The sequence below is a fragment of the Chanos chanos genome, chromosome 1, assembly GCF_902362185.1.
Source record: "Chanos chanos chromosome 1, fChaCha1.1, whole genome shotgun sequence".
In the NCBI taxonomy this organism is placed as follows: Eukaryota; Metazoa; Chordata; class Actinopteri; order Gonorynchiformes; family Chanidae; genus Chanos; species Chanos chanos.
Window position 1 is genome coordinate 26,095,532 of NC_044495.1, and position 143,089 is coordinate 26,238,620.

Consider the following 143,089-nt stretch of genomic DNA (forward strand, 5'->3'; position numbering starts at 1 on the left):
ACCTTACTCATCTGCGATGGTCACCTTAACTAATCATTTTAAATACAACTGATCTACTCGGGATATTTATCTTGACATTAAATTGTTCTTGTTTCGAGCACACAAGTGCAAGGAGCAGGATATGAACATGAAGCCTTCAGATGGTAAACTAGCTTGACCCTTGTGAGCTCTGCTAGCCTGCTAGCTACCTCGCTAATTCCCTTCGTCGCTACAAAACTTACCTTCGAAAGACAATTTTCCGAGGACTTTGTAGATAGAGCCGCGTTCCAGCACGAAGAACGCCCACTGCCCTCCCAAGGGAAGACATTTTCTTTTAGTATTTGCTACCACTTTATGAAAACGAATTGGATTGTACTAAAAGCGTAAGGCGACACTGAAATGTCACCTTCTTAGCACTGTTTGAGGCTGCATAAATGACCTCGGAACAACACGGATTTTGATTGGTCAACGTTGATGACTCAATCATGTTTACTTTTCCAATCCTTCAATTTTTACCACCAGATGGCAGCAAATGTTTACGATTACAATGTAATGCTAAAATAGTTGGGTCCAAACAGCTCAAATATATGAGCCATATGACCAATTTCACTCTTCCTTGGAATGAGTGCACCTTGAGAATATACCACGGAACTTATGAGACTCATTTGTTAGCGGATAAGTATAAGAACAGGGACGGTTCATCCTTTTTATGGGTATTATCACTGTAGTCAAAACTACCAGTCAAAAACTGCAATCATTTCAGGCCTGTGGACCCATCGTGATTCACTCATAGTAGTCAGTTGATGCTTTAATATACCAGGAGGTAAAATGTAGAATAACAATCCTCTTGTCTCGCTGTGATCTTTTCTAGTTAAAATCTAGTTAAAATCAATACATAACTTTTAAGGCCGAAACGAATCGATTTTGCAGTGCTTTAATATTGGTATACAGAGATACGATCAGCAGTAAACAATCGCCGGCTTGCTGACAATAATATACACTATAGGGACGCAAGGACTGGTCCCAGTATACCGCTCAAGTGTTGTTGATTGTGTCCATCTCTCATGCTTCTTTCATGAGTGTTTTTTTGGAGGGGGGGGGGGGTAATTTATTTCATCATTTACTTTTGAGTGTTTGTAAAGTAATCAACAGCTAACAGTCTAGCAGCTCCTTTCGAAATGTGAGGACCTGAATAATGCAAACATGGTCTGAGATACTTTTGTACAGTACTGTATTTTGTTGACCTACAGGACTGCAGATGAATGTGAGAGAAAAATAAACAGGGCAGTTTGATGACAACCTGACTTTAAGTGGTCTCAGTCTAAATTGGCTTCATCCTTCGGCAATTGTTAAGCACAGGACGTACTGAGTTGTCCCAACATGGGGTTGTAGAATAATTTCATCTTCGCCGTCACTTGTGCACTAACTCCACACAACAGGTCGTGTATTTCCTAAAAGGCCTAATGAATGACTCCAGTTAGAGTACAACTGGGGGAATTGGTAATTTAAAATGGCCCCCGAGAGCAGAAGATTTTCAATCCATCTTGCTGTTCAAAGGAAATGTGATTCTTATCTTGAAATACCAGTCAATCTTTAAATAGCCTATATACCTGAACGACTATGGTCAGTACATCCAATTTATTTGTAGGCTGTACTAGTTCAATTCGAATGGGTTTGTTAAAGACGAGAATTTTAGGTTTAAATCGGAGTTATCGGGGACTATGATTCTTAAAGACAAAATGTAGTCAGAATTAATCGCCGCTCGATGTTTGGAGCGACCGATGTGATATCTGCGAATACTCCCTAAAGAATGCAGCCGGGATACGGGGGGGGAAATCCAAAACGCCATTTACTAACTAACTAGGGAGCGCACGAGAGAGCAACAACATGGCGGCCGTATTACTAGAGCTAAAATAAAATGCGTCATTGTGTAGCCCGCACTGTTTAGCAGATAAAATCTAATCAGCACATCTTTGTGTCAGAAAACTACAAGGTAATAGAGGGTCCATATTTTCTTCTAATCCAACAGAATAATAGCGAAACAGCCACTTGTATTGCCAGCAGAATCACATTAATCTAACCTACTCTTTTTCTCGAACAGATACAAACTTGCTACAAAATCCGTCTTTTTTTTTTAACAAGTATCCTGCAAGGGGAAACGATGACTCAACTTCTTTCCCCGGACAAAAACACGAAATAGTCGTACAATAAGGCTTCAAATGGATGGTTTTTAATTTGGACAACAAAACTTGTCTGTAATACTGTTTAAACATGAGAACAGGAAACAGTCAGTCTCTCGGTGTCCCCCTTTTTCAACCGCTGTGCACGAAATTCTCTCTGAGGGGAATTCTCCCCATTATGCTCTTCTGCACAAAAGTGTCTGGATAGCAGTGGCATTACTGATGGAACCGATGTACAGTTTCTGAAATACCTTGTCTTCAGCGATTCTGTTGTACCGGAGAAATAAGTAAATGCATCTGTGTCCATCCAAGCTGCGCTATTTCATTAGCCTTTCGGTGATGGGTAACGACTTTGCTTAAGGACTTAGATTGTCGAGAGGGAAAAATAGTGGGGCAGGAACTGATACAACTATTGCAGTTCTGACATTTGTCAGAGAGGAAATAAGCCTGGGCTACTAACATGACACAATCCGACATGTTGTATGAATCACGGGTCTAAAGATAAAACGCTTAACGATCTACAAAACCGAACGTCCAGCTCAGAGAACAGACCTTACAACCAATTTGGTTACGTGTGGGATTTCTAATGGCGCTGTAATCACGGAGACACTTCTGTGCTTTTTCATTCCTCACCTCTCCGTGTACCATTACTATGACGCACATATGCTCGCCTGATTACAGTTTTAGGCGAACACAGGGGCACAACACCGGCCCCGCCCAACGCGTGCTTTGCACTGGTCTTAGGCATCGTCGCCATGTTTTAAGTAATCGAACTGAGGTGAATGCGTTAAAATTGTTTCAGATACAACGCAACTAAAACGTAAATAATATAACATACGACACTTGAATACAGAGGACGAAGATTCAAAGGTTACTTTAGATTACTTTGTGTTCTGACAGAGTACAAAACAATATCTTCGATTCTCCGGGTGCGCCGGTCTCCCCTTACAGCTCAAGGCCCGCCTACATCTGTTGGCCGAATGATGTCACCGAAAGCCAACCAACTCTGTAAAAACAGGACAATGCTTGTATTATTGGTCAAGGGCAGTGTCATTCTATATTTAATCGCGGCGCAGGGAGGGGTAATTGCGGATAAAAACGCCATTTTGATTGACTTGAATAGTATTACTGGAAGAGCACTTAAAAAGTCGTAGAATTATTAAAGAGCGTCCCGAAAACTAAAAATACAGAAATATTCTTTGGATGGGTTGTGTAATCCAGGTCGGCAACGTGAATGAACTATCCAACATCAACTCTTATTTTCTCAATCGAATATCCAAGATCCCATGCTTGGCTGTTGAGCAAAGCGACACTGAATATTTTCAGTTTAGCCCCAGAGTGTTGCTTTTCCCCCTCTTCGCTGTGAAGTCACTTTAGTGACAGTTTGGCCAGCTTTATAGTCCTGAGTGCGCATGCGCAGGGGATGCGGTTTGGATCGACTTGAATGTGGGGGAGGGTTTGTCCATCCAGGATGAGCTTGGAACGCTCACTCGAAGCAGTCTGGTTTCACAAATCCGACTGATAGTTTCTGACCGTCTGACAGTTAACCCTGACGGAGGCAACCCACAGCTGCAGACAATTTCCAGCTCAAAAATGTTGTGGAACCTTATGTATATTGCGTTCCAAACTTATGTTTCACTACAGGAAGCACTCGCAGCGGACACTATTATGTTTTACAATAATGTAAAATTAATCATTTACGTTTCTTCCGTGCCTGGACAGGTGATATTAAACGTTTCATCATAACAGTAAGAAGTCCAAGCAATCCAAGTGACACTAATGGATGCTACTTCAAATGCGACAGCAGCCAGATGTTTACGTTTAGTGCTAGTTGGTCACCCCACCTACCTTCACTAAAGCGCTGGGCTTGTGTAAGGGGGTTACATAACGGAGATTTTCTGCCTCCCACTGTGCTGGGCCACAGATTTAGGTGCTTATACTCAACATTTGTAGGTAATATGACTGCATGGTCTATACTTGGAGTAAATAATTTCTACTACCTTTGTGGCAAAAAGAAATAGTGAAGAATCAAGCTACCGGTATATATATTTAGAATAAACTGCAAAGGCTGTGGTGGTGTTCCTCCATCATTCTTGTCAATGGGTAATTACCATGCTATAACAGCTGTAATTCTGCAAACATTGTTAGATTGTAAAAGTGTGACCATGGGAAACTGATTTATAATCTGAGAAAACAAAAGGAGAAGAACCTGGACTGGAAGAGTGAAAAGATAGATCATTTAACCACATCCACTCAAGGAAGCTATAAAAGTAAAAGGACTCATCCCTGAAAGATCAACCTTAGGTATAGAACACTGGCACTAGAATCTTTTTAACAGAGCACGCTGACATCTGCAAATGTATACCTTTTAAAATAATGTGGAGATTTTCCTTCCTCACATGCATGAACATCTGCAAACTTGTATTCAGAGGCCTGAGTGAAAAGTGAAACCACATATGAACGCACATAATTGCAAACACAAACCACAGGAAGTGTGGGGTTTTGCAACATATTTTTTATGTTTCAAGCATTGCGTTTTCAGTTTTCTGAGAAAAACTGGAATTAAATGGTTAAACATTGAGTAGTGTCACCATGTATCAAAAATAAATAAATATATAACTTAAATAAACTGTACCACTTTTAAAATAGGTTTAAATACATTGTTTATATGCACTATGACCACATTTCACGTGTATTATATCATTATGGATTATAATATATATGCATCTGCTATATGTAGAATATTTTAGGGTTTTTTCCCCTACACTGTTGACCATTATCTATTTAAACTGTTTTCATTGTCCATATAATACACTTTCTCAAATACGAAATGTTGCTGTTAAACAATGAAAGGGGTCACCATAGTGTAAGAGTTGTTCAGTAATTTTTGGTTACTGATTTACCGGTTCAGTTTATTAAATATCGAGATTTTGTTGCTGGGCCCCATTTACACCAGATTCATCACAGACTGTCAATTTCAAAAAGTGATATATTTTTTATATGCAATCGCAGTCTCTCGTAGGAAAACCTACAGGAGTAACGCGAGGTCCATGTACGTGCACCCGCTTTGCATCGGAAGAATCCCCCTCCCGGCCCATCGCCCCTGAGATTTTATGTCGGTGAGCCCCGTAGATTGTGGAGGCGGGGCACAGGGTGCCAAGGAGGGGGAAGTCGTGGGGGAGGCGGAGTTACGGTAGCTCTGCCAGGGCCGCCATTTTTGCACAGGGAAAAGAGACAGGATTGAAGGGATCCAGTTACTAACTGTCGGCGTAGATAGGGCAGAATTAAACTGGTCTGAACAGATTAAAACAGTACATTCGGCTCAAATGGACTTAAGAGAATATAAATTGTTGTAAGAAAGGGTCCATTAAAGGAGTCACACGCGTCAGAATATCTTTAAACCTTTGTTATACATCCGCAGTGGAGACCGAAGTATTGTTTTGGTTGTGTGGAAGAACGGGCGGCGGGGGTCTCACCCGAGTACCCTGTTTCTTTCTGCAGGGCTACTACTGTGGATATTAACGGTATGTAGACTACTTGGTTATTCCCATATTTAGGTACTTGTAAAATTGTTTACCTACTGGCCTGTGCAGCTTGATGGGCACTTCGCTAGCTAGCTTAGCAACTTACTTACTGAAGTGGGTCTCATGCCGTGGCTGTATTGATGCTGAGGGCATAGAAGCAGTTAACAAAATAATATTTTCACACATTGTTTATAGGTCTCTGTGTATTTTGATGGTCTTGTTACGCATCGCTGTTATAGTATGCACAAATTAGCAAGCGAGTAACTTCGAGGTAGAATACCGTACTTAATTTAGCTATCGTTATTCCTGCAGCTAGCTTGGATAGTTAGCTAGCTTACGACATAACGTCAACCCTCGGAGACAGGTGATGGATGAACACTGGTCAGAGTTCTTTGTTATGCGTTTGTCATTTTCTGTCACTTTGTCCCTAACAGATAATACTAAACGGAAACGCGGGATCTTTTATAAAACTGTTATCTGCCCCATACCATGAGCTAGCGGGCAAATAATGTTGGCTAGTCCGGTTACCTTGTTTTGAAGCAAGTTAGCTGGCTCTCTTGCTACAAGAGAGGTGAGGGGAGGTTAGTCGATTTACTTAATATGACATATTGTTGCTCATTAAAGTTGACAAACCCAGTAATTCATCCCAGTCAGTGATCTTAACAATTTGTTAGTAATATTTGTCTCTACAGAGCATATTCTTGTACTGTTAAACAGTTCTATGTTGTTTTGCGCTGTTTCCAAATATTTACATCTGTCCTTGTTGGTCATGTAAGGGAAAGCGACCTGTTATATCGTTGTTAAAAAGACTGTCTCGCTCTTGCAAAGCAGCTGACCAACAACAGGGCTTTTGTTTACACCGCTAGCCAGCTAATGCTAAGTGTCTTACTTGTACCACTGCAAGAATTACGCATTCTATGGTGGAAATAGCCATGCTTTCCATTCACTTGCCAATAGCTAACGTTAACGAGCGACGTAGCTGATTTTTGTTATCCAATATAAGAGGGACAAATATGTTGCTCCCTACATCGGTTGGGTAGGGTGACTGAACTGTTATTTGGTTTCATTAAGCTATCTTCTTCCAAATGTAACAAGTTAATACACACGGCATTTTCCGTTTCTGCTGCGATTCGTAATCTAGTAAATTTTATGTGACTGAAGAGTTGCTAACATGGAGGAGGGGTTGGTCTCAGACGAGAGCATACTGTATCCTATTGTGAGAAATAAAACATACGATACTAACTAGTTTGTCAACTAGTAAATTAATGGAATGGCTAAGACGGCTAACAAACTAACCTTCATCAAATAGGTTCATCTTGGATATAACGCTAATCTGAATAATCCGATTGACCGTTAAAATCAACCCATATGATCCTAAGGGAAAACACATTTTATTGCCGGGATTTTTTAAAATATCGGATTCGCAAGTGGAAAGATGACTCGCTTTCTTATGACTCTTGTTCAGTAGCGTTCCAATTCCGTCTGCGTATTAGCTATGCTAGTTAAAAATCCGTGCCGAATGTTAACGAGAGTAGAGCTGTTTAAACTGTCCTTTAGCCAAACACGCGGTGAACGACTGGCAAAAGAAATGAATCCATGTGGACGACTCAGTCGATGAACACGGAAAAACCTCTCACATTGTTATGTGGTGAAACACTGGGTGTTAATTAAATGTAGCCTCTAATTTAAGCTTGCTGGCTAACGACGACCTGCGTATTTTGTTAGAATTAGCCAGATAGCTACTAGCTAGCTAAATATGCTAGCTACACAGTCGATGAAAATAATCTCCACAAAGATATATACAAACATATACGGTATTTGACAAACAGATACTTAAGGAAGAAAATGTGAAATTGGCGATGGATTGATTTCATGGCCATTTTCCACCGATTTCGAGGACTTGCCGACCGCAGGATTTCCTTGCAGTTCTCTGTAAGACGCTATGAAAATGGCGGATGAGCTTGATGTTGTGGTAATTTGTTCATCGCTCCACACCCCTATCGGTAAAGCTGACTGCAGCGCCAACATACTTATGGACAAGCAAGCGTACAACACAGTCCTAAGAGAATGATTGCAACACACGGCGCATTTTATTCTATTCGGGAAATTTCGCGGTGTTCCGTTTAATTTTTAACGATGACTTTTCAGCGAGTTGTGATTGCTTGAGTCAAGCAAGTAATGTAAACAAAACACGGACCGTTATGTTTCCAAAGTGGATGGATAAACTAGTCTACTACTGTCTTTTCAATTCGAGCATAGGTTGCTCTTTAGGAGAAACGGGAATCGTGAGAATCTCTTAAAACGACGCCGTGTTTATAATAACTGCAGAGCTGAATGGGTTTTTCTTTTTAAGTAAAGCGTAATTTTTTGAATGGCTAGATTGGTGTAGTGAATATGGATGTCTTTGGGACATGGTGGGTCAGTTTATGGATATATGTCTGTGTTACTGGCAAGTTGTCATATAGCGGCGTTACATAAAAGGATAAAAAATGCAACACTTTGTTAAAAGAACAATAGAGGATTTATTCTAACACCCCTTTTTGTCCTCACTGGTGCTTTGTGCTTCACTGTAACCCCAAGTTTAGTCCAGAAACGACCATACATGTCCCCGTGCCACTGACGACTGGGAGAGCTTGACCTCCCATTTGAAGCAAAATGGAAGTTTGTATCATTTCAGCATTTGTTTGTCTGTCTGAGCAGTCAAAAAAGGGCAAGAACGTTGGGTGTACTGCGGTTTGTCTAGATGAATAGAAAGATTGCTGTAGTTGTTCCTGTTGTACAAAAAGAGCAAACAGGAAATCAGAGCTAAAGAGTTCACATGATCTCGCTCTCTCTCTTTCATCCATTCTTGTGAATTCCATCAAACCCTTTTGTAATACTGTTTGACTGTTTTTGAAAATACACAATAGCAAAAATCCCCAGTCCATCAGTGATCATAACCACAGTTTAGTGTAGTGTTTTATGTTCATGTCATACTGTGTTGTTGCATCATATATTGGTTATTTCTGGTAAATACCAATGCGTGATGTTACTGGCACAATGGTTAGCATGACCTGGTATTATACAAATGCAGTGTAACTGTGACCATGTCCTTTCAGTGATAACCTTTGCATTGAAGAGCCATTGCAGTTAAGCTGTGTTACTGCCCCTTTACTCTTATCCAGTGGTCAACATTACAACCATTGAGAAAGGAGTTGACTGCTGCTTACATCTTAATTTGGGTGGCTGAGGTTGTTTGGCTGGGTGGTTTTATAGAATGGACATGGACCTTAATGTCTAATGAGTAGAGCATGATGCAGTAGAAAGGTCATCTTGATCCAACAATAACACAACGAAAGATTGCTCTTGTAATGACTGATTCAAGATTCTAACCTCAGTTCTCCATTGCTAGTCTTGAGGAAGCCCTATTGCTATCACACTTTTGACCCTGTTCACATGCTTATACAGTCCTCTGCTATTGTACTGTGAGGTCTGTGGGACATGGCTGGTGATGGAGGGGACTTAGAGGCCTGTAGGGGTCAGTTTGTGAAGCAGCAGCTGTGACTCCTTTTTTCCCCTCTGACATTGACAAAGACCCCTGCCCTATTCCTTCAAACCCCTCATCTCACCTCTTCCAGCTCAACCCACTTACAGTAGGTGCTTGTCATGATGTATGACTTGATGAAATCCCAAACAGGAGACAACAGGATTAAATTTTTCTGTGTTGTCTGTGGAATTGAAGGAAGCGGTAGAAGTAAATGACTTTCTGTGACTGGCACCAGAGCACAGCTGACTGGTTGAGGAGACGAATGTTCATTAGGGAGACAGGAACAAGTGACACTATTGATGTTTGACATATTACTGAAGCTACTTCTACTATCAGAGGGCACCCGCTTAGATATGCCCCTACATTGTTCTAGAGACTAGCCTAGTGCTTTATAGAGTATACGAGGCCTGTTTTTGAATGAGAGACCTTTCCCTTCTACTTGAGGATGTGATCCCAGATATCCTGGGCGACATGCAGAAGCTAGGAACAGCTCTATGTTGCAAACTTCTACCAGCTGCTCAGAAAAATTTCTAAAAGAAAATCTGAAAGTGTTGAGAAAATAGCTGATAGAGGCCTTCAAGGTGAATTCTAGAGTAGTTTTGGGATGGTGGAACCTATAGAAAGTTTTCTTTTTTGCTCTCACCTGTTAATGTGTCCCTCTAACACAAGTTGTGCAAGATGAATAATAAAGGTGATCTCCTATCTGTATAGAACAGAGGCCATGGTTGTGTGTGGTGCTTAATGTTACATCAGGACCAGTGCATGGATAGAAAGTGGTGTTTCATCCCAGAGAGCGTCTGCAGGTGCTCTTTGTCCTTACGAATGTGAAATATCAGTGTTTCTCAGAGTCTCTGCTACAGATGACACAGGCACAGGATACATCACTGCACTCAAACCACATGTGCATTTTTCATTGGTAAGCCCTTCTGTATGAAACATTCAAAACAAAAGAGGAGACTGGTATCCATAAATAGTGGTTTCACATGGCCCAGCTTGTGTGTGTTTTGTGCGTGTTTTACTGCATCCTGGCTGTCTTGCTCACACTCTGAAATTAGACAGAGGCCCCATGGGAATGAGCCTTCTCTCAGGAAGTAATGAGGCTGAGAATGAGTCTTCTGTGTCAGTTCACAGGCACCAGGACTTGCCACTTTACCCTTAAACAGTACCTGTGTGTTTAGACTCAGCTTAAGCAGTAAAAGACTTTTTTTTTTTTTTTTGTCTTTGGAGGGTCCTTTGCGTTTTAGGCTGAACTAGATCTTATTTCAACACACACAGAATCAAGCTTTCTGTTCTAAAAGAGACCACATCCCATGGCTGCTTTAGACTGATAAAGTGCCAAAGCCCTTACCATTTAAGATTTGTCATTTTTCACAACACAGGGTTCAGTGCACCAAGCACACATACATGCTCTTGCAGTTGTCTTCCTGTGCTGGCGTTGTCCAAACGGCGTCAAGGCTGGTGCTGTAAATAGATGAGTGTATGTGCTCTTTTTGCCCGTGTGCCAGTGTTGAGCAGTGTCGTCTGTTTGCTTGCTTGTGTTGACAGAGAAATGGAGAGGTGAGCTGCCGCTCCCCCGCCGCAGCGGAGGGACGGAGGAGAGGGCGGCAGGTGGCACAGAGCCTGGCTGTCTCAGGTGACAATGCACCTCTCTAACCCCCAACACACACACACACACACAACACACACACAATCACACTAACACAGCCAGCATACCCTTCTGATTAACTCATAACATATTCACAAGGCACAACATGGCCAAAGCCTCACGCATCAAACCAGAAAAAAAGCTGACCTGCTCTTTTCCTCCTGTGTCAGGCTTGAAAGTTTTCTCTCTTACCCCTGAAACCAGAAGCACCACCCTGGAGTGATGGAGTAAAGCTACCTGTAGTATAGTAGTCTGTGTGACTGTAGTCCAGGTGCTTATTGGTAACTGTGGAGGGGTCTTCCTCTGAGACTCTAGTCTGTAACCCAGAGTCCACAGGGACATTAACTAACACTGGACTGCTGTGTGGAGTAGAGGTGAGGATGAGCACTAAGCTCAGGTAACCTTTTTTTTTCTTTTTTCTTTTTTTTTTTTTTCTTTTTTTTGTAGTGCTCACTGTAACAGATCCCTTTCACAGCCAGACCTCCCTGACAGGTGGCCCACAGACAGAACTGCAGCTGGCATTTCCTGTTGCGCTACTGCTTGTTTGTGCATGCATGCAGGAGTGCAGGATGGGGGAGCAGCAGCCATGCGCTGACATAACGCTGCACGCCAGGCGTGAAATCGATCACGGAGTAGCGCCGTAATGGGACTTGAGTGGCCCTGACTGTTCTTTTTGGCCTGCAGCGAAGTGACCCATCACCACATCCCCCCCACCTCCAGACCCATGCTTTGTCTCGGGAACACGCTCAAATGCACAATGTGACTCAAACAGCAGAAATTAACATGGGGGAGAAACAGTGTATATGAGCTTGCCTGTCAGTCACAGCCCAGTCATGTGTTATCGTTTGTCATCACAGTGAGCACACACACAAGCATTCTGTGCTGATGGGATATGTTTCTATGACTCCATTTGTCCCTAGTCATCTCTGTCTAATCTAAGACTGTCTCATTTTTCTGATTGCTTATGGAGTGTGCATCTCAGAGGAAACCACCTCAGCTTGACTGGCTTTAATATCACTGAGGTCATTAACCTCTTTAGTGTGTGTATTTGTGTGTGTGTTTCATGTAGAATGCCTGATACTTACCCAGAGATATGGTTTGTTATGTATTGGTTTGAGCAATCTGTTCTAAGATGGTTTTGATACAATTGTAAGTAGTATGCAGATTGTAGGATAGGGCACAAGGGGAAGAGGAATAGTTTTCCCCTACTATACTTCTTCTCTCCCTTCCACATTCTTTCCCTCTCTCTCTCTCTCCCTCTCTCTCTCTCTCTCTCAGTCTGTGTGTGTATGTTGGCCTTGGTCCATTATTGTCTACTTCCTCTGGTTGAGAGTGTACCGCAGAACTGAAATATCCCTATGGTTGGTCATTATTTATGTGGTTGATGACATAAAATCAAGTGTCCAAACTAACTGTATTATAACTGTCCTTATGGCTCTTATGGCGTATAGACATAGTTTGCATTGTTTTTGTCACAGAAGTTTGTTCTTGAGGCTTTGCTGTCAGCAGGTCAACCTTGGATGAATGCTGGCAGCATATACATGGAGACTAATGAATGATTGGGCATAGTTCTGCTCCTTTCATTCACCTGCTGCAGTGCTGGAGCTTTGTTTGTGTAACTGAGTTACTTTACATGAATAGCAAAACCGGTTCCCTCTTTGTGCGTTTGTAGGGCATAGAGGTTTGTAAAAAAAATAAAAGCAGTTGTGTTCAGTGTTGGCTACAGTGATTCAGGTCATGAGAATGAGGTGAAGTCATGTCAGTCAGAGAGAAAGTGTTCCTTTCTCAAATTCAAACCTCATCCACGGCTTTGAAACAGTGGCTGAAATGGGGAAGATGCCACATTCTCCCATACAGAATGCCTTCTCTGCTACAGGACACCAGAGAAAGACAGATCCTTTATCTGCCCCCCCCCCCCAGCTCTGTGAAATATGTGAGGACAGAAGAGGACTGAGGTAGACAGAGAGAGTGGTGGAGGTATACAAAAAAAAAAATAGTGGAGCTTCTACGAACACTAGTATTATCCTTCCTGGTCCTCTGTTTCTCTATCCGTCTGCCTCTGTGCCTTCATTCAGATGTGGTTCTTCACTACAGTTGTTGTTTAAAGTGGTATTGGTAAGAGCAGGTCTGTGCTCTGAAATAGCCTCTTTCTTCACGTCCACTCAATTAGCCCCAGCGTCTGCAGCACTCCTCTTCTCCTCTGCACACTCAGGTTTATTTAGGAAGTGCAGAGGGGAGGGAGAGAAATCCGGGTTTATCAGGGAGGAGGGGAAGAGAGAGAGAGAGAGAGAGGTAGGACTAGGTGGAGATGCTTTTTTTTGTTTTGCAGTGTTCCTCACAAATGACGGACCACTCTGTAAAAGGAAGTGGGAGGAGCGTTAGCATTCACCACGCTTAGATTTAGCTAGGAATGCTTTACTGTACTTGTTTTTTTTCTCCACCCCTTCCTTTTTTATGCTGTGTGTCTAGCTCTGTGTGTGTGTGTGTGTGTGTGTGTGTGTGTGTGCGCGCACGTGTGTCTTTGAAAGGAAAGAATGAGTGTCTTACTATGTAAGGGCTGTGTGTGAGGGGAGGGGCAGTTATCAGTCTACATGAGTTGTGTGTAAGTGTGTGCGCTTGTATTGTGCAAGTGCGCATGTGTGGTGTGCATTCCTGAGCAGTGACAGCAGGATTCCCTTGCCGAGGCAGAGAGAAACACATTGACTGTGAGAGCGCTAGAAACAGATGAAATCACTTACAAAGGAAGCATCTTTATTTCAGCGAGACATGCAGAGCCTTTGAGATTCCAGAAACCTTTTTCTTTTCCACAACAGAATGTTGGCTAATTGCTGTGGTGTTCTGGTTAAATGGTACTAGATCAAACGTCAGCAAAGCGAGTCCCCCTGTATTCCTGAGCTGTTTTATATGTTGTGAAAAATTCTGTCAGTGACAAGGAGAAAGAAATTGCAAACCCTCAAAACTAAGAGGATGTGTTTTGCTTCAGAAGTGGGGAGGACTCCACTGTTAAGAGCCCAAAATACCAAAATATGCGAATGTGTGCGCGCGCGCACACACACACACACACAGGGGTCTTCACGCTCCTATTAATTACTCCTGGAGCTGACAGCTGTCGTCTCTGTGAGCCTCTGGCTTACTGTACTGCAGCGTCTCTGTGCCCCACTGATCTCTATTGGCTGTGCACAGAGCCTGTTCAGAATGAGTGAGGGACAGTCCGTCCATTCCTCACCCTGACTGTGTGTGTGTGTGTGTGCGTGTGTGTCCGTGTATTTGCTTTGTAAGGCATTCATTACCCAGTAAGAAGCAAAGTGTGCAGCAGACAGCTCTCATACAGATGAAATATGTATTTCCTAGAAAGTCAGTTCACACACGTGTCACGAGAGATTTGATCAAGCACGTCTGGATCGGCGCTGTGCAGGCATGTTCTAACACTGCGCATATAGACATCTCTGACTTTATGTGTTGGTGTGTCTGTCTCTGGTCTTTTGGATTGGCCCTTACATATTGTCCTGGTCCTCCCATTTGTTTAAGCTCATTTGTTCTAGCCAATGTGGATGTATGACACCCCAGTCTATTTTGTGTTTGCATCTGGCCTTTCCTTTAATCCCATTTATGGGCAGCATTTGCCATCCAAACACACACACACACACCCCAGTTTCTGATATCACAGACACTCAGGGTACCTATCACCCTATGACATTTCTCTCTCTCCCTCTCTCTGTGTAGAAGTGTGTCACCGTGGCATATTTATCCCACTCATATGGGATTAAACCATTACTTGTGAACAGGTAGTCTTGTTGGTCATACTGACACACTCAGCTGCCCACTGACCTTTTGTCTGACCTTATGAGCAGGCAATCATGTAGCCTTAAATTATCATGGCCATTTCACTCATCATCCCCTGTATTTCCCCTGAATATTACCCACTCGCTTTGAGGCAAGTTATTTGAGTATGGTCTGATTCTCCCTCCTTTTATAGCTCCCATTACAGCATGGAAGGATTTGCTTGTGTCTGTATATTTCTGCTAGAATATGAAAGAGTATGCATATGTTACAGAACAGTCTTGTTTAGATGACGGCAGGGTGGGGGCACTCTCCATGTTTGGTTTCCTCTTCTCCCTCCCTTCTTTGCTCTGCCCTTCATTGAGTGCTTTGTCTGTGTGCTGTTGCTCCCTCTTATGGACGTACAGAGATTCTGCAGCCTCCTGCTTGCTGCTCAACTCAGCACAGAGGTCAGATTTACGCAGTAAGCTAGCAGTGCCTTTAACAGTGTTTTGTCTTCTTTCTCCTGTCAGTCTGCCATTCTGATAATAAAGAATAAAAAGCACCCTCTCATTCAGATCCACATGCAGATATTTTGTGCCGTCTGTTTCTCTCATCACTTTGAGATGAATCACATCGGTTCTGGGAATACACTCATTGCCTCTCGACAGGAAATGCACTTTTCCGTTTTTACTCACACATGTCTGTGTGTTTGTTCTAAAGCCTAAAGTAATGTCCTAATGATTTATTTGTGATGTTAATGCTGAAATGTTAACGTGAACTCCTTTCCGTTGACAGGCTTCGTGGATGCACTTAGATGTCTGCAATGAGTGCTGTGGCTGGCATGCCTCAGTGTTTTGGATTCCCATGCTCTGGACTCAGTAGGACAAGAATTTATCAGCACAGAACGTCATGAGCATAGTCATCCCAGTAGGGGTGGACACGGCCGACACCTCATACCTGGACATGGCTGCAGGCTCAGAGTGAGTCCTCATCTCTACTCACCACACTCTCCCTCTTCTATGTGTCTTTGCCCACTCATCTCTCACTCTACCCTTTCTACTTTCATTTTCACTCACATTTTCTAACCCATTGTGTACCTCTCCACTTTCAGCACTGCTCCACTCTGCAGTCTCTCATTCTTTATAATTGTTCCTGTGAAACTCACCCACCCCAGTCAACCCTAAAAAAAATCCCCACCCCCTGTCAAATATTTGAACAGTATCAGTGTCAACACTTTAACTTGAGTGCTGTAGATTTCGCCATAAGAGTGAACTATCATAGACAAAAACTATGCTTTTTGTTGCCTTGATGTAGTTACTCAGAAGGTTTTAATTACATTTCAGCATAGGCTGATCTTTATGCCAGTATGCACAACATAACACTGTATAAAGATCTCTGTGTTCAGGCCAAATTTGGCCTTTGGTGTTTCCCAGACTTCTTAAGATCAGAAGCAAGTTCGCAACGGATTATTAACTGTGTGAAATTTGCTTGTGGTCTCTTTCTTTTGTGTGTTTCTATCTTCATATCAAGAATTGGCGTCAACATAACCCACTGACACAGGCCTTTTAATGGCGTCAGGGGCGCCGGTTTAGCTCTCATGTAGAGAATTCCCCCTTGTTGCAGTAGCAGACGAATGAAAGGCGTGTTTATAAGCACTCTGTTGAATTGAAGGGCAAGAGAAAGCGAGCATCCTCCTGCCCCCTCCCAGTGCAGTTGCCTCGACAGCTTGTGTTGCCATGGAGTCCTCCCGCATTGCCCTCCCCTCCCTATGCAGCGCAGGGGCTGTGTCCATAGCAACTGACTGAGTGGCAGCTGGCCCCTCGGGTGCTTTAGGCTACTTAAGAGAGGCCAAGCCTCTGCTCTGCTACTCGCTCTGGCAGGGCCGTAGTCTCTCAGCCTGGCCTCATAACAGTGTCCGACTGCCTGCTTGCCTGCGTAGATATATTACCCAAAGACACTAATGAGCTTGAGATGTAGACCTCCACCTGCTGCTGTACAGGTCGTTGGCTGCTGCTCCGAATGCTTGGAGGCTACTCTAGGACCTCAGTCTTGATCGTTAGCCTAGCAGTCATTCCACATCACTTCTGCCATGGAGGTCACCATGGTTACTGGCCTGTGTGTCTCCAAAGGGGCTTAGACAGCCCTTTTAAATGCCATTTGGATTTAATAGAGCTCCCATTACACATCCCAAACCTTAGGCACACAGCAGTGTTACTTACTGGATTGACACTGGAAACCTAAGCTGTATCACTAGTTCTCAACCTCCGCTGAGCTATGCACGGGCTGCAGAATGGGCCAGTCACCACAGTGGCCATAGTGGTGGCATGAAAGAGCATTGGTTAGGGCTTTTTGTGTGAGGGACTCCATGGTTACATGGAAGAGGGCGTCTGTGTGACGGAGAACTCGTGTGTGTGTGTGTGTATACAGTTGCAGTGCTTTTTTTTGCCAGAGAGTGGCAATACTCCAAAGGGAGGGCCTTGCTGTTTCCTCGGTCACCACACTGAATTCTCCTCTCTCTTTCAACAGGTGTATGCTTGTGCTTGGGCTAGAGAGGAGAATCTATTCTTTATTGAGCTCTCTCTTGAGCTTTGGGCTGTGATTAGCACGTGCCAAGCTGTCTTGTTTAATTGGAGCTCCCATTACAGTTTTGTCTCACTTCTCTGTCTCTCTTTTTCTCACTCTCTTGTACTCTCTTTCTGTTCCTTATTTCCCTTAGATCAGACATTCCGCTAGTGATGTGAAGATTGTGTTGGATTTGCATGTACGAGAGTTGCCGCTTTGTTCTATATTGTTTGGCTGTCACTATGTTTCTCTTTTCTCCCACTCAAAAACAGAATCTTCACACAGCTTTCCATTGTCAAAACTAAATCCTAACACCTTTGCCTACCATGTGTGTTTCATCATTTTCCCCAAGCCAAAGCAGCCTCACAGGAAAACTACTGTATTAAAAAGGAAAAAAAATCACCCCTCCCTTCCCTTACTCAACATTTTACTACCTCTAGCTTTTCAGTTAGACACAGGAAATCCTTCTTCAGTTTGAGACATATTGATAACCTTAGAAGCGGCCTCACATATAATTTGGTTATTAATCATTAACTGACTGCCCAGCCCACTTTACAAACGTTAGATGTGCCTGTGTTTTACTCTTCTTTGATGTGTTTATGTCTGCGGATAGCCTTCTGTGTGTGTGTGTGTGTGTGTGTGTGCGCGCGCGCGTGTACGTGCAGGTACGTGTGCAAGCACACAAAACGTCCACACAAGGTCCGCCCTCTAGGTAATTCACACACACTTTCACTTTGACACTTGAGCACTCAAGCGCCAACAAAATGAGGAAGTGTCGTTGAGAGTGGAGGGAAGAGACAGCACGCGGTAAAAAGAGGAGAGGGGCCACTCAGGTTTGCTCTTACTCCTTTAAATACAGATAGAGAGAGGCAGAGAGGGGGGTAAGAAAGAGTATCAGGTGTGGAGCCCGTGTTTGTGCTGAATGTATGGACATACGTGGCACTCCCATAAGTCGTTGATGCGTTTGCTGCAATGTCTCTCGTTACACTCCGTTTCTTTTAAGCAGTTGTGTGTTAAATTTCAGTTTACGTCTCTGGCTTGTGTCTGTACTTGTGCGTAAATGATATTGGAGTTTCCTTCGATTCATAAGCTATATGTAGTGTTATTTCCTTCTGATTTTTAGTATGTGATTGTTAGCATGTTATCCTCATGGCCACTCTCTCTGACCGGGTGAATGATGGTCATTCATTACCTTATGTTTATCTAAGAGGCTTTTGATGCAGGTTTCTGCTCTGTTCTCTGATTCTGCTCTGCTGCATATGGGTCAGTAGGTGTGGGGATTGAAGGTTTGTGTATGTGGCATATTATGTGTAATTGGTATGCTGTAGTGGTCTGACAATGCGTGGAATTCCAGCCCCAGTTCTGTAGAAGCCTGTGGGGCACATTCTGTTTGACCTTGAAACAGTTGTCTGCCGTTTTTTGACAGGGGATATATGGTGGTACAGTGACTGAACTGTGTTTATGTGCGTGTGTGTGTTTGCGTGCGTGTTTGTGTTTTAAGGACTAATGGGATATTTAAGGCAAAGTGTTCTTGTTCTCTCTAATTCTCTCTCATACATTCACTGAGATTGTGTTAATGAAGAGCATTGGGCAGCAGGAGACTGTCGGTGGGGGGCATGCCTGTCTTTCCGTTTCTATGCGAGTTGACACTGTTGCTCACTCCTCAGTTCTCCCATTGCAATTCTCATCGCTTCCTTCCTTTTCTCTCGCTTGATTTATTTTCATTTCCCACTAGTCACGTATCTACTACTGTTTATTTGAGGCTGCTCACTCTGTAGCGCCATAGAATGCTTTAAACGGGTTCCGTTGTCATTTTGCAAAGGTGGCAAAATGGGCTCTTTATTTGTCATTGGGTAGAAGTGGATTTACCAGTTTGGCTCAAATAACGTTGAGGAAGTGGGTGTCTGTTATTGTTTCTTTGTGTGTGTGTGTGTGTGTGTGTGTGTGTGTGTGTGTGTGTGTGTGTGTGTGTGTGCATGCCTCTGTGTTCTAACTCTTCCTGCCAAGTATTTAAAGAGGCCAGTGTGTGTTCTTTGAAAGAGGGAGTGTGTGGGAGTGGGTCTCCTGTAGATCTGCCCTGCAGTTGAAACAGCCTTAGTTGTGAGGTACTTGAGGCCAGTACAGTAAGTTCATGTTTACCCCTCATGTAAAGCCCCATCGTTTTTCTGCCGTCAGTTGAGGTGGTATTACAGGATCAGATGCATGCACGCACACACACACACACACACACACACACACACTGCAGTGAAGACCATTCCCTTCACTGGCTTATTACATTTTTCAGTTTGGTTTTGTATAACCAACTGAGTACCTTAAAAAAACATCACAGCTTAAAAGCTACAAAAGAAACAGATTTGCTACTGTCACACTTTATATCCACAGCTGTGTCATTTCCCTCCTTTTCCCTTTTCATCTTATTTTGTCCTGTTGTCAAACCTGCTCTCACCCCTGCTTCTCTGTCACAATCTCTCAAACATATATTCTCTGATGCTGTCAAACCTGTTCCCCACTGTCTCTCATTTTGTTCTCCTCTGTTCAGCAGACCAGAATCTGTGGAGGCTAGCCCTGTGGTAGTGGAGAAGTCCAGCTACCCTCACCAGATCTACAGCAGTAGCTCTCACCACTCTCACAGCTATATAGGGCTGCCTTATGCCGTGAGTAGTGGGTTTTTTTTTCCCCCTACACACGTTCTGCTCAATGTCTTCATACTTTGTCTTTTCCTTTAGGACGACAAGAAACAGCCTTATTTTTACTCCTGAAAGAAAAAGGGTACCCTTATCATTTCTCCTCTGGCTGTTTCCATCAGGATCATAACTATGGGGCGCGGCCCCCACCTACACCGCCAGCCTCTCCCCCGCCAGCAGCGCTGATCCGACCCGGTGACGGTCTGTTTGTGCCGGGGGCTCAGGACGAGGCCTCACGTGGTACCACGCTGAGCACATCCGAGGACGGCAGCTACGGCGCCGACATCACACGCTGCATCTGTGGCTTCACCCACGACGATGGCTACATGATCTGCTGCGACAAGTGCAGGTGAAGACCAAAGAAGCCTTAAAACAGTCCACTGAGCAGGCAGTCACTTTTTAGACAGAAAACAAAATTGAACTCTGGTTTGATCAGATGTTGCTTGTGAACACCAGTTGCCCATCCTTGATATAAACTCATTTCTGTGGAAAATGTCTGTCAGAAAATTTCTTTTGTTACAGTTTTCATACTCTCGCTCTCTCTTCTCTTCCTCTCAGTGTGTGGCAGCACATTGACTGCATGGGGATCGACCGGCAGCACATTCCTGAGACGTATCTGTGTGAACGCTGCCAGCCACGGAGCCTGGACCGAGACCGGGCAATTGTTCTGCAGACAAGGAAGAGGGAGAACATGTCCGGTTAGTGACTCGTTAGCTTCCAACATCACATAATACCTCAGCAAGATGCCTTTATATCACTTAAGAAAGGGGTATTTTTTTCAGCTTAGTAAGGTTCCCAAAACTGGTAGCTATAGTTTTCAGGTGTAAGCATGTAAAATATATGTACTGCTTAACTACACTGCCACCTGCTGGTTGTGCCCAGACTCACCGACATTCAGTCAAATTCAAAGTCAGACGGTATCCATAGAACTTTTGATCATGTGATAGGCAGGTGGTGCTGTAATAACATTTTTTTTCATGTGGCTACAGCTGAATGAGATCAGCAGTCTCACTCAGGTGTCTGTGTATGTGTTACAGACGGCGACACCAGCGCCACAGAGAGCGGAGATGAGGTGCCACTGGAGTTGTACACGGCCTTCCAGCACACACCCACCAATAATACACTTACCACCGGCCGCCTGGGCAACAAGCAGGCTGATAAAAAACGAAAAAAGAGTGGAGACAAGGAGCCTGTGGCAGCATCTGCCCGTGCCAAAAAGGTCTCTCTCTCTCTTTCTCATTTCCAACACTGTCACCCAGCATTCAGTTCAGTTTTAATTTACAGTACAGTATTTCAAATAAATTAACTATGCGTATTCAGGACTTTAAGACTTCCCAGCCTGCTGTCTTTTGTCAAATTCTCTGAGAAGGAATTTTGTTTTACTCCAGTCTCCAGTTATGCTCCTCTTTACTGACAGTTGTCCTTGCCTTTTAGGCATTTCGTGAGGGGTCCAGAAAGTCGTCCCGGGTGAAGGTGAGTTCAGTCTACACAATCGCTGCAACTTGAACCCAGGGACCTCAGGGAAATTTAATAATACTTGAGCATGGGGCTTCTGAGTGCCTTCCCTCTCCTCTCTGTGACATTTACACTTTTTTTTTAGTGATGTGCACTGTGTTTTTACCATGTCCTCTCTCTCCAATCTTTCAGGGCTCTGCTCCAGAAGTGGAGCCCACAGAGTATCCGTCTACATGGGAGAGTAAGATAAAGACATGGATGGAGCGCTATGAAGAGGCCAACAGTAACCAGTATAGTGAGGATGTACGCATCCTACTCCGCGTTAAAGAGGCTCGCGATGGCAAAACGCTCGCCTACAACACACACACAGCTGCCTTCAAACCACCTGTAGAGGTACCAGACTATTGTTTGCTTGATATACATACATACATACACGTTGTTAAAATTTAGGAAAGACAGAATGGAGCACTTATTAAGTTTCCCTCCTGGCTGTTTTTACAGAGTCAGGTGCAGAAGAATAAGAAGATTCTGAAGGCAATACGGGATTTGGCCCCAGATTCGCTCATTATTGAGTACCGGGGTAAATTTATGCTCAGGCAACAGTTTGAGGCCAACGGCTACTTTTTTAAAAGGTGAGCACATATCTGTGTATGTGAAAATGTAGCTCTTTTCTAGTGCTGGTTCTCTTAGTTTTCTGAATGTTTCTGTATGAATGAGCCTGCGTATGTGGACATAGACTGGGCTCACGGTGGTCTCTGGCAAGTCTGTCGTTCACACTGTCTGTCATATGCTGGAGACATTGGCTCTTAGAGCTCACCCACCATATGGTCTTATGGGCATTTCCAAGCTGTTCCCTTGCCCATCCAGCACTGCCTGTCATATCTCTCTCGCTCTCTCTCTCTCTCTTTCTCTCTGGCGCCAGGGTTACCCCTCACGCTTCAACTCGTTTTCTCTCTTTCTCTAGGCCGTACCCATTTGTGTTGTTCTACTCAAAGTTCGATGGGTTGGAAATGTGCGTGGACGCCCGAAATTTTGGTAATGAGGCCCGTTTCATTCGCCGATCCTGTACACCGAATGCGGAGGTGATTGTCCAGTGGTGGTGTTCTGTTTTTCACAGCTTATTTATGAACAACACCAGCCTATAGTCTCTCTGTGTTTATTTAGACCTCATCTCTCTTTATTTTGCTCCTTCTCTCTGTCTCAGGTGCGACATGTGATTGAGGATGGCATGTTGCATTTGTACATTTATTCGCTGAGGTCCATCTCAAAGGGAAATGAGATCACCATTGGCTTTGACTATGACTATGGCAGCTGGTGAGAATGGAACACTGCAGGAAAACACACACACACACTGTCTTTCTCTGTCTAAAAAACCATATAGCTTACACCTGTTTGTCTTTGTTTCCTGTCACTGCAGTAAATACAAGGTGGACTGTGCCTGTCTGAAGGGAAACCAGGAGTGTCCCGTACTGAAACACAATCTAGAGCCCACAGAGAATTTTAGCTCTGGGAATGACTCCCGGCGTCGCCGTGGCCGTAAAGACAAAGAGCCAACACGGGACCGTGATGAGACTGGCCAGAACCAGAACCTCACCCTGGACTGTGATGGCTCTAAAGGCAAGGCCCTCACTGATGCTAAACAGAGGAAGCTCTCGCCGCTGCGCCTGTCCATTTCCAACAACCAGGTATGGGATCCCCATGTTCTATATTCGCCTTTCTCATCATCCATGTTTCACCATCAATTCTACTCCTTTTGTTATTACCTCTTCAAGAGCAATTCATAGGATTGAAGTGCCTTGCTGAACAATTTATAAATTTGTGTTTGTTATTGATGCATGTAAGCTTATGTTCACTTTGTTGTATGCTTGTTCTTCTAAATGTCATATATTGAGACAGTCTTGCAATCTGTCCATCTGTCCATCCGTCCTTCCATCCCCACATACTTGTCTTGCCAAACCCAAACCCCATAAAAATGCCATTTGTGTCTCCTACCATATGGTATGCATCTCTCTGATCGTGCTGTACCTGAACTGCAGCTTTCAACAGGAGATACTGTGTGCAAGCACCAATTTATTGTTTAAAATCAGGGATGGCTGGCAGGTTTAATGGTAGGTCAGTGAAGGGAGCATGGACAGTTGATAAAATTAGCAGTGTTAGCACGGCTAACTCCACACTACCACAGACTCTGACCCTCCTATGCCGATGAGTCAACAGATTGGAATACGTGGCCACTTTATCATCCAGCCTGGTCACTTGCCTCTTCCCCCCTTCGTCCCCCCAAACCCCCTCTTCTTCCTCCTCTCTTTTTCATATCTCTTTCTCCCCCTTATCTAGTCTGTAGCCAGACTTTGAGCCAGGAGTGCCATTATAAAGCGCCCCCTCTCCCTCTTACAGGATCCTGAATTAATTGAGGATATAGAAGAGAAAGCCTCCGTTAGCATTGAAGTAGAGATGGAATCAGAGGAGCAGATTGCAGAGAGGAGGAGGAAGATGGTAAGTGCGCCCAGGGCCCACAGTTGCCATAGGAGCTGTGCTACCCCTGCAGGCCCCTCTCTCCCTGCCCTTGCGTGTGTGTGGTGATGGGTGGGGTGGGGGATCCCAAACACCCCATTTAACTCACCCTCTCCTCCCCCACACCTGAATCCCATCCCTGCTGCTACTGCTGCCACTGCTGCCGCTGTTGTTGCTGTTTCTGCTTCTGTCACTGTGTAGCCTAAGTGCTCTGAAGGTCAGCGTAAGGTTGTGAAGGCCTCCGCCTGCTCTCCCACTCTCCCCTCTACCCCTACACTCACTGTCTCATGGACTTGTCTCGTTTGCTTGGCAGGGTTCTCAGGGTGCTGTGCCCTCTCTGTGTGTTCTCATTCACGCTCATCCTTCTCCCCTGTCTTTTATTTGGTGCCGTATTCTTACTACCTCATGACACACGGCTGGTTTCTCACAGCCTCTGGAGCTCATTAGCTTAATAAACAATGGGACATGTGGCTCAGACGCTAGCACTGAAGGAGCATTCACATCATCTTTCTCCACGGCCATCAGCTCATCAGTTTGAATTTAACTCATACATTTTCAGTCATTCTCTCTGCCAAATCCCACTCTCCCAAAATGATAGTCACACACTCACTCTGGAAATGACCCTGTTGTTGGCTCTCTTTCACACAGTAAACAGAAGGTGTAAAGTGCTGAATCACGCAGTTGGCTAATGTACAGAAAGGGAACAATAGGGTGTTGCCAAGGGTGTACTGATGCTGGGAGCTCCTCACACAAAGCTCCCGTCCAGGATGAATCACACCCAGGAAAAACACTTTGTACTCTCTTCCTAGTTCACAGCGAAGTTTGGCACTCAGGAGTGGATGTGAATGGTGGTCTGACTGGTGTGCTTTAATACTGTGTTGAGCATGGCTGTTAGGCACTAGGGCAGCATGGGATGTCTTTGTGATGCAATAGAACGTTTGAATGTGTCTGCCTTGAGTGTTGATCTCAACATGTCTAGTGTGCCCATAGTTCAGATTTCGTAGTTCTCCAGATTCTGTTAACAAAGTATGATGAAAGCTCAACCCCCTCCTCACACACACACACACACACACACACATTTGCAAAGTGCAGCTTTGTTTTCAGCAAAGGCAGAGGAAAGAGTGTTGTCTTACATGATGTAGAACTTAAAGGCAGTGCTATGAATTCTAACCCATGGGACCTGTTTGGTCAGAACATTATTAAAGAGCCAGGCAATCTACTATATTATACCCAAGACCTTAGTTGTGTGTTGTTGTTGAGTGGCAGTAGTTAACACGCCATCGTTTCTATAGATTTCATATCCTATAGTGGCCAGTGGTTCTCCTTTAGGTACAGCTTTTCGTGACATCATGTGAAGGCCAGTGCGTTTCTGAATCTGTGTAAGTGTGAGAGCAGTAGTGATGAGGCTAGCGTCATTCTAAACCCGGCTGTCTCTCTCAACATTATTCAGGCCAGCCCAGCGGAGGAGTCCCAGCTTCATGGCAGGGGGGCCTCCAGCTGGAAGGGACTGAGAAACAAGGAGGTAAACTCTGTCCCCCGCCTGCACTCTCCCTTATTCCCTTGTTTCCCTTAAACACCCCCTCGCCTGCCTGACCACCGCCTCCATGGGGGACTCTTACATACTAACCCACATGTCCCTGTCCACACTGACCAATCCTGTATCAGGATCCAGTTTGTGTGATGTGAGCTGCTCAGTGTCCCAACAAGTCCAGAGGACCCTTTTGTGATTACCATAGTCTCTTTTAAAGGAACTAAAAGTTCTAAGTTTTGGTGACCTTCACTTTTAGGTCCAGATGGAATTTTTATTAAGGTGTTGACAAAACTAGGTGCTTGGCTCACCTCTTGGTTTGGTTGTATCTAATGAAAGGAAAGGGAGGTGTCTTTCTCTCCTTCTTTGCTGCTGGATTTCGCCTCTGTTTTGTGCGCTGTGCAGCTGGCTGGGGCCCTGCCGCTGGGCGGTAACATTCTCATGTTTGTTTTTGTCCTCTTCCTCTCTCTGGTCACCCTCTACCTACATAGACACGAGAGGAACGGAAGATGGAGGCCATCCTGCAGGCATTTGCCCGAATGGAAAAGAGGGAGAAACGACGTGAGCAGGCCTTAGAGAGGATTGGGGGACGCAGTGAGATCAAAGAAGAGCCCCCTGCCACACCTGAGGCGGAGTCACCAGCTGCATTACAGGTATGTTCTCACTAGAGGCAAACTGTATGCTTTACAAGTTATATACAGACAGCTCTATTCAGGTTTGTTCCTGCGCCCTGTGGTTCCTGTACACTCTTATATAACCCTTATGTGTTTATCCCTCAGCCCCCCCTGGAGGTTGTGAAAGAGGAGCCAGGGTTGAAGCCAGCCACAGCCGCAAAAGTAAGCCGCTCTAAGCAGAGAAAGAGTATGTCGCGGAACCGGACTCATATTGGACAACAGCGACGGAGAGCCCGCACAGTCAGTGCCTGCTCTGATTTACCGCCCGGTTCTCCTGGAGAGACCCTCGAGGCACCAGTGGGTGAAAGCCATGAAGGAGATGCACCCTCTGCTCCTGAGGCTGAAACACTCACCACACATGTGCCTGATGTCAGCCCTCCCCACAGCGGATCACCTGCCCCCGCCTGCCGCTCCGGACAGAAATACCCAAAAACTAAAAAGGTACCAACTTGATCCCCTCCATTTCGTTCTAGAGCATGCCACTCATCTTTAGGAGTCTTAAGTTTTTTTGTTTTTTGTTTGTTTTTGTTTTTTTTAAATTGTAATTGTTCTTCGTTCTCTCCCTGCAGCACTTAGTGAGTGAGTGGATGGGTGAGAAACAAGAGCGAGGGGTCACACGGACTCCAGAGCCAGCCCCTGACAGACCCTTGAGGATCAGCAGTGACCCTGAGGTGTTGGCTACGCAGCTTAACTCACTGCCGGGCATGGCCTGTACCCCTCATGTCTACAGCACACCCAAACACTACATTCGTTTTTCTTCGCCCTTCCTTGTCAACCGCAGCCCCACCACGCCGGGAGTGCCGACGGGTCGACGCCGCTCACGAGAGCTGCCCGACACACCACCTGCCACTGGCTCCTGCAAAAAGGTAACTAGGCACCTTGTTACACAGTTACAATATAATGTGGCTGTGGATATCCTGGCAATAGGATACAGTTAGGGTTTGTTGTAAATGATCGGGTCTCCTTTACAGTGTGTGCTGGTACATGCATTAATTCGGTTTTGTCTCTCCTCAGCGGTGGCTAAAGCAGGCATTAGAGGAGGAGGGTTCCACCAGCCCAGCCAATCGCTCTTCTCTCCTCCTGCCTAGCGAAGGACCTCTTAGTCCTGCTATCAATGGAGAGTCTGACAGTCCACTTCCTTTAAATGGCAGCTGCTCGTTACCAGGTGGGTGAAAAGATACTTGAGTTGGCAGATGTGTTCTCGTTTCTCTATCTGTTGGTGTGGGAGTTGACATTTCCGACAGTACTATGCATGTGTGACGAATACATTTCTGTTTGGTGAGCAGAGTTGCCGACCCCCCTCAAGAAGCGACGGTTGTGTCCGCTGGATGCATGTATGTCAGAAACCTCCACCCCCTATGGCTCCCCATGTGCTACGCCTACACGAGCAGAGCTGACGGAGGCTGCGGTTACTCCTCTCCAGCTGGCTACACCACCACGTGCCCGTTGTGATGAGCAGGGCTCTGACCCCTTGCCCTCAGTGCCCTCACATACATCCCAGAATCCTTCACACAGCAGGCCACAGGAGGTAAGACTACTCACCTGTCAGTCTTTCTTGATTACATCTTATTATGTGAAGCCCAAAGGACCATGGTTTTGATGCCATGACTGAAATCCATCCAGAGAATGGAATAATGCATAAATTGCCAAAGGAGGATTTAGTAGCCATGTTCTCATTTACGTCTATGTTTGTGTTAACAGAGTGAGTCTTCTCAGGAGAACTCTCCAGAGTCAAGCCGTAGACCCAGCACTCAAGAGGTGAGCTCCTCATATACACTTGAGACTTTAAACTCCATTGTGTTAGTCTGTCTAATTACCACATTTACAGTGTCTCACAATGGTCATTTCTCTGGTTCAGATGGAACGGTCCCCATCGCTTTTGGCCTCCCCCAGTGTGAAGGCAGTGGTTTCTGAACCACCCTCCCAGGACAGTGCTCTTCCTGCTGGAGCACAGAGCCCCCATCTAACCCTCACTGAGCCACAGGACTCAGCAATGGAGGATACGGCAGACACGGCAGCAGAAAGTAACACAGAGGCTCCTACCACCTCCACGGACGCTCCAGCGTCATCTTACCCGCCCTGGATAAAGAGCCCAGAGAGAGGCCTTTCCTTCTCTCCAGTCAACTCCAACCTGAGGGACCTCACGCCCTCCCATACCCTGGAGATGGGCGCCTTCAGGCCTGAAACAGCCACAGGCACATTCAGTGAAGGGACACCGTTTTACCCCTGCAGTGAAGAGGGTAGCACCATGGCCTTCACCCGTTCCCTGAGTGGAGACAGCACTACGGAAGGAGGAGGCACCGCTCAGAATCCCCCACAGAAGAAAAAGGTTAGTTTCATCAAATTGCCCGCATGATTAATTTGTTGTTATTGCTGTGGAAGACGCACATGAGTCTGTGACTGATGGTGTACACTTATATTACAATGTAGTATGGTCATTTAAAGTTGCTTATTTTTGTTACTGATAATGGGATGTAAGTGATAATTACGTGCAATGTAACTTTCTTGTTCTTCAGGAGCATTTAACATTTTTTAAATACTAATGAATGTGTTGTGATGTGTCTTTGTTCTCCAGGTGTCTCTATTGGAGTATAGAAAGCGCCAGCGTGAAGCCAGACGGAGTGGCTCAAAGGTGGAGTGTGGCTCCCCTGTTTCTACAGCACCCCCTGTGGATGCGTTTCCTGTCACCATGGATACAACTGCTGAGCCCACAGCGCCTATAGTAACATCAGCCCCAAGGACTCCCCAGCCGAGTGATGACCCTGAGGCTCCCCCACAAGGAGAGAGGGAGGCAGGAGAGGGACAGTGGTATGTCCTTTGATACTTCAACAATCTATGAGATTCTGTTGGAATCAGTTCTTAGTCCTTTAGTCAAACAGTATGCTCACTCAGTTCATAGGAATCTCAGGCCACAGTCATTCAACACTGAGAAATATGCTGCTTGTACTCAGTGAAATATCTGTTAATGCATATTTAATCTAAACATGGTCCATCTACAAGCTGAGTTTTAACCAAATAGAAAGCATTTCTGAGAATTTAATTGTTTTAAATAATAGTAATTGTACTGTAAGTGTGACTGGTGTGTGTATGATGTGACTAGTTAGTGTAGTGTGGCATAATAATTGCACATCGTAATTTGATTTTTTTTTTTTTTTCTTTTTGTTTCGTAGGACATCTTCCACATCTGTAGAGCAGGCCAGAGAGCGCAGCTACCATAGAGCTCTGCTTCTGAGTGACCACCGTAAAGACAAGGACACAGGTCAGACATGCACTCATGCAGATTCACACACTTAGTTTTCCACTCTCATTCACTCCTGTGACTTATCTGATGACTGTATATTTATGTTTCCTTTAGATGGTGGTGAGACAGAGGGTGGAGATGGTGCTCCAGCAAGAGACTGTCCGTCTCCGAAGACCTGCAAGAGCCCTTCCACACACACAGTAAGACACTATCACTCACACTCTCTCTGTCTCTCTCTCTCTTATCAACTCACTTATAGCCTTTGCCTGGAATACACTGAACATGTACCCCTGGACATTTGTGTCTGAGACATGGAGATGTCCAAAGTAATGTTATAATGTTTTTCTCTTGCTTGTTTTTCCCTTTAGTCTTGCTCACCAGGTCCTAGCGCTGCCCACCAGTCAGCATCTCGCCCAGGAAAGGAAGAAGAGAGTGAAGCCCAGCCTCGTCCCCTTGGCCAGTCTCTGTCCGTCCAGCCGCCCGGCAAACCCCCCGGCACCAAGACGGCCCCACTGACGCCCACTAAGCTGCACAGTGGCCCCAGCAACATGCCTCACAGCCACTTTGCCAGCCCCTCACTCCTACACTCTCCCAAAGCCCAGCCCCAGGGCTCACCCTACCGCAGTCAGAGAGCCTTCCTCTCCGGCCAGTCACAAAGTCAACCCCAGGCCCAGGCTGCCTCAGGCCCAGCCACTTTCTCTCAGTACAGCCCCCAGAGTGCGCCTCCGCCTCCTCCCCCACCTCCTCCAGCACCACCAGTTTCTGCGGCATATTTCCCAGGACAGACAGCATCTGCTGCTGCACCCTTCCCAGGGTTCAAGCCCTCGGTGGCCTCGCCCTTTCCCCCGGGCTCCCAGCCCCTCTTGCAAACCCACCATGCTCTGCACTACCAGAGTGGTGCAGCCCCTCCTCCTCCTCCACCACCTCCTCCTCACCCACAGCCAAGCCCTACCCTGTTACACGTCAATCTGCAGCCCCCTCCAATCCAGCAGCACCAGCTTCTCCTAAGCTCCGCCCCACCCCCACCTCCCCCACCACCACAGGGCCAGACGTCTCAGCAGCAGCCCAACAGCAACGCGTTGCTGTCTATGAAGCAAGGCCCACCTCCCCCTCCTCTCCCACCGCCTCCGCCTGCTCCCTCTGGTGGTGCCCCTAACCCGTTCCAGAACATAGGGGGCTTTCAGACCACACTACTGCACACTGCAACATCCAGTAACCCCTCTGTGCCCCCTTCTACCTACCCAGCCCATCAACAGACTGTGCTTCCTCCTCCGCCCCCACCTCCTCCACAGCAAACTCCTCCCTCACAGACTCAACCCAACACCTCCCAGATCTCCAGCGGTGCCCGAGGAGCCCCCTCCTCCTCTGCCCCCTTCCACAGCACAGGGTACCTGGGCACAGGGTGGCACTGACCACAGCAGAGGAGTTGCATCCTCAGCAACCCGCCCTACGAACTCACCTAGAGAAGGGCGACACGACAATACCGTGTATCATAGTACAGCTGTAAATATTTTCTATGTACCTTTACACACGGCCAATGGAAAAACAGGAGCAAGAAAAAGTCTACCTTTTAAAGGACAAAAAAGAAAAGGACTGTAAAACAATTTGAAGAGACTTTGTAGAAAATGAAAGTGGATGATCCTTGGTGCTCATCACCTCCCCAACACCACCTCTGACGTCTTTTGGAACGTCTCTTTTTTGTCATTTTAATTATTTTAATTTTTGTTTTACTCCCTCCTTTCTTCTGGTAGAGAGTCCCAGGTGTCTGTCTCTGTCTGTTTGGATTTCTGCTGTTGGATCCCCCTGCCCCTCCTCCACTGTTAATGGACATTCCAGTCTCTTTCACTCTGCCAGACCCCTTTCATCTCCTCTCCTCCCCCCTCCTGTCTTTTTTTTTTCTCTTCTCCTCCCCCTCACCATTTATTTGTGTTATCTAGTGGCTCATTATAGCAAAAGAAAAAAGCTTTTTGTATAGAGAAAAAATAAAACAGAATTATTATTTTTTTTATTCCTCCATATAACAAGATATCTGTGCACCGCTGCAGACATTCAGAGATGACCTTTCTGGTAGGCTGCTTCAGTGCCCCAGGAGTCTGCACGTCTATGTGTGTGCGTGTGTGTGTGTGCGTGCGTGCGTATGTGTGCGTGCGTGTGCGTGCGTGTGTGTATGTGTGTGAGAGAGAGAGAGAGAATGGGTGTGTGCTTTTCTTGAGAGCGAGCGAGAGTTTGTCTTATATTCACTGTGTGTGGGTATGTATGCAAGAGAGAAGACAAGTACGGTGACTGCTCATCAAGGAGAGAGCTGTTGTCATCAGAAGCAGGCGCCGAGAGAGGTCTCACCTGTAGGATGTTAGCGGTTTATTTTTGAATATCAATGGTTATTTGTAGAAAGTGTAATTTAATGTATAGGTGGTTACTCCAGCTTTCTCCAGAAACAGGTGTAAATATTGGCTTCTTTTCTTTTCTATGCTTGTACAATTCGCTCCCATCCCATTTTTGAATATGGTTGTAAATACGAGCGCTCTTGGCAAAGCTGAATGTTTCTGTGACCGTAGCACTATTTTTATTTTCTTCTCTCTGGATTATTCAATTTGTCTCTTTTTTTATTATTTGTGTGTGAGTGTATGTGTGTGTGAAGGAGAGAGACTCACAGACACAGCACTGGTTGGCTATTTTCATGGTTCATTATAATAAAATCACTGTAATGACAGTTTTATACCATCTCTTGTGTGGCGTGTCTCTTACTGTGAGAGAGGAGTTTGTTAACATTATTTAAATTATTGTCCAAGTTAAAGGAGGTCACACATTCGTGTCCACTAAAGCCAAAACATCCACAAGGCTCAGCGATTTCTCACACATCTAAACTGTACCTGATTGGCTCTTCATTCTGGGTTCTTGGCATTCTCAGAGAACATTCAATCCAGATCTGCAGAGCACAAGTGTTACTAAGCATTAAATGCACTCCTCTCTTCCTCAGGGTGCCTGTCTTATCACATAAGGCAGAGTGTGCAGGTAGACAGTGGTGATACTCTCTGCAGAGGAAATAAAAGCTCCACTCTGAAGGGCCTGACTTTGCCTGTGTGTAGATCATGTGTTGTGACTGGCAATGGTTGAATTTGCAGCTCCTACATTAGCTAAACATTTACTCAGTACACCTTAGATACACATACAAGTGATTTTGAAAGGAACTTTGCACTTGGTACACAGCCAACATTTTATATAAGATTTACTGTGCTAGTACATAAATTATCAGACATTCACTTCACAGTTTGAGACTGACAACTGAGAAACAAAAGCTTTTTTTCTTTCAATGTTTATTTGTATTCTTGTTAGTATAGTTTCCCACTTATGTAAATAGATCATGTTTACATTGTTCTATTGTATATACATCTTTAGGATTTCAAACAGTCAGCATGGACTTCAGTTAAGACAGTGATGTTTTAGTCCCTCAGGTTTCCTTCTCAGTGCTTGGGTACAGCATGATGTCACTACCTTTACTACCTCGTGTGCCATAAACAGTGTCTTTGAGACTATACACAGATCAAAAGTGTTGTCTGTGGCTTTCTGTTTCACAATGACAAACCTCAGCTTTAATACATTGGGACTTGGATCAAAGTTCAGCTGAAAGCTAAATTGCTTCCTGGAACATTTCCGTTAGGATTATTCTAAGGGAGTGGCATTCATGTTCACAGTAAGATCCAAGTGAGAAATGAAAATACTATTGTAACAATACAACACCTGCTGGGGCACATATTTACAATGTACCAATATCACTGAGACTAGAGCATTTTCCTAAATATCAATGTGAAGACAGAAATACAGACATACTGGACATGTAAACACCAAGTACATTATTGACACTTAATCTCTCCTACTTCAGTAAATACTTAGGTTTTTCCACATGGCTTTTTTTTGGCTATAAAAGACAGTAGGCAAAGGTCAAAAGTCTCTAGTTTTTACACTTAGTCCAGTATAAACAACTATCCCACCACTGAGGATATCCTGTTGTGTTCTGTTTTTGTAGTCCTCCTGCTCACCACCTGGGCTGAGCAGGGAGGTTCGATGAATTACGTAGAGGGCCAAAAAATATCAAAGTCTTCAATCTGTCCATTTAACAACTCTTAGTTGAAGAATGTCCCTTTGAGCTCAAATTTGTGCAGGGGTCCTATTTAGGCAGGTGTCAGAGTCTATTTGGCCTCATCTAAAGAAGAAAATCTACTCCAATATTACAGTGATTTCAAAATCAACTTAACATCTTGAAAGATCTGTTATCACTTTGAACTAAGTACTCTGAAAGCCAAATTTGCTAACTGTGTGCCTGGAACCTGTGTGTTTCACCAAAGTCTGAAAAGGAGCACAACTGGGAACTTGGTGAACTCAAAGTGGGTTTTCCTTTGCTTGTTTTGTTTGTTTTCTATTCAAAAAAGGAACTCATTCCAAATACTAATGACAGTTCATAGATGACTTATGACATGGCCCTCACATTAGCTGCTCTATCATATATAGGTCAATCAGAGGCACTGCTGTTGTCAGAAGGGACTCAGGTGTAACAGTCTTGTGGGCAATGAGGTGGAGTATTAGGACATGGGTGCTTTGTGGCAACTCCAGACTTCACCATACACCCCTCTTTCATCCTTTGCGTTATGTTTCCATCTCTCAGACTTCAGCTGACAATACTCCCATCCTTAGGATGATGGGTAAAAAGCTGGATTGTGACGTTACATATCAATTACCCTCCAATGAGTGAAGAAACCTGGGAACAGATTAAAACGGTTTGTGGCTGTTGAATTGCATTAGAACAGTTATTAGAAAGTTAGCCAGATTTCTTCATAGGTTGACACAATAATTGAATTACCCAATTCAAAGTCATCTCTGCACTCTCCCAAGATAGATGAGAGCAATATGGCCTAATTCCCAACTGGGAATGGAATTATCACTGCTGTCACATATACACTCTTTACAGGTGTACATAATGCCCAGGAATAAGTGTTAGACAGCATATATCTCAATGTTGTAGCTGTTACAGTTGAGAAATGAAAAAAACCCATCCTTCCATTGAAGGTAAAATTCATAAATAACCACCAGGAGGCACAATTCAGACAACTCATTCAAAGCCATCTATCAAAGGTAGGGAGAATTTGATCTGAAAAACAGAACAAAGATAAGAGATGACAGTCTGTCTATGATGTATTACTATCTAGATTAATCTGTAAACTCTCACTCACTCACTCTCTCTCTCCCTCTCTCTCTCTCTCTCTCCCACTCACCTGCAGAGATGTCGGTCAATTAGGCATTCCCGCTCTCTGTAAGGCCAAAACCAGAAAGATTCAGTAAAACAAAACACATTTGGTGACACGTTTGAATGCAGTAAGCAAATGCTGAATTTTACATCTACTAAAGACATGTACTGAAATAACACATATTGAACAAATGTTGCCAGGAAATATATGTAAGCATATAATATCTCATAGCCAGAAGAGAAGAGATTGGAACAAACTGAATCAGTACCACTATGTGCCATTAGAGGGCATTATAATTACACATGGATTACAGGAAGATGCTCTTTGTCTTCAGAGGGTCCACTGCCCAATATACCATAATCAACGTGTCTGAAGGCTGTATAGTGTTACAAGCTGTGCTGGTTTATACCATGTTTTTCAACTACTGATGTCTGTACAAAGAGGGAAAATCAATGTCAAGGTCACAGTCCAATGAGCTCGATAAATGAGTGTTTATTTTCTCTTGTGATTTGATGCCTTTCCCAAACCGTGAAATGGCACTTTCTCTGTTGTCTGAGTGCTCCCTAACAGGCAGGCTCAGCTGATATTCTGTGTGTGATTAATTTAGACAGGCTGACAGCAAGCTGTGTAAACATCCATTAGTAATTCATGGCCTGGTCCAGGAGCCGCAGGCTTCAATTGACCCACGCCCACAGTAAGCTCCCTTTCCCTCTCTGTTTCTCTTATTTTCTCTTGCTCTGTCTTATTTCCTTGCTTTCTTCCTTTTTTCTGCTCTCTCTCTCTCTCTCTCTCTCTCTCTCTCTCTCTCTCTTTCACTCACTCAGGGAAAACATAGAAAACAGAAAGGATTGCTTATTTCAGTCAATAACACTGATTAACCTATGTTAAAAAGATAAGGAGTTACATATCCCAAACAAGGACTATGAAACACTGATTTCAATGTTTCATATATAAGTGGTGAGCTCTGATATACTGTGATGATATAGGGAATATGTTTGAACAATGTTCCACTTCTATCTCATTGTCTACTTATTTTGTTTGGTTGGTGTTATGGCTGTTCAGAGAAGGATGATATGGATAAGTGATCCATGTTAGAGGGTGTCATAGTGTTTTACAAAACAAATTCCAACATGTTGGATATCACAGCAGTGTGTATGGAAGGGGTCTTATGCAGAATATCATATTGCAGTTTAATATCATATTAAGGCAGCTTAATAACATAGCCTGTTAACGAGAGTAGCTTTTTAGAAGGTTATAGCTGTAGGACTTTAGAAGTGGCTTAAGCAGAGATTTGGGGGACAGAAGCGAGTGCTTTCGGTAGTTGATGAGCGTTTGTCTTACTGTCACCCAGCAGCTCCTCAGCCATGAGACCATCCTGGCGGTTGCCCAGCACGAAAGCCAGGAAGGAGAGGATGAGTGCATCCATGATGCCCATGATGGCCAGTATGTAGGCCCAGCGCACTGAGCAGGCCCCTATGGTGTATTTATCCGTCTGCTCACCACACATACGCTTCACTTCATCTGAGTCCCAGCCATCCGGGTAAATCATACAGCCCAGTATCAGACACGTACCTGGGGAGAGGAAGGTGACAGTGTGAACCAGATAAACAGGTTAGATAGTAGGACCACACGGACAGACAGAGGAGTGTACAAGTGGGGGAGAGAGTCATAAGGATGGAGGTTACGTCAAACCACGCATGCAGTAAAAAAAAAAAAAAAAAAAACAACACAATCCTCTTCAACTCGCTGCCTCCCTCCTGCAGTCCTCTCACGGCTGCTGTTAATTCACTGAGAGATTGATTTTCCCTCGCTTGCTGCCTGACCCTGCAGCTCTCTCCGAAGGGAGAAAAAAAACCAAAATAAAAACAACAGCAGCAGCCGTGTGTCCCTAGAGACTGCCAATGACAAGACGTGTTGTCTATCAGAGCCAATAAACCATAGGCCACTGAAACCTAACAAAGGATTAACTGCTGGAAATACAGGTGGTGAGACGCAGAGCATGTGGGGAACCCCAGATTAAAACATTACCAGCCTGAAAACAAACTTAACTATAGAGCCCCGAACCCCTTTACAAAACAGCCAAGGAGGTATAAGACATATGCCAACAATCATTTGTAATGTTGTCATAAGCTTAGCTCTGTAACTGGGTAGATTCCCGCAGTGCAGCTTAAAGGCAGCAGTATGAATTAACTGTGCAGATGGATGTGGCCTTGTCAGAGCTGAGGAAGTGAAGCCAAAGACAGACCAGTCAGAGATGGGACGGCTCACAAGCGGAAGCTGTCAGGGGATTTTAAGAGCAGGATAATCCCAGGAATCACAGGGAAACAACCCCCCCCCCCCCTCCTCCTCACCCCCCCCACACACATGCACACACACATATACACACACGCACACACATACACACACACACATACACGCGCGCGAGCACACACACACAAGGCAATTGCTGTCCCAGAGAGCTAAATAAGCAGATGACATTGAGGGAGAAAGAGGGATGAATAGTTGAGTTGGTAAGAGGGAGATTTAGGAAGAGAGATACAGGGAATATGAATGAAAGAGAGAACACTGGTTAGTCAGGTGGGTCCCCATTGAGTTGCTGCTCTTGCTGTAATCCTCCGTTGTCCTACATATCATGAGTCAAACAGGAATAAGCATTGATCTTGAATTAGGAGCAATAATTAAATCACAGTAACTGAAAACAAGGTCTGCACTTTCATCTGTGGTTGTCACAGAAGACAGAGGACTGATTCAGGGACATGCCCACTCTGCTCTCACTAAAGAAACCGTTTTCCTCAATGAAAGTTTATGATCATGAGCCCTCTCTATTCCACTCCAGCCTGGGAGTCAAGAGAAGAAGGTCAAATATAATAAACTGTTCAATCTTTGACTCACTTCAGTCAACCATGTGCAGCAGCTGGGTTTCAGCTGGCATTTCTCACATTGCTTTTATGGGTAAGGACACTACTGGAAAAATATGTTTGCGCAGATCAAGAGCATGTGTGTAGGTAAGAAAGTGAGAGACATGAAAAGTATTGTTGTCTTTGAAGGACCCAACTGTACATTCGAGAATATATTTCTGGCTGCGCACATTAATTATAAGCCAATTACTTACATTTCTGCCTGAATTTTATGTGTATGAATAAGCGGGCCTGCACTTACTCATTTAACTCACCGATAGTAAGGATCTGCAAACACAGAATCAGAGAGGCTACACTTCTCATCACTCAAACAGACTCCAAAGAGTCTTCTTTAAACCAAGACGTCAGGGGGTCACAGGCAGGGGAAGTATGAATGAGGAGTCAAACCTTGCGCTTTTTTGTCCGTACGATCAAATTCTCGATATTCTGTCACAGCCTGTGCTTCAATCACACTTTGTTAATGTAAGAAGAGCATGGTACAGTAGCAGCACTTGGTAGCTGGGAAAAAGAGCATACTAAAGTCTCAAAACTCACACTGTAATATGATTTCACTCGCTCTCTGATATTCCCAAATCACACATACACAATCATTCCCTCACTGCTGTTCCCTCACTATTGTTACGGGAATAAAAAAACAAACAAAAAAACAACACTTGACAAACATTGTTAACATGCTCTATGGAACTCACTGGAACTACAAAACACACTAAAAAAGCACTGTATTTTTTAATATAATGTTCAAATGTTCTATGTCTTTCTACATACTTCATTTAAGATATGTTCATTTAAAGTAAACTTTGTGATGAAGTTTGTGAAACTGTAAATTTTGACGCTAAAATCTTTATATTTACTGCAAATGAATATCAGCCCCCGAAATTGGTCATTGGTCTCTTTGATCACTAATAGTTACTATCGGTCTCAGCCCTGAAAGATACATATCGGTCAACTCCTATTATGAATGCAGCCATGGTAGAGAGACCACGTGTGTCTGACTGTGTATGCAAGTGGAAAAGACAAAGCTTCTCACCCTTCATCACAGATACCTATATACTGTTTTCATCAGACAAGCAAAGTGTATTCTTTGACCAAATGGTATTAATTTGTGATTGAGGAGTTCTCTAAAAGTGAGGGCTGAAATGTCATGATCACCATTTACACCCATTTATTCTGGCACGGCAGCTGTCAGAAACTAATACTGCTGTGGAATGAGGAGCACAGATGCTGCATTGTGAGTGGCCTTTTTGTATGCAAACCGACAGGAGCAGACACATCGAGGTGCATGGAGGTGCTCCATTCTTCTTTTCCGTCAGTGTATCTTGTTCCACTTGTCACTCTGCTGATAAGGTTTTTATTCTCCATCATGGCAAAATGCAAGATGAGAAGGAGGAGATAGAGTTTACTGTATGGAAAGAGATAACGGAGAGAGAGAGAAAGTTGTCTCTCTTAATGGATTATGCCTGAATAGGAGTAGGCTAAGATTTGAGTGCCTTGGGAATGGGACTGAATGGAATTGGAGGGACGTGCTGTGCTGTTTGTCACCAAATATATTGTGTTTATAAAGAGTATTACTGTAGGATTTGTATTGCTTAGGGAAATTGCATACACTGTTTGGGAATGTTCTCCAGTGGTGGAAGGGGAGGAGCAGTGGGATGAAGAAAGAAAAAAATAAAAAAGGAGAAAGTAAAAATGTAAACAGGGCTGAGGTTGGCTGTTGGTTTTCAAATGATTCCCCAAATGCTCTCACTCTTTCTCTCTCTCTCTCTAACAACACAGGCTCTAACAAGAATTCTGCTACAGAGGCTCTTCAGTTACAACACAATGTTATATGTTCCTCCAAGAGAACCAAATGCAACTGTGAAGACCAACGAGGTTCATTTGTTTTGGCTTTGGGATTTTAGTAATTCTGGCATGGTGGGTAAAAATATATTCTTTACCAGGCAAGAAAATCCATGTAGCTTTTGCAAGAGTGTGGATGGTCCTCCAGGGAAAGCCATAAAATTGATCAAGGATTGAATTTACAGACCAATCTTTCTCTATAGAGGGTGCAGTAACAGCACATGTCTTTATGAAACACGGTGTGGGGGATGGCAGTACAGCATTATTAACCATTCCTCATGTCTGTGAGTTAAAAGAACCATGATGCTTACCTCAGATTTAACCTCTGTAGCTCTGAACTTGAGCTTACAGACACAGCTCATATGGGTGAGTTGGCTCTATTCATTTCAATGGCTTTACTGTATTAACTGACCAAATAAACAAGAGTGATGTGTGTGTGTGTGTGTGTGTGTGTGTGCATGCTTCCCAGACTATCCAAGAAATGAATGAATTACAAAGTAATCAGTCAAGTAGCTAACTTTAGCACATAATCTTGTTGCAGCCAGACAGCCAATGCAAGTTATAGTTTACCCACAGAAAGTAAATTTGACCCCATAAATCAGATGTCAGTTGCATCACTGGAACCGCTAAAAATGGGTAAAACTTGAACATGGCCTAAGTCTCTCTATTAAATTGTGTAATTTAATTGTGAGTCACAATTATTGTGAGTCCTAAGGCTCTAAAGTTGGGTATCTGCTGGCTGAGGTGAGACAAATCCTTAGACATGACGCTAGCAATCCTTCTAGCTGTCAGTCTTTTGAGCTATAAGGGAGTGATGTGCATGTACCTGAATGCAGCATCACTTCTCTCCACCTCTTGGCCAACCAAGAGAGCAATTTGTAACTGTCACAGTAGTAGCAACAACAAAGCATAAGCCTCTTTCTCTTTTTTTATATTGCTCTCTCTGTACACAACTTTGGTACAACCATCCACATATACATTGTGATAAGTTTACTTTCCCCTCTTTCAGCTAAAATCCCCTTTAGCTGAGCAAGCTGATGTCTCAAAGTGGAGGATGCCGTCTTGTGTGATTCTTGTGTAAGGTAGAACGGAAGAGCTGATTGGGAGCAGATGTTCCAATTAATTACTAACTGGTGCCAAAAGACCTACCGAGTATGAAATGTCTGCCAAAAAGGGTCCTGTGTGTTGAGAAAAGCAAGCCTTACTCATTTAAGTGCATGTGTCAGGCTCAGAGTAAAGTGATCGAAAAATGTTCTTTACTATTGTTATTTTAACACACTCGCATCAAACAGCAGTGCTGAACCATCCCAGCAGGGATCCTTGGATGTGTACCAGGGTATCTGAGTGGAATGTTTATCTGCCAGTAGAAAAGCAATTGCAAAACCTATTTCCTTCTCGATTGAAGACCAAGAGGAGTCCCTAGGATTCGTGTTTATGTACACATGGTCTACATAAGACTTGGACTCGTGCTGTGGATGACTCTGAAAAGCTCAGTTGGTCCTGTGAAACACACCTCAACTTTCATGTATGAAAAATATGGCCCTGCGTTTGTTTTCGTTCAGTCCGATTAGTGGAGTTTATCTTGATTCAGAAAGGATCTCTCTGATGTTCCCTTGATTTAGAATCTGTGACGACTCCCTAATGAGGGAAGCAGTTTCTCTGAATGTTTTACAGATTTTTTTTTCTCCACATGCTTTTGAAGTCAGGTGATGGGATTGTTCTAATATTCCTTAGATGTGAAAGAGAGGTTGAGCCCACTCAATTTAAATTTTAAAACAGCTGAAATCAGATTTTCTTCATATAAAATCTTTTCTGAAAGATGGTACAGAGAGGCACAGATGTCCCTCTTATCTGTGTTACATCCTAATAAAGCAACAGGTTACAGGGCTGGAGCACTGAGAAAAATAATGGTGCAAGAGAAGGTAAGACGTCCATGTGCTCAACTTAAATATTTAATGTAATGTTTCAGCAACATGTTCTGTACCCCTCAAATGTCCAGGTACAACATGTAGTGAAAGCGGACTGATGAATTCTGAATGCTGAATTGATGAAACAGCCAGACCAGATGAATAGTCTGGCCATTACATTGCTTGACTAGTCAGATCTATTGCTCTCAGAAGAGGGGGGAGAAAAAAAAACTGCCAGTGCAGATCAGCCTTTTCACCTTAGAGACTCTATAGTCCAGCTGTTGTGTGGCCAGCAGGATTGCTGCCACCAAGGGCACCTCTGCTCCATGCGGTGGGCTCAAGAGAACCAGCAAGATTGTGTGAATAGTGACTTCTGCGAACTCATCATTCAGAACACGGTTACTATGGAGATACGCCACATGCCCTCCTCATGCGCACCTGCCTGACTGTTACTAATTGCTCAACACCATGCTTGCGGATGCTCCGGAATGCCGAATGACGGGAGACGGCATGCGAGGGGAACGGCGTTTCCATGGCAACCCTTGCTGAGCTGATTTTCACGAGGCAAGTTGTCTGCAGCACCAGTTGCAGCCATGTATGAGGTTCACCTGTGAGTATGTGTCCTCTGCTCTATAACACAAATGAAAAGCATGCAATTCAACAACAGGTGTTACCTCTGGAGCATACTTACATACTTCAGCTCAGCAGGAAAACAAGCTTTAAGGTGAAGGTGTATTACTTAGAGCTCCTCATTGGCACCTCAGAGTTCAGTACATGAAATTTTTTTTCTGACCGACTCCATAATCAAGCCTAGAGTGTTTCCTGGGACGTGGTGATTTGCATTGCCTCCAGTACACTGCAATCCATGTCCTTAAAATTCCGCACTCATCTGTTTTTGCTCACAGTCATGGCACAACTAGTTGTTTCTGTCAGCACCATTCTGTCTTGTACAATGTGAGTGTGCTATTTCTCAACCTCAAATCTGGTTCGAAACAACTGATGTTACAAATGTTCCAAAGCAGCACAAAGGTATCTGTCTCAAAAGTGAATGTTTCTTTTGTTAGGTCCTGATATGTCATCAGACTGTATGTGCAGCCTAGTCTGAACTTCTCTATACTGCTGATAAATCAGACACCTGGATATTTCTTTTGCCTCTTATACAGGTCCGAGTGCTTTTGATCTATTTACAATAGATTTCATGTGATCTTCCTCCCTGGGATCTAGATAGCGCTTGTAGCTTTGCTTCGATTATGGTTTTTTCTTTTTTAGTCTGGAGGCACAGTGATATGACTATTAATGGCATCTCAGCTCAGATACCAGACAAACCCCATCCTGTATTATGACTTCATCAAACATTGGACTGAAATGAAGTCATGAGAGACACGGAATTTCTCTTTCCATACACCTCTCTCTATCTCACTCAGATTCTCAGTACATCCCTGATGCGGCCCAGCCAGAGGGGCTGCTCCCGCACAGTGGAACGGACTAATTTGGTGACTGATGGAATTTTTTTCTGGAATGAAACTGATGAGAAGGAAGAAGGACACCTAGACTGGAACCTTGCCTTTGATCACGGCTCAAGATGGTGCATGCTGGTTTCATCTCTAAGGTCTGACAGACAGTGTTGCTGGGGCTCTAAAGATCAAACGAGAGGGGAGCGACTTGCTTTGATTTCAGCAAATTTCCAACAAACAGTGAAGGTATGATAGATATGGACAGTACTGGGGAGGGATTCAGAGACATGTTGCTTACCTTACCTTTCTGTCTGTACAGTTTTACTTCTTTCACTTACCTCCTGTTGATGCTGATAAATAGCTGAAACAGGAACCTGAAGAGTACATCTATCAATCTCATGTCTCACACACACACACACACACAGACACACACACACACACACACAATAACACGTACTGCGGTCTCACTTTAAGGGTCACAGTGCCCTTGTCCCCTCTCCGTCTCTCAGAGAGAAAAGAATAAATCAGCAGCCCTCCCCTCTCTCATAGGCACTTGCTCCAGTCCAGTGAAAAATACAAATGGGGAATCCATAGATAAATAAGCTTTGATCCTTTTGTGTTAGTGGAGTCATTCTTTTGAAATATATCAGGACAGATTTGAAATATAAAATGAGGCAATGAAAAAAAGAAGGCTTGTGAATTCTGATTTGAGAAATATTCTTTGTGTTTGTGAAACACAAACCACAAGTAATGCAAGTTACAATCAAAGAAAAATGTTTTCTGTGTCTTGCTGCTCAATCACGCTGACTGTGATCTGTTTGAGCGCTCTCTCTCTCTCTCTCTCTCTCTCTCTCTCTCTCTGTGCATGTGTGTTAGTGAAGGCAAGTGAGGACAATAATTTCTGCACTTTATCTGCCTCTCTTTAGTCCTCTGGGCCTCATCAGTAAGATTAAGAGTGTAACTCTCTTGCCTTCAGCCCTAATTAAGCTGAGTTCATCTCGCGTTGTTTCCTAATTAAAGAGTGAAGGCATTAAGTGCTTGTTCAGGACAGGTTTTATAAACAATCTGACAGTGAGTGTGAGTGAGCTCTCACTAGACCACCTCAACCCTGGCTTCAGTCAAGTGTTCTGAGCTTGAATTAGCTTGCGGCTTTGTCAGCCTGACTTGTTTGAGTAAGAGGAGCTGAAGTTCATCTCTAAGTTTCCATGCTAGTTTGAAGACATGCCCACAGAGATTTTGAATTGATATTTTTAAATGATGTTTTTTCATGCTTACATTGGCAATATATGCATGTGCTGTTCATACTTGAGGTGCTATAGCTCTGCTTTTTTATTTAAGCCTGCTGCCACTTTAGGAGGTTCGTTGTGCGATTTGCCGGGGGGAGGGGGGTTTCCCCCCCTCTGGTCTACATATCCCTGCCTCTGCTGAATTATTTTTATCCCCGGAAGAGACGAAATTTATCCCCCCCCTCATCATGATTAATTTCTACTTTACCAATAGACCATATAAAATACCTAAAATAAAAATATTTTTAAAATATATCTAAATAAAGTGCTGCAACCTGAGAACAGTCTATAGTGCAAACAACAATAAAATCAGAAATGGGCTATCACTGTCAGCACTCGCGCTTGTGTGACAATAGTGATGACACCGTGGCTATGCGATGATCCTGGTTCCATTGGCCTTGATCCATGCACAGCTTTTAAGAATGTCACCAAGCACAAATAGTCTATTTCAGTGTGAAAACTACAGCTAGCTAGCCAAATGAAAGAAAAATGAAAAGAATTCAGAGCAGCATTTCGTTGTATTTACAGGACCCTCGCAAAAAAATCCTAGAAATATTACAACTGAGAATGAGACTACAGCAGCTACTGTTATTAGGATGGAGGGCAACTTAGCGGGATTAAAGTCTGGCATGTTTTGTTTTGTTTTGTATGATCGCAGCCCCTATGTGTCCGCATGAGGAAAGGACAAAGCATGAGAGTGAAAATATCGCGCAGGGCTACTTGATGAATTAAATGTAAAACATGGATGAAAATATTCCTGGAAATGCAGTGGTTAAGTTCAAGTTCCAAAATTGTTCTATAATTATTCTATAAATGTTGCTTTAACAGTTCCAAGGAATAGCCTAACAGGCTTCATAGTCTACTGTATACAGGTCCACTGTGGTTCATGATTTATTTTCATGAATAAAAACGTTTCAAAAACATCCCCCTCTCTGATTTTTTCACAAATCACACCCTGGGGAGGTTGATGTTCTGATCATCTTCAAAGACCTCAATTACTCGACTCAGTGACATAAAATACAAAGAATGTGAAATGGGATTAAAAGAAGAGTTCATATAAAGAACTGAGAGAAATCTTGAATTTTTCCTATTAGCACAATATTTAGAATTTTAAGGCAACTGAATAATTTCATGACCTCACATTTCGTACACTTTGCATTAATGAACTGTATTACAGCAATATGGCTGAAGCACCTGCTTAGATGTAGGAATACATTCAGCAGCAACCTCATAAAGTTATTAATAAAACTGCTGTTCATCACCTTTACTTTTTAGCAAAAGGAAAAGAGGAACAGCCATACAGACATTGGTATGGGACCTCTGCTTTTTCTTATGATTAAGTGCAATAAGTATCAGGTCTCTCAACATGTGCGGTCGGCAGCAATCAACAGGCCTATTCTCCCTAATCATTTTAACTCTCCATAATCAGGATAATTATTGGGAAAGTTCCTCTACTTGCTCTGTCTCCCATTAGGAACAAGATCTAGAATCTAGTAATGATAACAAAAGGGCAGTTTACTACAGTGTCTGTTTGGTGGCTCTTCAGACCACTGCTAATGTCACTGCAGTGTGAAGGTCATTTTGAGCTTAAATTGCCAGATTTTACATGCACCCTATCAAAGACGCATTGACTCAGGACAGATTAAAGGTCGAGTCTTAATGGTGTATGGGTATTTTTAACCACTTGATGCTAATCTCTCCTGCAATACTTCAGCACTGATACTGGGGACTGCATTTTTAAATACACTGATTGACAAAGAGTTTTCTCAAAACAGTTTTCAAGTCAACAGACTTTAACAGACTGCACTTTAGAACTATGGAAACAATACCTCTCATGTGCTAACGTGGACTTTGACAACCTAATTGTTACTAATGTTGATAATATTGCAACACATATCAACCTAAAGAATGCGCTTCCAAACACCTTTTTCTTCTGCTTTTTTAATTTCTTATGCTGTTTTACTCCATACTGAACTGTAATTCTTTTCCATCGTAAAGCCTCACAGTCGAATCTCCCCAAGGCGCCTTTCCCTGTGGCGCTTGATGATTAAACGATTAGCGCTGTCCATGCAGACGCATTCCTCGCCCCTCGAATTCATTCTGGAAAAGGTCTCGTCATCTCTGCCGTTAGTGTCATCATAGATTCTGTAAACTACCCGGCGGTGATCCCATCATTTCCCTTTCATTTACAGCGCAACGCAGAGATTAATGCCACTGCCCATCCGCGGAACCAGGACCACAATCATCCATGGTACACGAAACAGGCATTCATAGTCAGCGCTCTGAGGCAGTAATGCGACTCCACCTGAGTACATTACTTCACTTCACCCAACTGAATTTTTGTAATCAGTCTCATTTATGTGACCGTTTACACGACACTTTACCTTAGTCAGGTCCATAGCTAATTACCTCCGGCAAGGAGGTTATGTTTTCAGTGCTATTTGTTATTTGTTTGTTCGTTTGTTGTCTGTCTGCCTGTTTGTCAGCAGGATTACGGAAAACTACAGGGCCGATTTTCATGAAACTTCGTGGACGAGTGTAGCGTGGGCCAAGGAAGAACCCGTTAATGTTTGGAGCGGATCCGAGTCACAGGGTGGATCCACGTATTATCTTCCACTTTTTTTTTTAGCATTGCAAAAATGTGACTGATTTTAATTTGTCGCGCATGCGTGAACCCCTCGTCATTTCAGTGAATAGTGTGCCGCGACTACACATACAACAGAACATAACAGCCACCTCAGACATCACTGTAGAAACAAATACACCAGGTATGTATGAAATAAGCAATGTCTAAATGATCCTTATCCTTTTTTCCAAGTCGATATGACTAAAGTACGCCTATTTAATGGTTATTCTGAACTACCACAACACGCGCATAATCGCTAATCTTTTCTTACAATAAATAACATCCATGCAGATTGTCTTCATTTGAACAAGCAGTGTTTTGACTTAAAATATGTTGCAGGATCCACCATTTTAGTGGTGTCACATTCATACCGCTCATTGTTACATCTGCACCGCACTTTCTCTATATGCTACCTGCGTTTAGGTTGTAACACGGGACATGTTCACGGTTTTGTTAAATTCTTAACAAACCATCTGTTACTGAGTAATTCTTGCTTAACTTTCGGAAAGTAATTATGTATGACTCCTCTGTACCCGAATTTCACATCTTTTAAGTTTCTCGTCTTTGCGTAGAACGAATTAGAATAGAGACCTGTCAAAAAGTGTTACGATTGTGGTGTTCTGTCGAGTTGTGCTACTTAACGATATGTGCTACCAAGAGCACAATCTTGGGTTATAGTTAGAGGCGGGGTTAGACTCTGCAATCAATTGGCGCTGTGGTAACATTTCTAAGGTAGCACAACTCGTCAAAACACCGGCTCTAAAATTTGTATTAATGTGAAACAAAGAGGCTGCGGGATCATTGGCAGTAAGTGAGGACTCAGAAAAGTGAGACAAAACATGACAAAGAGCAGTAACAAGAACAGTTATTACCTCTGCCAATGAGGTTATGTTTTCAGTTCCGTTTGTTTGATCATGGATCAAAGCAATGTATGTTGGGTTCACTCGCTATGAAGACGCTAAGTCTTTCTCATGGGCATGTAGGCTATATGCGTACCGAGAGTGTAATACTACGTTCTTTGTTTGGTTTACATGTGTATATGTATGTGCCTACTTTGTGCATCTAATTGGTGTTATCTGTCTCTTGCAGAGCCACACACACTGAACAAACATCTCTGTATACACATTGTTTGTACATAAATCTCTACACATACACACATTCACACACACACACTCCACACACATTCTTTTCAATAAAAACCATTAAAGGAACAGCTTGTCTCGCAATCTGACTGGATGTGCCCTAGTGGCCACATTTTTTGGAACCACATACAGTCCTTTATACACAAACACCATAACATCTACAGACAAAACTACATGCATAGCCACCATGCCTAGATCAAAATCCAGAAGTGCATCGCACAGAAGGAAGCAAAGTGCAGAATGCAAGAGGAGAGCACGGATTGAAGAAACTCCAGAAGCTACAAACAAGCGGCTAGCTTCAGTTAGGGAGGGAATGCAAAAACATAGAGCAAAGGAGACTCCAGAGGCTAGGCACAAACGGCTAGCTTTAGATAAAGAGCGCAAACGACGACAGAGAGCGAAGGAGACTCCAGAGGCTAGAGACAAGCGGCTAGCTTTGGATAAAGAGCGCAAACAGCGACAGAGAGCGAAGGAGACTCCAGAGGCTAGAGACAAACGGCTAGCTTTGGATAAAGAGCGCAAACGGCAACAGAGAGCAGAGGAAACACCAGAAGCTGCACATAGGCAACGAGCTTCAGTGAGGGAGGGAATGCTGGAAAAACGTGGTGCGTTCCCTGCCAGTAGGTATTCTCACCGTTATACTTGGAGATTTCAACATAGATCTTTAAAGATCCAACACACAGCATATTGCTCACAGTGGAGAAGCTTGGGTTCCACCAGCATGTGACAAAGCCAACCACAGACCAAGGGTCATTCCTGGACCATGCTTACACCAATGTCAAAAACAGTGTATCTACTTAGGTTACTGATGTCTGTTTTTCAAACCATGACATGGTTTGTGTGTATTCCTATCATTCAAGCTTTTCTTTAGTAGTGCATTGTATTATATTTTTTTCTGAATTGTTTGGATGATGTTATGGTATTTGCTTTCATATTGTATATATGTAATTACTAAATGATTTGTGTGATCAGACTTCCTGAATAAATGGGTATAAAAGCTGTTCATGTATGTTAATACAGCTTTGTTCTGTTTCAGGATTTGATATGTGTAATTTTAGTTATGCACAGGGAAACATGTTAAATTCCTTGTGCTAATGGAAGGGGACTTCCCACATTAGCCAAACCTCTCACTGTCACTAAAAAACTAACACTAAAACTAATTAAAACTAAACTAAAACTAGTCAGTTCCTCAAAATAAAATAAAACTACTTATGCACTTGTAAAACAGTCTACGCTAAAATCAAGAACCAAACTAAAAGACTAAATAAAATAAACTTAATAAAACTAAGCTAAGATCAAGACCAAACTAAAAGACTAAATAAAAGTAATAAAACTTCAAAATCATAATAACCCTGCAACAGGATATGCTACAACCATCTTACCGATACTTAACAACAAAGATGCCTTTGTGAGCATATCACCAGGGTTGTCAAGTGGGCACCTTTCTTCACATGTCCCCAAGTAGTCTGTGAGCATCTCCCCTATAATCACTGGCTCACTTTTTCAGCAGCCTCAGACGACTCCTTTAAAGCTCCTTTGAGTGACCGTTCTCAAAAAACAAACTCCAGTAGAAGTGTTGTGGTTGATGTAGCTACAAAGCCTCCAACACCTATCTCCACTGCTCTTGTGTGTGCCTGTCATCCTCGTTCTCTTGCTTCCACTATCAGCTCCGCATACTTTAGCTGCTTCCTTTCGGAGGCTAGCTCAATGACATCTTCAAGGGGAATCATTAACCTAATAAAGTAAACAATACGCTCACTCTCAGAATACAACACCATGTCTGGTCCCATAGTAGTCACAACAATACATTGTGAAACTTGAAGTTTCCTTCCAACAGCAGCCAGCAATCTCCAATCCCGTGCTTTGCCCCATTTGGCAGTACTGTTTGTACATGCCTAATGTCCACTTTTCTGCCCCTGTAGCTCAAAAAAAATTCTACTGTCCCTGTCAATCACCAGCAAAGAGTTAATCTCAACTTGATTACTCTAAAACAAGCACACCGGTGGTTTTAGAACCTGACTATGTCTCCTCGTATTGCAACTCTGGGTCAAGCTAGTTTTACAACCTGACAGAATATGTTTTAATGTATGACAAATGTATGACAGAATATGTTTTACACTGTATGACAAATACTACAATTATTTTACTGTTTGAAAATTTTAACTTACTAAATCATACTGGTTTTTCTAATAAGGTTCCTTTTTATATACAAATTTAAATTTGACTCAAGTAAAAGTTTCTTCCTTGTGAACATACAAATTTTTGTGACAAATGTTTTTGGAGAACATTATGAATATGGCTGCATGTTATTTCAATTTAAGCATTTGATATTTGTACATATTAAGATTATAATAAAGTGTTTTCTGGTTTTCACAAATGTATGTTAAGTATGTGAAATATTTTCAATTTAGAATTACACAATGCACATCTAACATGATTAGGCTTCACCTTGGCGCAAGCATATTTTGACATAATTCTTCACATAATAGTTTTGCACATATATCCAGACATATATAGTGGGTGCAGCTGCAGATTTTAATATCATAAAAGAGTGGCCTTGTCGGAGGATCGCGCTCTCCCAGCGTCCTTCTAGTTACAGCTGCCGAGGAGGTAATGCTTTCGGTGCGGTTTGCGTGTTTGTTGGTTCGTCTGTCTGTTTGTTAGCAGGATTCCAGAAGAACTACCTGGGCGATTTTCTTGAGACCTTGTGGAAGGGTGTAGCGTGGACCAAGGAAGAACCCATTAAATTTTGGAGCGGATCCGAGTCACGGGGTGGATCCACGTATTATTTCCCACATTAGTTAACATTGCGAGTTAGGACAAAAATGAACTGAATTTATCGCGCATGCGCGAACCCTTTGTAATTAGAGTGGATGGTGTGTCGCGACTAAACATACAACAAAACATAACAGCCTCCTCAAACGTCACTGTAAACATAAAAGCAGCAAGTATGTATGAAATAAGCAATGTCTTAATTATCCTTACTGTTTTTTTTTCTAAGTTGATATGGCCAAAAAAAGCCCATTTAAAGGTGAGCTTGCATAACACACGGATTATCGCAAATCTTTCCTTATGATAAATTAGCTTTCACAATCATAAATTCCGACTTTGTTGATCCAACAGTTTTGGTAATATGTCCAGACATATAAAGTGTTTACGGTTGCAGATTTGAATATAGAAGAGTGGACTATTGGCGGACCTTGGCGGAGGTCTGCGCTCTCCGAGTGCCCTTCCTTTAAATAGAATCGTCTTGATTTGTGGAGAGTGATCACAAAAGCTCTTTTCAATCACTTTCTCCAAGTTGTTCTCGCTTCCGTTTATTCAGTTAGCCACCATTCCATCATGGTAGTTAGATACAGTTTAGTTCAAAAAGATTGTGACTCTTCAATCATTGTTCTCGGCCACTTTACTGTAAAATGGTGCCCCCTTTCAGGTATCACTGCTGTCACCCATGCTTTTCTTGAATGATCATGAAAATATATCCAGAAAACATAACCCTAAATAATATGTCCTTGTCAGTCTATGCAACACAGCACTAAATATTAAGCAAAAACCCATGTATTCACTTCATAAACAAATCTGCCGTAATCTAATATGACTTTAAATGTCTGATTGCAAAGAGCCCAATGATGACATATATTGTGTTTATTCAGAGTAGTATATGAGGTAAAAAGGCCTTGACACTGATGTTGTCAGCATTTGCATTTAATCACTTTTGAGTTTAACCAATTTATGGGCAGACTCTTCTGGATCTTCAGGAGAAATTTTGTCCACAAGCTGATTGTCTTAACATTTTAAGCACACATATGATTTTTCTTAAGCACCAGCCCTTAGTGTACAGCTAATGGTTATCTGTGTTTGTTTAACCCCACTTCAATCATGTTACGTCATCCTACTAATCCTCTGAGAGCTTGCCTGTCAATCACAATATCCCTGACAAGGAATCTGATCTCATCATTGGCTTTGGTGCTGTGGACAGTTCAAGGAAAACAGCTATGGCACTATGGTTTAGACTGTGAATTGATGGAAGGGAAAGAAGCTATTTGCTTTAACAACAAAAGAACATGGTCTCAGCCCACTAAGAAACAAGGAGATAGATACCACTTAGACTAATGTCTCTGCTTGTAAGCAAATAAAGCTGTAAAGTGACAGGAACTCTCTTATTAGCTACACTTTGTGATGTCTGGGAGATAGTTTCCTGGATCAATAAACCTCTAGCAATCAAATGGGCCTTTTATTGTTGAGGGCTAATGCCAGCTTTCCATCTTTCAGGACCCATTTAACCAGAGAGCACATCTGTTCAGCCCACTTAACCAGACAAAAAGCTGCATATTCAAAATAGAACCTACAATTGCTAATAACTGAATATCTCCACAACTTTGGTCCTGTATATGCTGGATGAAGTACCTTAAATCGAAATATGGATGGTTGAGTAAATGATGATTCTGTCCATCAGTGCTCAATCAGTTTTGAGGGTTTTCAGAAAGATTCCCATCTGGGTGTGGAGCCAAAAATCAAGCATTGACAGTCTGGTCTACCCTGATCGGTTTATATGGTGGACAAGTCCTAGAATCAAACAGTGTTTTATGACCATGATAGACACTTGATGTCCCTGTCCATGTAAACATACTGTACAGGAGAAACAGACAATGCCTTGACAAAGCTTAGAGAACAAAACATTGTATAGGCTTAACATATCTTCACCCAAGTGCAGAGATGTGAAATGTATAGGGATGTATATTCAGCTGAGATGAATATAAGAATCTTGAAGAGGAAGAAGGCCTTAAAGCTAGACCATGGTATTGCTGTCCTATCATTACAGTATCCATAGAAAAGCCAGCTGTCAAATACTGTGGTCTTCCTTATTTAAGTATAGTTTTTTAAAACTAATGCAAAGACATGTTGAAAGCTGGGAAATATTTATTTATTTACATAAGAAGAAAATAGATCTTGAGAGCTGCAGATATTCTGAGAGCATCCACAAATAACATCCTCTGCCATAACACCTTGTCATTAGAGCTTTTAGATGAAGTGCCGTCGGTGCATATTCAAAGCCAGCTGAACAGTCAAAGAGGACAGATATTTCTGAAAACATTTCAGGCTATATACATTTTCTACCTTGAACTGCAGCTTCTTGGGAAATGGGATGAATGAAAAAGACAGAAATAATGAAACTGCAAAACACAAGGGAAGAAAGAGACAATGACAGAGAGGGTCATGTAAACATTACTGGGAGATGGTTAAGAGAATGAAGGAGACTAGGCAGTTGATGCCGTATCTTATCACACTCTGGATCAAAGCTCTGTGATGTCCTTGGATCAATTGAAGACTTAAGACAGGTGACAAGACTAGTGCTTTTGCTATCATTGCCAATGCTGACTTCATACAGCTCCCAAGAAACACACACCCTTAATGCTTATAGTATAGTACCATACATCTGACTGTCTCTTCAAACAGTTGCATTATTTTTCCTTAAATTATGATTCCTCTTACATCTTTTTAACTCTATCTATATATAGAAAAACACTGCTAGACAAAATATTTCAAGAGGAAGAAATTGTTGGTCTTTGTTCCAACTTTCATCTTACCAAAAAAAAAAAAAAAAGAAACCAAAGACATAAACACCCCAGCTGTGTTCATTGCATAAGCTTATGTTTTAATATTTCCCACGATGATGCAGTGGAGCTCTGGATTTCCTCTAAATAATTTCTGTTAGGGTGTTTGTGTTAAGCCTACAATTACAGTTTCATGAAAAAACACAGGCTGGCCATAAACAGCACAACAACCAACAAGAATTCTTTTTAGGTAGACACTAGTTGTTTGCAAATAAACAGAACTAAAGAGTCATAGTCATCTTAACATTTTAAACACTAGAGTTCTCAGTCTTAAAAACTTTGGCCTTCAGATGACATACTGTTTCCAAATAAAAAATATTTAGGTAAGGATTGATTATGCTGATGGAAAAGACATATTACTATTGGTATCATATGTGAGGGACCAATTTTGAGGGAAAACAAAGATAAGTGTGGGCCACTTAAGGAGTGCAAGCCAGCTTTGACACATTCGGCATACCATACGCTATTTAGCCAACATGTGTTTCACTGAGAACGTGTATTATAAAGTAAATTCCATGAACCTAACATTGTTTTCCTAACATTTTTAGTCTGGATCTAAATCTGTTAATTTGGTCAGAGTGATGCTGCCAGCCATAGGATTTGCATTAGCGAAGGTTGTGTTGCCAATGTTTCACATGCCTGTAAGTTTTATACTAAGACCTAAGTCAAACAACACTGTCATCAGATCCCTCGCCAGTGCCACTCACCAGCTGCCAGCTGCATCCATCCGCAGATTTTATACACGGTGGCGGTGCTGCAGAAGAAGAAGAGAGCGAAGCATCCGATACAAGTGAGGACCAACACCATGGACATCCCGATGAAGAAGGACGCAGCCTTGAAGGCGCTCGATGGGATGGAGCTGAATTCAGTAAAGCTGCCCTGACACGTCAGGTCGCGGGAAATACCGTTACCGATGCAATAGTGGAACAGGCCGAAGTAACCGGCTTGGGGCGTGTCGACACCATCGCCAATCCAGTAGGGCTGAATGAAGCACACCACGTTTACTATGGCGAAGAGGATGGTGAAGATGGCCCAGAGTACCCCGATTGCACGAGAGTTACGGACATAATTGGTCTGGTAGATTTTTGCTGCCTCCGAAGCCGGGAGCATCGCTGCTGGTGTCCCTGGCACCATTCTTGAGTTTAGTTTGTATTTTTCGCTGGACTGGCAACTACAGAGAGATGACAGAACGGTTCGCAAAATAGCTTCAAATTGCGCTGCTTTACGCGAAGTGGCGGTTATTTAGCTGTTTGTGTCTGCCCCTGACATCGCTTTCTGATTTCAGAGCGGTTTCTATCCACGAGCCATTAGTCCGATACAGTCACGAGTAACGGTGATGTAGAAAACTCCTTAGCAACCGATGGATGGGCTAATAATCATCCCCAAAACGAATGTAGCCTTTCAAACTCTTTTCTGGACACTATGCTCCAGGACTATTGTGCCCCTCACACAATAACCTACGGTACACCCCAGTTCATGATCGAACGGTCGCTGCGATCGAAAAACGTGTAAGTGTTCTTTCCAAAGTTCTCCGTAATTCAAACAATCGCATAATCAGTATTCAAACTGTATCGAAACAGCTGTGCAGACATCAAACATGAATCTAAAAAAATCAAAATGCGGTATTCTACCTTTTGATAGGCAAACGGTCCCGGCAGCAGAGATTAATTTCTCAGTAGTGTTAGGATTTAGATTCCCATGGGTGCCCGGAATCCTGTAAACTAATACCGCTGCTGTCACACACAAGACTATGCGTAATTGAAGTTGTATTACGGAGTGCTAACTGTACCCTTCCCGTGTTTTGCGTCAGTTTTTTAAAGAAACACCTGTATACAGAGTCTTGCGTGATCAACATCACAATCCTCCTACTGGTTTAGTTCCGCACCAGTACACTAATGCAATACATCCCTTTTAATCCTGTTCTCACATGCCGAACAAGAGAGAGAGACAGAGACCGATGCTGTGATCATTAAAAGGAGCCAATTCGAAATAATGTGTTTCGCAGCTCTGAAATCTGATTTAACTACTGACACATTCAAACCTGGTTTGGTAGATGAAGCTGCCTGCCTCCCTGACCGAACGTCTCACTCTGTCAAAATGGATCTGTCGCTGTCGCTGTCGCACAATACGACGCACTGGTAGGGCATAGAGCAGATAAATAGGCTACCAGGCGCGGCTCCACAGCGCTCGTCACTGGCACGCCCGAAAATCAGTGTTACTCAGCCTCTCGTGGATCTTTTAATGTCTTGGTTAACTGGGCTATTTCGAATCACATACTACAGAAAATATAGCAATGGAGAGTTCACGAGATCAGATGTAATTAGGCTATAAATCAGCACATGTTCTCTTTACTGCGCAAAGCAAACGCTGTTGCGAGATTTCCAGATATGGCAGGTGTTACCACTTTGTGCTCACAAATGTTGACTTCTGAACTTTAAGCTATAGGTCTGACAATATGGTTAAGCATGACGACTGTTCTTTGACTTCATATATTTTGTAAAAGATGAGAGAGAACTCCATTCAGTGAAAAGGTTCGTGGTGGTTTGCAGAGAGAGAGTGCTTTATTTTGTGCAACCATGTTTTTGAAGAGCACCACAGGTTGTGCTATCACAGCCCATCCTTTAGCCAAATAACCTGTGGCTGAAGTTTTGACAAGCTTTTTTCCGAGATGTGTCCTCTCCTCGTTGGGAACTCTGTAGGCTACTGGAATTACTTGCCTCCGCGATCATGTAGCCTAAATGATTATGGACCACAGAAAAGTGAATATAATAAAAGTCTTTTTATTTGCTGTATTATTTTTTTTATTATTATTTGCAGGTATGATGGATGAATGTGCCTCCTCCTCTTAAGGGTGAAATACACCGTCGTCACGACAATGTACTACAACTCCCATAGACCAACGGATGACGCAAGGCACGGATTGGTCATCAGGAGTGTCGTTTAAGTGACGCCTCACGTAGCGCGCGAAAGTAAGAGCAGAAGTTTACTTCAGTTTGACTTGTACATTTATTGGTAAGTCAGTAAGCTAAATCAGAAACTCTAGCAAAACCAGGCATAACATTAAGCTGAATTGTGTATCATTGTGTATAATTTCACTTTTGACCTGTCATTTTACCGTAATCTTGTAACAAGAATATGAGCTTCATAGCACAGTTTAGAGCAGCGTTAATAGAGATAGTGTTAGCATGCTCGGTTAGCTAACGTCAGTCATTGTATAGCATAACTCTACAACAGAACTTTTCTTTAATAAGAATTTTCTTATTTAAAGGACAATCAGTTTTGTGTACAAAATGCATTACTGTTTCATCCGAGCACAGATAACACCGTCGCCAGTATCCGCTTAAGGTATCCTGTCTGACACTGGATAAGATGCCGGTTCAACTTCAGCACTCGGGGTACTCCGCTGAAAAGTTACAGTCACTGACAGAAAGCCTCCCGTGCAGAGAGGCCCAAGCTAGTACACTTTTGGCCTTAATGGGGGAGGTGAGTGAATTCCATATTAAGTTCTCTGAATTGTTTATTATGTAGATCATAACCAAGTGCAGCTTTTATATATAAGAATAAGATGTGCTTGGAGTGAATTAAGCCATACGACTCTTTGACAGCCTGACCAGTATAGTTACCCATCGATATTCATCTATGGCCACCGGGCATCTGGGAAGAGTTACGTGACACTCAGAGTACTTAAAGAATTGGAGGTGAGAATTATACAGCCTTTTGCAACTTTATAATCACAACTTATCCTCTGTTATTACTCTTGTATCGTGAGTAAGGCAGCTCATCTTTTCATCATTGTCCACATCCCTAACTTTGTGTTGATGTGCTTTGTTGCTCAGCTTCCTCATGCTGCTGTGAGTTGTGTGGAGTGTGTGTCTCCTGGGCTGCTGTTTGAGCAGGTGCTTCTCTCTCTTTTCGGCCACACGGCAGCTTCCTCTCTTCCCCGTTGTCCATCCCTGTCTGATTTTGTGCGATTATACAAGCAGCTGTGCTCCCAGAACCCTGCCAAACAGACACGATACATAGTGAGTATGAGGATCACTTCTGCTCTGCTCCACATTGTTATTTGTTTTCCATACTCATTCTTAGCCTGTAGTGTTTCCTGATTAACACTAAGTGATGAGCAGAGCAGGAAGTGATACTGCTGTGCTGTGTCTAGGTTCTAGACAGAGCAGAGCTCCTCAGAGACATGGAAGTCAACTTGCTACCTGGTTTTCTTCGTCTTCAGGAACTGGTATGAGAGCTGACTTTGTACAATAATTTTTACTTTAAAATTGCTGTGTCATGATTGTTCCACTATGAAAAGAGAAGCAAGGGAATCATGTTTTTTGTAATGCCCTTGAATTGAAATTGATTTGCTAGAGTTTGAATGAGACAAAGACTGTGACTGATTCAAATTTAAGCAAACAGAGATCTGACTATCAATGGAGAATTTATAATGATTTAATTTCATGTCTGAAGCCCGAGGCCTTTTGCTTCAGTAAGTTTCAGGAGCATTGAGAGTTCCTGTCATCTCTCCTTGACTCTGTGGCATGTCATTTTTTCTGGTGATGTGTTGGAAATTTGAGTTAATGTTTTATGCATTCAAGCCTGACAAAACTGTCTGCTTCAGATCCCCTCAGTCAGTTTACCTGTCTGGCTCACAGACTTATTTTTAATTCATATCTTCTCATTACCAACACTAGGTTCATACACAAGTAGCAATACTGATGATTACTTGAGTTTGTGGTCACTCTGGATCTGATCCACTCTCTCAATGGCAGGTGGATGACAACGTAACGGTGATCCTGCTCAGTGAGATTGTATGGGACAAGTTTCGGCCAAACACTGGCCTCTTTGAGCCTCTTCTGCTCCACTTCCCTGATTACACCAAAGGTGAGCAATGAAAACTTCACTTTGGATATTACATTACACACATCCACTCAGCTGAACTGCTACATGGGACAACAAACCTAAAGCTCAGAAAAAGGGAAAGACATGAGAAACTTCACTATACAATAGCTATTGGTCGGATGTCTATTTGCATGAGTTGTTGCAAGATAGGTATCTAATAGGGGAAAAAAACTGGCAAACTTCACCTTTAAACTCTGATTGAAAACATCAAGTTTTCTTCGTCATGTTTTGTGTGCTTGACAAGATAAATTATTATGTCCCCAACCCTCAGCTATTTATTGTAATACTCTCTGCCCCCTGTAGCGGAATTGCAAAAGATCCTTGCCCGGGACAGTCACCCTTCTTACCCACAGGAGTTATATTCCTTCTACATCAACATCCTGCTTGGTGTTTTCTACTCGGTGTGCAGAGATCTGAGGGAACTGAGGCATCTGGTGAGAGATCTAAGAACATCCTGGGTAGAGAGAGAGCTGTATGGAAATGTTAGGTTGATTTTCACATCCTTAAACAACATAAGAAGTTTTCTAATTATGTAACTAACAATGTAATCAAAGATTTTTGCTGTCAGTCTTGCCATTTCACTGTTCCCCAAGGAAAAAACAAGTGTTGCCTCCGCTCTAATTCAAACAGGCTGCCCTCAATTTCCCCAAATTCTGTGAGCCTTTGGAGAACGGAGAAGGTAAAATAGTAATACTTGTAATAGGTTCAGTAGTATATGTGAGTTTGAGTGAAGTAAACCCATCATTTTTTCCCTCCTTTTTTTAGATCTCTTGAAAATGTTGTATTAAACCAACCAGATGACTCATCTGAGCTTTTAAAGCAGTCCAGAATCATTCTTTGTTTGTTCTTTAGCCAAAGAAAGTGACACACACAAACTATGGAGAAATATTGAGCCACATTTGAAGAAAGCTATGCAGACAGTGTACCTACGTGAGATATCAAGGTATGTGTCGCATAAACAAACAGTTTTAGGGAAACATTTTTATGTTGTAATTTTTATTAATGCTTCAGACATTAGAATTCTGTTGATAAAGCAAGGGGGACATTAAAAATAGGACCCTAGTCAGTGCTGTTCAGCATTTCTGTTGTCTGTTTCATTAGCGTGCTGTCTTACCGTGTCTCTTATGTCTCTTTCTTTTCCTCAGTGTTCAGTGGGAGCAGCAGCAGGAGATGATGGAGAAGGAGGCTATGGCTCCTAAAGGTGCCTGAACACACGTAAACACACAAGCATATACGCACACATGAAGTGGGTACAGAAGAGATCTTGGTGAATAGATTGCTTACTTGCTGTTTGGGGCTGGGACCCTTCCCTATGATCTGGGGTTGTCTTTGGAGTTGCCAGACCCCAATAAGAGCTAGTCTCAGTTTTAAAGGGTGTTGTCTTGTAATTACTTCTTTTAAATACAGAATCTTCCAAACCCACAACCAGATCACAACCACACCCAACCACTTTAGATCTGGTTGTTCTTCATAGACCAGTTGCTATTGAAATAGAACAGTTTGTCCCTGTTCCTGTTGTTTTCTACTGCTACTCAACACACTTTCTCTCTCTCTTTCTTTAATGTGTCAGTCAGTGTGATGTTTAATTTAATGGTGTGTGCTGCAGTACCCATGTCTGACAGTGGTTGACTTTAGGTAATGAGGACTTCTCTCTCCTGTTGTCAGGTTTATCAGCATACACTCATGTGGAGCTCCCTTATTACTCCAAGTTTTTGCTGATTGCAGCCTACCTGGCCTCCTATAACCCTGCCCGCACAGACCGACGCTTCTTCCTTAAGGTCTGTCTCAGTTTGACTGATTCACCGTTTTAAACTTGCACTGCTTTTAGCTGTTTAAAGTTTACTTCATATTTTGAAACGCCACTTCGTATAACCATCTTTTTAATTTTTTTAATAATACAGCGTTGTCTCTTTCACCTCAACAGCATCATGGTAAAATGAAGAAGACCAACTTCTTAAAGAAACATGAGAAGGTGATTATGACACACTTTGGACTCATCCGTTCATCTCAGACTGACCTAAATGAGTAACAAGTTTCTGTCTGAGTCATTGCGTCACAGTTTCTCCATTGTCCTTTCAGACCAGTAATCATCTGCTTGGTCCAAAGCCTTTCCCTTTGGATCGCCTGCTTGCCATCTTCTACAGTGTAGTGGACAGCAGAGTCGCACCAACTGCCAGTGTTTTCTCTCAGGCAAGTAGATTGGATCTATATCCATAATTATATCAGTTTAGGGCAATAGCCAAGCTGTGGCCTGTCATTAATTTTCACAGATTAATTGGGCATAATTTATGCATTGTGACAGCCAAAGCAACATGATTTACGGAACTCTTAACACTAGATGGCATTGCTTCTGTTCATCAGTGCATCATGATGCCAGTGATGTTGTGACTGTTTTTGATGACCTCATTTCTCGGCTCCCAGATCTCCTCATTAGTCACCCTGCAACTCTTGACTCTGGTTGGACATGATGACCAGTTAGACTCACCCAAATACAAGTGTGCTGTTTCTCTGGATTTTATCTGTGCCATATCCAGGTCGGTGTGTGTCTGTCTGTTCTTATGAAATTCTTTTTACAGGAGTTGTGAGTAGAAATAATAAAACAAAGAGATGGTTATTTTCTAATCTTATTCTTGACCCTGTCACAATCAGAGAGAGTAAACTCTATATTGAAGTTGATTTGAGATTAGAGGATCCTAATTTTGGTTTAGTAGCAATAGGTTTGGATGGTATGAAACATTATATTTTGCAAGTTTTATGAATACTGCTGCTATCTGAAAGGGCATGGGAGAAAATGTGGGCTTTATTAGAAGCAGACGCAGTTATGCACTGATGTGGTGTTATGCCCATTGTTGGGGAGTGGCTGTAATAGTGTTCATTTTCAGTATCAAAGTAATGTCAAATGTTATTTTTTAAAAAACAAATAATGTTATATTTTGGCTACTTTTTGCAAATAAAGTATTTTTACTTCTGCAATGTTTACAACCATTAATCATGCTTGTTTAAGTCAGTCTTGAACAGATTGGAGTCCACGCAATCAGTGAAGTTTTTGTTACTTGTTTCCACTTTAAGAATTTGGCCAAATGCAGCCAAAAGGGAGAAACACGCTCAAGAAAATTGGATTGCGAACCTGACTCAGATGCCTTTGTGTAGGCTGCTCTGTTCAAATACAGCATGAATTTTGGATGTTAATTAAATTGAAATCAGCCAGATGACAGTTTTAAGAAAAATGTTCTGTCTTTGTTTCTTCAGTTTACATTTTATTATTTTGATGGGGCTCACAAAGTAATGTAGGCTCACTGGAGAAAAGTAAACAAACATGCCAGACTTTCCTCTTGTAGCTACAGTTATTTATATTTATGAATGATTTTTTGATTAAGTTATTAGTCACATGTAATGTATTACTTTTTCCCCCCAAGTTTCCCAACAACTCACTACTGGCTATACTCATTTGCTGGAGTGAAATGGTATCTGTTCTTCAGGCTTAATAACTTCAGCCATTGTCATTAATATTAGGTAGTGATGTCCTGTTGTACAGTGTGCTGACACAAGCACATTAGACTGTGTGTGTGTATATACTAATTGATTGGCTTTTTTTCTCTTGCCAGGACTGTGAGCTTTGACATTGTGAGGTACCTGTATGACTTCCTCTGAGCCTGTTTCCATGGAAATGGGAGAAGCCTCTGACACGGCCATACATCTGGGATCAATATGATGGACAGCAGAAGGGCTGGAGGAGCAAGGCAACCCTTGATCAGAGGACCAGCATTACCATTTAGTGATTGATAAAATGGATATTTCACTCACTGAAGCCAAGGCTGATGTGAAAATCTGGTTTGTTCTCAGTGCTGTCGCTGTGATCAAAGAAAATGATGTACAGAACAGTACAGATTGGTCGACATACTGGACACTTGGAAGTGTTTTATGTAATGAGCTTGGACTCAAATTGTATAATACATTGTATAATAGACTATGCAATAAAGCTTGTACGAAATATGTCATACTTTATATGTCTGCTTGTTTCTGTTTACAACACAGGCCTAAAAATTTAAAGACTGAAACTCCTCCAGGTCTTTATCATGAAAGTTTACTTATTGCTGTTGCCATAATTTGTCCTTTAAATAACAAAGTGTCCTGAATTCTTAGCAGTAATGTTCAGAATTGGCATAGACTAAATAATTTCAGATGTAGTGATCCACAGTAATTATGGACCAGTGTTCCCTACTCAAGATAAAAAAGACTCTTCTTAAATGGTTTCTTTCACTAAAACTGCTGGATTTGTGGTGAATTTCCTTGTCTTGGTAAGACTAGCAAAGTGTTAGTACTATAATTGGTCCTGACATGATAATTCTGGGTATAATCCATGCTCTTCTCTGATGGCTTGCACACAATTTAAAAATGTAATTTACCTTAAGACGTTCTGTTAGACCATATTACCTTCTTGTTACGTTATTTCTCGTATCTACTCAAGTGTGCAAATATTTTACAAACATTTCATCCATCCCCTCTGAGCCATCGCTGCTACCCTGTTAGTAAAACAATTTACCTGCTCATGTGTTTTTATGTTCATGGCAGTTTTCCAGTCTACTATTTACTTACATATAACACAACTAAAACTAAAAAAGCACAGATTAAACGTTCATTCCTGTAAAAACAATGAGACATTTTTTAAACAAGAGAAGGGATTTGAATGTCTCTCTTTTCTATGAAAGCGAAAGCCACGTCCTCATCCATCATAACTGCATGTTTATGTTGTGAGGTGTGAATGAATGGCAGATTCTTAGCTGAAGTGCATGAATGGTTGTAGTCTGTTCAGTTCTATTGATAGAGCTGGATGCAGATTTAAGGCACAATTAAATCTTACGCTGTTGTCATAGACTTGTTTTGGCACCCATACATTGCCATTCATTCGGCAACAGCTAGGAAATAGATTGTGGTTGTCATAGAAACTACAGCATCTGAGTGGACATGAATGTAACTCCTCTCATCTCATGTGCCAGCAGGAGACTGTGAAACACACTGTGTAAAACTAGTTTTGTTATTTACTCTGCTTGAATGTTTTAGATGAATAAGTCATAAAAACATGATGTTTGAAAGTTTTTATTGTACAAGTGGATGCAAATGCTGATCATATTAAAAAAAAAAACATCTTTAGTCCTCCTTTAGAAGGCACAACTTTAAAGTGGCTATATCTCATCTTATCTTAAAGCACTGTTTAAGCACTGATATTTACAGCCCAGTGTAACTAATACATGTACAAAAACACATGCTTGCAAACATATTTACAAATATATCAGACCAGTGGCAGGACAGTAAGTTAGACTAACATTGAGCTATTTTAAGTACTCCCTATTGTATGATATTCCCTTTAGTCAAATCCTTTAGGATAATAAACACATTCTTGACTTGATAAATATATAAATCAGTATTTCAGTGATTTCTTAAATTTATCCCACAAACAGCTGATCATAGCAACGAAAAACGTTTCTTATTTTGGTCATAATACCATTATTGAAAAAGCATGCAGACTTTTTTAAAATACAATCCGTATTGTCTGACCTGACAATGTGTCTGGGTCAGTTTAACAGTTTAATGTCTGTTAACATCCTGCGCTTCATGAAGGACTGTGAGTTAAGGATTGTAATAAAAGTAAGCATGGGCATCCTTCATGTTCACTGAGAGCGTGCTTCTTTCTTCTGGCTTTGTGATTTCATATGGAAAAACTAGTTGTGCAAAAAAGTATCTGTGAATTTTAGATGACCCATTGTTTGGTTCAAAGTGCTTTTGTTGTGCTTTTGGAGTTGCCACTTGGTCATGGACGAGAGCCAGGAATGGATGAGACTGTGGATACAATTTTAAACACTGTGTCGCCGGTTATGGATCATGGCCACAATGTGGGAGAGATCAAGACTCTTCATCATGACCTCCATAAAGTCTTCATCGCTGCGAGCCCCCTCAACAAATTCTTCCAGTGAGAGCTCCCCTGTTTGGCAAACCAAGTGGTTACACTTCAAGTTTCAAGTTTCAAGTTTTATTGTCATTTACTAGATAACAATGTGGACATCATTATCAGCAATGAAGTTCTTGGGCTCGGGGCCGGCTCAACTTGCAAAGTGTAGCAGTTAAATAAAAATAATAATAATGAAAGAACAATAAAGGTAAATACAGGGGTAATATAGGGAGATATATAAGGGAATATATATGTACATGTGCAATAAATAGAATGTATCATACTAGTGTGAATATACTGTACTAATGGGATTTGGATAGAACAATGTTTAATCACTAGAGTTAGTCCCTGAGAGGGCTAAAACAGTATATGTCCTCTGGCTTTGTGCTGAGGAAATCAATGTATTTGTGATGTTGTGACACTGCTCACCATCTCCATTTATATCAATCTTGTCAAACACACGGTTGGTGAACTCCTCTGCAGTTAGCTCTTGATTGTCACTACCATTGATAGCTCGGATAGCCTGACAGAAAGAGAGAGAGTGTTCTTTTTGTTTTGTTTTTTGAAAAGCTGTGAAGGAGAGAGTAGAAATTGCTTTCAATTATGAATGCTGTGTCCTACATAACAGTCTCACCAAGCTTGTATATTGTTCATACCTTTATGATGTTGAGCAGTTCATGTCTGTCTATGCAACCATTACCATCCACATCATAGAGCTTGAAATACCAGCGAAGCTTGTGCTCCATTTTCCCCCTCATTACCAGACTGAGGGCTGCCACGTACTCCATGAAGTCTATGGTGCCATCCTGTTGGAGAATGTGGAGAAATGTGTTACCATTTACAAACTTACCCAAAAGTCTAAAAAGAACCATGGTTCTTTGTGATAAAACTGAGAGGCAGGAAGAACTTTTATATAAAACATTTGATAGCGACAGTTGGTAAAACATTTGGTGTGAACAGTATCTGTGTTACGTTTATCCTGATTTATCCTCATTATCAGGCTGCTGAGATGCTCTGGAGGCCCTCTGTCGGATTATGTCTAGACATCTAAGGGCAGTATCACCTTTGAAGGGCGAGACGGCATTAGTCACATTACAGCAAAAATGATCCTCTGCTCAAGCCAGGGTACACACACAGATCTCTAATCCATGAGTCACAGCAGTCAATCTCAGGGTTATATTCAAAGACAAGGTCCTCCCAGAGATTTGATAAGATTTCTGTTTTTTTTTTTTCTCCTGAAAGTAGGACAGCTCAAGACATTAGGAAAAATGATTTCACTCTTACTTCCAGCTCATAAAATCACCATATAATTAATGATGTCTGAAGCTTTATTGGCCACACTTATTAAAGTAATTGATCAAGTTTTCAGAGGATGTCCAGTGACTTGTCTGTGACTGGCAAACTATTAATAACTGAAGTCTATTTTCTCTCCCCAAATTTGTGTCACTCTTGTTCTATACTGAAATAATGAATGTCCTTTCACTTTGCTTGTCTTTTAAATCCTTTTGGCACTAAAAGAGCATTATCTAACCTTTCTTTGAATGCTCTAGGTCATAGTTTCCGTTCTTTTCCATATAACATTTCTGCAGGTGTAATAACAGGCTATATTTTTACACACACTCTTGCCGGGTCTATTAATTTATAACCTCCCACAGTGCAACAGCAAAACCGGTATTTTCTTTTTTTTCATAGATTTAAAGTGATCTAGTTTGTTAGGTATGACAGACAGAGGATGAGGTCAGTGCTCACTGAGAGTTCTGTGATGCTGTATGTTACAACTGTAGAATGGCTTTATGTTTTCATGGATTGTTATTATCCATGCAATATGATTGAAAAGTAATACAGAGCATGAACAAAGCAGACAAAAAATAATTTGTGATAACAGTGCACACAGTTCACAGTTCAAGTCATGTTTTCTTTTTGAAATGATTCTTTCTCAGACTGCCAGAATAAGTAAACTTTCTTTTTTGGGGGTTCAGTGGACTGCAGTGCAATACCTTCAACTCAAGGCACCTGTTACTGCATTTAAAATGGAGATTAATGATTGGCATGTGTTATGGTCCAAGTTTGATAGGATACCACAGCCCATGCTGACTTTCTCCCATTAAGTCCCATATCCTGTACTAATCCCAAAATAAATCCCTTAATACATGCATTACTCATAGCAGTTAGGGCTGAAGGTCTATCTAAATACACCAGAATGAAGTTTGGCACAGACAGGACATCAACAGAGAACCTGTCTTAAAACATAGATTACAAGCCCAGATTTAAGAATATTTTAGTATACACTGGCTGGCCTACATCAAAACTGCATGAAAATCAATCAAATCAAACTGATGGTCTTGATCAGACCCTGTTGCCAACAGTTTGAAAGGCCACATTAAAGAAAGCTTTTGAAAAATAATACTTTCTGCTTAATGAACATTGCCGAGATATTATTCTGACACATCCATAAACTGCTGTTTCATATATCATTGTCCAGTATCAAAAATAGTAACAATGACATAAAATGGCAAAGTGTGTCCTGTCCTCAGTTACACTGCCAGAGTAATGTAGACTTTTCCATGTATACAAACGTACTCATCTACTCTTGCACAAATGGAACTGCTGCTCACCTTGTTCATGTCGAAGGTGCGGAACATTTGCTCAATGTAGGCATTCGCCTCAGGGTCCAGACCACGCAGTCCAAAAAACTGTTTGAACTCATGCAAGGTGAGTTGGCCAGAAGGACACTCTATCATGAACTTCTTATACCAGAGGTGCATCTCCACGGCCTGAAGGTCGTCCACGGTGGATGAATTAGAGTTCCCCATATCACTTGGCTGTTTGACAACAAAAAGCAGAAATGGGGACAGCGTTTTGAGAGTCTAACTGAAAGTGGGTATGCTCCCTGTAGAAGTCCAATTGGTCTACTGTGGATGCGAGGCACTCGCTTCTCACAGTCACACAACTCTGGGACTTGAGGAGGGAATGGGCACATGATGGAGCTTTTGTACTGGAAAGGAACGTGCCACGCCCAGTCTCGGGGCTAATCACAGGCTCTAATCCAGGACAAGCAGTGGTTATACAGTTTAAGTAACCTCTTAGGAAGACTAGGCGATTTTCCAGCCCTTAGGATATACATGACTGAGACTCGCTGACTAACACTTTCACAGGCATTAGCCAGTCTGATTAGAGGCCATCAGTGTGACTCACACATGCAGACAGATGCTCTTCTGCCTTTGAATCAGCAGTTTTGAGGAACATGATTGGAACATTAAATGACATGTGTAAACACAAACTGTTCTTGTCCGTGGAATAAATTTCACTGTTATTTTGATTAGATGTCTGCAAGGTTTTATTTACAGAACTGCTTTGAAATATTGTTTCTTCACCCAAATACAGTAATAACTTTATGGTCTTCCCCTGATATCAGAGAAACAGGGAAAACATTTACCTTGGAAACAAATGCTAGTAACAACTTAATTACATTTGTGTTACTTTTCTGCATGTAATTGTTGTCAGCCACTACGGAATGTGTGTGCTGGTTGGTTTCCTGTTGTTTAAATCAGTCATAACTTTGCACATGCTCTTAAAATTAATATTTCATTGTGATTCTTGAGAATGTTGAGTATTATTCTTACTCAGACTTTCAAAGATTTTACTTACAAAATCATGTTTAGCATGAACTTGATGACGCCTAACTTTCTCTTTAAATCTGTTATTTGAAATATTATTACTGTGAAATATTCCAAAATATTTCTTAAAGATTTCTTAAATTATTAGAAAAGCTGTCATCAACACTTACATTGATATTTAAAGCCGCATTTAAAATAGCTGAGATAAGTCTTAAAAGAGAGTGAGTCAAAGAGTGTGTGATCAGTATCAGTAGTGAGCATTAATTGGATGTCTTTCATATGGGTTTATTTAAAACACATTCATGAGCCATAATAAAAATTTACAATACTTGCATGCAACCGCTGCTATCTGCAGAGATAAATGTTACTTGAAGTCTGAAAATATGCAGTAAATTCCAAAATACAGATTTCTTAGCAGAACATTTCTTCAACGGTGTTCCCAAATCTATCAACAAGAATCTATTGCACTTCCGGAATATTATCAAATAAGACCTCTTGCCTGTAAAAAACCTTTATTTGCTGTTACATGAAAATATTCAAAGTGATTTCCTATGATTAAATGCACTTCATAAAAGGAGTTAAATTTCTGAAATGAAATCTTTAAATTGAGTGTTTCTCGATGATGTGAAGGTCCATACAGCTGTGTTTTGCCCTTTCCTCAGTGTAAATTTCATAAATTTCAACACTTGAGAGCTCCTGGGCTTTTATCAATTCTGTGAGAGTGTCTGTCTAACTAAAATTATATCATCCTTTACACACTTTAGAACAATGATTTACAGGGTGATATGGAATACATATCTTAAAAAAGGGTGTTTAGTGTCCAGAGGAACAGGGTATTTATGTATCATTTAAGAACTCCAAAACAGGTGTTTACTCTGTATAAGGCTATATTATAGAGTAAAATGCAAGAAAAGTGCATTATCATGTGCTTTCTCCCACATGACAGCTAATAATGCTCACAACAGATATGTACATGTACAGATATGTACATGTCTTTAACATGGAAACCTTGGGAAAGAACATGTACGACGCTAAAAGTTTACCTGAAATGTGATTAAAAGCACTTGTTGTTGACTTAAATCACTGTCCAACCTCAAAATCCTCTACAGACGACTCTCGGTGCGTCGACTGTATTTGTACTGCACTATGGTAATTCATACAGAGAATCAAGTGATTATTATTCAGGGCAATCATGAGACATTTGTTCACATTTGTAAACACGGATACACTTAAAGGGTAGTCTTGCCTTTCCATCATGATAAACCTGTTATGCTGTTTAGATTAGTGCAACTGTCAGTGCTCAGAAACAAGCTATGCAAAACAACGAGTCGATCAGCAGCATTGTAGGTTAAAAAAAAAAAAATCAAGTTTTGTGAAGAATAGTTGGTTGTTGCCTTTAAGATGATCATACGAATGATATGAGATGCAATAAAAAAAACGTTCTTCTGCATTCTACAACTTCAGTCATACGCACATAAAACCATCTATCTGCTATTGATTTACGTCTCACATTTGAATACATTCGCTGCAAAATCTAGGGGATTAAACTGGGATGCACCAGTCTAGATCGATTTTGAAGTTTTTACTAATTCAGAATCTGCGTGTCTCACACGGAGTCGGTCTCCAGGCTCAAGCAGCACACCCAAAACTTTCACATTGAAGAGTTTTCTTCGCCAGATAATCACTGTAGACCTCCTCAGTCAGTGTATTGTCCAGGCGTATCTGAAAGTTTCTTCAGAAACTTAATTCAGTCCAACAGAACGGCCCGTTTCTTGTGAGTGGGACACAATGTCGCATTTAGGGCAGTTTTCTGTAGCAATCCCACCACTTCTCTTGCTCCACCAATGTAAGTATCTGTTCACAGAATCAAAGGCTGACACTGTGTATTGCGCCAGAAGTGAAGTCCACTTCACTACCTCCACGATGCAGTTTACGGAGCGAGATGCAAAACTCACAAACAATGTGGTATAGTGCGCAATCAGAAGCAGGCTCCGTCCTAGCTGCTTGCCATAGTTGACAATCATGTTTACCTTTAATCTATGTGATCCACTCCTTTGGGCCATAGTGTAAATCCAGCGGAAAATACGATACGAAGAATAAAGCGTACTACTGACTGACGGCTATGACCTCTGATACCAGATGATGTTAACATTTAACAAATTATTGTCCCATTTCCGCCCCGGAGCTGTTTGAACTCCCGTGCACGGTCTCGGAATTTACCGACGTTCCCTGGATGTTGCGCAGATAGGCTTAGTCCAATCGCTGCTCTGCAAGTTTTGTTTCCGGGATGTTTGGTGATGTGGCTCTGCTCAGAAATCCTGGAGACGAAATTTATCAAATAATAGCAGCAGCACTTGTCCAAGAAGTACTCATACAGGTTAGTTTCATGGTCGGTTTATTAACCCCTTGACGTTTTTAGAATCTGTTGTTGTTATTGCTTATACATGCAAAACCACAAAAGCACAGGGATGTTTTTAATTATCCTTATTAGCTAGGTGCTGTTTACTAGTCAGCACTGCATTCTAAGAGTAGCTGGCTAGCTGGTTTTGTTGCTTTCGGTTATCATAACTATAGAACACTTGAAGCACGTTAAAATACAACCAAAGCGTTTGTCAATTCATTCATACCTTCGATCGCACGATTACTGTCATAATTCGGCTTCAAAACCAAAACAAAATATCCACTTCTCTTCAATAATCTCTGCTGCTCTTTGGACAAACCAGAGTGACGCAGCCGCAGTCGTAAGTCAGACTGTTTCGGTCAGTTTCGTTATTATCCGAGATTTGTCGAATGTGGGGGCTCTGGGGTTAGCAGCTTATGTTATCATGTTACTGAGGAGATTTAAATTTGAACTCAGTCATTCGCTGATAAATACATAACATCGCTCCCTGGCCAAAATTAAGAAATTCTCAAATCGACTTCATGGAAGCCCTACATTAAACAAGGTTGCCGCTGTCAACCTTTATCTGTTACACTCACACCGCGCATTCAACACAATGGAATGATTGAGCGAAGAGCGATAATAATAGTAATGATCATTTAAATATTCTGGTTGCTGCCTTTTGCTTATACTTTATTTTCCTCCTCCATCTCACTCTAGTGTAGAATTTTTTAAATATGTGCAATAATACATCATCTGTTGTCTGATGGATCATTCAGCTTACCAGTGAAACTGGTTCTGGCTGTTAAAACACTAGTGCGAGCTGAAACTGTGATACTGTATCGAAGCTTTGTCCATCCATGTTCTAACAATAACTTGGATGAGGATTTTTCTCATTTAATTACACTGGAAAATGAAAAGTAATGTTACTTTAGACAATTTTTTTTCATAGCACAACACTGTTGTTATTGTACTTCTCTGATGTCCTCCCCTAAATGTAACACTGCCACATGCCATGGAGCTAATCCCTTTCACTTGTAGGGCCACAATGTTCAGCCGGCTGGCCCAAGGGGTGAACTCCGTCCTTCAGGAGCTCTCTGGGGAAGAGCGCCCTGATGAAGACTCTCAGGTAAGACTCTTCATCACTCTTTGCAGAGGGAGTGGAGATGTCTCTACCAGAATAGCTCTCAAATGAAAAGTAATAGTTAAGAACAAATTTGTATTTGTCCCCAAAAAGGATGGATTGGTCCCACAGCTCCAATCTGAAGAGGACATGGGCCCAAATACTTTAGGCAGTTCAGAAGACACCGTGGAGAGGTTGGCCCAGTTAGAACAGCTGGTGGTCCAGTTGAAGGAGCTGATCAGAGAGAAAGACAGCCAGTTAGCCACAGCTGAGAAAAAACTCAAGGTGAGGATTTAACAGCAGCCTGGCATGAATTTAATGGAGTATTTTTTTTAAGTTCTTGTCAGTATATGGTGTGCTAAAGGCTCCCAAATGTTATTTTTTTGTTATGTGTGAGGAACTTGCAGTAAGTATTTATTATGAATGTGTTTTCACAGGAAGAGAAAGAGTCAGGGGAGGCCAAGTTTACAAAACTCAAACTGCAGGCTAAAGCAAAGATGGCTGCTCTGAACAAACAGATCACTGAGCTGAAAGGGCAGGAGGGAGCGAACGTCAGTCAGGTAAAATAACTACTCCTGAGAAAACCTGTGTAAGTGAATACGACATGCATGACTACAACTTATAAATGCTTAAAAGAGTCTTACAGTCAGAGTTTGATCTATTTAGCTTAGCAAAGTGTAAGAGAAAAGGGACTGTAGTGTTGTTTGGAAGCTGTTGTAAGTGCCAGGCTACATTGTCTGTGATAAAATAGAACCACCATTGTCTCTGTGTAGCTCCACAGACAGGTTTCTTTCACATAGCATACCCTCTTTTCACGTCTCTATCTGCTAGAGTTCAGACAGCTCATTCACAATGGCACCAGGTGTGGAAGAGGAGCTCCAGCAACTAAAGGTTAAGCTCAGTGAAGAAGAGTCCACCTCAACGATGCTGCGAGAACAGCTTGAAGCAGCTGAGCAGCTTCTACGTGATAAAGAAGAAAGCCATGCAGAACAGGTATGCTATGCCTTAAATTGTGCCTTAATACCAGAAAAGGAAATGACAGTGTAGCTAACTAGTACTACAGAGCAAACATTAAAATGGGCACACAACTTTAATATACTGGTGGTATGGCATGTAATACAAATATCAAATAACATCTAGTGTTCCTCATATATAAAGTAAATAATAATGAGTTGTATCTCCCTTTGACATCAGAACAGCTCCAGATCTTCTTGGAATGCTGTTATACAAATTCTGAACAGTGTCTAGTGAGATTGTATCAATATTCAAGAAGAAGAGCCTGATACTCTGCTCCCCAAAACTTCTCATGAAAGTTCAACAATGTTTGGCAACACCACAGAAAGCAACACCACAGAAAGCATTGACTTCATCCTGGTGATACTCTTGAAGCTCTTGAATCCACTTAATATGGGGGTATTATTATCTTGGAATATGGAAACAGCTTGAGAAAACAGTTAGTATCATAGGGTGCACATAAGGCGCTTTGGCACTAGAGGAACTTTTCCACAGTTATTAGAACTGTTGGAGGAAGTACCCCCTTTTTCGCACCTACTGGCGGTGCGAATGCAAACAGAAAAAAAGCTCTTGAAGGTATGTAGTTCTAGGGGAGCCTCTCAATGAGTCCCTAGAACTGTTTGGTCCGAAAGCACCTATAGTCATCCGAAATGCCTGGATATTACATGGTTGTTATTTCTACCATGCAGAGCTATCATTGGACGAAGTAACTCCCACAAACTGGCTTAGACCTGTGGCCAGTGTTTCTCCCTGTTGACATAAGCTGTGATTTTCAGCATTGTTCTCTTTACCACATAAAAAGGGTTTTTGCTTCCCATTGCACTTGCAGTTTGGGAACTGACTGTTTGGCCTTTTTTGAATTTTGTCGGATATCTTATTTTACTTTTAAAGAACACATATTAAGGTGCTGATTTGGAGACTTTGTTTATAGCTGACATAAGTTAATAGTTAGGGTAATTGTGATTCAGTAACTTTAAAGTTTGAGTCTTTTTCTTGAGGTTTTTCTATTATTTTGTCCACTCACTGTGTATAACCATTTGCAGTGACAACTGACACTGTTGTTTAAGACTAAAACGTAAAGTCTGTATCAGAATTGCATATTCTGATCACGCTCTTGACTGCTTAAATTTCGTAACATTACCTTTACAAGTATTTTACTGGATTGCTCATTAGGTGCGGAAGCTTCAGGGTGTTGTGAGTGAGAAGGACATGCGATTCCAGGAGCAGATTCAGAAACACGAAGAGGAGCTGCTTAGGGTTAGCACTGAAAGCAACAGTGATGCTGAGCAGGTAACACCCCCCTCTTTATATTTTAACTAGAATATTACGCACTACCTTGATTCTAGGCATTTGTCTACTCACCCCCTGGTGTAAACCCTGATTGTGCTCTGGCAGGCACCTAGGGCAGCTCAGCGGCGTATTGAAGAGCTGGAAGAGTCTTTGCGATCTCGTTCAGAAGTCCTTGAGATGTTACAACAAGAACTCAACAGTGCCGACCAGCAGAAACAGGTACAAAGATTGTCAGTATTGTACAAGCAGCGTTATAGAGGAACAGCTACTTTTGTCTGACATGTTGACCTTTTTACAGACACTCTGGCTGACTTGCCCTCTCTCCCCCTCTATGCAGATCCTCACAGCACAGTTTCGGCAGATGGAGCAGGAGCTTAGGGAGGCTACCAGGGTCAAAGAGGAGGAAAGGCAGCAGTGGGCTCAGCAATTGGACAAGACAGAAGCAGAACTAGGAGCCCTGAAAGACAGATTGGAGGCTTCTGAGAGAGACAGAGAGGAGGCTCTTAAGAAATTAGAGGCTGAAATAGAAAAACGGGTCTCTGAGCAGGAAGAGCTCAGAGAGACACTATCACATGTGGGGAGAGAAAGGGATTTGTGGATGGAGAAGGGAAAAGATGCTGAGACTGAGTTGGCTATCCTAAGAGCAAACCTGGAGACATCACAGAAGGAGAAAGAGGAAATAACAAAGAGGTTAGAGATTGAGGTTGAAAATCGAGTGGCAGAGCTGCAGGAACTCCAACAGAAGCTGGAGTCAATGGAGAGAGAAAGGGAGGAAGGGTCAAAGGAAGAAGGAGAAGAACTGGCACAGCTACAGATGGAATTGGCTTCTTTGAGAGAGAGACTGGACACTGAAAAAGAGGAACAGGGTACAGGACTTAAGGCAAAGGAGGCTCTGCAGAAGCTGTGGAAAGGGCTGCACTCTTTGACAGGAGCAGATGCAGAAGGAGAGGAAGAGACATCCATCCCCACCGACCCTACACAGTATCTTGCAGTGCTGCCAGCTCTTGAAGCCCGATTGGACAAACTGAAGGTAGAGGAAGAGGAGAGAGAAGCACGAATGGCTCAGGTCAACCTCAGTCTGGACTCTCTTCAAGGTTAATAGCCAAGTACACTCACATTGCTGGTTACACTTAAAGAAATCAGAACTGATATGAAGCAGCTCTGATTATGTTAATATTTAATATTTATGAAAGTATTTACTTAGATATGTTTTCAACACAAGCTTTTGGGAATGCAATTAGGATTTTAGCAAATTTTTAATTGTGATTTAGGGAAACTGGATGAAAGTATTGCAGAAAGGGAGGAAGCTGTTTCCAGGATACAGCAACTAGAGAAGGAACTGAGCAGTCTTCAGGTGAGTGAAATTTTAGAGTAGTACTTTGTGGCTTCGATGAGGCGTCCTGATATAGGAAAATAATGGACGAGGTGAAGATAAAGTGCTCCACGGCGTGAAGTGCAGTGGAGTTTTCTCCATCGACACTTTGGAGGGTATTATCCCCGCTTATACTGTGGCCTCAGAATTAAAATAGTCGTAACATTTTTTTTCACTGTGAATGAGAGTCAGGAGCAGCGCATTTTTAGTAGGTCAACTCATTTAATTTAGAGCTTGAAAACTTGCCAAAATAAAGCTAAACTTCCAGTGATGCTACCTCTTGTCCTCTTCTTGTAATAAAAATATGGTCATGGACTGTAAATTATTCTAACCTAAATATATTTTTATATTTCAATGCAACATAGCACTCATACAGCACTTTAGATATTTAGATGTAGGTATATGTTAAGCTAAATTGTGACAAAGTGCTGGCTTTGTCATATGCTTTAATAGGAGCTCTAAACAGTCTGTATACCCCTGATCTAATCCAATCTGAAAAATTATAGACCTCACTTTTTGTTATGGTTACATACATTTCAATGTATCATGAGCACTGATTTAGAACTATGATTAAACTTTTCACCGGATCTGTGTTTGAGATGTCTTGATAGACAATTTTAATGGACAAATGCCAGCCAACCAGAAATAAGTATTTGCTATTGCTGTGATAAAAGATAAACAACATTCTTTTCGCAGGATGAGACGTCATAGTGTATCATTTGTATTACAGTTCCATTACATGAATTTATAAACTGGAGATGTAGACTTCGCAGGTATATTTATGTGAAGTGCTTACTCAGCACTGTGTCTAGCCTGCTAACAAGTCTAGGACAGCATGACTGTGACTTAGACCCTGACCTTGGTGGGCATGATAGTATGGAGAGTCTGTCTCGGGTGAGACGGACAGTCTGTGGTTGAGGTTAATACTTGCCCAGCCTCTCAGGTCAAAGCGCTACTAATCCCTCTGCTCATATCAATGTGGTGCGACTGCAGCCTCCAGTGTCCTTCACACTACAGTTCACACAAAGCAGTCAGTATTACCACATATAGTACAAAATAATGGAATTAGCCTGTAATTTTTTCTTTGTTTGTAGTTTAACTTTATGATTGTGCTTTTTGACAGCTGTAACTAAAATGTACACAACTGCAAATGAGGCCTCTCTTTTCCAGGCAGCTGATGATTCATCGCGGGGTCATGTGATCGATCTGTCTGTGAAGGATTTGGATACTGCTGACAAAGGTTAGTGCACTAGTGAATGTGCTCTTTGTTTACCTTTATGATTTACAAACTAACCAAAGGGACTTTAAACTGCAGGGTTCCCTGCTTGCTCCCTCTGTACGTTGATATGTGCCCTCTGTACTCTGACAGTGTTGATTAACACATAGTTCAATGGAATCAGAATAGAACAACTATAGAGGGTGTCTCCTCTGACATTCCTGTAATTGTCATGTTTTGAGAAAGTGTGACTGTAGGGCTAACCTGAAGGACAGGTACCTCAACAAAATACAATACAGTTGAAGCTCAAGAACTGGAAAAATTCAGAATTCACTCAAAAGACTCAAGGCTGTGGAATTAAAGAGATGCCTTTATGCCTTTGTTATTTTAGGTGTCCATCAAGAAGGCCATGATTCAAGTAATGCACATGAAGAGAGGGTACTGATTCTAGAGCAACAGCTGTTTGAGAGAGAAAGGGAACTTCAGTCTCTGCGAGTCCAGCTGGCACAAACTGAGGAGCAGAACTCTGTAGTTCATCCAGTGGAAAGTGCCTGTTACGAAAGTTCTGAAAATTTCACTGTTAAGCATGACAGCACTGCATGTCCAGCAGACATCCTTGAAGATACACCAGTGGAAGAAACAACATTAGTAGCTGTAGACAGTTCTCTCTTGTCCATCTCTGCTGATACTGAGAATACTCCTGAGTTCACTGGACAACAGACTGAATTGCTTGGAGAATCAAAAGGTGCCTCGTCAGATGAGATGGTGACCAGCAGTGACTCAGAGGTAGCTCACAGCAGTTGGACCCTCTTAGAGGCAGTGAAGCAGGATGGGGCTCAAGAATGGCCTCCTTTAGTGCAAGATTTTGGCCAACTTCACCTTCAGTCTTGGGAGGAAAGAAGTACAGAGCAAGATAGGTCTATTACCACCATAGTCCAGGTGGAGCAAAGCACTGTTGAAGTACAACAGGGGACATCGCTTATTGAGTTAGACTCAGCTTCTGGTCAGGCTTTTGAACAGACTATGGCTGAGGAGCTTCACAGGAGATACAGTGACCTGCTGACTGAACTTGAAGAACTTAAAAAATCAGCTGTGGAGTACCAAGAGAAAATTTCCCAGCTGCAGGAGGAGGTAAAACTACAGAGTGTTGCCAAGGGGGAGGCAGAATCTAAGGCTCAGAGTTATGAGCATGACCTGAAAGTACTTAGAGCAGAAGTTGAGAGAGAGGCACAGAAGATAGCTTCAGAGGTTGAAGAACAGAGGATAAGTAAAAAAATCCTTGAACAGCAGCTGGAAAGCCTTCAGACAGAGGTACATTCTAACGTGCAGAAAATTCAAACCCTGCAGGCCCAACTGGATGAAGCACAGCATAGCCTGACTGAGCAAGAGGGTCAGGCTAGAATGCTGAATGCTCAGCTTGAGGATAGGGAGCTTACTTCTTCGGATCTGGAGAAGAAAGTCATTGAAATGGAAGCAAAGATACTTGAAGTTTCTCAGGAAGCTGACCTGGCCAAATCTGCCCTCAGTGAAAAGGCTGCTGAATTAGAAGACCTGCAGCTGCGTCTTTCTCAGAAGGAGAAGGAGATGATGGAGCTCAGTGATTGCATGTCTAACAAGCTGCTTCAGGCCGGAGAAGAGAAATTCTTGATATCTAATGAGGTCAAAAAGTTGAAGGAACAGATGCTTGAACTTGAAAGTGCCTGGCATCATGAACAAGGAGCAAAGGGAGATAATGCCACTGAAGAAAGTGAGGAGCTAGCTACTTTACGTAAGGATAAAGAGGACCTGGCAGCCCAAGTTGCGACCATGAAAAAGGAGGCAGAGCAGAATAAGAGAAAACTGCAAGCAGCTCTGGTGCAACGTAAAGAATTAATGAAAAAGGTTGCTGAGTTTGAAAAATTAGGAAGGGAGAGAGAAGACGTACAAGACCTTTCTACATCCTTTGCACATGAGGAGAGAGACAAAAAACAGGAAATTCAGAAACTTGAGGCTCTGTTGGAGGAGGCCAGACAGGCCCTGAAGGTAAAAGAGGAAGAATGTGTGATTCTGGAACAGAAAATGTGCAACCAAGATCAAATGTTGGCTGAAGCAAATACAGAAAACCAAAGACTTTCTGAGGAGGTTGCAAAGATAGGCCAAAGTCAGCAACAAACACTGCAAACTGGCGAAGATAACGCTAGACTTCAATCACAAGTGGCCTCCATGGAATTAGAGCTTGAAACATTGCAAAAAAAGCTCCAAGAGGCTGTTGACTCCCGCAAAGACACAATTCGCAAGGCCAAGGAGAAAGACCGCCACCACCGTGAACAACTTAAGCAGCAGAAAGATGAATATAATGAGCTGCGTGAACGTTTTGAAGCACAGAGCGGAGAGAAAGAGGGACTCCTCAGTCGCTTGAAAGAACTGGAGGATAAGTTTGTGCAAAACCTGGAGGTAGGCAAAGAGAAGTCTGTACATGTGGGAGATCACATGAAGTCTGAAGCAGGTGAAGTGGCCAAAGTAGGGGCAGGAGACTGGGTTCAGGATGATTGGGTGGACTTTGCTGAACCTGAGTCTGAACTCCAGCAGCAAGACAAACCAGCTCCAAGTACTGAGCAGTCAAAACTACCTTTGGCAGGTGTAGATGATGCTGCTTTAAATGCTTTGAGAGAAGAAGTAAAGGCAGAGCAGGCAGCCCGTATGGACTTGGAGACTCGTTTACAAGAGAGCCAAATTTCTCTGTCTTTCAAGGAGACTGAGCTCCTTGAGCTCAGCAAAGAGCTTGAGGCCTTAAAAGAGAAAGAGAGCCAAATTGATGTGCTTTCTAATGAGGTGTTGGTACTAAGAGAAAAGTGTCTTCAAGCAGAGAACCACGCAGAGATGCTGAAAGTAGAGATAGAAGCAGCTGCTGCAAAGGGAAGCATCTCAGACTCTGACTCTTCTATTGCTGGTTTGCAAGCTGAGTTGGAGGAGTTCAAACAGTTCCTGAAAAACAAAAATGATGAGATCATAGACTTAAGCCAGCAACTGGGTGAACAAAACTCTCTTCTACAAAACATGCAGGAAACAGTTTCTGAAAAGGACCAGTTTATTGCTTCCTTGCAGGCTGAGCTGAATTCTGAACGTGAGAAGATCCAGCGACTAGAGGCAGAGATCCCACAGCGACAAGAGGAGGAGAAAGGTAGCAGTGTCAAACTCCAGCAACTTCAGCGCAAGCTGCAGGCTGCTCTTGTCTCTCGCAAAGAGGTTCTAAAAGAAAACCAGGCTCTAAAGGAAGAACAGACTGCCGCAGAGAATACCAAGTTGGAACTGCAGCAAAAGCTAGAGGAAGGACAGGCAGAACTGAACAAGCTAAGAGCAGAACGAGAGAGGCTCATTGCAGAGGTAGATCGGACCTTGCTAGAGAACCAAAGCCTTAGTGCCTCATGTGAGAGTCTTAAGTTAGCCATGGAGGGTGTTTTGAATGAGAAAGGTGAATGCAAACGCCAGGCTGAGAGTGCCAAAGCAGCAGCTGATCAAGCATCTCGAGAATGGGAGGAAAAAGTGCAAAGCATGAAGGATGAATATGAAACCCTACTTAAATCATATGAGAATGTAAGCGATGAGGCTGAGCGTGTGAGGCGTGTGCTGGAGGCTGCTCGACAGGAGAGACAGGAGATAGCAGCTAAAGCTAGAGCCCATGAGGCAGCCAGACAAGAGGCAGAAAGAATTGCCGAAGAGGCTCAGAAAGAGGTGGATGCTGTGAAAGAAAAAATGAGGAAGTTTGCTAAGGCCAAACAGCAGAAGATTTTGGATCTGGAAGAGGAGAATGAGAAGCTTAGAGAGCAGCTGGAGAGTAGGGGGAGCAAAATGGAAGATACAGAAATGAAACAAGAGCTTCACAAAGTCAAAGAGGAGATGGAGACACTGAAAACCAATTTGCACAGCACCGTAGCCGAACGCGATTCTCTTGAATGTCTGGCCTCAGAGTTGAGAGAACAGTTAGCTCAAGCTATAGAGGAAAAGAACAGTACAACTCCACACCACAGCATTTCTGCTGGTGTGGAAGAGGCCATTGCTGTGCAGTCAAGTGCTGTTTTGACTGAAAGGTATCAGGAGCCACCAGTCGACCACTGTCAAGAAACAGAGGTGCAGAGAGGGTCAGAGAAGTTTTCTGAAGCCTTAACTGAGACAGAATCACCACTTGTGCAACCAAATACTGAGATGTCTGAAAGGACCCATACACAAACAGAGGATAGGCTGAAGGAGTTGGAAATTTCTCTTGAGATTGCAGAGAGCAAGCTGAGGGAACTTGAGGCTGCTCTCGAAGTAGAGAAGGGAACAAGGGGTGATCGGGAATCTGAACTTAAAACAGAGTTGGCCTCCCTTGAACACCAGCTACAAGAGTCAAAAGCAAGAGAGGAAAGCTTGAAGGAAGAGTGCTTGCAAAGAGATACCCAGCTGCAGAACCTACGTACCAACCTGGAGGCAGAGAGGGATGACCTAGAAGAACGTCTGATGAACCAATTGGCCCAAGTCAATGGTAGTATTGCAGGCTACCAGCAGGAGGCAGCGGACTGTCGGGATCGCTTGGCAGATCTGCAGAGAGAGGTTGAAAAGTTGGAAAGAGAGAGAGCAGAGTTCGAGGCCCTGCTAGAGAATGAGAAGGACCGGGCAGCCAGGCTGGAGGAGGACAAAAGGCAGGCACAGAGAGAACGGGCAGAAGCAGAGGCTGAAGCAGGGCAAAAGAGGGAGCTAGAACAGAAGCTGAAATCCACAGAGAGGGTGAAAGAAGGCAGTCAGAGCCGAGCACGCCAACTTGAAGAGCTGCTCAGAGAGAAGCAACTGGAGGTGCGGCAGATGCAAAAAGACTGCATTGAATATCAAGAAAGGATTAGTGAGTTGGGTAAGGAGACCAAGGCACTGCTGCTAGGAAAAGATGAAGTGCAGAGTGAGCTTAAGACAGCCCAGTTGGAGATTGCAAAGGTTACAGAGGAGAAGCAGAGGATTGAAGCAGAGATGTCTGTTTGTAAAGAGAAGCTTGAGTTAGCTCAGAGAGAGGCCAACCAGACACGAACAGACAAACTGGCCTTTGAACAGTCAGCACGACAGCGCGAGGCTGAGATAAAGGCAGAGGCTGAGCATACGCTTGATGAAGTAAGATACCGGCTGGGAGCTGAGCTTAAGCAGATAGAACTGAGGTTAGAAGAAGCCTACAAGGAGAGGGAAAGAGAGGAAGAAGCAACTCAAGAGGCAAGGAACGTGGCTGAGGCAACAAAGAGACAGGCTGAAGAACTGCAGTCCCGTTTGGACGAGTCACTGGCACGACTTGCTGCCTTCTCGCGCTCCATGTCTTCCTTGCAGAATGATCGTGATCGTGTGATGGATGAGGCAAAGCAGTGGGAGAGCCGCTTTCACAGTGCTCTCCAGGGAAAAGAGGCTGAAATTAGGGAGGGCGAGGCTAGGGCTCAGGACCTAGCTGAACAGCTTCAAAAAGAGACAACCCTAAGAGCAGAGCTGCAACTCTCTTTGGAGAGGTTTGAATTTTTTTTGTATTTGAAATCGACTATTCGTGTTGTATACGCACAGTGTTTTTTACTAATACATTTTCAAATTTGTTGTACGTTTTTTTGAATCATTGTGTATGATGTATGATTATCTGATGAACAGGTTGCAGAAGGCAGAGGAGCAGTGGCAGCAGCAATTTGAGGAGGCAGAGAAGAAGCACATGGAAAGCATGGCCACCCTTGAGAAAGAACGTGGGGATTTGCAGGAAGCTCTGACTCAGAATGAGGGCTCCCTGGCCGAGACCCGCTCTCAGCTTGCTTCTGTGGAGACTGAGGCAGAAGGGCTCCGAAACAGGGCTAAAGCTTTAGAGGAGGCTGTCGGAAAACTTCAGAGTGAGATCAGCAATATTAGGGCAGAACTTAAGGAGAGGGAAACTGAGGAGAGAAGACTGTGCCTATGTTTGGAGCAGCTTGAGGTGGATCTGCGTTCCTCTAAGCTGCTGACTGAGAACTTGCAGGCTGAGCTAAGTGAAAAGGAGAAAAGAGAAGTGGAACTCTTGGGAGAGAATGAGCGGGTGTTGACCCAGGTACATTTTCATACATTTATTAAGTATGCTTTCAGTTCTTTTGATTTCTTTGTAGGTCACAGCCATAGTCTCTGATCACTTAATTTGTATTCATATTCATTCATAAAGATAAATCCTCTGTTTTGTTCTGCAATTCAAGGCTGTGGAGGAAGCCCGAAGGGAGGCAAACAGTAGAGCTGAGGAAGCAGAGAAACAGTTAGAGGAGAGGAGAGCACAAGTGCGAAGTCTGGAGGAAAGGCTCCACAAGGCAGAGGAAAATGCCAGCCACAGCAAAGCTCGACTGGATGCCTTCACAAAGGCAATGGGCTCTCTGCAGGATGATCGAGACAGGGTGTTGAGCGAGTACAAGCAACTGGAGGAGCGACATGTGCAGGTATGAAATGAAATTAAATGATTCATCTGTGTAACATATCTGTTAATGATAATAGAACAGAAACTGCCATATTTGGGGGGAAAAAAACAAACATTTCCCTCTCTCCGTTTTTCAGGTGATGATGGAAAAGGACAGTCTGATCCAAGAGGCAGCTGGTGAGAACAACAGCTTGAAGGAGGAGATTCGTGCCCTTCTGGCCCAGAGGGATGACTTAAATGCAGAGAAGGCCAAGCTGGCTGCTCAGCTACATGGTTACAGGGATGATCTGAATCAGGTTCTTACCATGAAGGACTTCCAGCATAAGCAACTGCTAAGTGCCCAACTAGAGCGCATCACTGTCTTGGAGAAAGAAAGGGATGAGCTGGAGGCTCGTATTAAAGCGTTTGAAAGGGAGCGACAGGAGGAGGTTGTGAAAAGCAGGGTGCAGGGAGTAGAGTTGGAGACCCTGAGTAAAGCTGGTGATGGTGAGGAGAGGAAGGAGGTGAAAGATGCTCCAGGGGCTGAGGTAGAGAAGCTGAGAGAACAACTGCAGGCTGCAAAGAGGCAACTGGCTAACCTGGAGGAGACTTTGCAATCAGAGCGAGATGCCCAAGCCGCCCGCAGCAAAGAGTTGAGCGAATTGCGCTGGGAAGGAGGTGTGCTGCGGACTGAAGCTGAGACAGCAGAGGAGAGGGTAGCGGAGCTGGCCCGAGACCTGATGGTGATGGAGCAGAAGCTGCTAGAGGAGAGGGAGGCAGCAGCTCAGCTGCATGCAAAGAACCAGTCCTTTGGCCAAGCAATGGCATCCCTGCAAGACTCGAGGGACCAGGCCCTCGATGAGGCCAAGGAATTACGCCTTAGATTAGAAGAGATAGGCAAGACAGGCAGCCATACAGCTGGTGGCTCTACGGGTGAAGTTTGGAGTCTAAAGAATGCCCTGTCTGCCCTACAAAATGACAGAGAGAGACTGGTAAAGACTGGCTTTATGTCACAAGTTAGATGCAAGTAAAGTAAATATAAAAATGTATGTATTGTCACTGACTAGTGAAGTAAAATGATCTCTTTCTTCCCTAGTTAGAACAGTTAAAATGGCAGCAATCTGAGCTCGACAAACTTGGGGCTGGAGAGTTGACAAAGCTTACTCAGGCACTGGATGAAGAGAAGAAGATGTCCAAAGACAGAGTGGAGAAGATTATTGCAGAGATGAAAGAGAAAGATGCACAGCTGGAGAAGGACAAACAGGAACTTGAGACGCTCAGGTAGAACTCATAATGAACATAAAAACCATGTCATGTCTGTGTTTTTTTCAAAATGGATGTTGTGTTGGTTTTTCTGCTATCCTCTTCTACATACTCTTAATAAGCTCTGCACAGTATGCCTAATGTAAAACATATAAGTCCTGAGCTGTTCTACAATTCCTTCATCTTCAACAAAAAGGCAGATAATTTTGGAGTCTGTTAAGTGGATGTCCATCCTCTTGTTACAGACTGGAGCAGATGGACTGGCAGGCTCAGGCAGAGCTCCTGAAGCAGCAAACCCTAGCTACCCTCTCTGACCGAGACCATCAGATCCGCCAGCTAAGTGCCATGCTGGAAGAGGCCCAGGTACAGCAGAAGATGCACCGAGAGGTGAGATGTCAGCTCTTAGCAGCGTTTAGATTATAAAAGGTTTTTTTTTAATCAGTGCAATGAGATGTTTATGTATGGTATGTTTAGTTAGGATTATGGTTATCCTTTTACCTCGGAAATCCCATACATTTCTTTGAGTATTTTTGCAAGTCCCCAACTGATTTAATGTTTAATTTTTTAGGAACACTCCCCTCACAAACAACTGAAATTTTATTTCTGTCTTTAGCTTTTAGTTGCTCCAAGCTAAATCAAAACAGGCTTAATTTTCAGCACTTAATAAAAGCAAACTTATCACCAGTTTTGATATATTTCTTTATGGGTTATATTGCAGGAAAACCTAATGGTGTTCAGTGCCCCGGGAGGACCTCAGGAACACATACAGGGCTATAAAGCAGAGTGTGTTCAGCTGCAGAGAAGGTACTTTAAGCCTGTTTCATTCATTTTGACAATGGTAAGCAATCAGAATGCCAAACTTTTACTGACTTGTCTTTGTCTGCCAGGCTGGATGAGGAAGTTGAGCTGAGACTTGCTGTTGAGGAGCAACTACTGGCTGCACAGGATCGCCTTAAACGGTGTGATGTACATCTTTTTTTCTTTATGGACAGGATGTCACAGTGCAAGCATTTTTAAAAATGTTTTGGATCAAAGTGGGGAGAAAGGATATTTCATTTTTAAACACAATTGTCCTTTTTAACATATTGTAATCTTGAGCTGCCACAAGATGTGTCACAGAACTGAACTGATGTTCCATTGCATTAGCAAATCAGAATTAACCTCATACCTCACTGTATTTCTTTTGTTTTGCCCTTTAGCTGTACACAGGGTGATTGGCAGCCTGGAGCTGAGGGGGATATTTCAGAGACAGCTGTCCTCATTGAGCCTCCAGAGGGCACCGTTACACGGGTGAGCACCATCCACAATACTGCAACCAATTAACTGTGTTCATAATTTATTTAAAATAGCTGATTTCACTTGATTTGTTCACTGATCATTACTTTACTAATGTCTTCCTCCCCTCTCAGACTCGAAGCAGTGGACCTGGAGTGATTCGAATGCTTCGTGCAGCGTTCTGCTCTCGTCAGCGCACACCCCTACTAGTATCCCTGTACCTCCTGACTGTGCACGTACTACTGCTGCTGTGTATGGGAGGGTACCTGTGAGAGAGTGAGAACACAGACTATAGAGAGTGATGTGTAGAGGTGAAAACCTATCAACTTGTTCCTGAGAAAATGCACAGGGTAGGACATAGTGTTCGGTCCAATTCAGGGGCAAGATAACCCTTTATCATGCACTTTTTGTAGGGAAATATATATCATCTTATTGGTCAGTCATCAAATTCTATACCACTCAAAACATTCATTCTCAAGCCAGGTCAATAAAGTGACATAATAGCATAACTGGTTAGTGCTCTGATTTAAGATCTACCTCAGACCACCAACCAGTCCAGCATTTGGATCCATGAAATAATACTGACAAATAACTTTCAATGGATGAAAAACTTATTTCACATCACATTTTAATATATCTGGTGCCTTTTGATTTGAGTGAAAGGTACACCATCTGTCTGGGAAAACAATGAAGACCAGGATTCTGGATATCTGTGTTTCTCTCTCTCTCTCATTTTCATAGTACCTACATGTATGACTGGATGACAGATGTTAAAGAAGGGCCATTTTGACTACATTCCAGCTAAGCTGTTACTATTTTCTGTTTCCTTTCATTTTCCTCATTGCAAGTGGAGCATTTAGATTATGTCCAATGACGTTTGTGATTCAACTGTATGCAGGTTTCTTTCATTCTTTTTAAGGGCCGCTGTATTTCTCTTGTGTTTTGTGATTTTTTTTTTTTTTGACAGTGTCTGAATGATTACTTTCCAAACTGGTGCATTACTGATGCTTTAATTGGTCTTTATCGCATCTGATTAGTATGTTTTTTTTGTTATCACTACACATAAAGTTCATTCCATCACCGGTGTCACATCCGTTATCACGATTTCTGGCCTTCAACTAAGATTTAACTTTCAAGAAATGTCTCATTTTTCTCATTAAATTATTTGTCAATATTGTTTGTATGGATATCTTCCTCAAAAAAAAGGTGACCATTACTTTCCATGTTGCATAGCCAGCTCTCTGATCCTTTGTTCTCTCACCACTGCTGTAATTTATAATTGACCGTGTCTATGACCATATTGGTGGCATATGGTCCTAGTGTTTCTGAGACAATTCACAGTTAAATTTTAATGCACAGTCCATTGTGGGCCTATTGTTTTTATCTGTGTATAATCAATGTAAATTACACACTTTCTCTCCTCTGTACTACTTTGTTGTAGCGGTATTTTTTCCAAATAAAATATATTTATGGGAAGACAATAATTCCGTTTTTACACTATGTAACAAGTTTGATAACGCGTACTCGTCTCCGTGGGAAAGATGTCGAGAGCGTGCCCATGAAGATGCTTGTCTGTCTGTTATTTTGTCGACTGCGCGCTTCCTTAAAATTACAAGGACGAACCATTCACGGCGCAGCAGGTGACAGACAATCTGAAGTGAACATCTCGGACAGTAAACTTTTTAAGATACATTATATGTGGACAAAACTGGAGGTGAAACTCTAAAATGTAAGTTAACGAATTAAAACACCTTCGATACCTATTAACTAAAAGTATTGAAGATTTTTTTTTAAACTTACCCAGGAAGTAGGTTATTTCTCACCAAATATTCGTTAACATTTGGCACGACTAGTTTGGTCTAAGTTGTCGCGTTAGAATGTAATTTTTTCTTGTCAACCTGTATTACATAACTACTTAAACAGAATTAAACGATACATATCGTGTTTATGGACCACTGGATTTAAGTTAAATTCCGAATTACTTCCGAGCAAAATTGAGGAACTACGTTATTGAAAAGTACAATAAAATGGTTAGTATGCTGCTTTGTATCAGATAAGTAGCTAAAGCAGCAGCAGTGAGATTCTGTAAAGTAATTCTACATTTGAAGCCGACTCAAAAACAACGAAAGAATGTATCAGTTGACACGCAGAACACAACTTGTAGTCGCGACCCAGCTCATAGGCTAAATAGGAATATGGTATTTACCACTAATAAAGAACCGCAGAAAACAGATTTTTGGAACATGCACTTAAATATAAGATGAATGGTACATTTTTCATTGAAAGGGGTGGTACAGGACAGGGTCGTTAACTTCCCTGATAAGACAGATAGATGGGGAGTCAAGTGATAAAGCAACATTTGATCTTCTGACTCTGAACAAAAGAGGAAAGCAACAGATGTTGTAAATCTTAATACAGTTCACAGTATAGCACTTGCATAGTCGGTTGGTGAAGAGATACCTGTGGCTTAATAAAAACAAATGCATTTAGATGCCCAGATTTCAGTTCTGTCACACATCTTTTAGCCCATCTGTTAAATTTAATCTAATCTCAAAGAGTATGAATAATGTCCGCTCTTTTTAAAATCTTTATCTCTAGCTCTGGCTCTCCTTACAAGATGTGGAAATCAGTTGTGGGGCACAATGTCAGTGTGAAAGTGACCTCAGAGGGTGACGACTGGGAGACAGATCCAGACTTTGAGGTAAGTAGAACTGAGATACTATAAAAAGTGCAGAGATACCAGTGCTCACCTAACAGGGTCTTTGTATATGTTGTGAAATCATTTTTGTTTTTGTGTTTTTTTTTGTGTTTCATTTTTGTGAGAGATGTAAGATTTTGATAAGAACTGTCTCTTTATTGCAGAATGATGTATCAGAGCAGGAACAGAGGTGGGGCTCCAAGAGTATTGAAGGATCTGGCCGAAAGGAACACATCAGGTAACATAATCCACATAACAGATGCGTGCATAAAAATAATGAATCATGTAAATTACTCAGGAACAACTCTAACAACCCTGACAGCAGAGGCAAACTGAATATAAAATTATTGGTTGTTATGGAGTATATGTGAAGGTTTGTGAGGTTACATTTCAGTAGATGTTCCTATTTTACTCTGAACTGAAACCACCTCAGGGGTAGCGTCATACTTCAGAAACAGGAAAAGGAAGTAAAATGTGACACAGGCCTGAGATGCATTTCCAAATATGGAGTGGTTACAGTGAGTGTAAGTGAATGGTTGAAACAGCGCATTGTATTTAATATGTCAAGACATCTACAGAACTGGCACAGAATGCACTCTCATACGTAAGGTAGGTAGCATGGTGTAATACATAAATAGGTACTGACAAAGAAGATCCGTGAGGTGCACTTGCTAACATCACCATCCTACTAGTTGACTTTGTGTCCACATTAGCATTGCTCTGTGTCAGTGACCTCTACCTTCTCTGTGTAGTGTTGCACAGCTCAGACAGAAAGTCTCCCAGGAACATGAACAGGTGAAGAAGAAGGAGCTAGAACATGGACCCAAAGCGTCCTATGGCTACGGTGGGAAATTTGGAGTGGAGAAAGACCGAATGGACCAGGTCAGAATCAGCCTTAATGTAACACTTAATTAAGCCTAGTACTCTTTTTTTTTGTTTGGCAAGGTAGTAATGCATGTGGTTCTTTATGGCCTTTATTTCAGACTGCTGTAGGACACAACTACGTGGCACAAGTGGAGCAGCATTCATCTCAGAAAGATGCAGCCCAGGGTTTTGGAGGCAAATATGGAGTGCAAAAGGATCGTTTGGACAAGGTGGGAACATTTTTACTCAGAGGTGGATCACGGTTGCTGTCATAAGAAATACCTGTGGTGTGACTGATAAAGCATGAAACATCTTTCTTCCTTTGCCTGTCTACAGTCTGCAGTGGGTTATGACTACAAGGGTGAGGTACAGCAACATGCCTCCCAGAAAGGTAGGGGTCCAGTGTTAAAAAGTGTAATTTTATAGTTTCTTAAACTTTCTCAGAAACACATTAACCTGTTTTCCCCCCTCACATATTAGTCTCATCTGTCTTTCAGATTATGCCAAAGGATTTGGTGGAAAGTATGGTGTTGAGAAAGAAAGGGTTGACAAGGCTGCCTTGGGTTATGATTACAAAGGCGAAACAGAGAAACATCAGTCACAGAAAGGTGGTAGCTCAGATCAGAAGACTCATAAATGGTCTTTGAAGTGGTCTTTACATTTTAACTTTTCCATTCCTGTCTCTTATAAGTTATTTACTTTTTTTACTTTCTCAGACTATTCTAAGGGCTTTGGTGGGAAATATGGTGTGGAGAAAGAGAAAGTTGACAAGGCTGCCTTGGGCTATGACTATAAGAGTGAGACAGAGAAGCACGAATCTCAGAAAGGTGACGTATCCAATTTGATATCATTACATACAACACACATTTTGTCAGCAAAATGCATAAAAAGTCAAGAGGAGTTGTTTTTTTCCCCCTCTATGTTTAGACTATGCCAAAGGTTTTGGTGGACGGTATGGAGTTCAGGCAGACCGCATGGATAAGGTGGGCACTGAATGATTAGCGTTGTGTATTGTATCTGAACACAGCCATAGTAAATAGCAGTATGCTTATTAAGAGCCTTTACTCCTGCAGAGTGCATCATCATTCAATGACATGGAGTCGCCATCCTCGTCATACGAGAAGACCCAGGTGACTGAGGCCTGTAAGTACCTCATGCTTACTGTATACATATGGTTACCTTGATTGCTACTGCAGTTATATACTTCACCATTCATCTCAGCAGGTTACACATGTTGCTAATGTTTAGCTCATATTTTGTCTGTATTTGGAGTCTGACATTTCCAAAGATTTGGAGAACAATATTGTAATGGCTAAACAAAATTTGTTTACCACATCAGCTATATTCAATAGTGTTATCTGAGTGCACATCCAGCAAAATGCTTATTTATTTTTTTTTAACTGCTGATTGCATTTATGCAGCGAGTGCTGGAGCTGGGAACCTGAAAGCCCGTTTTGAGAACATGGCCCGAGCTTCAGGTGAGGAGAACAGGAAAAGGGCAGAGGAAGAGAGAGCCAGGAGACAGGCCAGAGAGAAAAGGGAGCAAGAGGAAGCAAGACGTCGGCAAGAGGTACACAGAAACATACACACACCCACCCACCCACACACTCAAACATACACACACCCACCCACCCACACACTCAAACATACACACACCCACCCACCCACACACTCAAACATACAAAAAGATGGTAGATTTGCCTTTGTCTCTCCTTAGGAACAGGACAGAAGAGATAAGGAGGAAGAACAGAGAACTCCCCCTGTTCCAGAGGCTAAAAGCCCCCCACAGATATCCAGGGCATTGCCCGAGACTCCCAGAGATGAACCAGAACCAGAACCAGAACCAGCAGCACAGGTAAAGCCGCTCATTCAGTTCAGTGCTCATTCTAAAGTTCAACTTGAATTTCACTTCAGCAAGTTGATGGGGAACATTTAAATTTTTTCATTTCCTGGACCTTTTACTATGTCACTATCTGCTGTGATTGAACAGGCTTCCTTATGGTAAAAACCACAGAAGGAAAAAAACATGGCTCTGTAAATAGACCGTTTTCTTTTACAATCATGATTAAATAAATAAAAGAGAAGTCAAATCACTGTCTACTGGGATGTGTAATTCCAGGAGGAGGAGGTGGACGAACCACCACGCTTACCCCCACGCTCTGCAGACTTGCTGGAGGGTCCAGATGAAGCTGCCCAGCCTGAGTTAGAGTACACAGAGCAGGCTGATGATGGAGAGTATGAGGACATTGCACAAGTCCAGTATTCAGGTGAGAAACACTCACAGCAGAAGTTTCACTCTGAGTACTGACATGCTACGTCACATAATGACTAACGAGCTCAAAGGCTACAATACTGTATTAGAGCAGTGGAGGTGCCAGGCACGTCTAACGGATTAGATTTTTTATACACAGACAAGTTTTACAAAAGGCTGTGGCCATAGTCAGCTACTGCTCTTTCACATGACAGGCTACGTCACATAATGACTAACGAGCTCAAAGGCTACAATACTGTATTAGAGCAGTGGAGGTGCCAGGCACGTCTAACGGATTAGATTTTATACTCAGACAAGTTTTACAAAAGGCTGTGGCCATAGTCAGCTACTGCTCTTTCACATTGTGAATGGACAGCATCTGAAGAGAATGATTGTCATTGTATGTATGTTATGAAAACAGTTTGTACTCTTTATTATCTCATTCATCTGTAATCTTGGTTCATTCCTCCAGACTCTCTCACAGCTGTGGATAATGACTATGAAGACCTGGGTGGTGGGCCGTCAGCTGTAGCCATTTATGACTATCAGGGGGGTAAGTGTCACTGGGGGAGGCCATAACAGATTTGGAGTATATTTTTAGAAACATGCTGCGTGTGTCTTCCTGTTTCCGATATGCAGGGTACTGTCATTGCATGTACTGCCTGTTTCTACCTGCTGCCTCACAGAGAACAGTGGTCACTGGTAACTCATTTTCCTTTCTCGAGCAGAGGCGGACGACGAGATCTCTTTTATGCCAGATGACATTATCACCAACATAGAGATGGTGGACGAGGGCTGGTGGAGGGGATGCTGCCATGGTCACACTGGCCTTTTCCCTGCTTCCTTTGTGCAGCTCATGCAGTGAACATGGTTAGGCTCTCTCAGCCCTCAAACTGTATTTAAACCTTACAGCTTACTTTATCAGCCCTGAACTTGGATACATAAAAGGCAGAGAAAAAACTCAATGATCAATTTCCCTTAACAGAGACTAAATATTACTTTGTTTTGTCAGGCTTTATGATTTCTTTGTTCAGCTCAGATCATATGTCATCAGTTAATCAGACAGTATGAACTAAAGCTTGAGAACACTGTTGTTTTATTTCCTGGATTTAACCTCAAATGTCAATTCTGATGTTTCAAACTGTCTTTGTTAACTATAAAGTCTCATCTTACCTGATTTAGCTGTTTTAATTTTCTATGGCAGGAATAGGCTTGATCTGTGCAGAAAAATAGAACTGAAATAAATGCTTCAAATAACTACTGAAAAATATACATCAGTTGTAGCCTCAATATTCACACAAATGCTTCACATAGATGTAGAGTGAAATATGCCTCCCATATATGACAGTAGAAAAGTCATATATCTGGAAGACCTAAAATGTTACATGTCTCATGAATTGTCCAAATGTACAAGAAATAAAATACTCAGCCATTTCCAAGGCTATGGTTTTTATCTAAAGCACATCAGTTCAAATATCAGTGATATATGACAGGGATATTAATAATGAATAAATTTCAACATTGACATGCTTTTGTATCAGAGAAAGAAACAGGGAGGAGGACACCATGAAAAATAAAGCAATGCACAGTCAACAAGTGTCTGTAACAACAGATGTTAGAATGCTTCAGGTGTTTCAGTCCTCAATGCAGCATAATATGATAATATTTTATATTAAAAGCTGCAGAGAGTGGTTCAGTTTTACAATATTTTTCAATCACATATTTTAAAAACATTACACCTGAACAATACAGACCCAAGATGGGCCCCTGATACTACACCAGTTCATTTCCAATGACAATTCTGCAGTGCCCTTTCATACGTAATGGTCCACGAACATTTCACATGAGCACCTGCAGTAACAGGTCCAAGTCCAAACAAACAGACTGGTCTGGCTACCAAGCCAGGCCCTTCTTTGTTTTCCCTTTTCCTTTGCTCTTCATCTTTTTGGCCTGTCGTTGGCTCATCCAAGACGGATACTGTCCGTGCTGATCCGTTAAAGTCTTCTTCTTGCGTTTGATGTCCATGTCCATCTTTCCAGTGCCATCTATGTGTTGAAGTAACCAAAGATCAGGTCTAGCAGTTTCAACACATTTATAAAATTTACATTAGCTGAAACTTTAAAACACCCTTAGTGTTATCTGGGTACGGTTACGCTGCCTACTAACCCACCCAGTCCCCTTGTAAATTAAGAACCATGAAATAATGTGGATACTGTTCTCACCGTCATCTCCCTCTTCCATGTTAACATCGACCGGCTTCTCCTTTAACTTTTCGGCCGGCACGATGGTCGCCATCTCCTGAACATCTTTCATTGTGATGTCGCCTTTCCCCCCGTGGCTCAAAGCGTTTTTGAGCCGTGCCAACTCCTTTGGTGCATTCTTCTTCCTCTTCTCCGCTCGCATCTTCCTTTTCCATTTGCTCCTTAAGCTTTTAGCCATTATCTAATGGAAACAGTTGGATCATTCAGACGCGCTTTGCTGCGACAATTATTTACAAATGTAGCTAGCAATTTAACACGAGGCCTTTAATTCAAACCTATGAAAAGAGAACACAATCATCTGGCCTAAAATGTGTGGCATTGGTAAAACTGCACACACAAGTAACACACCAACTTCCAAATCCTAGAAACACAGGTGTGCATGCGCCTTCCTTGCTATAACAGAGGGTTCACTGAGCCACCACGTTTGTCATATGACCGTCTACATGTCGAACATGCGTCTTTTAGCATTTAAAACAAGGTATTAGTCAAACTATCGCAACTCCATCTCTCCTGGAAACATTTGAGTGTTTGCTAAAAAAAACCTTTAACACACATCTTGTCACTTTACACATATTGTTGACAAACGCGAGCGACCCGACGACACGAAAATGTTATTTGCTTAGCTATACACGACATGACGGGCCTACTTTAATGTTGAAAATGGGTCTACTAAATAAAACTTTCAATAATTTGGTATTTCCTAAGCACACCTGAACCCTTGCAAATAGCTTACAGAACTTTCCACGTGCCGATAACACCAAATTTACTTACGTTTGGAGCAGCTTCAATTATTTGTATCACACACGTGTATATTTGCACAACAGTCGTAAAGTGAAACTATCGAAATTTACGACAGTTCTTTGCCGTAAAACAAACTGACCTCTTCAGTTCATCCGTTGGGTGGCGATGTTACTGCATTTTTGTCTAGTAAGAAAAGTTAAGAAATTCCAAAATTAAAGTTGTCAACTCTCTTCCGTCTCTATCTAGCGCAGTTTCAAATTTCTTCAACCTCGAGCAAAAGTCTCTGTGAAAATGTATTATGAAGAGCAAGAAGGAAAAAAGTTTTTTAATGCTCTGGCTGTGTTTGCAAAGGTCATTTCTTTTCTCACAGTCCTGAGATTATTTGTGTATGGATATCTTTAACTTCAACTGCGTAAACTGTTTAATCTGTCCATGAAAGAGTAGAGGGGGTTGGTGTGTGTGTGTGTGTGTGTGTGTGTGATTTCTCAATAAATTCAGAAATGTGTCCCCTTAAACAAGGGACACATGGAAAATTGTTCCCTGTTTTGGGGAGCAATTTTCCAATGGAAACAGAATTTTTAATATATAATTCTGTCATTTTTTGCCCTACAGTTGAAGTACCTTGCTGAAAACGTATTTCCTTTAGTGAGTGTGATCCATCCATTGTGTCTGTAAAGTCCCAGCTGTGAATCCCTAAGTTTCCATAGATAGGCCTTGTTTCAGCTCAACCTGGTGCCCAACACTATGGTTGCATTAAACCCTTGGGGAAGAACTCATTTCCCTCCATTTTCCAGCTGTCCTCCCTGAGTCTGCTTATTGGAGTGAATGACAAAGTGCCCCAAATGCTCTCTGCCCCATCTGCTCTCAGGGGAAGATGCTGTTCTATGCTTTTCCTCCAGGATTCCTTTTCTAAAGTCAACAGGCATTGAACTGCAGCATCCTGGATGGACTGCAGTCCCAAAGAACAGCATGAGCCCAGTCAAATCTCCTCTCCCCCAAAGACAATGCAAGAGAAGAGAGGACAATATAAAAATAAAATAAGGAAAGAGTCGCTGACCTTTCACCTGCCACGGGAGTTACTGAAGCTCTGATAACGACAGGGTAGACTAAATACATCTGTTGTCCCGCCCTTGGCAACCATCTGAGGCTTCAGGCCCAGGGTGGAAGTGTGTGGTGTTTTGACTCGTCCAATTAGGGCTCTATTACTGTGGATAACGTGTCTGTGTGAGGAATAATTAAGTCCCAAGACATCATGCTCAGAAACAGCAGGATGCAAACAACACAGACACACACATGCACGTTATCAAACATTAGAGCAGGTGGTACTGTCTTCAGAAGAGCCAAATAAACAACAAGGGCAATGCTTTAGAGTACAATCTCATTAAAGGCAAAATTTAAAAGGGCATTTTCTTAGCCAAATACATTACAGATAAAATGTACCACTTTATAGGCGATGCCAGACTAGTTTAATTTTGCAGAAAAGGTAGCAATTCAGATGCTCTCTCAAGGCTTTAATGATTTGACAGTAAGGCTAGTATACATGCCAAAGCAGACTCATACAAATGGAAAAATAAATGGAGCTGCTTCAAACTCTTTTGTAATTGATGTAAATTGGCAATCATGAATTTTTATTTCTTCATTCGTTCTTTTTTTTTTTTTTACCATGGTACTTGTTTTAGGATTCGGTTTGAAACGAGTGGGCCTTCTGTTCTATTTTTAAAATACAACCATGGTACTTGTTTTAGGATTCGGTTTGAAACACGTGGGCCTTCTGTTCTATTTTTAAAGTACAATGCACAGTCAGGACTGATCATGTGGGATGTCACTCAGTTTTGCAGGTGACAAAAGTCCAAAGAATGGGTGTTTTTAAAAGTTTCCTGGATTTCCTAAGAAATCTAAATGACAGTTTAAAACACTCAAAACACAGTTTAACATATAAAAAACAGACTTTGTGACAGTGATTTTTTAAAAATAACTGTCATTGTTTTACATGATTATGGACAAATTTTCAGACCTGAAATATCTGTTTAATAAGAGTGATTTCAGATTTCATCTCTCATGCAATAATCATAGTAACAGGGCAGGTCTCTAAGCCTCTCGGTCATTCCTCTTTTTTGCTGGGTTGAACCTGTTGGGAGTGATATACGTGTGGTAATATGAAATTTCCAAGGCCACAACTCTGTCTATTTATGAAGAATGGAACAGCTTTCTCCATCGGGAGAATATTCTGAGACCCATTCTCCATTGAATTATGGTGTCAACACTCACTCAGCAAACCACAATATGTTGAGTGTGCCTTACAGCAGCATCACTTCTTCACAGTACTTAAAGGTCAGTCTCTCTCTCTGTAATTATACTCATTTTCATGCATATAATACAGGGCTCATTGCCATCACTCTTAATTTTATCATTGCACAACTCGACAGACAGCTCAAATGTCTAGTGCAGTGGCACACCAGAAATGCCTCTGAATAATTAGCAATCATTGTCTTTCAGTGGTTGTAAAATTACTTTGCCAAAAGAACATTGCACATCATGTGTGAAGATTCAGATGGCAGACTCCCACTCATTGATTGAGAAGAATTTCTATTAAATTCGTTTAACAGTAGCATTCATTATACTCCATTCTCCATTCAAGGAATGATGAAGATTTTGATGCTGTGATATAGTGTTAGGATGTTTGATATTGTATAATCTAAAAATACTTCATACAGAAATATTACACATGGCATTTGGGAATCATAGTAGCACTTGCTACGAGCGACCATGTGATATTAACTTATCTCAGTAATAACTTTCACCAAGTGCATGTGTATTTTAATTTAATACATCTCCCATCCCTGCTTTGTTGGGCACATACCTAGTCACGCCATCTACACTCTCATCAGCCTCATGGATGAGTCCTTGGTATAGCTCAAAACTCTTGTGGTGACCTCTGATAATGATCAGAGGCCAAAACTGTACTGTTAAGCTTCATTCCCATCTTGACAAAGGAATGGAACTGCCTGTGTCACAGGATTTAAAAAGTGGGCAAAAACCAGGGATTCTCCAACCGACTGATTCAAATATAAGCACTGGGGCTGTCACGATATTGGATTTTCACACACAATTACTGTGGCCAAAAAAATTCACAATAACGATATTATCGCGATATCTATAGAAAATTTGAACAAAATAATAATAATAATGCTATGAGTCAGATTCATTTTCAGATTTATTATTGTGTGTTTTGTCTCTTTTTTGGCAAATGAATTACACTCAAAATACGAGTGTAGTGAGATGGAGAGTCTGTAACCATAACTGTGCAGAAGCGTATGAAAAGAACAATTACACTACTTAATGGATGGTGAAAAGGCAACCAGATGAACTGATAAACAGAATAAACAAAAGATCCCCAAGGCCTAACATCTACCATCAATACAATGTCAACTGAAACAAAATCACTTGCAGGGAGCTTGCGCTTCTACTCCTGCAGTTTTCATGATATCAATCCCATTCCAGCGGTAACAACCCAGATAGCAAGACGACATTGAAAAAATATTGATTTTCCATCTGAGTCATCATTATGGTTGAGATTGAAATCTCAGTGTTAAATAAATGTTGGATCACCACCCGACAGTATAGTAATGTTGATGACAGTGACGTTAGAATAACATTGATTTATAGTTTCCCTGAATAGAAATGATTGAGCATTGATTTGTAGTTGACCAGGCAATGACAATGATGTTGAAAACACATTGATTTATAGTTGACCGGGAAATGATGACGTGACATTGAAAAGCCATCGATTTATAGTGGACCAATATGATTGAAAAGTCATCGAATTATAGTTGACCGGACGACCATCGTATGAAAGACCAACGGCACCTCACACATCTGATTTGTGAATCCATATCAGGTAAGCAGGCATTTATTTATCCAATGTTTGAATTGTACCAAATTAAATATTTGTAAACGTTTATAGTTTATTTACAGTGTCTGACATTATATGCCGTCATACATTTGTGCCTGTCACAATGGTCATTATTATAATTTAGACACCTTTAAATGTCATCGAAATGTTAGCATCTGTTGCCTTATATAGACATCACAGACCAAGTTCACTCTACAATTAACACAATACCAGTATTTCATTTTTTAAATATCACGGTTATCATCAATACCAGTATATCAAGACACAGCTAATTAGTGTATAAGGAAATGTTGCCCAATAAGGCTACACACTGGATCTGGAACTGTAAAATTTTCTTATCTATTATCACTACATCTGGTTGGTCAGCCATTACTTGTTTATCTCTCTGGATCTGGAAGTCCCAAAGGACCTTGGCATTGTGGGTTTTCCACCACTCTCTGTGTTGCCACCCATTTTGGACATTTTGGTCAGGCTTAGGGTCAGGGTTAGCGTTAAGTGGGTTAACTCTAACCCTAACCCATATTCCTTGCACTTGTTCCTGTATATTGGTCCTTGCCACCTGGTTGAGCCCCTCAGTGTATGCTGTTCCTGCCTGCATTTTGCAGCCCACTACTGAGTGCTGTCTCAGGGATTGTCTCAGGGGCTCCTTTGCACAGTCTGTACAATTTCTGCAGGTCTGTTTTCTGGCATCGTGGTAGTTGAACTCAGTCCTGCTCCTTTTGCCCCTTTTTGCTATGATCTGACCATTATCTTCTGACTATACCTCAGCAGTCTAAACAACATCCTGATGTCCCTGCTGTAGATCATACTTAGGTGGATCAGTGAGTCAATGTCTTTTTCAGTCTTGGTGTCTAGCTTGATTTCATCCATGAACAGGAGGTGGCTGATGGTAGCTTCAGTCCTCAAACTGTATCTGTAGCTCTTAGTGGTGATCTAGCTAAGACTGGTTCAGGTCTAAGCACAACAGCAGAAGAGATGTTGCATTTCCGTGACATATACGACACTTGGTGGCCACCTGGGCAATTGTCTTTGAGTTGGTTTCTAGTGTTGTCCTCCAGAGGCCCACTGGGGTCTTGATGAAGGTTCTTAGGGTCTAATTGACCTTGTGTGTCTTAGGGTCTAACTGACCATTTGTGATGTGTTTTGTTGCGTTGAGTCGTATGTTTTTTTGTAATCGATCTAGGCTACAATCAAGTTGCTCTGCCTGGTCTTAGAGTCTTGGTGGATGGCTCTAACTACCACTATCTGGCACTTTGAGCTTCTGGTGTTGTTTTCAATCCCTTTCCAGGCAGTGTTCATATACATCTACACATGTCCATCCAACTTGGAGCTGCCATATTGTGGATAGCCAGGTAATTGGTTGGTAGCTGGACAATGCTAGTCCCTTTCATGACTTGTACTGTCCTACCTTGAATGAGTCAGTCAGGACGGGAGCCTGTTGCTAGCAACTGGTCCATTTGTGCTGCCAGGTGGGTATGCAGAGCTGTTAGTCTCTTTAGGCAGAGGAGTGGATCATGTCAGACCCTGCTGTTGCCCAGCCCTTCATGTCTGATCTGTTGCTGGACATCTGCTGTTGTGATGTCCTGTTCTGGGAGATTGCAGTATTTTGTTTCAGGTCTCTTAGCCACTGAGCACTGCTGTTATGTGATGTCTCTCCCATATGCTCTTCCAGTGCTATTCAGTCTCGGTTCTTGGTTGGTGATGTATTGCACTGCAACTGGAAGTACATTTTGGATAGTTCTTTGGAGAAGAGGGTGTTTATTCATTTGACCTCTGCATCTTTCATGTGTCTCTGCAGTCTGGCTGCCAGTGGTGTTGGCTTTTGTTTAGAAGACTGCAGGGCCTCAGTTATGAAAATGACTTTGTACTTCTGTGGCCAGGACCAGTCTTTGATTGTTATACTTTCTGTAGCTCAGTCAGTTTACTGAATTCTTTTTGTGTTGTTCTTACCTTGGTTTCCGGTCTAAGCTTCAAGAGAGGAAACTGATATGTTTCATGGTTTGCACCTTGCGTTTTGTGGCCTTACACCTCTAGAATTGTTGCAGCAGGGGCATGTATCAGTTTGTTCGTTTCAGTTATGTTGATGTTTGTACATACTGCTGCACTGATATCTAATAGCATACTGTCTGGTGGTAGCTTGCAACCAAGCCTAGAAAGCTTAGTGCAGAGGCTGACAGTTAGCTTGGTCATGATCATCTTCCTTATGTTAGCAGCTGAACCATGTAAGGCGTTTGGCATACATTCTGGCACACATTCCTTTATGGGCTCTTCTACTTGTATTGGCTCCACTTATGGTTGTGTTGTATTTGAAACTTGGCATCTGCATCGTATCTCATCCATTTCATGTTATGATAAAAGGCTTCTTTTGAAGTTTTAGCATTTTGTGACTAGCTGTTTCTCTGTGAGTGTGAATGACAGTTTTTTCTTTACCATTAATTCCCTCACATGTTTCATGTAGCCTCTCTCATTCAGTTTGTTACTGAGGTAGAATTCCATCGAATCCAGATTGTCAGGTCTTCTCTGTGTTTGGTTCTATTAGCCTGCTTGGCATAAAATTGTCTTGGCTCTCCAGCAATTGATGCAGACCATACGTTCATTGGTAATTATGATGAATGTTTAATAATGTTTCATCCATGTTTATCCAATCAAGTTTGACTAACATAAAAAAAAATAATGGTTTCCTTCAGACCTTAACTTTCACTTGTTGACTTGGTGGCATCAGTCAGATCAAGAGTGAAGGTTCCCAACCTTAAAATGATAAAAATGAGGAGGTACAAGCATGTTTGGTATCTTTGGAAAAGGGTTAGCTTTGAAACTCTCTGCCAAAGACAGGACAATGTGTTTTACAAAGCCTCACAGTTAAGAATAGCACAGAGCTGCCTCATGGACTCATGACTCACTAAAAGACCTAAACCTTTTGCCCTTCCAACTTTTGAATGCATTCTCATTTATTGTTACTCAGTGTGGTCAGAAATAATTGTCCACAATTAACTATGTGCTCTTTATATTTTGTGATTCATTCATTCAAGGAGCTGACAGAACTTTCAAGCTACCACTCTATAACTTAAAGGTTCTTGCCTGCATCAGGTAAATAACGCAATAGAGGATTATTTAATATTTAAATTATTAATATTTAATATTTAAATTATTTCTTCTAATAACAATATAAGAAATTAATAAGCCATTGAATCACAAAGCAAGTAAAAGTGTTTCTGAATATTATGAACACAGATGAATTATTTATCATTCAATAATATCCTTGATTGCAACTGCCTCAGTCTTCTGTGTTAAGTATATGTTTCTCTGACCAGATACATGGAAAGGTAATGCACATACACAGACCTAATAAAACACAAAAGGATTGTTTAAAGTCCATCCAATGTGCCTCTCCTTGTTGGTGTGCAATCATTTGAGTCATGCTTATTTCAGTCACATCAAACATTTGAGTGCTCATGACTCTCATGTGTGACTCAGGAATGGATTTAAATGTGGAATTGTTTAGGCAAATGTTTTTCAACACTTTTAAAATCACCTAAAACATGTCTGAGAGCAGCTAATTCACATTCCATTTGTGCCAGAGTGTGTAGCTTAATAATAAAAACATTTTTAAAAGAGCAAAGATATTTTACAGGAAAAGCGTTAAGTCTATGCTTCTCCGGGAAGTTTTGCATTTCCATGCCTGAGTTTGCAGCTTTTCAGACTATTATAGAACTGAGTTGAAACTGTTCTGAGTGATCTGATTCTAAGAGTGAATCCACTTCATGTATTAAGTAAGTAGTAAGACCCTAAGCTCAGATGCAAATTTATTAGGTACATCATGCATTCACAAAAATGGATTGCTCCTGTAGACAGTGACTCACATGACCATGGCTTGCTGCATAAAGCAAACAAAAAAATTCAAAAATTCGGAGGTCATTGAGAGTTGTGTGCCAAAAAACATTCATTCATTTTCAGAGCCACTTATCCTAATTAGGGTCACGGGATGCTGGAGCCTATCTCAGCGCTCAATGGGCGAAAGGTGGGGAAACACCCTGGACAGGTCACCAGTCCATCGCAGGGCAAACAGATAGACAAACACATTCACACCTAGGGGCAATTTTTAGTATCTCTAATTCACCTGACTTACATGTCTTTGGACTGTGGGAGGAAACCAGAGCTCCCAGCAGAAACCCATGCAGACACAGGGAGAACATGAAAACTCCACACAGAAAGGACCCTGGCCGCCCAGCCAGAAATCGAACCCAGGACCTTCTTGCTGTGAGGCAACAGCGCTAACCACTGCACCACTGTGACACCCTGCTAAAATACAAAACGAGCATGTAGGTGAAACCTAGCAGTCATGTGGGTGAGATCAATTTGTGACTGATAATGACTTTGTGAAAAAAAAGACCTACTTGATGCTGTTGTCAGTCAGGTGCTTCCCATCATGACTACCGTTTAGTCTTCATCACAAGGATATTTCTAACTGATAATATAATTCACCTTACTTGAGTGACCTGCACAGCCCTCAGTCATCAACCTATCAGTGTGACTTTGTGACGATACAGGGTGTTTCCAACATGAAAGCGCTACTGTCCAGTCTACAGCCTTGAGGAATTCAGGTAAAGCCTCGACTGAATCTACAACTGCAGTGGGTCTTTTTTCACCCCATTTCCTTACAAAAAAGGTCAAGTTTTGATTGCTAAATAGAAAGCTTATTCAACTTCTATCTGAGACTCAACCAGAGATTCAAACATCTTCTCCAGAAAAGAAGTCTGCCAATGTATAACAGTATCGTCTTTTAGAGTATTAAAAGCCAAAAAATGAACACAGTTTTGAATTGTGAACCAATTTAAATATAATGCATTGCACTGTCTTGCTCATCTCACCCTGCATGGTCCCTTAGGAATTTATGGAATCCCGTTAACAGATACTGTGAAGCCACTCAGCTATTTCCACTCAATACAGCATCCTGCTTCTAGAAGTTATATTAATTTAGCATTTTTTGAGGCCAGCCTATAAAAATGATGAAATGATGAAAAAAACACGACTGTAATTCACTTTATAAAAAAAGAATAGCAAAATGATCTATTACCATGACCATCTGAAAGCTGGATGGTTTGTGAGTTTGCTGAGCAGAAGTTCAGAGCAGCATTTAGTATTGTTTTTTGCAGTTTAATTGACTGCAGGTGTTTGCTGCTTAAAATGCATACACGTGTGTATGGCGTGGAATTCTAAAACCTGAGCTCATTTACCAGAGGACCTGTCAGAGCAACAGGCTAACCACACATCATGCATAATGCGCTCATGTGGAAATGATTTGTCTTGTACTTTTCACAATCAGCCAATCAGAAAGCTGCTGTCATTTCCAATCTCATGTTCCTCCTTCCTTGAGGAGAGCTCTGTACCTTGTGAAAATACAGCTTATATAAGCTCCCTTCAGAGCAGCAGTATCTCAAAGTGACCGAGCGCTACCCAGGCATGTAGGGATGCACTGTTTGAGCTATAATAGGGCAAGTGATTTCTGGTTAGAACTGAGAGTTGGAGGTTAGAGTGGGGCAGGTGCCAGGACTGGAACCTGGCAGTATGCTCAGAGAGGGTCTCTGTGGATGGGCAGGCCTGGGGCATTCCTACCCACTCAGTGCCAGCTGGGACCACTGGCAGCCAACATGGAATTGTCTCAAGCCACTGCACACACTTGAAAGAAGGAGGCAGCTAAATTGTGTTATGGTCTGATATGGTGTTGAGAACATGTGGTGACGGGAGAGCTTAATTTTTACATTACTGTTTAGATTACAGATTTCTCCTCTCCTGCATTTTTGTCGTTATCTGACATTAGTAGTTAGTTGTTTCATTATTATTATTATTATTGTTTTTATTATTAGTAGTACTAGTAGTAGTAGTAGTAGTACTAGTAGTAGCAGTGTACTACTGTTGCCATTGCCACTAGTAATTTATTAATCATTTTAATTAGTGATAGCATAATTATTTAATATAATTATATATATTATTGCTTAATACTACATTTTCTGAAGCACACCACATTACCTTAAACATATTATGGACACTGTTAACAGTTGAAATACAGCCAATTCGTAGTATTTGTTGTTGTGTGAAGAGTGCTTAACAAGCTTGACCGATGTTTTGTGTGAGCGTGTACATGTGCGTGTGTGTGTGTGTGAGAGAGAGAGAGAGAGAGAGAGAGAGAGAGAGTGAGTGTGTGTGTTAGAGACAGGTTGGGTCCATCATGACTGACTGCTGAAAGCTGAGTTTTAGGAGTTACTGTGGAGTAAGCTGTCATAATTCACTGCTGTTATTGATCTGTATAGAATGAGACAGTCAGACTCCGATGATGTCATTGTAAAAGGCCTTGTCACTGAGAATTCAGTATAGTAGAACTGTCCATCATGAGAAGAATGCTTTGAAATGGTGGGAACTACAAATTTAAGTTTATGGCTGGGCCATTTATTGCACATTGGTGAGGAGTTGGAGTCGGTCAGGGAACATCTGTCATAACTGAGGGGTGATGACTCCAGACCCATCTTTTGTGTCAGTCACTTTCTTCATGTTGCTTTTGCTAGAGAGGCTGACACAAACTGAAAGCTGACGGAATTTGTTGCCTTTTCATTTTTTCAGTTTCCAGGGTCTGGTCATGGACTCCCCAAACGGTCATTTGTAGCTCAGTGTGTGGGCATTTTTTTCCCCCTCAGGTCTTCCTTTATGGTATAAGTTCACTCAGCCCAAACTGAAGCCACAGAATTAGCTTAAAGGAACAAAGCTTTCTGTCACACTATGCTGCCACCCTTCAGAAGTGACTTAGCAAAGCCCTTGATTTTTATCTCTTCAGTCAGCCAAAGGTACATTATGCTGTACACCTATAAGGGAGATGCAAACATTTCAAATTTCCACTGCTGTTATTCCAGACATGTAAACTTAGGAGTTTTTTGATGCTGTACTGGCCGAGTTTATCTTTCTGGCACGTGTTGTAATTTTTGTCCGCATTTTTACATTTGTTCTTTTTTATGGTAATGCGACACTGTGGCTGATGGTGTTTTCTAGACAAATCATTGGCAGAAACTCCTTTGGCAGAGGGTAATGAGTACCCTCTAGAGGAGTGAGTCACCTTAATCTTTCATCTGTGCTCTGAAAGGTTTTATTTAAGTGTTGGTGAGCAGATGGAGGCATTAGTGCACTCATTTCCTTCATTTGTACAGAGGCTGACCTAGCAGATCTTAGTGATGGATGGCAGTTGGAGAAGTCTCTCCTCAGAGATCTGGGCGAGCCGGGCGATGTTCCAGCACGTGAGTGAATCGGCAGTGGAGGGTATTGGCTAGATAATGGGGCCAGTGGATATCAGGTAAATCAAAGTCAATTCTGCAGGACTATGCATACACACTTCATGTCCACCAAAAATGATCAACAGTTGAGACATTTCTCAGAAACCCAGACTTAAAGCAAAACTAGTATTCCAGTTCCATGCCTCAAATCCATGGATGCCATAATGCCACTATGACTAAGTGCTGACACAGATCTATGGGGCAGCTATAGACCTACCATTCATGTGTGAAGAGTATGAGGTGACACTGTGAAGGCTGGACAGCAGATAGCCTCCAAAACATTTTTCCAGCCTTCGCTAAATATCTGTGACTCATTTGCTTATGTCTTGGTGCACCTCTGAGACTTTCGTCCCAGTTCTGTTTTATTGTAATGGGCTACTAGAAAGCCAGCCCAGGTGTCTGGCTCTTGCTCAATTGAATGCTTTACCAGACTCAGCTCTGACATAGTGTGTTTTACTCCGAGTGAACCAGAAATATTCCACTGGACAGTTTGGTGTAATTATTTACTTGCACGGCAAACAAATGAGCCAATGGCATCTCTTGGTATTGTTATTTCTGGAATTTAAGTGTAATAACTTTCTTTTAATCCTGTAATGTCATTCCTTTAGTCATGTACATAAACATGTTATATGTGTGCTTCCCACTGTATTAATCTTTTCCATTATATCTTAATCATACCTGACTAATCACAAACTGCTTGTCCTTTTGCTGCGTTGCTACAACACCGGTCAGCAATGTGCACGTCTTGCCTTTATGATTAACTGTGTGGCTCCGTTCAGCATCAGTTGCTAGGTAACGCTCTTTCCCAACCAAGGATAATGTTACACAGCCAAGACTCATGAGTAACGTGTGTGTGTGTGAGTGTGTGTGTTGGGGGAGAGGGGGGTGGGGCGGGGGGGTTGCTTGTTTGCGCAGGCCTTTATGCAGGCCAAACATAAAATCTACACTTATGATATTCTACACATACTGTATGAAAGTATATACATTTGTAAATAGCAAATAAAAAAGGAAAACTTAAGATAGCAGTTAAGTGAAACAAAAGAATCCTAATAAAAGCAAAATAATTTTTAAGGATAGAAAAACTAATGCTGGCAAGGCAGACATGTCCACATTTCAGAACTGTTCTCGGGATTTGTAGTGTACATCCTATGGCAGTGCTTTTCAACATTTTGGTACATAGTCACAAGCATAAAAATGTTATGCAAAGCTATGTGTAAGTACACTTCCCAACATTTTTCCAGGTATTCAGGATCTCTTGAAGAGGTCCTCCTCACATGTCAGCCATCTTTGTTGAGGTGACTGAATCTAAAACACATTTCCGTTGACATATGCATCTTTTCACACTCTGAATTATGTGTGGCATTATCAAGGGACATAATGCATGTGGAGGAGAGCACTGTTTGTGTGATCGTGCCTGCAACTACAGATGTTTCTGAAAATCAGTGACCACTTTGTGGTTACTGATGGTCAGAGACCCAGTTGTGTTTTGAATTTCAGTGCAGTGAGCAGACTGACACTGAATGACGTAAGTGCTTTGTGAGTTTAATTAGACAGGCGGTCCAGGCCTGTCCACACTCATTCACAGAGAGTTAGTACATGTATGTACTTTTGTTGCAGTCGAGTAGTTTATGGTCTTATCACAGGAACTGATTGGCCTTTCCTCTGGTGTTCTGGACCGTAATCAGTTGCTGACTGAAAATTGAATCCAAATGTTGTGCAGCAGGTCATTTCTCAATAACATAAGATGCCAGTGTAAGAAGTTAGAGTCTGTCCTTGTCTGTCTTTTGGGTTTTTCATTCCTAAATGAATGATTCTCAGTTTCTCCCTGTTATTGTTTCATTCAGACACACTCTGATGACAGAGGCAAGCTCAGTTTGTAAAAATTGCTGATGTTGTGCTTGTGTGTTCTCTCCCATGCTCTGCTCCCCTCTTCTTATTTAGCTTGAGACGGCATGTTTCTGTTCAGTGGTTCATCTGAAAAGTGCCTCTTACTGGCATCACTTTGAAAATGTTGTCTACACATCTCTCCCATAGGTACAATGCAGTGTGCCATGAAGAGTAATAGTTTAGGCTCTCATTTCCTTAAGCCCAATTTTTTCTCAGGGTATGTAAAAAGCAGAAACATAATGATCACCATTTGGCTGAGGTGTTCACAGCTTTTCACGTAGAATATCTTTCACTTTGTATGTACAAATGTTGACCCGTTGGAAATGGTGTTAGTAAGTTCTCCCTCAGAGAGATCAGATAAGCAGAGACCTGGTTTACGCAGTTTAAGTCGTAGGTATTTTGCAGGTGGATGGTTGCTAGTAAACATTTCATCTGTCCTTCGTTTTTGTGCTTAACAACAGGTGGTGCTGTACTGAAGTAGTGGACTCATGCTGTCTCTGCAGAGCAAGTCCAATATGTGTCTCATGTGTCTAGAATAGGTATGTGGTACATACATGCCACAGGGAATGTACAACCACATGAGCAGATCTTTGACAATGAAAATCACCTCTCTAAGTGCTTTGATATGATAATTATTCTATACATATAACATGCATACATCGTTCTATTGCCCAAACATACACAGGTGAATATTCTGAATGTAACAGAGAGTTGTTATAGCGTTAGTTTTTGTGACATGCAACTAAGTGCAGTGTGGTTTTCACTGGAAAGCAGGTCCATTGTTTATGACTCCTCTGCTGATGCCTTGTACCTTAACGACTTCCACTGGGCGCTGGGATCATGTTGTGTGGGATTCTGTAGCATGTTATGAGCTGTCTGGGAATGAGATCAAGCTCCAGTGCAGCGGACCACCGGCTGTAATCAAAAAGACACTTCATCTGCAAGAGCAAATCCTACTCCCACTGGCACAGCTGTGTAGCAGGGAGTCAGTGTTAATTACAGCTGTACAGTAGTCCTCCTCCCCTCAACACGGCATCTCCAACACTGTGAGAGATGTGTCTGTGTGAGCAGCATTATCTTCATCATTCCATTGTTTTGATATTAATAATATTATTTGACAGCAGTTTTCATATGACATAATACTTTCTTCTTCTTCTCATTATTATTATTATAAATGCATATGGAGGAATTTTGAGGGCAGACGAGAGCTGCAGTAATTTCCATGGCAGCTGAACGTGCACGTGTGGATTTCTGTGAGTGGGTGTATGGATGCTGCTCTTTAAAAGAGTGTGTTTGTTTGTAAGGCCTTTTCATTTTAAATTCTGCTGAACGCTTTCCCACTGATTTTATCATTAGAATCTATGTAGTAGTGTGTGCAGTGCTTCGGCCTCATGGACAGACCCAGGGCTTCCATTTTGTAAGATTAGCATTTGAGCTCTCAGTGCTTTTCACTGGTCTAAGTGAAGTGGGAAAAAAGTGTTTGTGTGTGTTTCTTGCTTACTGGGTGAGCAGATGAATGTTAGAAGAATTTGGCATACTGTCAGATGGATACAATATTTGTCAGTTTATAGCTAACAACTCTTGATAGTGTTACTGCTCAAATTCCATAGTTTATCTCACTAAAAAAGTTAGAGGGGAACAGCCTCTACTGTTTTTCATGTTTTGTAGTACCAAAAGATTTCATCAGTGGCTAAATCATTCAAAACTGTTTCAGGGCCCTCTGACATTTCGTGGAATTACTATTGATTTTGTTAATGGTAGCCCTCAAGTTAACTTTAAGTTTGTATAAATTTTACAACACCTGTTAAGACATTAGTGCTTTTGAATGTCCTTTGGTTAAAGTGGATGCAGTCCCACACACTCGCTCTCTTCCTTAGCTGCAGGTTTGCGACGTAAAATCCTCCAAGCATTAAAATTTCAGATGAAACTTTGTAGCACAAGTGCCCTCTTCACCGGATAGGAAATGATTTCTAAAAAGAAGGCTTGGGGCAGAGAAGGCAAATAATTCATGAGAAAGTAAATCTGGGCACAATAATAAAACGGGCCAGAAAAGAAGGAAACAAAATGAAGGCATATGCACAAGAACTCCATGTGATTTGCCCCATTTCTAAAGCCCTCCTCATTTGTCTTTATACAGCACCACTTGCACACACTCCATACACACACGCTACACACTCCACACTGCCTGGACCCTTAGACTGATCATTGTCTACGTTGCACTGCATACCCATTCCATATTGCACTGTACACCTACTCCATTCTCTACTGTGTACACCACAACTCTCTATGCTGTTGCCACCTGCACTTTAAAATTGTTACACTCAGTGACTGTACATCCAATGTATATTTTTATATTTTTACATTTCTATCTTTTATTTATTGCACATGTATATATTTCCTTTTTATATATTTCTTTATATTATCTTATCCATTCTTTCTATTTATTATCTACTCTTCCTTTACACTGTGCAAGTTGAGCTAGCTCCAAGCCCGAGAATTTCATAACTGATAGTGATGTTCATTGCTATCTAGTAAATGACAATGAAACTTGAAACTTGAAACACTTATGAGTGACTTGATGTCAGTTGTACATTGATTAATGACAGATATTTCTATCCACTTTCCCATACTATAAAGACTTCAAATCTAAATCAGGGAGACACGCTGACTGGCTTATAACAATCCACAAAGCAAAGCGTAATATCATGGTGTGGGGTGATACAGCCACTTTATCTAGGGACAACAGAGAATTGTATTTGCTCTCTGCTGTGTCTCAGAGAATAAACAGAGATTACATATCACTGGTATCTAACATTTTCATCTACACGCATCAGTTTGCCATTGATATTCCACCACATGACATTAAGAAATTCAATCAGACATTTTCCGCTGGCGCATTGCCATGTATGCTGGTCAGTATGACTATGGTTAATCCTCAAGTTATTGCCCTTAGTACAGATTGACTTTTAGTCTGCTCTGAAAGGCAAAGCTGCAAAGAGCTTGCACTCCTTTTAGATGCTTTTTGCACTGCAGGAATTCACTTTTTTGATTTAGATGTACAATTTCTTTGATTTACTTCTTCTCAGTTGCTGCCAGAGCTGTTGAATGTCTTTGGCTGAGTGTATTTAAAATGTGTTGTCTGGCACAACATGAATTATTTTATGGCCATGTTGTTCCTAAGGGTAAATTTTTATGTTTGATTTCTAGAACAGATTATTTTCTGAGAGCATTCATACTTCCATGGTCGGTAAATCACTTCATATTTTATTCTATTTCACTGTCATTTTCTTTAATGTTCCTGTATAACCACTTATAACACTTAAACCCACTTCTTCACACTAGTCATATGTTTTTCTTCAACATTTAATTGCTCTACAAGTGCTAGATTAAGCCCATTCAATTTCACAATACTATAATGCAGTTTTTGTGCTTTGTGAAGTACCTTTCATGCCAGAGACCAGAATTTAGACTGCATGTACTATGACTGTATGATCTCATGTATTATATAGATGAAGAATGAGCTTTTTTTTTTTTTATTCTAAACAAAATATCATTCATTCGTTGGGTAGCTGGACAGGGTTTCCCTTTTGCGGCATCGATCTACTCTTGGTGTTCTGTGTGAAAGACACTCCACCCTAGTAGTGTCGATGAATGATTCATGAGGCGTCACAGTGAGAGCAAGGAATGGAAATCTGCCCTTTTTTGATCTAAAAAAAAAAGTCTCCAGTCTCCTGATGTAACTACCGCGCACAACATGGAGGACAGGTCGCACACCCTTTTTTTTTTCCTTTAAAGCAGACTGTCGCCACAGATGAACAGGTGAACATTCGTGAGCGATCGTGGATAGAGGAGTGGGGATGTTTTTCCTCAGGGGTTAGGCAAGGTTACTGCTGTATGCAACCTCAAAGGGCACAGTTAGTAATTCTAAATGAGCTTTACTGAGTTTAAATTGTCAGTTAACAAAAACGGATCATTTAAATCTTACAAAGCCAACACTGTTTGAAACATCTCTTTATTTACAGTAAAAACAAACAACCAACAACAACAACAGCAATAAGAGTGTGATGATATGGCATGAAATGTAACACCATTGCTATGTGCAGATCAATCTATCATTGTGTGTGCTGAAATTGTCATTACAGCTGTGGATGCTAGAATGCTCTTTGTTGAATTATTGACATTCGGTTTGTCGAGGGTCACCTCTGACCTCACATATAGTTATTCTGCAATTAATGGGGATAGCATCAGTCTGGGCAAGTCCCTGTGGCTTGTTATTTTTCATATTTTGCTTTTCAGGTCTTAAAAGCCTGGGTTGGTGCCAACATGCCTGATTTCTCATTCACATCTGTACTGTTTGAATATAAGATGTTTTTTCTTTCCTTTTTTTCCTGAAATACATTTCCTTTTCATTAAAATTTCATTTTGGAATTTATGTTGGGGGCCTAAATATATGTGGAAGAATATACTAACCACACATATGCTTTTAATGTTATTATGCTTTATTGCAAATTAGCCCTATTCAAAACAATCAAAATAGTTTGCTATAAGCTTGTTCGTCTACCATGGGTTATTTGTAGCTCAGGTTGTTTGTTGTGCCGATAACTCAAGATAAAATGTCAGCTGTTTCTCCCATTGAGAAAAAAGATGTGCTGATGTGTGACTCCTTGGCTATTGTTTTGATAGAGTGGAACCACGGTGGGAGGAGATAGTCAGTTCATCATTGTAAAATCATTTGAATGAGGCAAGTGCAGGACAGGAGGAGATCTAAGCCTGCATGATAAATAGGCAATTGATTGGTGCTCCACAGTGCATAATGTTTGCTTTTATTCATGTTATAGAGGACACTTGGGGTCAGTTCAAGCCATAACTCCTGAGCCATCTTTTACTCATTATTCAAAATACTATGGAAATTTGAACCTGGACATTTGGTGATTTACTTTAGAGTATAGAACCACTCCACCCATGAGACCTCTGATCTGATTTCTCACCTCCTTCACTGACAGATTGTCTGCCCTTGAACTGTGGGTCTGAAGTCACGCTGACCTCAGGTTAAATCATTATTGATTATGTTTTTCATTAGAGCCAAATCCAGCCTTAGCAATACCTGTATCTTGTATTTGTGATGTGAGATACAAACTCACTCTTACCTCCCTCTTCTTTGGTCTTACTGAAATGCATTGTGCTTAATCCAATTTCTATTCTGCAGATGTAGTGTTAATCTTGGTTGGGAGAGTGCGCCACATATTACTCCTCTAACACAAATATGTCTGTCTCTGTACATTCTTGTGAGTGTGCGTGTGCGTGTGTGTGTTTGTGCGCGCACATGCGCCCATCAGTGACTGTCTGACGTTTGTTTGTGATCACCTGTTTGTGTTTGCATCATTTTTTTTTATCTGTATTTCTCTGTTTTGTCTATGTATTTTCCTTTTATGTATATGCTTTCCCTCTTTTTTGTGTGTTTGCAGGTGTGTATATGTGAATGCTTATCTGTATTCCTTTGCATGGAGAATTAAAACAGAACAGAAAGACAGTTGGAGAAAATTGCCCGTGCTCCAAGGAGCACTGTGTAAAAGAGATGCTCCCTCATGTCTTAGTCATTAAAGCTTATTTATTGAAGTAATAAGGCCAAAGCCAAGCATCATGACATCCCTCTGAAAGTGTCAGCACGTTAGATTCTCATCACTATTATCCTGCACTGCTTGGAAACATTTTAATGTGCCATGCTTTGTCAAAGAGCCTGTGATGTAGGTAATGTTGCACACGAAGCTTAGGCCTTGTGCGTTAACATTTGTTTGAGATGACAGTGAATGAATGGAGTTACTGCACAGCTTTCTCTATCCTCTCTCTCTCTAATTACATTCGTCATCTGAGTCTCGCAGCCTGACAAGTGTATGTAATTTGTGATTTTATTTTTTGGTCTGGATAAATATGTTCTACTCAATTTTTCTACATCAGAGACTTTGTGACAGATTTGGTCGGACACCTGTCAGAAATAATTTTAAAGCTTTTTTAAAAACTTTTTTACGTAGTGCGAAAGCTTCAAAATTCATTGTTGGTAAGATTTGACTTTCGGTTCATGTATTTTTTTTCTCTGTCATTCAGCCATCGAGTTGAAAGGCTGCACATTGTCACTACATCCTGGCACTTAACTGCCTTTCTGAGCTAATATAGGGTTAGTTGGTTTCTCAGGCAGTGTGAATTAATGTTTGGTTCTGTGGGTCTTCAGGACAAAATTTTGGCAACATTATCAGTTGAAAGCTAACATGGATAAATTTTCCCAGGCATTATTTGGATCTTTGGCTTTGTTAATCTTCTTCTTCCATCTGGAGCAGATGACTACAGTGATTTTGCAACTAAGTACTCAGCGTGTCTCATGAATGTTTATAATCCCAGGCTATAGTTCTGTTGAAAACCCAGTCCTGGTCTCACAGAGCCTGGGGTTTGGGCCCATTGTTTAGCTGGACTGAGTGATAATGGAATTAGACTAGGGGAGTCCTAGGCAGTAATTTGGGGTGAGAAAGTGTGTCAGCTTCTTGGCAAAGGCTCCTGTGAGAGCTGTGAAAAACTGGAGGTGCAGCTGGGAGATAGATAAAACCAAGATGAGAACTGAAGTCACTGTGATAGCTACATGCTCAGGTAGACTGCCGAAGCTAGAGCAAAACAAATAAAAAAAGTGTTTTGAATCAGTCCTTCTCTTCTCCTCTACTCTGTAAGATGACTATGAATAGTGTTCACTAATGACTGTTTTATGGCTTACCACAAAGCTGAGGACTTTAACAATGGGCCACAACAAGGTTTAAATTGTATTTCACATTGAAAGTACAGTATGAGATTTGACATAACAGCACATATCAACATACCGTCTTATATGTTGGCTAGAGATGTGTGTTTGAATGCAAACGAATAATGAGTCAGGTTTCATGAACAACTCTCACTCCATGCTTGTAGGACAATGGTAACTAGCCCTGCCTTTAATTCCCAACTTGTGCATTCTTCAGTGGACTTAATCAGCGGATGTTATTTATATTTTAGAGCCAATGCCTAAACTTATGCTCTGCTGATGCTGCAGGAAGATGTTGTTTTGCATAACTGGTGGGGAGGAGCAGCCACACAAAGAATTCGAGGACTACCCTGACGATGCAAAATTGCCCCTGTTCATGAAATTAACTTTCACTCTTGTTTCACAGATAATTTTTCACTGATTAATGGATGTTATGAATGTTTCTTAACCAATCTGATTTTCACTCATCTTTTATTTTAGAAATTATTCATCAGTTATATAATCTGAATTACTGTTTGGTTGCTGTCATGCACTCATACTATTTCTTTACTCAAACATATTAACCTGTAATTAAGAAAGAAAAAGAAAAGAAAAGAAAAGGGGAAAAAAGATCACTGTGGTCAATGCACTGAAAGATTTTCAGTTCTCTCACACAATGACATCATAAAGAAGATTATCACACAAGTTCTCTGCCTTCAACTGGTGTCTTGAAGTGCAGTGTTATATACTGCAAACAGCAACTCTATAAAGTGACCCAATCTCTGCACCACAAGGTCTTCTCCACTTCTTTTCCACCTTCCTGCCAAATGACATCACTCCCTCCACGCTCTGCCTACAGACAGAGGGAAGTTTTTCATTAAAGCAGTGCACCTCATTTCCCTCTAGCCACACTCCCATTACCACACTGACACACACACACACGCACAAACACACACACACACACACACAAAACACACACAAGACCACCTCCATCAAACCCTCACTGCTGACCGGCCTAGTGTGTTCTTCTAGTAGCTCATCTCTCAGAACTCCTGTTCTGTGCATCCTGTTCTGGCCATGCCTTGAATAATTAATCCTTTTCTGCCATCTGAATTCTTGGCAGGTCCTGACCCAGCACAAGAGAACATTTGATATGGAGAGTAAGGGTGAGCGTAATGGGGAATACCACTTATTGCTGGCTGTGAGGGACCTGACTGTGTTTCTCTATTGGCCTGGCTTTGCTCTCTTACTCTGCTCCTCTTGTGTATGTGTATGGCAATTGCATGTGCAGCACTCGCAGTGAAAATCCACCTCTCGGTGCTTCAGCTTCTCCCTTACTGCTTGTGACGTGTTCAAATAAACTATCACACTTAGAACCATTTTGTCAGGTGGCTCTGGAGAGCATGATTGGATGGTGACTGAGATTCATCAGTAAAGTTGCACACAGATATAAACAGAAACATTTGACATGACTCAATCATTGTGATAGACAGATACAGTTTTAGCCCAGGCCCCTCTGATACTGGACCACCAGCCTTTCATAAGGAATCAGAAATGATTGAATGATCTGCTGAAAGTGATAAGACAATTTGAAAGAAAGGTCCTGTCCATTATAGTAGCAGTCTCTGCTCATGTTGCCTGTTGCCTGAGCTTTTGATGCACTGTTCCATTTTTGTCAGGACAAACATGACGCTCAGCAGACAGGGGGCACCAAGCTTTAGCAGGCTTATTGTGGCAAATGGCATTTTTGAAGCTGTCTGTTGTGGACTCTCAGTCCTCTTGGTGGTGTTGTGTGTGTGTGTATGTGTGTGCATGTGTGCACATGTGCATGTGTGTTTGTGTGTGTGTGTTTGTTTGTGTGTGTGTGTGTGTGTGTGTGTGTGTGTGTGTGTTTGTGTGTGTGTGCGTGTGTGTGTGTGTGGGGAGGGCAGTTTACTTTTGGGCATTTGGGTGCTTCAACTGTATTCTGAATGGTCCAGTATTGCACTTCTCATGCCACTGTGATTGTCAGATGGCCCAGTGCTTTCTGCCAGGGAGATGCTTTGTCTCATCCTTTCCCCTCTTTTGATCCATTCCTTTTCCTCCACCAAGCAGGGCGATCAGTCATGGAGGACACAGGACCACATCTCAAGGCCAAGCAAAAAAAAAAAAAAGAGGCCTGGGGAGTGCGAAATGGGGATTTGAGCATTCAGACAACTCCCCCCATCCAGACCCATCCTGTGCACACAGCTGAAATTCTAATTGGAAATTCCCCTGTCGCCATGGTGAGTGAGAAGAATCTATCTGGCAGGATGTGCCACAAGCTGAGCTGTGGCCCATTTGCTTCGTGGCTTTGAGGCATGCACCAGCAGGAAGCAGTGGCCTTGTCTTTTAAATAGGAGAAGAGAGACAGCGCTGAGAGCATGTAAAGTGGTCCGGAGGGGGTCAGTGTGTGCTGCCATCTTAAGTGCACATGAATGAGCAATTTTGTCAGGTGGCCCTGGAGAGCTTGACAAGGCAAGGTTTTGTCAGTGAACTTGTGTAGTGGGAGTAAAGTCCCCAAAACAGGGGAAGAGTTGAATTTAAAGTGAGTTAAACTGCTACACAGGTCTCCGTGACTGGTTTTCATCTCTTTAACAATAAATCTGTTTTGAAGAAAGTAGAATTCTGGGGCTAGACTCCAAATTGGTTCCAGTTGTATGAAACGTCACGTGTGTGGAAAAACACCTGTGTGAAGTAAGACCGTAATCATCAACCATATTTAAACAGTGTATATCCATCAGATGAGGGTCACACAGCTATCACATATTAAAAGCTAACCTTATGGGACAATAAGAGATGCACAATGAGTAACTAACTAACTTACTAACTAACTAGCTTTATACCACTGACTTGATCTCATCTGTGGCTGTTTTGCTACTGTGTCAGGCCTTACTTCACACGTTATCTTGACTCAGATGTGAGTAATCACTGTCAGTGCCTGTTCAGTTCTTTCCCTGCATGTAAAGCCAAAGAAGTCAGTATGAGTCCTCACATCAGCTCAAAACTTCTATGAAATGTCTGCATCAGATTCACTCAGTTTTGTGCACATTACACATTTTCCATTATGTTTTGCTATGAATGATCCATAAATGTCAACGGTGCCTAACGCAACTATTAGGCATCTAATTCTGTTGTTACAAACTGACATCATGATGAATCAGTAACTCTGAAGAGGAGAACCATTCTTTTATTCTGCTCATTTGGCAGCGTAAGGCACTTTTAGGACGCTGATATGACATATCTCTTGTGCGGTTCATTACCTTTGACGGGAGGGGCGGAGTTAGGCTGATGATTATGTATGCGGCTTAGGGTGCCCATGTGTAAATATTAGTAATGCTGGGAGAGTTTTATTGCTGATGGGTTGTATCTCTGAGAAATGGCCGCCTTCACACCGCTGGGTCTGGCCCTAGGGAGAGAGAGAACCACATTGCCTGCCTGTCAGGACCTCTCATGCGTGTGTGTGCCGCTACGTGTGAGGCATGGGAATGATGGGTGGGTGGGGCATTTTTCAGCACTCTCCAAACTGGCAGCCACCAATTCATTAACAGCCACCTTCCAGATAGGCTCCACCACTACTGGATGACAGTTGCTTGGCAACTGAGGCCTTATGTACAACCAATGACCATGTTTGCAACAGGAGGTTTTTTTTTTTTTTTTTTTTTTTTTTACACATAAAAGGGGCCTAAGATACCCCCTAATTCAATTGATTTTACCTCTTTGTCGCTTGCTTCAAGGGTAGCAGGCTCACAGTTGAACAGAAAATGCCAGCTTGAGGAACAAAGCCATTTTAATTCAAGTTATTTAAGATCTTCTGTTTTCTGCAGGGCTACAGTCACATGCACATTCATTGACTTTCAGTAAACAAATCTGCATTAAATAGACCTAAGCACAGAAAAGAAACGAAAACACACATCCAGTGTGACCGACCAGAGCCACCCATCGCTCTTTAAGCGCATAAACCCTGGTTTGGGCACAGTAGCCCAAGCCAGAAAAAGGAGCCTTTCAAGATTTGAAAGAGAAGGGTTTGGACTGCATGATGAGAGAGAGAGAGAGAGAGAGAGAGAGAGAGAGAGAGAGAGAGCTCTGAGCCTAATAGTTCAGGTTTTTGTATTTTTCTATGTTTTACTGAGGTACCTCACTGTTTCTGTTATGACCAGATGCCCTTCCCTAATTTGCTCTGTGTCTCTCTAATTTGCTTCCAACCCCACTCTACTAGGTCAGTGTGGGGGTCTGTGCCTCTGCGTTCTTATTTCCATATTTTTTTAATCGCCAGAAAAACGCCTAATGGACAACCAAGTTACCCCCTTGACGGCTCCAGACCCCTTCGGTCAGAATGCATTTTGTTTTTTTGTTGAGAGTGGATTTGCATATCCCAGCTGATTTCTGCTATTGTCATATTAATGTATTATTGGTCAATGTGGCTTTGCAAAGAAAGGTTTGCAATTGGGGCACAAATTTTCCTCAACCTCTGCTGACCCTGTCATTTGGATAATATCATTTGGATAACAGTACTCACTACGCAAACAAGCAAGCAAAGTGTGTGTGTGTGTGTGTGTGTGTGTGTGTGAGAAATATGTGTCACTGTTGTAGATGTGTGACACTACTGTCATCCAAATTGTTTCGGCAAAATGGAAGCACACACTGCCTCATGCTGATATAGTTCCACCTAGGCTGAGATACACAGACATAGCTCTCGATGCGACAACCCAAAGAGAGTCTGAGACATCAGATAAAAGCCCCTAGCTTTTATGTCTGATAACAGTGGAATCTTAGATTAGGAGTATGGGGCAAAATGTTTTTCTGGCATGTAAGCTATATGCACCACTCAACCAGCGTGCTTATATCAGCATCATCACTGGCGATTCTGAGAGCTGTCATGTTTACCAAAGGCTCACATCTCTGAAGTCAGGCTGTATGGGGGATTGAGAGAGAGTCCAATCACTTGAAACGCAAAGGAGAATCTCCACCTCCACAGCAACAAACGGAAACTTTTTTCTCCACAAAGCTCACAGATAAATATCAAAGTGTACCATCAAATATGAGCTATGTATTGCTAACCTTTCAATTCTACATTGCCACAGAGATAAGAATCTCTCTGTCAGGATCTACTAGGTTGAGGTTAAGTTGTATTTCTTATGTGAGTTAAGATAGCTCCAGATTTTAATTCAGCCCTATATCTCAGTGCACCAGAGGGAGGACCACTCAACACTTATGGGGTCAGTCTTCTTCTGGATGTATGTTATATGTGACATATTTCATGAATACATATCACACATAATCACACATGCTTAACAACTGTAATGTAATTAGGATTATGTGAATATTCTCATTAGGTTGTGTACTCCAGCTGTTAGATGTACCATCTAGATAGTACTGTGCTAGATAGTGCAAAATTCAGCCTCGGTGATTAAACACTTCTGTCTTCACATTCTGTTCTTAAAAGTGATCTTCTTGTTTTGTTTTGTTTTGAGGCAGGAACTCTTTCTGTTTGATGGTCAAGGGTGGAAAAAGCCTAGTTTTGGCAAGTTCTGCTTTAGCCTGTGAATGCAGTGATTCTCTGTCAATAGAGCCGTCTGAAGCTCCTTGCTAATGGAAGACAAAGCATTTTAGTACACAGCTCACTGTTGTCCTTTTATTTAGTTTTTCCCTTCTGTGTTAAAACAGGGAAATCTCCCTTGTGGTCTACTTTAGAGCACTTGATTTGTTTCTGGCAAGAGACTGTTTTTTTGTTGTTATTGTTTTGTTCTCTATGTAACACAACAGCTGCAAAAAAAAAAAAAAAAAAAAATTGTAATTTTCTTATAATAAGAAAATCCTTACAATTTTGTGGCACAGAAAATGTCAGTAGTGAATGAGCTGAGCAGATACTTTATGCATGGTTTCAGTCTAATGAGTGTTCATGGGAAGGGAATCCGGTGTACCACCTATTTGTTGCAACAGTTAAACACCACAGCATGAACCACAGGCTAAAGATGAACAGAAATGTAAATATGATGCAGTGTGCCTCTGAAGACAAGTCATTTTGTTAGCTTGATAACAGAAGCATAGAAACCATATCAGATCCAGTGACAAGATGGCCCTGACTGCTTACATGTTCTTCTCATCGAAGCCGGATGACGGTGTTTGCTTTGGGGTCTGACTCATTGCTGTTTTTAGTAACTCATGAAATGTCAAAGAAATCCATGCAATTACTAAGCAGTGGTAAGAGCCATACATGCCCTTCACATGGCATTATATGTATCGATAAATCATTCTTTGTGCTGTATTAAGTTTTCAGCTCACTGTTAGTTCCTTAGGTTTAATAGCTGTAAACAAGTGGGTTTTGAAATGGAAATATCCTTTGAAAAAATATGTAATCCCCATAACCCCCTGCTGTTCGGCTGTCACCATGACACTGGTATTACTTCATTTATTATGTCACTGAGGGATAATCTAGTGTAGTCTTTTGACTGCATATTTTTAGTCTGACTACTCTTACTTTGTCTAATTACGACACATTTGTGGCACTGTTCCTACCCCACAATTCACTATTCTCAGGAACACTAAACAGTTTTAATGCACTTTTTATTGGGCTACAGCTAGGTGGTGACGCAGCAGTAGGATGTGTGCATTAGACACAGTGAGAAGGTACAGTAGTATTGCCTCTTTGTGGATGCGTACGGTTGATGGCTGGGGGGTCGGGGGTAAAATGATTTACTGGTTTCAGGTGCTTATAATCCTTTTCACTTGGCTGCTGACTACCACATGTCTCTGCCCTGTCCATTGTTCTGGCTGCATCGTATGATGATCAACACAGGGAACCTTCTCTCTAGAGATATATGTCCTCTTTCTAGAGAACTGTGTTAAAGACATGTACTCAAAACCTTATAAAAACAGTAGACTGCTTGTAGCGGCCTCTCTCCTCTGCATTTCTAAAGGTGAATCATGGAAGTATCTGTCAGGCTGTGTTGGAATTCCTTGACGGGATATGTTATAGGGCTGCACATGCAAAGCCTGCAAAAGTGCCTGTACAGCTGAGGAAAATGTCAAGCTTGATAAAGCCCACATACTTGAATCTTTTAAAAACCCCAAACCTTAAATGACAAAAATGCCAGGTAATCAAAGCCAAATCAAAGGCAATCTAGAATTTCAAAATGGATTTTTTCGTCTTGATTTGCATATTAGCACATGTATGTATTTGCCCATATTCATTAATATTAATTTGAGCAAGATCATCCATGTTGAGCGGCTGCTGACATGAGCGTTTTTAGAGAAAGAAGGCTCAGTGCTTGAGAGTGAATGCTTGGAATTAGCTTACAAATCCACAACTCACGGGCGATTTGGTAGTGAGGTCAATGAGATTTAATGGGTGATTATCATCTCCAAAATCTGCATAAGAATCAATACATTTAACTGACAGAAAGATGACGGAGTGTGAAATAAGTGCACTTTGTTTTCTGTGAAAACCTATGAAGAGAGGGATTGAACTAAAAGTGTGATCTAAAATAGATGTGCGAATAAAAATGTTCCATCTGGAGAACTGCAATGGTAATTATGTTTGAATTAAAAGTTCATTGTCATTTTTATTAATTATCATACTGATTATCATCAGCACAGTCTCTACAGAGGAAACTGTTTGTGATGGCACCTGCATTCAAAAGTTTCTACTGGTAGGATATCCTCTTGAAATATTCACTTTCCCTTTTGTATCAGTTGCCAGTTGAACATTTCCTATCTAGAGTGCACAGGTTTTTGGACAGCATTTAATTTGCTATCAAATTTTTCATCTACTTTCCTGTCCACCACTTTTGAAACTCGAAATTCTTGAAATTCTTCTGGGAGCTTTGAGACATATTCAGTAATGTCGCAATCAACTACCTGATTTATTTAAACACACTGTAGCTTCATAAAAGACTAATGAATAAGTGGTTGTGGAACAACCCTCAAAACTCTCAAAGCCAAAAGTCTTGGGAACAAAGAGTCTCATACAGATGTGTTTTGAATAAATCCAAATCAATGTCCACAGCTTTAAGACACTCATTAAGTGAATGGTTTCCTTACTTTGGAATTTTCTGGTATCTCAGATAGTCCCCCCCCCCCCACCCCAAATTCAGGAAAACTAACAAATGGATGCCTCTTTTCCTTCTTTGCTTGATGATGGGGGTTGGTTATGCAATGAGTGACTGGTTATGCATGAGTTTCATTACTGACAGTGGAGATAATGTAAATGTATTAACCTTACCTGCTCCTTTTGCTTAAATGAAATGTCAGTAAATGCTGGTCTCATACTCTTGATCTAGTGAGCATTAAATGAGTAATACTTGTGTTGATTTTAAAACTGTGTTGAATCGGGGCTATATGTTGAGCTAGAGATCTAAGTCCTCACTGTGGTGGTGGGCTTGGCATTTCTCTGAGGACACTGCAGCTCTGTTTGCTGAATTCAGCTTGTCACAGACAATCAACAGAGGTTCCCTGAGAGCACTTAAGAGCCTGCCCTTTGGTCTTATGCTCCATGGTACACACTCTGTGCCCAGGTACTTGTTTTGACTTGTTTGATTCTGAAAGAATGGAACAAACACACACACACACACACGCACACACACACACACACACACACACACACACGCACAGGGCTACCAGACCTCACACATATTACTACACATTGGCAACAGGGACGTAGCATGCGCAGCACCATGGACAGCGCCAAATGACTGGCCTGATGATTCCCCAGTGGTATGAATGGTGAAGACCAAGCCTTCCTCTGAACCCGAGACCGTAGTTTTATTTGATGGTTTGAAAAATCACAATGTAAGCAAGGTAGAAATTTATCTCAAAATTTAACTTACAATTCATAATTGCACCATTTTGCTTCATGGCTGGTGATTTGCAGGTCCCTGGAGCAGTGTTTTATGTAGTTACACTCTGCAAATGACCTTTAGTCAAAGGGATTTAACTGGTCAGAGAGTACTGAGCTAGTATAATAATAATAATAATAATAATAATAATAATAATAATAATAATACATTTTATTTGTAGAGCGCTTTTCATGATACTCAAAGTCGCTTGACAAGCATAAAATAATCAGTAAAAGAAACATAATCATAAGAAAAATAATAAGAGAAAATAAGAAACAATAAAATAAGAAATAAGTGTTAGAGGCACTTGACTTAAAAGTATTGTAACAAGAAGGAATTAAGTATTAATAACAAATGCATAAGATTAACACCAGACATTAGATTTGTGTCATTTTAGGTAACACATATTCATTTGTTAAATATATACTTCCTTCTGTTTGACTTTTTAACTTATCCTTAAAAAAGCCAAATGAAAATACAATATTAAGCACAGTACACAAACTGTTATATTGTCTTGCCATATGAACTGTGATTATAAACAGAGTGTTTGTTTCCAATTCTTGTAGACAGTTTTAGATTTAAAACTTAGCTTGTCAGCAGTAGGTGTGACAAGTTCTATCAAAAGAGAGAGAGAAAAAAGCTTTAAAAGAGACTAACTGAGGCAGGCAGAGCCTGTTTATTTCCTTGCATTGATTCTTCTTTCATTGACTTACAGACTAAGGTATAAATTTAGCCTTACAGTCTTGACAGTGTATTTCAAATCAGAGGAGATGCTCGACGGATTTTCAAAGGGGAAACATTATTTTTCCAGCCTCTATAAATATGCTGTCTTAATACTACAGCGTAGTTCATCACTAACTAGATTTATCTGTGCTTAACATTATTTACAATAGTATTATATTCAATGATAAAGTTAGCAGATTACCAAAGTTACAATTAGGACAAACTACAATCATGTTAAAATCTCTAAATTTGTGATCACTAGTAGCTTTGTAAACAGGTTTGGCTGGAGGTTGGAGAAGAGAGTAAGAAGTGGATGATTTTTTTTTTTCACAAGGGAGCTTGTGCAGGCACTAAGTTCTAGAGATATGCAGCGATGAGGGTCAAGGGGAGTGGCCCCTTAGACTTGTGGTCATGTGTAAGCATTTCGACTTGTCTTCAACTTTGGGAATGCAGACATTTTAAATGTAGCATGAAAGATGACAGCATGAAAAAGAGCAGGAAACGGAGCAGGATTAATTTGATTGTGGAGGCTATAGTGTGCCTTTGAAAGGCGGCATTAATAACACCTTAAGGTTGAAACAGAAGTATTGTTACATGCAGAAACAGGAGCGGCATGCGCATTCTCTTGATCAGACTATTTTTTGAAAGTTCCAGTACAGTGGCTCACATTTTTTCATGTTTAGCAATGTTTTGCGCGTCGTTCTTAGAAACGAAAATCGCACGGTGAAGCCAAATGAGCGTACTTTTGGGAACTGTAAACATAATGTTAGACGCCTAGGTGTAGGCTACACAAAGGTGTACACACAGGGCTTCAGAACCAAAGTGTGCTGTGCTGAAACTAACACAAGGTGCAGATTTTAACTCAAACAGGCTTACTTAAAACGTTCATATGAAATATAAGCTGCATCATCTTCAACCATATTTATTTATTTAGATTTTTTGTTTGTTTTAAGTTTTTTTTATAGATGTAACACAGGTGATATAATCCACAGATATTGATACTGCAGGCTCTGAAGTCTTGAAATACCCTTTACAGTTTCCAACAAAACGACGCAACACGACTATATATGTTTTAGATTACTACTACATCAGTATAAAGCAACCTGTCTCTAACAAAAAGCGATATGATCTTCATTTTGTTATCTATGCACGGATTGCACTGGCAGATTATTTCATTGGATGAGAATGGTACAGCTGCAACTTTAAGATGCAGACGACCTCCCCCCTCGTAGCTGAAACAATGGTCTTTACCGGCGATGCTTCTCACAGCAGAATTTGTAACGTGCCATCTTTTTACCAATGGGCATTTATAGAGAACAAAATGTTACCAGTGAGCTGGGTTATCGCAAGTTTTTAAAATGCCAGCGGTGGATTTGACTGCCCTGCCTATAGGAGGTATCGCGTCATTGATGTTTTTCATTGAAGCTTCCTCGTAGGATTGGACGCTAATGGTCCCAGCTGTGCGATCCCTTTAGTTCGCGGAGACTGCAGTTGTCATTGATCTATTGAAAGAACGGACGTCGAGGTAGTAAACTGTAAGTATGACCACAGTGGTGCAGAATGAGCGACAGTTTTCTTGCGTCTACCATGTGTCTGTGGTTATACATTGCGACATGCTAGTGTAGATTATCTTCAAGGTGATTTGTGCCGCCCCATCATATTCGCAAGGAAACTTCTTACAGATGTGCAAGACGCTTAATAGGAGACTAGCATGCAGGAATGCATGAATGCTTCACATTGTCAGTATTTTTACTCTAATAAATGGGGTTGACGTTTAGAGACGAATGTGACACACAGACAGAATGAGAAAGAGAGGGAGAGAGAGAGAGAGAGAGAGAGAGAGAGAGAGAGTTAAGGGGGAGGGAGAAGCATGCATGATGTAATGCACTTGAGACAATGGCCAAGGATTCTCTTCAATTAATATTACAGCAATGAAAAGATGCGTCTTTTCAAAGGCAGAAATCAGAATAGGTGGTGACCAGGCATATCAAGGCTAGTTGTCAGTTCAGACAAGTCATAGTCATATTAGATGCCACCGGTGCTGCCATTCTCCTCCAGCCAATCCAGTTCCAGCTCATTCAGATTAATTTCATACATGTATGGAGTAAGTGAACATAGGACACCCTTGTATTAAACAGTCCGACCCATGAGAAAAATACATGGATGAATGGAGACAGCATACTTTGCATTTCTCATAACTGGGGCAATTTTGCAATTTTTGAGAGAAAAAAAGAGAACAGTGTGCTTTTTATTTTATGCCTGTTGTTTCCCTTTCATTGCCTCAACCGGTGGTTGGGGCTGTGACAAATTAAGTGATTAATATTTAAATATTTCAGCTAATAATATGGTCTTGCAGAATAGTAGGTTATCAGCCTATCATTTGCTCATCTGTTTGATTGAAACCCAGGATAGCTGTAAAATCATACATAATGTGCTCTCCAATCAGATGATATGAAAATCTTTAATGATACCTTACTGCAGCAGATACCATTTTTGAGCGTGTTAAGCTATAAAATCCTCATCTGTTGATACTTCCTATGACCTTGCTGCTGGGGGGTTGTGATCAGTGACAGTATTATACAGGCATGTACTGTCGGTGTGTGGGTAGGATTGTGTGTGTGTGTGTGCCCTCAATGCTTGTGTCTACTTCCCAAATAACATTACGCTAAATGAAACCCTAGACTGAACCCCCTCACCCCAGCCCACTCTTCAGGCTGTGCCAGACTGCCCACTGACTGAGGCTGAGTGTGAAAACAGATACCTCTCACTCTGTGTGTGGTACTCCATATTTATACTCATGTTTTGAATTCGTTTGACTTTGATTCATATACTACCAGTGACATTTTGCATAGCACATCTTACTGCTAATTTTTGCTTTGCCTTTTTATCGCTACTGCCACCACTACTACTACTATGTTAGTTACTACTACTATTATTATTATTATTGTTGTTGTTGTTGTTTGTTGTTATTGCTATTATTACTATTACTATATTAGTATTATTATTATTAGTAGTAGTAGTAGTCATAGTCGTAGTGGTAATAGCTGTAGTAGTAAATGTAATAACCATGAAACTACACAGAAATGTATTTTTTCAGTTGTTCTTTATTATCAGTTGTACATATGTTTTTTATGTGGAATGTTAATATTCTCATTAGTTAAACTGCAGTTGCTCTAATGCCACAAATTTCATTTAATTGCTAATTTCGTTCTCCCCTAGATGTAGTCAGTGTCTCTTTTCTTTATAAAGCTTCCAGGCAAGAGGAATGTGCATCCACATACCTGTCCACTGTGCCCTTGAACAAGAGGCTTAGTCACAATCTAGTCGGAGGTGCAGACACATGGTTTCTTTTGTGCCCCCCACTCTCTCTCTCTCGCTCTCTCTCTCTCTCTCTCTTTCTGTTTCCTCCTCTCTCACTGGACTGCAGTGGTCATTTAATTTCTTTCGATTTGTAAGAGTTTATGTGAGACTAGTTTCAGGATTCAACATTTCATTTTTGTACTTCTACATGTATACAACTGCATCTGCAGCACTCTGTCTATAGTGACTCACTGAGGCCACTCCTAGGCTTGGATTTTGATTATGTAACAATTAGAAGAGATTAAATTGCAGACACTTTGGTCACATGAGTACTGAAGTTGTGGATGTTATTATTTATGGCTCAAATTACATCTTCCCATTCACAGTATTGCTGTGTGACTCTCTTGTACTTGTCTGGCTCCCACAGAAGTCAAAATGAAAGAAAACAGTCTTGTGATCTTTTTTTAAACTATTATTGAGATATCATACGTTTTGGAGATTTTGCTTAAAGGCTTTAAATGTATTATGTGAAATAATACCCACCTGTTAATCATGTTTAAGTTTATCCAGCACCAGAGAGGATCTACTATATAGCATATTTTGAGAAAGGTTCACTAGTACACTAGTACGCTTTGTATGGTGGTCTGTCAAACACTTGTCAAATGTTATGGTCAAGGAGGTAAAATCTGGGATGTCGCATATGTTGGTGGCATAGTTGTTAGCACTAACAGGGAATGATTGGATGCTGTTTTCCTCGCACTCTGAGAGTATATCATATTTGTTTGGGTAGTAATGGTACATTTGGCCGCAGAACATAATGCAGTTAAAACAGTAAGGCTATAGTGAATGCTTAGTATATTGTGGATAAATGCAAGTAAGTCAGTGGAAACTGAAAAGAAATTACTGTGATTTTTGGAACATGATAATGTTGTGGTATTCTACCTGGCAACACATGCCTGTCAGTAGTTATCCAGAACTTTTATCACAGATTAGAAGAATATGAGTTCTGTTTGCTGATGAGGAGCTATTTGGGTTATGGACTGACCCTTTTATCTTAGTGCCAGTCAGTAGTTTTCAGTTTAAAACCTGTTGTACTTTCTTTATGTACTGACGTTAACTGTAGACATCAGCAGAGACAGACACCATGATCTCTGTGTCTCACTGGACCCTAAGAAAGTCCAGTGTGTTTTGGATGATGTCTCTGTTGTTGTCTGTTGTCAGTTCAGTTTGTGTACTAGAAGTGTAGCTGAGCCTAGGTGGTACAAGTATGTATCAGTCTCTGCTTTGGGTTTCTCCTTCAGAGGAGTGTGTGTGTGTGTGTGTGTGTGTGTGTGTGTGTGTGTGTGTGTGTGTGTGTGTTGTGAATATGTGAGTATATAGGCAGGGGAGTGGTGGTGGTGGTGGTCGTGGGCTGGGGTTCAGTGTGTCTCAGAGAAGGTGAATGAGATCTCTAAGGGGGAATTGCAGTACAGTGATTGAGAGGGGAACCCAGACTGTGTCCTTTTGAATTATTTATTGATTGGCATATGGCAAAAAGGTTCAGTGGAAAGGTTCAATGCATCCTGCCAAAGCCATTTTTGTCTTTGTTTTCAGTATATTCACATTCACACATTTATCCAGTTGTAATTATGTGCAGCTGCAAGAATAAGATAATTAATTCACCTGTCACTGTTCTCTTGTGTTGCCTCAGGTTGACTTGTTGTTGGTGGTAGATTCATTCAGTAATACCTTTACAGCCTTGAAATGTCCATCTTTCTCCACGTTGTCTTGTTATTGAACAGGCTTTGTGACAAGCTTACATAAAAGGTCAAGGGTAGGAGACTGATTGAGCTATAAGATGGTGTTTCATCGATCCCATATCAAACACGCAATAACCAACGCGTGCAAACAAACAAACTGGCACTTAGCTTACAGCTAGCCACATCAATGCACTGGTGAAGATTTTTATGATATAATTCATCAGATCCAAAGTACAATTTAATATAGATATAATGAGAATATTTAGGGGCAGCAATGATTTTGTCTGGACTGAAAAATAGGTATTTGGCTTTCTATGGGGGTTTAACCATTCGTAGGGGTGTGATCTATCCCAAACGACACTGAAATCAAACTTCACATTGTTGTCATAACAACTTGTATTGCTCAAATGCACCGTAATGGTAGAAGTCGGCAGAAAGTGGAGAATGATTAGAATTCATTGATCTTTATAGGATTCACTGCTCTTTTCTGCAAATGTATTTATTCGGTCAGGTTAAGAATGCATAGCGACAATTATTTACTTAAGGAGGATTACGGATTTTTGCAACTTTAAATCAGTCGCTTTAAATTATTTTGCACTGTGAAAAAATGGATTTCTACAGATTGGCAAAGCATTCCAAACCTTCTCTTTGGATTATTCCAATCTCTTTATTGTAGACTGCTCCTTTCCAGGAGATTTTGTTTGCTAAGCAGGATATTGCTTTGTCTTAGAGGCTAGGGGAGTAGGCAAGCTGGCCTACACCCAGAAAATTTAAGGATGAAACACGAACAGTTTGCCATTAACTGTGTTAACTGTGAGCTGGTGGCTGTCTGGCTGGTAGCCTGGTCACACTGGGACTGTAAGGCCTAGTGCCAGAGGCAGTGCTGGGGGACAGATCTGCCATTAGACATGCTGGGAATGCTTTTATTTTCTCTCATGTTTAAATGCCTCAGTGGACTTATATGTTTGGTTCATGTTTTGAATTCAAGTCAGTGAAAAAAATGCTTTCGCCTTGCTTTAGTTTAATGTTCACTCTGAAATAAAAAAAAAAAAAAAGTTACACACAAGTCCTCTGTAGTGCATTATTGAGCTAAACGGAGTAATTTAGGCTATGTACAGTAATTACTCCTAGGTGATATGATTGTTTATGTGGTATGACACATTTCCCATCTAATTATATTAGATGTGTATTCAGGTTGACATCTAATATATATGTTTGGTCAACACCCAGACCAAGGTAAACAATCAAGCCCTGTGTGTTTTAATTACATAAATTGTTGAGTATGTTCCATGAATGTAGCTCCATCACCACATAACTGATAGCACAACCGGGGGGGGTGAGGTTGTGGTCTAGGGGTGGCAGGACTCCCATGGTGGCATACAGCAGAGAAACACACACTACAGTATAGATGTGCTGAGTTATGCAACCAGGCCCAACCAAGACACAGCCTGGCCCACATAACATGACAAGCGTGAAATCTGGGGCAGAGTGAGCTAGCCAGCCTCCCAAGACGGATCTGCTCCAGCCTGGGAACACGGGGCTAACATGAAGCTCCAAGTGCTGTCACAGGCCCGTCCTTGCCAGAGGAGACTCCTGAACTCCTCTTGCTAGCTCTGTGCTGGCCTAGGCCGGACTGTAGCTCATTCTTCATAGGAGAGAGAGGGGCCTGCTCTGCCTCAAGTCCTGGCAGTGATGACGGTGTTCAGTCCGAGAGGACAAAACATCAGTCACCACCATATAACGCGAGTGTAAACACTGCTGTTTTTAGATGAGGTTCACTCTGCTCTCGTTCAGAAGGGGGTTTAAGAAAGGCTTAAGACAGTTGTGTGTCTTTCTGTACTTTCTACATGCCTGAATTTTATTAAAAAACAGAGAAAGAGAGTCACACTCACTTTGCCCTTTATTTTACTAATTATCAGTTTGATCAAAATTTAGTCAACTTTTTCATTATGACTTTTCAGGGAAATTGGTCATGAAATATAGATTTAGGTTTTAAAAAATATAGGTAAATATATATATATATATATATATATATATAAAAATATAAATATCGATTTTATGTTTTCACTGAATATGAAATAGAGTATATTGTAATATGTTACTTTATTTTTTAGAAATGATTTGTCCAGTGATATTCGCATTGTTAACATTAGCTGTCTTTTCTTCTATTCAAAATATGGATTATGTTGAATGAGTGCTATAACTGAAATAATCACTTATAATTGTCTCTGTATGTGAGTGTAACCGTCTTGGAAAACTAAAAGACAGGAGAGGCGGTGATGTCGTAGATGATGCTGAGCAAGCTATGGGAGCAATACACTACCCATCCTCATTGAAACCAGTTTATGGTTTGGCTCCCAGCTCAGTGTACACTTTCAGGAGAACCCTAAAATGTCCTTTTTGTCATGCTCCTTGCCATCACTTAGAAAAACCCAATTAGAAGTCCGTTGTGTGATTAGGCTTTTATTGCTGTATCCTATGTTGTATCCTGTGTGTTTTTCCTGACAGGACGAGATGATGTGCGAGGTGATGCCCACCATCAGTGAGGACACGGCGCTGAGCCAGCGGGGCTCCCAGAGCAGCGCTTCTGACCCAGACTCCCACTTTGAGCAGCTGATGGTCAACATGCTGGACGAACGTGACCGGCTGCTGGACACACTGCGTGAGACACAGGAAAGCCTGGCTCTTGCCCAGCAGCACCTACAGGACGTCATCTACGACCGTGATTCACTCCAACGCCAGCTCAGCTCCGCCCTGCCTCAGGTAAGATTGGCCGAGAAGGGCTCTGACTTCAGTTGAGAATCTGGGTCTGAGTCTGGCAGAAAAAGGCTCAGCTGCACCAAATGGGATTTTCTTTGCCGGATCGGTATCTTCGTGGCCCAGAGACGTGGGAAAATGATGTCTTACATAATCATCTTCTAAATCCAGATTAGCTCTGTGACGGAAAAGTGTGTCAGTAATTCCAGTCACAAGCTTTCCTTCAGGAGGACTCTGAGGTTTTGCCGAGAGAAAAAAAAGGACTTTATTCTCAGGCAGTTGTTGCAGATATTGAAATAATCCTCGTGGCTGTAGAGGACGGGCAAGCTAAGATCTAAGACTACTTTTGGAATCAATGGTTCAGTTTTTATGAAACAAAAAAACAGGTTGAAGAAATAGGGTTTCACATAGCTTCCTTTTATGGGAAATTCACTTCTTCTTAGTTATGAGATCACTGTAACTGTTCACTCGACTTTGTTAGCTCAGGTGCTTTTTTACTTGAATTTTTTTTTTTTTTGTATTTATCTAAAATTTTGACCGCGAATGGTTATTGTAAATGTAATGAACCACTCTGGCCATGATATTAGTCTCATACATTTAGGTCTAAATAATGTAAATACGTGCAGATTTCATCAGAAAATCTGGACCTAGATAGATGTAAAATAGTTCATTGGTCTGGCACATTTGTAGCTATAACTAGTAAATAATCCTGCAGTGGATATGTGCATTACTGCCATTGTGACTGTGAAACGTACGTATTTCATGTTTCTACCCACTGTTCTTATGGACTTTTAGAATGGAGGGGATCACTAATGCTGTTTTACTGCTGTGACTTGCAGTTTTAATGATTTATTATGTTAGCCTATATTGCTGGCACATTAAAATATGGGACGGACAACAGCACTCCACAGGTAAAATTACTTGAGTATTGAGTCAACAGTTCTTTGCTTGTGTGTGAAAGCCACTTCAAAGCTGCTCTTATCTCTGCATGAACTCAGGGAACTAGCATATTTTTCCCTTTAGTATCAGTCACTACTATGTCATTCTTTCTGATAAAAATCTGAAGGGGGCAAAAGAAATAGTACAACCATTATCTGGTGTTCTTTTGAATGTCTGCTGGTTGAGAAAACACTGGCAGATAATGATGTTTGGGTTGTCACTATTCAATGGCAGCTATTTGACATACTGTGCCATGGTTGTAGCACACCAATTTAAATGAGATGTCACCTCACAGTCAGGATCCTATCAGTGATGTTACCCATGCACAAACGATTCCATTAATTAATCTGCCAGAGTTTTATTAGCCTGTGTCATATCAACATTACACTAATGGTTTAAGAGGCTGTTTGTTGAACCTGGGTAATTGTTTAGAGTTATTCACTAAGCAGCACATGTCACACATCATAACATGAGCAACAAATGACTGGTGTACAATGTTTGTGTACTGAGAGGCTGCTTACCTGAGTTTGATAATCCTACACTGTTCGTGGTAATTGTGCAGTTAATTGATGTAAAGCTTTATGTACAACTTTGTAATTTTTTATGGCTTGACATTGGGGTATTCTGCCAACACCAAATACTGCCACTTGTTATAATGCTGCCCATAGAAAGGCTTTGTCATCTGCCACTGGACCAACATGTAAAAAAAAAGCAGAAGCTTAAATGAGTGCTCTAAGATGTCTGTGTTCCTAAAACTAAATTGAGGTGTGTGAAATCTGGGTCTAGATAATGTTAGAGATCTGAATGAGGCTTGGAGATGGCTCCAGGCTTTAGTCTCAGTTCTGTAGCAGACTCTTCCTGTGATGAGTAGGAGGAGAGGATGTGAATGTGTGCACATGTGTGTGTGTGTGTGTGTGTGTTTGTTGGGGGGAGGGAGGGGTTTCTTAAAGAGGCCAGATATAGAACGGAAGTGGCCTCATTTAGGTAATAAGTGCTGCTGTGTAGCTTCGCTGATGTATCTGCGTCGGGTAGATGTGATGGAGGAGTTGAAGCTGATCCTCTTTGCAAGTGGCACACTGCCCTCTCTCTCCTCTCTCTCTGATCCTTTCTTTTTTTCTCTGCCTCTGTTCCTCTCTGCTGCTGTTCTGTCCATCTTGTTACCACATGCTGGGCAGATCAGAAAGAGGGCCACCATTCCTTGTGACACCCAGAGGTTATGGTACATCTGTGCGAGACATACCAATGTACCCATGCATCAAAGTCTCCCATTTCCACATACATACTTTTGTGCCACAGTGGAGGGTTTGGTTATGGACCATCACTCGTTCATGCTCGCTAACTGTATGAGTGGTCAGACCCAGTTCAGACTGGCTTTGTGGCCAAGAGAGAGTGTGACAGAGCTGTAACGTCATCAGAGCGATTTTCTCGGCTGGCAGAGGGAGCAGGAGCTTGAATTCTCTCAGTCATGTGTCAAAAGACCGTCCACTCGCTCTGTCTGACTCGCTCCTAGAGACTGCTGTCACCTACCTTTGGAGTCACAGACACATGGTGATTTGAGGCATATTTGAGGCTCTACTGATTTATTTGGGGCTGAACTACTACTGATTCACTCAAGGCTCTACTGATATGCCTAAAAAATGAGATTCATTCTCAAGCCAGGGCCTGAGGGTGCTTAAATGTGAACCACAAAAATCTGGTCAAAGTCCTTATGTGTGTAAGGGTGATAGCAGAATCCTGCAGTTCACTTCTAGCTTTAAATAACCTCTCTGCTACTTTTGTTTCCAAAGGTGGACCCTAACGTAATTAGGTTGTAAAGAGTCCAACAATGGAGTTTCGTTCACTCATCTTGAGAAAGAATAACAGAAAGAGACAGAGAAAGACAGAGAGTCAGTGATTAAGTGGCAAATGGTGTTAAGGATACGGGAAGAAATTTGGAGTACTGTGACATCAGCAAAGGTCTTCAGATTACATGCTTTTATAACACAGCTTCCTCTGTTAAAAAGCATTGAACCTCTGAAGCACTCAGCTGTTATGCTGAAGGAGCCTGAGGGGTTGGCAGGCCCCTTTCCCTCCCTCTGTTTAGTGTTTTCAAACACATCCTGCTGAACCTGGCCACCACTCCTTCCTCACGACTTCTGTCGCTTCATTGGTGAGAGTTGAGCTGGCGTTTCTTCTCAACACTAATTACAGTTACACCTTTGATTATCTCTCTCAGTCTCCTGAGCTGGTCCATGGCGATTGAAAGGGAAGGAAGTCATCTTCAGACTGCCTGTTTTTACCGTGTTTGTATAGTTCTGATGAATATCGTCCAGGCGACTCCGAATTCTCTACACTGCCCGCCTATTCATCAAGCCTCAGACTTTCACATATCGATTACAGATCCTCTCTTGTCAAACAGCATGATGGTAATGAGATCCCAGACGATGGATCTCTCGCTTAGTTGTTGTAATGAAGATTCATGTTTTTGCAAAATTGCTGTATGAGAGGTCAGGGTGTGTGAGTGGGACTGTACCTATCTTTAAAGGGTCCACATTAATGACCATCAAAAATATATGACTATGAATCAGTTATTTCGAATTTACCAGCAAAAGGAATTGCATAGTAAAGACCTGTGGATGGTATGGTAACATGATCAGCATCTGAGCCCTGTTTCAACATTTCAACAACTCATGTGATATGAGAATAGTATTTATTCACATTAAGAGGGTTATTGAAAGGCTATGATATGGTACCATAAGTTCTAGATCCAATGCTACAGTGTATATTGTATGGATCTTATAAGCGCTTGTGGTGTGATGGATAAAGACACTCCCTTGGTCAGGGGCTGGTTCATTAAGGTAACTGTCATTAACATGACACCAGTTTAATGGTATGCAGTGGTTGCTGTGATATAAATCAAACCTGATCTGGTCATTTTTCACCATTTCAGCCAACAGGCCCAACATTTGCAGAATGTAAGACTATGGAGTGTTCCATTATACATGGCTGCAATGAGGAGGATTGGAAGCGGGGAATGTTTTAGTTCTATCGCTCTGTTCTGGAGCATACTGCTACAAATACTGCTCCAAAATAATTCCAAGCTTGGAGCTAGGAGTACATGACTGGCCACGCTGTCCCTTTACGCATCTCATGCACGTAAAGTTGAGCTATGTTGCCTGACGATCCTTTCCAAACAGTGATGAAATACACTCCGGACCTTCACTCAGGACTGTCACTATGTGGATTTCAATGCTCACTTAAAATTGTGCATCTGCACTGTATTACGTATTAGCTGTATTATTTTGTTTTTTGTATTATCTATTCATTCACTGCACGACTGTAGTTGTTGTGTTTATTGCGTTCTGCTGTATGGCACTGTAGCGACTATTCAGCTTTGCACAAAGCATTGTCACGACACTGATCTTGCAGTTTGTGTTACAGTCATGTCCCCACTGAAATATTTTGTACCAGCACATATGTTAGAGATCAACTTAATGCTCTTTTTTGAAAGTTGCACTGGATAAGAGTGCTAAATAAATAGATGTAAAATAAATAAATGTAAACGAGTAGAGGTTCTGCCATGCAAATCTGTAAGGGCATAACATGGAAAATCAGATGACTAAGGGAAGGAAATGGACAAGGAGCAAATGATTCTCACCCCCCTCCTCTCAGCTGAAATCAGCCCCCATATTGTATGGAGGCCTCTGGGCTCAGGCAGTCAGCTGGTTTCCTCCACCAGAGCAGCACATGATGTGTCCTGATGACTGATATTGTTTGTGCCCCAGTTCATTGTGCCTGTAGGCTAGATTAAGGGTTGATGCACTATGGAAAGGGAGAGGGACATCTCTTAAAAAATGAGTGTGGAGATGTAAGGGCACCACTGTTATGATAGGCCCATTCCTCAGTAAAATGCCCCCTCAGAACTGCATGTGATTTAAATACCACATTACGCACTGGCTTCAGTCCTAAACACAACAATAAGCAAATGCACGTCTGTGGCTCTTCCATTTTTACCATCGATGAAGGCAATTGAAAGTACAAAGCGTTTTTTTTTTCAAACGGTATGACAACGCTGAATCCCTTTCCATTGTCTCTACCAAAAAAAAAAAAAAAAGTTCTTGCTATGTCCTTGATGTATTTTCAGACATAGCGCTCCGGTGGGCCTGACAATAGTTGTGCAGTCCTCGATTTTCCAGCCCCGCAAGCAAAGATTTTGTTAGCTTAAGCATCACTCTTCTTTCATTCTGCTCAATTTAGCCCAAAGCTTTGTTTTCTCTCCTTTCCTTCTTCCATCCCTTTCATCTTCAGCAGATTGAGGATGCTCTCTGTCTGCTGTAGTGAATGTGGTGTCCATCGAACATTCTTAATGGCTCTGTCAGAGACTTGTGATCAATACTTTTGAAAGGTTAGGTCAGATTAAGGAGACGTGTCTCCTCCCAACCTGATAAATCATTGAGAAAACATGAAAGTTAGCTTGGTAAGGCTTTGTTGAACAGCAGGCCAGAATTTTAAGGAGTGACACAACTGAGGTTGGAACTGAGATGTCTTAGCACATCTAATAATCTCTCTTGTTCACCAGCCAACCCAGCAAGGTGCTCTCTCATAGTGAGTGCATATTGGTATCACAAATGAAACTTCAAAGCTTACTGCTGCTCCAATACTGCCGCTGTTGTTTCTGCCCATTTCTGTTTTCTTTTGTGAATTCCTGTTGAAATGGCTAGCACTGGGTATGCACCAAAGGTTTTCACGTTTGATAATAGATGCAATCACGGAGTCTCTGTACTCTTTTGACTGCTCCAGTGGAGTAAACAGTCCAAGGATCTTATTTCAGAACAAAAAAAAAATTGAATTAATGTTCTTAACTAAGCCTGGTTGGATTCAGATGGGACTGCCTCCATCATAGAATCCTCCCTACCACAGCACAGCTTGTAATCAGCCAACCAAGTAAGAGTGGAGAGGAGATGGTTTAGCCATGGTATGTACCAGTTCTTTCACCTGCAAACAGATTAATTTTGGAGCCTTTCCTTTCGTTGTGTATTTGTTAGTTACACTAGAAGAGAGGAGCCATTTCAATTTACAATCATTTATTGACCACCCCAGCAGAATGTCTCAATCATTAAACAGGTCATGTTCTGTCAGTTCTTATTATTAACTGCAGAATTCTTCAAGTTGGTGATTTTAGTTTTATGGGGATAATGATTCAAATACCAAAGCTTTGTTTTTTGCCCCTTCCATTCCTTTAATCTATGTGTTTCTTTTAAATTCCATCATTTTACAGGGCCATCTGACAGCTGTGATCACATCTTGGATGTTTTATTGTCCAAAGGGGCCAAAGCACTATTGTTAATGATATCCTTGATGTTGCTGTCTCTGATCATGCCTGTCTGTTTTTGATACTACATCATGGACAGTGAAGGTATTGTTAAGTTTTGTTATCTTAATGTTTTTCCAGCATGTATGTTCTGATATTGTTGGTGGACATCCAAGATAAATAAAATGTGTATGTGAGTGGTACTATGTACTACTCAGGACATTGCATCGCAAGTTTATTTTGACACAGCTGAACCAGAGAAAATCAAAAAGAAATGCCTGACTTTGGCTAAGCCTTAGAAAAGCAAGGTTGTCTAAGCATTTAAGAGGACTGCTGCAAAGCTGAATGGAGCTGGAGAAAGACAAAATTAATAGCTGAATACAAATTTTAAAAACAAACAAACAAAAAAAATAATGCCATTGTAATAGAGCAATACTAATTGAGACACAGTTTTGCATTCTTAAATCATTCAAGGAATTTATCATATTTCCAACAAATTGAAAGAAAAGGAAGAGAAAACCGACTTAACTTGGTATTCTAATGTTGTATTACATATCAAACTATTAATGAAGAATCTTGGAGTTATTGTAGATGCTGATCTGTGTTTTCAATTCCACACTGATCAAATTGTAAAGACATTTTTTTTTACTTGAGGAACATTACAGAAGTGAGAGCCTTTCTTCTGCTGAAAGATGCTGGGAAGTTGACACACTTTTGTTTTTTAGCTGGCTAGACTACTGCAAAGGTTTGTTCTCTGGTTTGCCAAAAGGAGACATTATTTTATTCAGCTTGGGCCACATGCTCTAGACAGAACACTAATTAGGACACAAAAAAGAGAATGTATACATACTGTTTTAGTCACAGTGCTTTTAGGCTTTTGGTTTCTTTTAGATCTTGTTCCTTTTTATTTTCTTAAAGCTATTAATGTCCTTACACCCTCATATACCTCAGAGTACCAGACTGAATAAGTTCTCAAACCATGGTTAAGAACATTTAGTGCCTTGTTAAATGTACATACACCCCTCCCCAGACGAAAACAAAAAACAAACAAATTAACAAACCAAAAAAACAAAAAAAAAACCCCAGTGAATCTCAAATCACGGATTTATCAAGTTGTAACTGCCAATAATTGTAAACTGGAGCAAACATACTTTTTTACTTTGTCTTTTCCATAAAATATTTTACTAAATCTCTAAAATATTTTAATGTATCCTAACTTTTTATGGCCATTAAAATATCTTCGGTTCTGTGTTTTGTTGTTTCTTTTTGTTTTTGTTGTTTCTTTTTGTTTTTGTTGATATATCTATTTATGAGCTTTGTTCTATTTCTGTGTGTGAAGGACTATGAGGTGCATGTTATGTTTGAAAGGTGCCGTATGGATAAACAAATCTTAATCTTATTCTTATTGTTGTTATTGTTGTTGTTTTAGTCTGAGTGACAGTCCTCACAGCTTGTTGCTCCACAGGGCATGTCAACCTTAAGCTCTGAGATGATCGACAGTGCGTCTCAGCATTGCTCTGTGATAAGCTCCTGATCCCCAGCAATCTAGTCGGATAACATGAGCTAAAAATGCCAATAAACTAAAGAGAAATGCTCTTAACAAACAGTTTTCACAGGTGAAGACAGTAATCAGGTGAAATGTTCAAACTGTCTTATTTTAAGGCTTCTGAAAAAAAAAGGAAGATATGACCAGGGGTAGGCTCTCACAGAACACTCAGTGACGTCATTGAGTCAGTGGCAGACGTGGGTATCACACATTTAATGGGCATGATTCAGTGGTGCTGTTTGCCAGTGACAGTCAAAAATATAACTCTCTCAAACTCTGCAGGGTGAATATGTGAGCATGTTGAAGTGTACCTATATGGACTGAAAAGGTTCAGTGTGGTATGTTCTTACCATTTAGCAATGGCAGTTTGTAGCTCCAGACAAGAACTGCAGTGAAACTACATTACACGTGTAAGACCATAACCGTGAACTGCACTGTCCAATCACTGCATGCAAACTGCCGGATACAGCCGATAATCTGTGGAGTATCCGGGAATATACAGGAGTATTCCAGGCCGAATACACCTCTTTTCACGCAGTGATGTCGACTAAGCGGTAGCAGCCTTATAATATAGTCATAAAATTTGCACAGCACAGTGATACAAGCTTTGCTGGAATTATGGTAAGCAAAAACATTCCAATGATGAGTTCCGCACCCCATTTAAAGACTTTAAGTGCTGTGAAATGTAAGATGGTGGGTGTACTTCAAATATAGATAACATTAACTCTTCGAACAGTCAAATAAATGAATAAATACATTTCAGTAAGTCTGGTCCCTTATTGTTAATTTCATGCATCCTTTTCTGGGTTGTTACATGTTTATAAACATATAATAACACCTATGCAGTAGCCACCATTTACTAAAAGTTTGATGAATGTCAGCGTTACAAATTAATTTTTTATGGTCCCTATTAAATGACAGAGTCTCAGAGTGTTCTTTTAACTTGACATTTATTTTGCTAATTAAGCACATTTAGTTTTAAAAGTAAGAATTATTTATAAGTAAGAAAAATTTATAACCAATTTTATATTAAATTTCAGATTTCAAATGCAGCTCAACAAATAAAATAAGAATAGTCCACAAATAGCAGTGAATTAACACATGAATCAGAGGAGAGAGGAAGTGTATTTTGGGATGTGCGGCTGGTCCCCGGTTGTGGATACCTTTCAACTTCTGGAAGCTTCACTTTAGTACCATAAATAGCAAATGATGTCCCATCCACTCAACTTTGGATGCATACTCAAGGGCTCAGTCAGGAATTTACATGGAAGGGACTGCTGGCTGTCTCTGCGTGTTTTTTTTTAGGTTCCTCTGACTTGAATTGACTGTACAGCTACACATACTTACCACATATAAAATAATGAATAACCAGCAGGAGAAGAAGAAGAAGAAGTAGTAGTAGTAGTAATACTTTTAGGGCAATGCATTCTTTTGTTATAAAGAGACAGAACAGAGTTTAATTTTTGGTTTCCTCTGAAGCTTAAAGAATGTGTTTTCAGAATAAAAGACACTATATAACCTTCTGTCAGCACATGTCCCCAAGCCCCACAGCTATGTTTAGGGCCGCATATGTACTCTGTCAAATGAACTAAACAGAAAAGCTTTTTATAGAAACGGCAGTTGGCTTACATTTTATGTCTCTCTATACATTATGTAAAAGAAAAAATGTACATTTTCACACGATCTGATGTTTGATGATTCTTTTGTTGTTGTCAGCGTATCTTAATGAGCTTTACTTTTTGTCCACTGCTCTCATGTCTTTATTTACCCATAACTCTTTTTGTGGAAATGGCTAATCTGGTGAAAGTGATACAAGACTAATCTGTTATGCATTTTGTTTGACGATTCATTTCCAAATGCCCAAATCTACCAGTTTCTTAGTATCACGTATGATTATCCTGAATAGAGAGCAGTTCTGACATTACTGGCCTTAGCTTGACCTGAGTCACACATACACTCTGATCACAGCAGGGACGTTATTTTGAGATGCTGGTGCTTGTGCGTTAGATGCGTCATTAGTAACTGTTGGGCTGGTTATTTTACCAACTCTACATTCCCATATGCAGTGATAATTACAGCCTGACTGCTTGCAAAGACAGGGTCTGGCTGCCCATGGTTCCCACAGCTGTTTGTTTTGTTTGTGGGGTTGAGCACATTCATCCTTTGCCAGGGCTTCCACTGCTGTTTCCAGCTGCTCAGGCCCAGGAAGCCTTCATAGAGGCAGGTACTCCAAGGCCCAATCAAATGCAGCACAATTGCAGCCCTTAGCTGCCTCTATTTGATAGACTCCCACCTGAATAACACAAACAGAGGGTCACTGGACTGACCCACAAATTGCTTTTATGTTGATGATCAAGATGATGGGAACTCATGCCAAATCGACCATACTTTGAGATTTTCATGTAGCTGCCATGTAAGGTAAAGGTGTTAGCAGGGATAAATTGAATGTTCATGATCACAGTATTGGTAAACACTCAGTGGAAATGAACAAAGGTTTCTTTTTTGCTGCTTATTATAGACCACATTTTAACGTACAAGCACTGAGGCTTATCATCATGGCTTTGTGGATACCTGTGTATTAAACAGTATGGTTTTGCTAAGTTGCTTTTTATTGCTGTAGCAGAAATGTAGCCTACATAATAAGTAAATACAGCTGTGGTGTGTGTGTTACCCACCAACTTCCTACACCGTTCTAATCAGTTGAGCGGCATGAATGAGGACACATTTTTAATTTCTCACTGTATCAAGATTAACAAGTCATCTGTCTAGCTATCTAACTGACTTACACCATGTTTGTAGGTAGTCTTGTTTAGTAAACAAGCTACCTACCTAATCAGCAGTCCAACAACATACCTTGCACTCAAACTTTAGATTTAAAAGCCATGAAAAAAAAAACATTTAAAATTCACGATACAAAAAGACAGGATGGCTGGGGACTCAGAAGCCATCTCAGATAAAAACTTGTTGAGTGGATTTCCAATGTAGTCAGGGATATACCACAATGATTTTGGGACCAACATACCAAACCTTCTGTTTTATCACACTGAAAATGTGTTCCTTGGAGTGTTAAACTTGGTAAAGTGGTAAACCAAGATAAGTTTATGGTAGTGTGTTTCCTTGGTTTTTTTTTTTTCTACTTTAACTAGCATGTATACCTGTTGGTCATTGGGAACAAAGCACAGGTGAGGTCATGACTAATGTTCGCATAACAGAGGCTCTGAATGGGGCTTGTAAACCTCAAGAGGCAAATCATCTCAAAAAAGGAAAACTGATTTCAGAACTCTGTGGCCATGCGGCTTTAGTCTTTCTTAGGAAAAAGATTTTGGGATTAAACCCAGACAAAAAATCTGGAGCCAAAGGCATTTAAATGTTGACTTCAGTTTCTTTCTGGGAACTCCTGTAATGGCACTCGGGTCTTTATTATTTCCTAGTGACGTAGAGAGGGAAGTTGTACCATCCAGGCAGCAGCTAGATCTCCATCCATTTCAGGCCTCTCCTGCGGGAGTTAATGTTGTAGTTAGTTACTGATGAACCTCAGGTCTCCATTGGCTCATCCATTGTTGTACCAGGGCTTGGTTCTGTCTGATTTTGGGATCTCATTGGGCAGCTACAGCCTACGTCAAGTTGGACAGCTCCCAGCCAGTAAGGTGCTGTCCTGTCACAGTCTGTCTTCCTCATCAGGCACATGGATTTTATGGATTTTATCTGACAGCTGGACTGCAAACAGAGCACCAACAAGAACACAGGAATGACAGAATAAAAGAAGAAACCAGCACTCACATTGGAGCACCAGAATGTTCAGACTTTTGCAACTGGCTTAGGATGTGAGGGTGTGAGGATCTCAAAAGAAGATATTCAAAGATACCTAAAAATGGCTTACCAAAAAAAACTGCGTGAAGACGTTATTGCACTCCTCAAACCCATGTTGCAGACTCTGGAACTCTGGAGGGAAAACATTATACCGTCTTTGGGCAAGGAATACATAATAACTAGCTCTACTGTCAAGAATTCATAGTTGAAACTGGTAGTACCACAAGCAGTGGAGAGACTCTTAATGCTCCACTTTTACACTTCTGAGGGCCCTTTTAACCTTGTGAATGTATACTCTTTTATGTTGGTCACCTCATCAGAGGTCAAGGATTATCTCTAGAGGAACCAGTAGGTAACTACCAAAAAAAAATGCAC

At 41.6% G+C, this 143,089-nt stretch overlaps 9 protein-coding genes across 11 annotated transcripts in view; 5 read left to right on the forward strand and 4 right to left on the reverse strand.

Annotated features, from left to right (window-relative positions):
* The window catches only part of ndufb2 (NADH:ubiquinone oxidoreductase subunit B2), a 2,706-nt gene extending 2,302 nt beyond the window's left edge, over positions 1–404 (reverse strand). The window contains exon 1 of the mRNA XM_030788092.1: positions 222–404. Coding sequence (XP_030643952.1) covers positions 222–307 — 86 coding nt within the window. The 5' untranslated portion in view covers positions 308–404. The remainder of the gene's footprint in view (positions 1–221) is intronic.
* Positions 405–5,395: 4,991 nt separating this feature from the next.
* kmt2e (lysine (K)-specific methyltransferase 2E) lies at positions 5,396–31,983 on the forward strand. Of its 2 annotated transcripts, XM_030768910.1 has the most exons (26): positions 5,396–5,683; positions 10,755–10,842; positions 15,412–15,596; positions 19,721–19,832; positions 19,985–20,211; positions 20,421–20,560; positions 20,900–21,081; positions 21,297–21,335; positions 21,510–21,710; positions 21,819–21,949; positions 22,282–22,399; positions 22,522–22,631; positions 22,735–23,002; positions 23,712–23,810; positions 25,279–25,350; positions 25,848–26,009; positions 26,136–26,471; positions 26,600–26,896; positions 27,045–27,195; positions 27,317–27,558; positions 27,732–27,788; positions 27,889–28,359; positions 28,606–28,838; positions 29,201–29,289; positions 29,386–29,471; positions 29,640–31,983. In XM_030768910.1, exons 3-26 carry the CDS (start codon positions 15,526–15,528, stop codon positions 30,681–30,683), a joined length of 4,938 nt encoding a protein of 1,645 aa, XP_030624770.1. In that variant the 5' UTR covers positions 5,396–5,683; positions 10,755–10,842; positions 15,412–15,525; the 3' UTR covers positions 30,684–31,983. The 2 variants fall into 2 exon arrangements, with proteins under 2 accessions (XP_030624770.1, XP_030624778.1); XM_030768918.1 differs by lacking the exon at positions 25,279–25,350.
* A 2,517-nt stretch (positions 31,984–34,500) lies between these two features.
* On the reverse strand, positions 34,501–54,450 carry lhfpl3 (LHFPL tetraspan subfamily member 3). Of its 2 annotated transcripts, XM_030783037.1 has the most exons (3): positions 54,003–54,450; positions 35,853–36,083; positions 34,501–34,574 (listed from the first exon to the last, which is right to left on the reverse strand). In XM_030783037.1, the coding sequence occupies exons 1-3, from the start codon at positions 54,427–54,429 to the stop codon at positions 34,558–34,560; spliced, it is 675 nt and encodes a 224-aa protein (XP_030638897.1). In that variant the 5' UTR covers positions 54,430–54,450; the 3' UTR covers positions 34,501–34,557. The 2 variants fall into 2 exon arrangements, with proteins under 2 accessions (XP_030638897.1, XP_030638889.1); XM_030783029.1 differs by lacking the exon at positions 34,501–34,574 and having other exon boundaries at positions 35,785–36,083.
* Positions 54,451–56,664: 2,214 nt separating this feature from the next.
* orc5 (origin recognition complex, subunit 5) lies at positions 56,665–61,836 on the forward strand. Its single transcript, XM_030788646.1, has 14 exons — positions 56,665–56,778; positions 56,901–56,993; positions 57,132–57,317; positions 57,452–57,526; positions 58,056–58,167; positions 58,489–58,619; positions 58,816–58,864; positions 59,038–59,128; positions 59,331–59,386; positions 59,851–59,963; positions 60,110–60,157; positions 60,265–60,375; positions 60,607–60,719; positions 61,791–61,836. The coding sequence occupies exons 1-14, from the start codon at positions 56,665–56,667 to the stop codon at positions 61,834–61,836; spliced, it is 1,338 nt and encodes a 445-aa protein (XP_030644506.1).
* A 2,201-nt stretch (positions 61,837–64,037) lies between these two features.
* On the reverse strand, positions 64,038–66,945 carry guca1aa (guanylate cyclase activator 1Aa). Its single transcript, XM_030776462.1, has 4 exons — positions 66,748–66,945; positions 64,789–64,938; positions 64,562–64,655; positions 64,038–64,165 (listed from the first exon to the last, which is right to left on the reverse strand). Exons 1-4 carry the CDS (start codon positions 66,943–66,945, stop codon positions 64,038–64,040), a joined length of 570 nt encoding a protein of 189 aa, XP_030632322.1.
* Positions 66,946–70,039: 3,094 nt separating this feature from the next.
* On the forward strand, positions 70,040–86,528 carry golgb1 (golgin B1). The gene is made up of 20 exons (XM_030776961.1): positions 70,040–70,126; positions 71,171–71,258; positions 71,367–71,537; positions 71,690–71,812; positions 72,084–72,245; positions 73,440–73,556; positions 73,662–73,775; positions 73,894–74,650; positions 74,828–74,910; positions 76,099–76,168; positions 76,536–81,639; positions 81,773–82,196; positions 82,336–82,569; positions 82,685–83,518; positions 83,623–83,807; positions 84,035–84,176; positions 84,508–84,593; positions 84,677–84,748; positions 84,989–85,079; positions 85,199–86,528. The coding sequence occupies exons 2-20, from the start codon at positions 71,178–71,180 to the stop codon at positions 85,334–85,336; spliced, it is 8,988 nt and encodes a 2,995-aa protein (XP_030632821.1). The 5' UTR covers positions 70,040–70,126; positions 71,171–71,177; the 3' UTR covers positions 85,337–86,528.
* A 187-nt stretch (positions 86,529–86,715) lies between these two features.
* Positions 86,716–92,236, forward strand: hcls1 (hematopoietic cell-specific Lyn substrate 1). Its single transcript, XM_030776972.1, has 14 exons — positions 86,716–86,793; positions 87,663–87,765; positions 87,927–88,000; positions 88,515–88,644; positions 88,746–88,856; positions 88,963–89,017; positions 89,343–89,453; positions 89,554–89,609; positions 89,700–89,769; positions 90,048–90,196; positions 90,344–90,481; positions 90,746–90,893; positions 91,350–91,430; positions 91,606–92,236. Exons 2-14 carry the CDS (start codon positions 87,682–87,684, stop codon positions 91,740–91,742), a joined length of 1,344 nt encoding a protein of 447 aa, XP_030632832.1. The 5' UTR covers positions 86,716–86,793; positions 87,663–87,681; the 3' UTR covers positions 91,743–92,236.
* Positions 92,237–92,305: 69 nt separating this feature from the next.
* Positions 92,306–93,984, reverse strand: llph (LLP homolog, long-term synaptic facilitation factor). The gene is made up of 3 exons (XM_030776984.1): positions 93,910–93,984; positions 93,100–93,319; positions 92,306–92,922 (listed from the first exon to the last, which is right to left on the reverse strand). Exons 2-3 carry the CDS (start codon positions 93,314–93,316, stop codon positions 92,771–92,773), a joined length of 369 nt encoding a protein of 122 aa, XP_030632844.1. The 5' UTR covers positions 93,317–93,319; positions 93,910–93,984; the 3' UTR covers positions 92,306–92,770.
* Positions 93,985–130,886: 36,902 nt separating this feature from the next.
* The window catches only part of ppfia2 (PTPRF interacting protein alpha 2), a 104,824-nt gene continuing 92,621 nt past the window's right edge, over positions 130,887–143,089 (forward strand). The window contains exon 1 of the mRNA XM_030771300.1: positions 130,887–131,135. Coding sequence (XP_030627160.1) covers positions 130,887–131,135 — 249 coding nt within the window. The remainder of the gene's footprint in view (positions 131,136–143,089) is intronic.

Bases quoted from the DNA above. Each gene is read 5' to 3' on its own strand.
- kmt2e (XM_030768910.1), top strand. From the start codon at position 15,526: ATGAGCATAGTCATCCCAGTAGGGGTGGACACGGCCGACACCTCATAC. The intron at 21,082-21,296 runs GTCTCTCTCTCT...CTTGCCTTTTAG, and splicing joins CATCTGCCCGTGCCAAAAAG to GCATTTCGTGAGGGGTCCAG. The intron at 22,400-22,521 runs GTGATTGTCCAG...TCTCTGTCTCAG, and splicing joins CCTGTACACCGAATGCGGAG to GTGCGACATGTGATTGAGGA.
- lhfpl3 (XM_030783029.1), bottom strand. From the start codon at position 54,429: ATGGTGCCAGGGACACCAGCAGCGATGCTCCCGGCTTCGGAGGCAGCA. The intron at 36,084-54,002 runs GTGAGTGGCACT...TCCTCTCCCCAG, and splicing joins ATGGATGCAGCTGGCAGCTG to GTACGTGTCTGATACTGGGC.
- orc5 (XM_030788646.1), top strand. From the start codon at position 56,665: ATGCCGGTTCAACTTCAGCACTCGGGGTACTCCGCTGAAAAGTTACAG. The intron at 58,865-59,037 runs GTAAAATAGTAA...TTTGTTCTTTAG, and splicing joins GCCTTTGGAGAACGGAGAAG to CCAAAGAAAGTGACACACAC. The intron at 59,129-59,330 runs GTATGTGTCGCA...TCTTTTCCTCAG, and splicing joins TACCTACGTGAGATATCAAG to TGTTCAGTGGGAGCAGCAGC.
- guca1aa (XM_030776462.1), bottom strand. From the start codon at position 66,945: ATGGGGAACTCTAATTCATCCACCGTGGACGACCTTCAGGCCGTGGAG. The intron at 64,656-64,788 runs GTATGAACAATA...TCTTTCTGTCAG, and splicing joins AACTGCTCAACATCATAAAG to GCTATCCGAGCTATCAATGG. The intron at 64,166-64,561 runs GTGAGCAGTGTC...TTTGCCAAACAG, and splicing joins GATTGATATAAATGGAGATG to GGGAGCTCTCACTGGAAGAA.
- golgb1 (XM_030776961.1), top strand. From the start codon at position 71,178: ATGTTCAGCCGGCTGGCCCAAGGGGTGAACTCCGTCCTTCAGGAGCTC. The intron at 74,651-74,827 runs GTTAATAGCCAA...ATTGTGATTTAG, and splicing joins CAGTCTGGACTCTCTTCAAG to GGAAACTGGATGAAAGTATT. The intron at 85,080-85,198 runs GTGAGCACCATC...CTCCCCTCTCAG, and splicing joins CAGAGGGCACCGTTACACGG to ACTCGAAGCAGTGGACCTGG.
- hcls1 (XM_030776972.1), top strand. From the start codon at position 87,682: ATGTGGAAATCAGTTGTGGGGCACAATGTCAGTGTGAAAGTGACCTCA. The intron at 88,645-88,745 runs GTCAGAATCAGC...CCTTTATTTCAG, and splicing joins AGAAAGACCGAATGGACCAG to ACTGCTGTAGGACACAACTA. The intron at 90,894-91,349 runs GTGAGAAACACT...TCATTCCTCCAG, and splicing joins TGCACAAGTCCAGTATTCAG to ACTCTCTCACAGCTGTGGAT.
- llph (XM_030776984.1), bottom strand. From the start codon at position 93,316: ATGGCTAAAAGCTTAAGGAGCAAATGGAAAAGGAAGATGCGAGCGGAG. The intron at 92,923-93,099 runs GTGAGAACAGTA...TTCAACACATAG, and splicing joins CATGGAAGAGGGAGATGACG to ATGGCACTGGAAAGATGGAC.